Source organism: Pan paniscus, chromosome 3 (genome assembly GCF_029289425.2).
Source record: "Pan paniscus chromosome 3, NHGRI_mPanPan1-v2.0_pri, whole genome shotgun sequence".
NCBI classification, from domain to species: Eukaryota; Metazoa; Chordata; class Mammalia; order Primates; family Hominidae; genus Pan; species Pan paniscus.
In genome coordinates this window covers 39,504-183,682 of record NC_073252.2, presented here as the reverse complement: position 1 = coordinate 183,682, position 144,179 = coordinate 39,504, and positions in this window count along the sequence as shown.

Sequence of the window (144,179 nt, the reverse complement as noted above, 5' to 3'; positions counted from 1 at the left end):
CAGGTATGTGCCACCACCATGCCCAACTACTTTTTTTATTTTTTATTTTTTGTAGGGATGGGGTTTTAGCCCAGGCTAGTCTCAAACTCCTGGACTCAAGCAATCTGCCCACTTTGGCCTCACGAAGTGCTGGGATTATAGGCATGAGCCACTGTGCCCGGCCTTGCCAGCTTTGTATAAGCTGAGGAGTTTTTAAAAATACCTAGACTCAGGGCAAACCCCAGACACTTAAGTCAGATTCTCTGGGAGGTGAAGCCCAGGCACTGGTATTTTTAAAGTCTCTACAGATGGTTCTAATGTGCTGCTAAGTTAGAGAACCGCTGATCTAGACCAGGCCTTTTCAAACTTAATGTGCACGTGAATTACCTGGACCTTGTTAAAATGCAGATTCAGTCTGCATAGGCCTGGGGTGGAGCCTGAGCTTCTGCATTTTTAACAAGTCTCTAGAGGATGCTGCTGCATCTGGGCTGCTAACTACACTTGGAGATAGGAGGTTCTGGAGAGCAGAGGAAAGAGCATGAACCATAACCTAGGGGCTGGTAGTCCTGACTTCCGAGCCAAGGTTTGCCTTTATGTGGCTGGCAACTTGCTTGGACTCCTACCTCAATTCTTTGGGCCCAAGGTTTGTCCTGCCTCAGAAGGATGTCAAGAAAATTGAGTGAGTAATGCAGAATTGTTTCTTAAAGTGTGTGCAGATGCTCCATGAATTTAGAGAGTATGTGGATGCACATTACTAAATTTTAATAGTTGTGAACATGTTGTTATGAGTACTTAGAACAAGTAATAATGGCTTTTGATGTATAGTAGTAAGAAAGCTTCCTTTTAAAAGGCATGTATTTAAGTTTCAAAAGTGGGGCTATTTAAAAATATATGAAATAAATAATAGTAGAGGTAATTGACAGAGCAAAATTAGGAAGGCAGGATGAGAATGACTCAAGTTTGGGAAATGCTGAGAAAGCAGATGCCCAAGGGCTATGAAAACTTAAAAAAATAGGTAGCACTTGATTTTGATTGGCTGAATGAGATGATGTGTTTGATCATTTATGGGGTTGGCATTTGGCAACATGCACTGGGTGCTGGGATCACTGTTTATTAAAAAATATTTGAGTCTCTACTTTGCACTAGATACTCTTTTAGTCTCTTGGAAAAGGGATTGGGGGGCAGGCAGGATAAAAACAAATCATTTATGCCCACAAGAAAATTGCAGGGAGATAAAAGTCATGAAATAAACTCTATGCTTCTAATTTAATATTTTTTTATAGATTATGAGAAAAAAGTTTTGCTCACTATCAGCTAGGATAGCTGTCTTAGCACAACCATTCATTCTTGCACAAATCAAAATCAAGATGAGCCAGAAGGCTCCATTCTGACAGCTTCTAATGGAGAAGCTACATTTACTGGACATGGGGAAAGTTGCTGGGCTCTAAGGACTGTGCTCATTTCTTGAACTAGGTAAATGGTCTTGGTGTAGCATAATACCAAAACTTCTTGTCGCAGCCCGTAAGGACAGAACTCAATCAGCCTGAAAAGGAAGTCAGTGACTCCGACTCAACACAGGAATGTTCTGTGATTCCTAAAGAAGGATGTAGGAGTGTGGCACAATTCAACCACAGTCTGTGGCCCTGTGCCTCTGCCTTGACATGAGTGGGATTTCCCAGCTGGTCATTTTCTTCTTATCTAAGACATTGGGAACAAATTACTTGACCTCCTCTGGGCTTCAGTACTCCCACTCATCAAATTAGAGGACTGGGCAGTCGCTAGGCTCTCTTTAGGCATCATATTTTAGTTTCTGTGATTTTAAATTTGAGAAGGGGTGTCTAAGGGAGAATACATAGGGGAGGGGGAAAGGCTTATTAAAAGTGTAGTTAGACACTGAATTTTTAAGAATTGCATTTTGTAATAATACCTTTACCTAATCAGGACTGACAATCTTACCTGATGACAGCACCTGGAGGAATGGCTGCATTCAAAAATAAAAATGAAATAAAACAAGACCTTATTTGAACTTAGCAATAATGCTGATTCCTCTTTTTGATTTGAGGAGGTTATAGCTGTTGTAAATGCTTGAATTGGGTCTGCCCAGGCAAAACGGAGTCAAGAGTCCATGTCTGATGAATTTTAACAATGTAGACAATAGAAAGGGTTGCTTAAACTGCCCCTCTTTTTACCAAAACACATTTACAAATGAAAGAACAACACTTCCATTTTTTAAAAACATTTTTTGAGATGAAGTCTTGCTTTGTCACCCAGAGTGGAGTGCAGTGGTGCGATCTTGGCTCACTGCAAACTTTGCCTCCCGGGTTCAAGTGATTCTCCTGCCTCATCCTCCTGAGTAGCTGGGACTACAGGCGCCCACCACCATTCCCAGCTAATTTTTGTATTTTTAGTAGAGACAGGGTTTCACCATGTTGGCCAGGCTGGTCTCGAACTCCTGACCCCAGGTGATCCGCCGACCTCGGCCTCTGAAAGTGCTGGGATTACAGGCGTGAGCCAACATGCGTGGCCAAAAAATTTCCATTTTTAATTGCAGGGTCTGGGGAATTAAAATGCATCCGTAATTTCTTGCATCTCTCCGCTCGGGCTTGCATGAATGCAGAGGGATGGGGAGGACTTCTTTAGGCAAGCATCCCCCTCTTGTCGCCTGCCATCTGGAGAGAGAGGGCTGTGATTTATCTCACTTTAATCAGGAAGGACCCGATGGGTGGATGGAGAGGTCTGACGGCTTTGTTGCTCCATGTGGGAAAGAAACGGACAGAGTGAATTTGTGTATGATCCCTAAGGAGAAAGCGTCTTTGTGCTCTATTTCTTTTTGACCTGGAGCCCCTGAAAGCAAGCTACTTACAAGTTGAAATAGGCCGTTTCTAAAGTGTGATTTTGTTTGTGTATGAGCCTTGATTACAAAGGGGAAAAAAACCCGCTTAATTTACATACACCACAGGTAGTGCAGGATCCCCTGGGCTGTCTTTTCAGGTACCAGGAAACTTTGATGAAAGTCGCTTGTCTCATCTAGGAGTCATTTCATATTGTTTAGCAGAGCCTGGTATTAACATTTCCTTCCAACTGTTTACTGGAATCTGTGTGTTCCCTTCAAGTGATGCATACTAGGTGCACAGGCTTCCTGCCACTGTCATCCTAATCTTTCCGTGCAGACAGGAGCAGAGTGGAGAGCGCTGAGCCAGGCCCCAGCTTGCTTTTCTTTCCTGACACAGCCCGGCTCCGCTGCACTTCTCAGCTCTTGCTCTAGGTGGTGCTGTTTGACCATTTTCTTCATGTGACCCTCCACTCGGTAATATAAATTCATTCGGAGGATGACCTGATATCAAAAAAAAATCCTTTTGATTAGTAGAATCAACTTGTTTCTTCACACGATACTCTTCCCACTGAGACACATGGAGACAATTCTGACTCCAGGTTTGCAACCTTGAGATTTCTCTCAGATGCAATAAAAAAAAACAAAAAAGCATTTTGAGTGGCACAGTGATGCCTAGTGCATGATCATGTTTGTCTGCTCAAACATTAAAGGGAAACTGGTGGGTTTGAGGATGCCCAGCAGCACGACAGCTGCCAATGTAAATGAGCCGTATAGAGAGAGAGGGGGCGGGAGGGGACTACAAACTTCAGAATACGAGCTGATCGTTTATAAGTTAAAAAAAAAAAAAAAAACAAGTCAAAAGGGAGCCCACGGTGGTGCAGGAAAAAGGAGAAAGGAAGATTCTCCTTGCAGCTAATCAGGAGAGTTCATAAGGGCTGATTACATGAGTGGAAGCCTTAAGTTCTTTTTTTTAAAAAATGTGAAAGTTTGCATGTATGTATGTATGTATGTATGTATGTATAGCTTCATGTATTACCATTATTATTGCAATCAGCAAATGGATTTACTTCCTTTATCTCATGGGCTCCTTCCCACTCACTTCTGGCAGCACATTTTCCTTTCTCCTTCATCCCAGAACACCAAAGAACAGATGCGCTTCCTAACCCTGGCTCCAGGGGACTTTATACAATGTAAACAGTGCACCTCTAACGTGGTTCACCGCTTAGAGAACGTGTGTCCCATTTTAAAACTGTGACTCCTTTATATTTTGCAGTGCTTATTTTAATAAGAGACATTGGACTTGTGACTTATTTTTCATGGAGGAGTGAGCTTAATGGTTGAAAGTAATCGATAAACTTGTTTTTCCTCTGATGCCATCAGCCAAGATCCTATGGCAATAGTAAGAGGATGACACTGGGCTGGCACCCCCTCCATAACATATTTGGACCATGTTTTTCCCCCAGAATGCACATGCAATAGCTTTGGTTTGGTAAGAGAGAGATGGTGTACTTGGTTTCCTTCTGTCACACTTTTGGTGAAATGAATTAGACTTTTAAATCAGGAAATTCAGCGAGATGAGTTAGATTTTTACACAAGAGCAGTGGAGGACTTCCAGCTGGTTGGGGGAATGATACGGAAATATCTTGCTAAATCAGGGTCTGGTGGAATGCTGCTCCCCTGGCAGGCTCCTCTTCACAGGGAGCAATCTGTGGGTTGCTTATAGAACAGAGCGAGCAGGAGGCATAGCATGGTCTTGCTCATGGGAAGACCTGGTGTTCAGATGTTTGTCATTAGGAACTGGGTGTGGGCTTTTTCAAGTTAAACTGAAGCAGCAGTTCTATTAGGAAGAGCCTCCCAGATCAGCATCTTCTGTTTCTGGATACTCTCCCTTTGAAAAGCCAGATTTCAGCAAAAAGCTTTGCTAATGGTGAAATTGCACAACTGAAACCCTATGGGAGCAATGGGAAAGATGGAGAAAGAGGTGGTTATATCATGTACTTCAACAGTTTATTTAGAGGCTGTTGACGTTAGAATAACAAGCCAAGACAAACAAAAATACTCATTTTGGATGAAAATATTGTCTTTTCATGTTATTATAGATAGCTGAGTCCTAAGACTTATACAGAAACACATTTTCCTAATGAGTGGCTGATTTTTCTGGTTGTGCAAGTAATATCCAAATTATTGTACAAATTTTTGGCTCAGGAGCAAACATTGTATTGCATATTGAGCTAATCACTTGCCCTTTCTAAGGTAAGCCCTTACCTCTGCTTTCCCTTCATCTTGTCATTTCTGTTTGTTGGGTACAGGTTTCCTGTTGGTTCTTTCTGTTGGCTCTGATGTAACATGAATGAAGTTCTTAACATCCTTTCAGACATAAACACAACTTAGCTCATTGTTTCTGAGTTCATATAGAGGTTTTCTTGCCCCTGAGACTTTCGTGTCAGACAGCTGGATGTTGCTGTGTTCAAGGCTCTATATGTTGATTTTGTATCCTACAACTTTACTGATTTCACCTATCAGTTCAGTTCTAACAGTTTTCAAATTTTATTTATTTGTTTTTGTTTTTTAAATATTGTATGTTTCATTTTAGAGTCAGGAGGGTAGATGTATAGGTTTCTTAAACAGGTATATTGCATGGTGCTGAGGTTTGGGCTTCTAATGATCCCACCACCCAAGCAGTGAGCATAGTAATCGATAGGTAGTTTTTCAACCCTTGCTCCCACCATCCTTCCCTCCCACCTTTGGAGTCCCCCAGTGTCTATTGTTCCCTTCTTTGTGTTGAGTTCTAACCTTTTTTAAGTGAAGTTTGTAGGGTTTTCTATATATAACAAGATCATGCCGTCAGTAGAGACAGTTTCACTTCTTCCTTTCCTATTAGGATGCCTTTTATTTCTTTCTTTTGCCTAATTACCCTGAGAAGTGGTGTCTGTGGGCATCCTTGTCTTGTTCCTGATGGTAGAGGAAAAGTTTCAACTTTTCACCATTGATTATGGTGTTAGCTATGGGTTTGTCATATATGGCCTTTATTTTGTTGGGATACAGTCCCTCAATATGTGATCTGTTGGGTGTTTTTTTTTCACCATGAAAGGGTTTTGAATTTTGTCAAAAGCTTTTTCTATATCTATTGTGATGGCCATATAGTTTCTATTCTTTATTTTTCTAATATGGTATATTATATGTATTGATTTGCTTATGTTGAACCATGACATGATCATGGTGAATGATTCTTTCAATGTGCTATTGAATTTGGTTTGCTAGGATTTTGTTGAGGATTTTTGCATCTATGTAGATCAAGGATATTGGCCTGTCATTTTCCTTTCTTGTAGTGTTCTTGTCTGGCTTTGGAATCAGGGTAATGCTGGCCCTGTAAGATGAGTTTGGAAGTATTCCCTCCACTTCAGCTTTTTGGAAGAGTTTGAGAAGGACTGGTATTAGTTCTTCTTAAAATATTTGGTAGAATTAATCTGGGAAGCCATCTGGTTTTGGGTTTTTCATTGATAGGAGACATTTTCTTACTGATTCAACCTCCTTGCTTGCTATTAGTCTGTTCAGATTTTTAAATTTCTTCATGAGTCAATCTTGGTAGGTTTTATGTGTCTGGGAATTTATCCATTTCTTCTAGATGATCCAATTAGTTAGTGTGTAATTATACCTAGCAGTTTCTTAGGATCCTTTGTATTTCTGTGATATTGGCTATGATGTTTCATCTTTCATTTCTGATTTTATGCTCTATTGAAAACATGAGGCATAGCAGGTAGGGGGCACTGGTCAGGACTTGGGGTATAAACTGGCAGATGTTAAGGTGGGTGATTCTGGTTAACTCAGAAACTCCGAAGTCCCGTGTGGAAGAATTAACTGCCTGTACTCACCTAGTAATGTATATCCTTGGTCAAAAAAGATCCAGCTGAGAATGTTGGATGAAGGGACCAAATCAATATTCATCATTATATTGAAAACAAGTCAGATTGGCTGTGGTCTTTTGACAACAGGTCAGTGGCTAAGTCTATTTGAACAAAGTTAGGGCAGGTCCAAGGGAGAATCCTGAGATCGGTATTCTTTGTTCCATACGAACTTGCCTTTCAGTTTCTTCTCCGCATGCCTCCAGGATGTCCCTGCACAGCCCGTAGGGCCCCCTCCTTCAGTACCTTGCCTTACGAAGGGGAGAAAATGAGTTTTCCAATGTTAGCATATATTTAGCCTTCCAAAATTTTCTACTTCTATTTTAGGGGAGCTCTAGGAAAACAGCAGATTACTCTAAATCCCCAGGTAAAAATCTGAAATGGTGGAATTTCATATGACCAGGAGACATATTTTGGGGCAAGTGGGCTTTTCACAATCACTTGGACATGAAGGCATCTGCTTCTTCTATGCCTAAAATAGTCCTTCAATGTAGTAGTTTAATTCCTCTTCCTCTTTTTCAAATTTCAAGACAATACATGTAGTGACTGAACAATTTGGATCCAAGTTTCACTATTTAACTGCCAGTGTGACCTTGGGCGAGTCACTTAATCTTTTCAAGGCTCAATTTCATCATGTAAAGTAGAAGTATAAACAATCCCTGACTTAGAATATTTTGACTTATGATTTTTCAACTTTAAGATAGTTTGAAAGCAATACACATTCAGCAGAAGCTGTACTTTGAGTACTCATACAACCATTCTGTTTTCCACTTTCAGTACAGTATTCATTATATTACATGAGATATTCAAAGCCCACTTTATTATAAAATGGGCTTTCTGTTAGATGATTTTGCCTAACTGTAGGTTAATGTGAGTGTTTAAGGTAGGCCGAGCTAAGCTATGATGTTTAGTAGGTTAAGTGTATTAAATGCATTTTCAGCTTACAATATTTTCATAAGTTTATTGGAATATAACCCCATTGTAAATTGAGGGGTATTTGTAATAATGATATCTCTTCAAGGAGACTTTGTGAGCCTCTCATAGGAAAATGCATACACAGATGCATATAAATATATAATCTTTCTTTTCCATACATATGATATTCTTTAAGGATATTCAAAAATCTGGAAACAGTTGCCTCCAGGGAGATAAATGGTAGTGGGTTGGGAAACTTTTAACTGTATACGCTTTTGTACCTTTTGCATTTTGAATCAGATGAATGTATAATCTACATAAAATATTAAGATTAAAACATCACCGAATAACTTATCAGGAGTTTGGTGAACATAAGGGAAGGCCACCTATGGTGGCCGTATTTTATTCAGTGTTGGTCACTGTTGGGCACTTCATAGAGCTTATTTCATTTCATCCTCACAGGCGCCGTAGGAGGAAGGGTCCCCAGAGGGATTCATGGTTAGAATAGCAGAGTAGGAGCATTTGGCAGCTATATTCTGTGTAGGTGATAACTTTAAAGATATTTTTGTTATAAAATGTTTCAAACATACAAAAAATATAGAGAAGCAGTTTTCTATAGTTATTAAATATTCTTAATGGGTAGTCACAGAAATTATCATCCAAAGTGGGATATTCTTGAGAGAAAAAGGAGGTTCTATTTATAATTATGGTGGGATAACAAACTTAAGATGAACAGCTCTGGACAAACTGGGTTGTATGGTCCCTGGAAAACAAGGATTACTGTAAATGTGAGTCCCGCCTTGTGCTTCTCTCTGTCCCACCAAGAAAATATGATCTTGATACAGATGTTCATTGTGTCAAGGCAGCCATGGCAACCATGATCTAGATACACTGTTCAAGTTTTATGCTGATCCTACCTATATATGTCTCAGGAACTTTCCAGAGTTTCCTTTGAGTGCTTCTAAATTTTGCATAAATGGTATGTTGTCCCTTGTCTCTTTTTAAAACCAGTAAGCCATTTTCCCTTCTTTTCCTGGAAAATTAAAGGAACAAAGACCAGGAAATAACAACGTATTAGCTAAGGTTCTGTTGATTGAAAGCAACAGAACCTAATTCTGGCTAGCTTAAACCATGCTAGGATTTAATGAAGAATACTGCAGAATCTTAGATATCTTATGACTGGGAAAGAGGAGGTTCAGGCAGTTCCTGGGATGTCAGCAACAGGTAGCTGTCAATTAACTGCCCCCACACCACCCACTGCTGCTGTCATCAATATAGCACACCACGATGGCTCCCAGCCTCTGTACGTCTGGGTTCCGGTGTTCAAATTCTAGAGACAGCAAGAGAAATCCCATTGAGTCAGGGATCCTTCCCTGGGTCACACTCCCTGCATATGGTCAGAAATGCAGGATTATGTACTAAAGACACAGCTAAAGAGGACCCACTTCACTGTTTTGGGACCATTTGCAGGGGAGGCAAAATTGTGAGCTACTCACTTAAAGAGGTGATAACCATAAGTTTGCAGGAAAAAAAAAATTGGAGAAGAGAAGGATAACACTATCCTACGGTTTCTTCTGAAAATGGACGAAGGGAACAGCATTTCCATTTGGAAATTCTCTCCTGGCATTTCAATATTTATGGATTCTGAATTCTGAGAAAAATCAGTTGAGAAATTAGGAAAATGGGAAGGAACATTCTAATTTTCCTGTGAAAATTACAGCTTAATAGTCAGTATAGAGAACCTACTGGCTTGAAGAAATGCACTGACTTCAAGTCAAGCAAGATGAGGAAGCACTGACATGTGGAGATGAAAGTTAAGGTGAACAGGACAGGAGCAGTAAAGGAGCCTCAGTCAGACTTTCTTGTATCTGTTGCTGTGTTACAAGTGTGTGTTCATGGCCTTGTCCACTGCTAACAGTGAACCGTTTCTGCAAATAAATATTAATGTGTTCATAGGCATAGTATATGTTTTACAAATCCTATGAGAGGTTTTCTAAGAAATGCCAAGTTTTAGAAACAAAATATGCCCTTAAATCGGCAATTTTGACAGTTGTTTCTTTCTAGTGCTATTCATCTTGCCAGGAGATCAGAATGTTATGTTATTTAAATGGTATTGGAGGGGATGATTGATGCCTTGTTTAACGATGTCATGTAAACAATGATTAAAGCATTAAGTATTTGTGATGTTACCTTTCAATCTTTAAAGGACTTTTCTTTAGCATTTATTTTGTGATAATATTCATTTCTTTTTAATGTTCTCTCTATTAATGCTATTGGATTTTATAATCTTGTTACAATATGTTGGCTCATAATAATAATAAATCATCATTTGTTATCATATCTTTTTAAAACAGAAGACTACTAAACCTTTTCATATAATCCTGCTACAGAAAAAAACGACTATTTGCTTGTTATTATAGTCACTTATTATTTTTCAAAAACTTGTAAGTGAAGTGTTATGAAAATCATATGAATTTGGGAATTCCCAAGCATTCTCAGAAATTCTATTTCCTTGTTCCCAAATCCCAATGATTAATATCTGCCAGGAGTCGGAAAACAGTGAAAGGAAGTAACATCCTATGTTGGATACCTGGTAGGGTTAGTGAAGAAACGTTATTGCTGAGCTCTGTGTTACGCTCACGAATGATGCCATTGAGGAAGTCACGCTTGTTGAAAGGAACGCAGATACACAAAGAGTTTTGCTGCTGTCTGTTGGATAAGAACCCCCTGGTCGATTTCAGCTCCTACTGCAAGTTACAAAAATCAATCCAGTGATAAATGAAAAGTGACCAGTGTGCTGGGAAATAACTTATTTTTTGGCTTCAGAGGAAATTTTAGAAACAGTGCCAAGTGAAACGTAAAAACAAACTACGAAGACGTTCATGAATTTCCCTCTGAAGCTGACAGCCGTATTTTAGCAGATGGAACTCCTACTATTAGCCCAACTCTTGGGTTGAAACAGTGTGTCCAGGAAACCCTATGTTAAAATGCAATGTGTTGGGGATATTGTTCCTCTATTTGCTTGAGTTAATTTTCAAATTAGTGTACTCTTGCTTAGCTGTGCTCTGAGGGAATGAACAAAAGATTGGTAAACTCTGATGGAGAACCCTGGTCAGGCAGGGCACATAGAATCCCTGGGGATGGTTGTTCCTGACAAATGGGGGAGGAGGACCTGAGCCAGGCTTGGGCTGGGCTGGAGGAACATGAAGATGGGATCTACTCACAACCCCTAAAACTAAGGGGTCCTGGTAACACATTATTTCACCCTCAGCCATGCAAATTCATTATTTTTATGGATAAAATAGCTTTAAAAAACTAATTTACATTGAAATGTTAAAATATTTATATAGAGATTAGAAATATTTATATAGAGATTATTGGGAATCCCCTCCTAAAGCCCAAACATAAAAACTACCAAAAAAAAATTCCGTGTAGGCTAAGATTGCAAATGACTGATGGAATGTAATTTAAATTAAACATGGAAAATATATTTCCTCTTTAATAAAGATCTAAATTCTATTCTTTTTAGGAGCCTTCAGAAATGAAATTCAACTATTAAAAAAAGTATAGAGAAGCCTTTAGAAAAGAAACTTTTCTTTTGCTGTATTATATATTAAAGAACTTTGATTAGAATAGTTCTAAAGTGTTTAATAATCGATTACACTGATGTTTCTAGGTATTGTGGGGAACACCTAGAAATTAAATCTTCATCTTTGGCAGATCAGAGGCCTATTATTTTTAGGTAAAACAATTAAAATCTGCTTTTAATAAATCACAAATTTTGCAAGTTAGCCGTTAATAGTAAGTGCTTTTCAAAGTTTGGCCCAATACATGAAAAAGCCAGAAAAACATACCTGCATTAGTTTTGCCCATCACCTTCCTATGCTGGCCTCAGGAGATTTATTAACAGCATTCAATATTTTAGGTAGGCTGGATGTGGTGGCTCATGCATGTAATCCCAGCACTTTGGGAGGCTGAGGTGGGAGGATGGCTTGAGACCAGGAGTTCAAGACCAGCCTGGTCAACCTAGTGAGCCCCTCGGTCTCTCTGAAAAGAAAAAAAATTTAGGTATCCTGTGGCTACCTCCAAAAACAAACTCCAGAGGAACTGAATTTTTTTTTTTTATTTCATGTGTTGGGATAATGGCTTCTTTTGCAGTTACTTACGAAGAATTTAAGGGTCAGTAAAAATATTTTTTCATCCTTAATAACATGAATTCTCTAATTTGTGTGTGATATAATGCTAGATATTGTGCCAAAAGTGTTACATAGACATAATCCATGCCCATTTTCAAAGATAATACTAATATACAGAATAAGAATCATTATTATTGTAGTAATTATTATTTTAGTAATAGTAGTAATAATCAAAACAATTACATCAACCACTTATTAAACCCTTATTATGTGATACGTACTGTGTAAGCAATTTCCACATATTAGCTCCTTAAATGTGATCACTAACCCCATGAGGTAGGTAGCATTATGTCCATTTTATAGATGCAGAAACTGAGCTTTGAAGAGGGAAAGCAACTTCCCCAAGGCCATGCAGGCAGTCATTGATAAGGGTGGGGAGCGAGAAGTTGAAGTCTGAGATGTAAGTTCACAGACACGAGTACACAAACACGTACAAGATACTCGTATGACATGTGGGGTTGCTTGAAATATGTAATTGACTTTCCCCAGCACAATAAAGTGTTTGGACAGATTTCAAAGGGATCTAACACTTCCTTAGAGGACTGCCCTACGACATTTTTCCGTGTGCTTTTCTGCCTCTTGTCCTATACTTTTGGCATTTCTTCTGCTCTTAGAGGCAATGAGTCAACAGCATATTTTTAGCACCTCCTGTGTGCATAGAAGTGGCCCCTGACTCAATGGGAGTGTATAACTACCATGGGCCAAATCAGTGTGCTTTCCTGTTAGCCAGGGGATTATAGAAGAACACGCTCCCCTGATTCCAACAGAACTTGCTGCCACTCTGATGTCTTCATTGTAAGGCCTCTAAATGAATGTTCAAGAAATTCATGTTAAAGGCACGTGTCATATGTGTAACTTGTAAACATTTGTGTACTTGTCTCTGTGTCCTTACACCTCAGGCTTCAACTCTTGTTTTTACCTTTATCAATGACTACCTGTGTGCTGTGTGGCTTTGGACCAATTGCTCACCCCCTCTAAAGCTCAGTTTCTGCATCTGTAAAATGGATATAATGCCATATATACATAGATATAGATATACATACACCAATATATATACACACATATATATGTGTGTATATACATATATATATAATATACAAACTGAAATATATAGTTATATAAATATTTCAGTTTAAGTTTCAAAAATCACTGGAGGGTATTTTTATAATACCCTTCAGCAATTTTACCTGCTGCCTTTGCACATTCTGGTGAATTTCTAAATGGAAGTCTGATAGAGATTAATCTTTTAATGCATCATAAATAAAAAAGAAAATCACAGAATGATGTAGCTGGAGAGGACCCTGGGGATCTAGTGTTTCATGAAAGATTAATGTCCTTGATCTGTTTGTAAGTGTTTTGGAAAAATCTTCCATGGTCAAATAAAACTTGGCAATGTTGGATTAAAGTTAAATAGGTTTTTTTTTCCTGCAGAACTTCATAGTCTTTAATATGCTAATATGTTTTGTGAATCTACAAGGAACGAAGTGTTTCAATACTTATTTTACCCAGATTCTCATTTTGGGACAGGCTGGTCAAGCTGAGTCAGCTAGTATATTCTCTAGATGGAGATGATGGCTGATGCCTTTTTGAGAGCAAGAGAGTCCCCAGGGGAAGCAAGGGTATATCAGTTGCTCCATTTCATGCCAAGGATCCTCAGTCTTTAGAGGCTCAGAGAAGGCTGAAAGGCTACTCTAGGCTATCAGGGCTACCATTCATTGTGACCCATGCTACAGAGAAGCTTTGAGCTCAGTGCAAAGGAGTGACCAGCCCTTGAGAATCAGGAAAATTTATTTATTCCTGACCTAGTCCACTGAGGACATACAAGGAATGGGGCAGGGGAGTGTCACCAGCTATGGTTACAAGCTGGTCTGATTCTCTTTCATTAAGAAAACTGGTCCCTGTGAGTTTCGATTGGGAAGCACAAGGTTAAAAAATTTTTAGGCCAGGAGTGGTGGCCACTGTACTCCAGCCTGGGTGACAGAGTGAGAATCTGTCTTAAAAAAAAAAAAAAAGTTAAGTGATGTCTTCTGTTGAGGACCTCTCAGAACTTTTAATATGAAAGTGTGCATTGTGAAGAATGGGAGTAGAGTGTACAGGAGTTTTAAAAGCTACTTAGTCATGAAACTCTTGCTTTGTGCAGGATTCGAGGGTCACTAACATTCTGAGGAAAATATTTTGGGAAACAGTGATCTAATCCAAACTTCTCATTTTACCAGCAAACAACTGTGGGGCCCTCTAAGTTTCCTTTCTCCATCATTGTGACAAATTCATTGGAATTAATTCAATTAAACCTGGGGTCAGCTTTGAAGAGATTTATTTAGCAGGTAAATCTGTTTTGTACATTTTGAGGGAGTTCTGAGTTTCCATAGTCAAAAACCACAGATCAATTTAACCAACCTTTATGGAATATCACCTATGGCCCAAAGACCCTTTAGCTACAGTGATGGTCTACAAAAATATAAACTGTAATTCTTGCAATACAGGAGATTAGTAATAATGGTAAATATAATGATGATGACACCATGAATAGCTAACATTTATTGAATGCCTTTCTATTAGTCAGGCACTTTACTAAGTATTTTAATCCTCCCAATAATTTATGAGGTAGGGATTATAATAATTCCCATCTTATAGTGAGGACACTGAGGTTAGGAAATTATCCTAGCCTAAATGTTAAGTATAAGCATGAATAGAAAGGTGTTATCAGCCTATAAGACATTCCTTTATGAGTGATACAAAGTCCTATATAAATTCAGAGAAAAGAAAAGTGGTTTTAGAAATCCTTGATCAGTGAGTGTGAAGCATGTGGTGGCCCGGTTACTGTTTGGTTGCCCATCTGTCCTCCCTCTGGGGATCAGCACCCCCTTACTTTGGAAGAATTGTTTTCCTTTTCACTTTAAGGTTCCTTCTGGCTATGCGATGGGGCACATTGCCTCAAACTAGCCCTGTTCCAGTCTTTGAGAACCTTGAAATTGGAACCAAGGGAAGAGGATTGCCTCTTGAATGGTAATTCTCTAAAATCTAGTCTGAGGTGCTGGTGCCTAATCCCTGGGTCTGTGGAAGGAGCTGGGCTGTGAGAGGGGAGAATGATGTTGATGTCAAGAGAGAGGCAGGTGCTAGGAGCAGAGAGATGGAGGCCTGGAGGGTTTCTGGGCTTCTCTGAGGCTTAGGGTTTGGATCATTGTCTTCGTTACTGGAACAAAGGATTTACCATACCTGCTCTTCTGGGAATGAAACTGTCCTGCTTTGCAAAATAAAGTGTCATTAGAAAGAGATCTTAAAAACCCCACACCATAGACAGGTGCACAGATCCGTAGAAGTGTTAAAGTTCTGTCTGTTGGATGCTAAGCCAAGACTCTTAAGTATGTTCTAAAGAGAAACTGGTGTGTGTAGGCTGTGCACTCCCAGGGAGTTAAAAAGTTAGGAACTTTATGGGTTGGGCTTGGTGGCTCCCACCTGTAATCCCAGCACTGTGGGAGGCTAAAGTGGGCAGATTGATTGAGCTGAGGAGTTCGAGACCAGCCTAGGCAACATGGTGAAACCCCATGTCTACAAAAACTACAAAAATTAGCTGGGCGTGGTGGCATGTACCTGTAGGCGGGAGGATCACTTGAGCCCAAGAGGGAGAGGGTGCAGTGAGCCATGATTGTGCCACTGCACTCCACCTGGGTGACAGGAACTTTATGGGGAATGGGATCTTGGAGACTGAGTAGAGACTAGAGGAAAAAAAAAAAAAACTACCTCCCCAACTGGCCACACTATTCTTTTAAAAAAATGTTAATTGACAAATTAAAATTGTATGTATTTACGGAGGTATAATGTGATGTTATGATATATGTATACATTGTGGAATAATTAAATCCAGAGAATTAATAGATTCATCACCTCAAAACCTATCTTTTTTGTGGTGAGAACATTTGAAATTTATTGTCTTAGCAATTTTGAAATACACAATACTTCATTGTTAACTACAGTCACCATGCTGTGCTGTAGATCTCAACAAAATGTATTCTTCCTGTCTCAACTAAAACATTGTACTCTTTGACAACATTTCCCCATTCCTCTCACCCCCTCCAAAAACACCCATTCTTTATGTTGAAGAGAATGGCTAAAAAGTCCCAGCAGGTTTCAACTGACGGCTTCAGTGGTTGTCCCATCATGCTTCAATGTTATTAATAGAAAGGGGAGGGGCAATACATAATTCGGACAGGCGGAAAGTACCATTGTAACCACTTTCCTGACTTCACAGAAAAAGTCCTCTTGTTTTCATCTGTAAAATGGGAACTGCGTGAATACCATTCTTCTTTTCTTCAGCCTCCAAAGAAAAAACAGATGCAAAGCCTTTTATCAATTGCAAAACAGTATACAATGTGTGTTATTACTCACAGTTGTCTTACTGTGACCAAACACTTTATAAGCCTGCGGCAAGTCAGCCTTACTCTCAGGAAGTGGACAATATTTGGGGAAGGAGAAGCAGCAGGATCTTTCAGGACAGTAGCCTTGGTGGGTCCAAAAATTCCTTGAGCGAAATGGGAGACAAAACTTTCTTCCTGCTTTGGGGTTTATCCTGTTAGTCTTTTCTCTCTTCACTCCTATTTTCTATGGAGAATTTCCTGGTTTTGGAGTTTGGGTGCGTTTTATGGAGAGGAGGCAGAACATCTTTAGCTCCAGCAGAATGAAAGGATACACGCAAAGGAACCTAGCACAGTATGTGGTACCCAGTTCCCCTTTAACTTGGCTTTATTCATTCACTCCTGGTAGGGCATTAATAAGGGATTTAGCCCCCTCCTATTGAAAACGATTAATTCAGGGAAGAGTTCAGACAGTGTGGACAGATACAGTGTAGGCCAAGCCTGTTTCTAAGGCAGGAGCTGGGTAGGGAGGGTGAGAAGGGCGAGAAGAATAGGGAAATATGTGTCGTCTGTGTTGCTGCTGTTGCAACCACCACAACAAACAAACAAGTGAAAAAAAAAAAAAAGAATTGTCCATACCGGAAAGTGTGCTGTTTTGGAGGAGGCTGGGGAAAGTGTGGATGGCTCGAGTGGGTCCTGTTGGATTGAAGTCTGACAGTGGTGATTCCCTTCAACAAATGGTCGGGGTGGGAGGGTACACACACACACACACACACACACACACACACACACACACACACACACACACCCCACACGCAGCGCCCAGCCTCCGATTTCAGCGCTGGCAGGAGATAACCATTCTTAGCTCGCCTTTCCAGGGTTATTTTTGGCTGAGGCTGTTCGCTGATGGCAAAAGGTTTCAGCCCCCTCCCAAATCCCTCCCCGTGCTTGTTCTAAAGAGAAACTGGTGCGTGTAGGCTGCGCACTCCCAGGGAGACAGGGAGACGGCCCTGGCGCCGGAGAGGAACCCGGACTCTGCCCAAAGTCTCGCCGCCCGCCGGCTGTTTTCTGGCGGAGGGTGTGCCCCGGAGGGCGGCGATCGCGCGTGAAGGCTGGGGCCAGGCGCGGGTGGAGGCGTCACCGGGGTCGGGCTAGCAGGCCCTGGAATCAGGCTTTTGGGACACCCCGAAAGTGAGTCCAACTTGGGGAGAAACTGAGGGCACCTCGGGCGGTCTGGCAGCGGAGAAGGTGGGCGGGAGAAAACTTTACAGGAAGGCAGAAGCAATCTCCGCCGAGGGAGTCAGCGAGCGGCCGCGCGGAGAGGAGGGGCGGGCGGTCCCCGGGCGGGCGCAGGGCGCCGACCTGCCGGAGAGGGGGCCCGGGCGCGAGGCGGAGTCCCGGCGCGCGGCCAGGCTGGCGGAGGCCCCCGGCAGGCTGCAGATTCCCTCCGGCCCCGGGAGCCGCAGCAGGACCGGCCAGGAGGCGCCACGGAGGGGAGCCCCATCCCGGTGCTGACAGTCCCCACCGCGCCCTACGAGGACCAGCGGCCGGCCGGCGGCGGGGGTCTGCGGCGACCTACCGGCCTCTTCGAGGGCCAGCGCAACTACCTGCCCAACTTCATCCAGAGCGTGCTGTCGTCCATCGACCTGCGCGACCGTCGGGGCTGCACCACGGTGGTGGGCAGCGACGGCAGGTACTTTAGCAGGACGGCCATCGAGATCGTGGTGCAGATGGCCGCGGCCAACGGGGTGAGTGTCCGGATGCCCCTCGCTTCCTGCCGCGCTGCCGCCATGCCCTCTGCTAGCCCTTGTCCCCCTGCTGCCTCCGGGCCCAGCTGGGAGGCCCCTGCCTGGCCCCGGCTTTGCTTCCTCACTCCCGCGTCCTCACCCTCCAGCGCCCCACTCCCGCCGCGCTCGCAGCCTCCCCGGCGCACCCCGGACACTGGGTTCTATTAGTACCCACCGTCCCCAAAAGCCTTGAGGGGTGTCCGTCGTTCCTGGAGCCACTCCGGGCGCCCTGGACTCTTCTCCGACTCTGCACACATCCCGCACCTGCTCATTTTTCTTTCGGACATTCTCTTACCCGGCCCTGTAGATTCCAAGGCAGCTCCCAGTTTTCCATATTGTTCCCAACGCGTTCACTGCCCACAGTCCCCACACAAACTTCTTTCCCAGGCTCACAACATAGTCCCTCTGCCCCGTGCCCTTTTTGCAATAATCTGCCAGTCCCCTAAGTCTTAGCTCTGCCTATTTAACAGTAGTGGTGTCTCAGAACACACACACACACACACACACACACACACACACACACACACACACACGATCCCTGACATATTTGGCAAGAGTAGGCCCTGAAGGTTTTTAATATTTTGGTTCTTTAACCCAGTGGAATTACTGAATGATTTATTTAATTAGGGTAGGGATGGAGTGGATCAATTTGTTTGATGCTAAACAGCCTGAGCTCGCAGTTCCCAGGGGGCATATTTCTAAATGGTCTGAAATGAGATTTGCAGTGGTTTTCTTAACGCAATTCCCAACTTCTCTCCAAATGCCTTTTGACATTTGACAACATTTCATGCCTCTTCCCCTTTCGCTTTTCATCCTTGTTTTCTCTCCCTTCTCCCACGACCTCGGTAGTCTTCTGCAATCCAGATTCTCAGACTTCGGGTTTTTCTCCCTCTGCCCCTTTCCTCTCTGTCCTATAACTAGAAGCACCTTTTGGCATAGACCCGTATCCCAGTTTCCTCTTTCCCAGGTCCAGCAGCATCTCAAGGACATCTACAAGAGGGATACCTAACTTCAGGGGTCTCTGAATGATATGTGGGAAACATCGTCTAAAAAAGTAATTTTATCCTTATTCATGCAACCAGACCCACACTCATAGAACTTTTCTTTAAGGGGAGTGTCTTGCAGATGTATAAATGAGTGTTAACATCTTTAAAAGCGAAACTGAACAATTCCCTGGCATTTGAATTCCCTCCTTCCTTCCCAACCCTCTCCTTTTCATTTTCTCATTTATTATTAAAAACATTTTTAAAGGATCTCCATGCTTCATATTTATCTACTATAATTCCTCCTTCTCGGTGTTGCAGGGATGGGGAAAGAGGATTTTTTAAAAAACACAATAAAAAGCAATTGGGAGAAACAGGGCCAGTGGTGTTGGGGTGGGTAGTGGAATTGTGATTTTTGACTCCAGTAGACAATGATGCTGGATATATGGGGTTTGATTTCTCTCTGGCTCCTCACTTGAGATTGATGAAGTTTGGCTAGAATCAGGGAGTTGAAGAGAGGTTGACAAATGGTCTTTCACTCTTCTCTGACAGGCTGTTCCTGTGGAGTGATGGAGAATAATGAGCCTTGGGAGAGCTATGGGAGCTCTCATACTCCTTCCCGAGCCAATTTTTTAGGGAGTGAGAGAAACATGGCCTGTCCAATACTTGTTGTGGGTCAGGATATTTTTGAAGCTACGGTTGTTGATTTGCATGGGAAAATTATTATGTCTTATTATTTCTTGTCCCACTTTACCATAAGGGCTCCTCAGCTTCTTACTTCAATGGGTCTTCCATGACAAACACACTTTATTAACTCTAAGAGTGGAATTTATTTTAACAGATAATTAGCATAGGTCAATATATGCTTAAAATAGAGTCAAATTAAACCTACTAGCTGTTATAAAGGACAGATGACAAAATCCACATAGAAGCATGGACTCTTAAATAATCTGAAAGTACTACTTCTAAGAGGGGCGGGCATGGGTGAAGGGAATGGTGGACATGTTTCAGAATTTCAAACGCCAACTTTAACCAATCATTTCCTCATTTTGTTCACCTTCTTGGGGGCTTATGCTAAAGTGAAGTGAATAGCCATAAGGCTGGCTTCAGGAGAAAGGTGGTCTAAAAGAACTGGATAATTATAAGCAAAATTGGTCTCGAATGATTGAAAATTGATGAGAATGTGCTTGTCTCCTGATTTGGCATCCTGAGTTAGACTCAGGAATGCTGAACTTGGATCCCAAAGGCTTTGGTCTTTTTTGATATCCTATTGGATAATCATAAGCAGGCTAGAAAAATAGGAAACTAGAATTTATTCTCTTTGAACTGACAAATCTGACCAGTGGGCTGCATTCTCTATATCTGAAAAATCTTGGTTTTGATTGAAAAAGTTAATTTTACAAAGCAATTTTCTTTTTTTAAATTAAATTTCATTTTTTTTGAGACAGGGTCTCACTTTGTTGCCCAGGCTGGAGTGCAATGGTACAGTCTTGGCTCACTGTAGCCTTGACCTCCCCAGATTCAGGTGATCTTCCCACCTCAGCCTCCTGAGTAGCTGGGGCTATAGGTGCACGCCACTACGCACAGCTGATTTTTGTGTTTTTACTACTCATAGGGTTTCTCTGTGTTGCCCAGTCTAGTCTCAAACTCCTGATCTCAAGAGATCTGCCTGCCTTGGCCTCCTAAAATGTAATGAACCACCATGCCCAGCCTACAAAGCAATGTTCTAGGAAAAACTACAGTTACTCTTTGATTATGTAATTGCTGGAGAAGAAAAGCATGGCATTTCTAAAATGATGAACTATATTACTTATATTTTAATATCTCATAAAGTTTGAAATAGACATTTCAAACATAAACATGTATAAAAATTTTTATAAATTAAAAATATAAAATCAAAAACATTTTAAAATTATTATAAAATTATTATAGAATCAAAAACATTATAAATTTAAACAACTTTTTAAAAAATTTATTTTGGGATTTCCCATGGAGTGATGGAGAATAATGAGCCTTGGGAGAGCTATGGCAGCTCTCATACTCCTTCCTGGGCCAACTTTTTTAGGAAACGGGAGAAATATACCCTGTTCAATGTTTATTGTGGGTCAGGATATTTTTGAAGCTATAGTTGTTGATTTGCTTCAAACTTCAAAAAATTTATTATAAAATTATGGGATGTAAAAAAATTTATTATAAAACTTTGAAATTTTCAAACTTTCAGAAAAGCAGAGAGATGAGATTAATGGCAATCACAGGCAAGCATAGAACATAGATTGTAAACATTTTGCTATATTTGTGTCATGACTATTTTTTGCTTGTGTTTGAAAGTATATTAAAGAAAATGATATTTTACCCCTAAATTCTTCAGTACAGATTTATAAAAAAATAAGAACATTTTCCTGTATAGTTACAAAATCATCTTTTCAAACAAAATAAAAAATGGCTTTTTTATATCATTTATTACCCAGTCCACATTCACATTTCCTCAATTATTATGAAATGTCCTTTTATTTTTTGAGACAAAGTCTTGCTCTTTCACACAGCCTGAAGTGCAGTGAAACAATCATAGCTCATTGCAGCCTCAAACTCCTGGGCTCAAGTGATCTTCCTGCCTCAGCTTCCTGAGTAACTAGGACTATAGGTGCACACCACCATGCCCAGCTAATTTATTGTTTTTATAGAGATGGAGGTCTTACTACGTTGCCCAGGCTGGTCTCAAACTCCTGGCCTCAAGTGATCCTTCCAGCTTGGTCTCCCTGAAATATCTTTTGTGGCTGTTTTGTTCAAATTAGTTTCTTCTAATCAAGGGACACACATTGCATTTGATTATTTAGCTCAAGACTTTTTTAACCTGGAAAATACCCATACTCTTTGTTTATGTATTTATTTAGTGAAATTGACTTGTTGAAAAACTAGTCAGTTGTCCTGTAGAATATTTCCCCTTCTGGAATTTTCTGGTTGCTTTTTATGGTGTCATTTAAATTTTCACTCTGTTTTTTCCTGGTTAACTGGAAGTTAGTTCTAAAGGCTTTTAGGCCTGCTATAACAAAATACCAAAAACTGGATGACTTATAAAGAACAGAAACTTATTTCTCACAGTTCTAGAGGCTAGCAAGTTTAAGATCAAGGAGCATGTGGTTTTGATATCTGGTTAGGACCAACTTTCTGGTTCATAGATTGGCCTTCTTGCTGGGCCCTCACATAGTGGGAGAGACTAGCTAGCTCTCTGGGGCCTCTTTTATAAGGGCACTAATTCCAATCATGAAGCCTCTGTCCTTATGATCTAATGACCCCCTAAAGGCCCCACCTTTTAATACCAGCACCTTTGGGGTTAGGATGTCAACATATTAATTTTGGGAAGACATACACGTTCAGCCCATTGCAAGGTTTAGTTAGATTCAGGTTCAACTTCTTTTTTTAAAGACTATTTCATAGGCAATAATGTGTATTCACATCCCATCATTAGTGATGGTGAGATGATCGCAAGGTTAGGGTGATCACTGCCTATCTCCTCTGCTATATTCCCCCTTGGGTCAAGCCAGTAGTCTGTGATGTGAACTTTGTACCATGTGTATATTCAGTTATATTCTGTATCAATAGTTACTTGATTGTTTTAGCATTTATTAATGATCCTTGCTTGAGTTGATTATTTCATTAGGGGTTTCAAAATGGTGAATTTCTAATTCTCTAATTCCATCTACATGTTTTAGCTGGCATTTTTCTATAAGCAGACCATTTTCTTCACAACTGGGTTATTTGGCTACCCTGAAACATAGTTCCTTCCAGGAAGGCAGAACATATGTTTATTTCTGTCTTTTAAAAATTACTGGTGTTTGGAGTGAAGATTAGGTGAGGTAACTACCTCCACAGGTGACAAATGAATTTTGTTTTGTCTCACTTTTGCTTTTTTGAATATCACTGTGGCTGCTTGGATTTTTATATTTAATTTGAATGGATTAGGGAATAAATGAGAAGATAGGTTTTATCTGTTTCTGTAGTTTTTATGTGGCTGTGTGAACTTACTTTTAAAAATTCCCAGAAATATTTTAATTCCCCTTTAAAGATATAAACTATGTCATACTATAAAGCAAAAGAAAAACCAATCATGTGAAGAGTAAATAGTATCGTTTAAACGAATTGTGGTTAAGCTTAGTTTGTAACTAATTAGTTTTTTATTTTCTTTCTACTTTTATCTGCTTCGGAGCCTCTTCAGTGGTTTAGATCTTCTATGTGTCAAATTATTCTAATCTCTTAAAAAGTTTAAGAGCTAAAATACAACATGATGACTACAAGAATGCCTTTGTCCTTTTCTGGGTAGGTACACCTAAGGCAACTTCTTTTTCTCTTCTTTGTTCTCTTCTTCTTTCTTATTCTTAAATCATCTTCAATATTGGACAGATGACAGCACTATGCCTGCCTCAAGATGTTTCTGACTTTTTCTTTTTCTTTTTTTCTTTTTTTGAGATGGAGTCTTGTTCTGTCACCCAGGCTAGAGTGCAGTGGCACAATCTTGGCTCACTACAACTTCTGCCTCCTGGGTTCCAGTGATTCTCCCAACTCAGCCTCCTGAGTAGCTGGGGTGACAGGCATGCACCACCACGCCTAGCTAATTTTTTGTATTTTTACTAGAGACGGGGTTTTACCATGTCGGCCAGGCTGGTCTTGAACTCCTGACCTCAAGGGATCTGCCTGCCTTGGCCTCCCAAAGTGCTGGGATTACACGTGTGAGCCACTGCGCCCGGCCGTTTCTGACTTTTTCTAAAGTCTTCTTTCTCTGGAGATGACATTATATAATAGCACTGTTCAATAGAAGTTTCTTTGATGATGGAACTGTTCTATAATCTGCATTGTCCCAGCCACTAGCCATATGTGACTACTGTAACACTTGAAATGTGGCTAGAGCAACTGAAGAACTGAATTTTGCATTTTACTTAATTTTAATTAATTAAAATAGAAATGCAAATAACCGTAAGTGGTTAGTAGCTACCATACTGGACAGCAAAGATCTATAATTCAGCATTTAAAATCGATTTTGTTTTGTTTTCAAAAATGGAGTCAGGCTGTTACAACCCAAAAGAACTGTAGGTTAAATTAAGGTAAATCACCAAATACTACATACACATTTGGGAAATCCAAACCAGATTTTTTCATGTGATAACCACACCCTCTTTTGACTTTAGCCTTGGAGGTAATGGAGTATGGCAGAAAAAACCCTGTATCAGCAGCTGGAAGACTCACCTTCTTTTCCTAGCTCTGCCATATATTGACTAAAAGAGTCAAAGTCCATTCAGATGATTGAGGGGCCTTGGAATTTTGTTTTTGGTTTTCACAAACAAGTTGGAGGGCAGATGCGTTAGCCTCTTGAAATACCCAGAAACCACTTGTTTCCTCATCTAAAAATCAGGTATGACAGGATCATTTAATTATCCTGGAAATCAGATGAAGCACTGCATATGAAAGCACTTTGTAACATCGATAGCACTGGGAAATGTAAAGACCTTTTACTGAAATATAAAGGTGTGTGGTCAACTGAATATATCTCAGATAGTTATGATTTGACTGTATATATTGAATATAACCTGTAGTGGGCCCCTTGGTAAACAGCTTACAGTTTTGTTGCAAGTTTTAGCCAAGAGAAAATTTATTTGTTGACTAGTCATGCCCTTTATTGGCCACATGATGAGCAGCAAAGATATTAACACACAGTGCACCTTGCAGAATTCAAGAATGTCTCAGTGTCTTGTGAACTAGGAAGCTGAAATGCAGTGGTATGCAGAAGGCTGGCTCAGTAGGAGCCTTGGGAGTGTCCTCCAGATAGATGTTTGTGCAGGTTGTATTTGATTCCAGTTGGCCATGAAAAGCTGGTTGCTCTAAAGAATGAGAATATACTTGGTTTTGCATTTACTAGAACTATCTGGGGAACAAATCTTGGGGTGGAAGAAAGAAGGGAGGGAGGGAAAGCTGTGCTTCAATACCTAGGGCTTCTTTCCTGGAATGGATCTGAGAATCTGGGATTGGGTGGCTAATATCTCATCTCTAGAAGGGAGAAAGAACTGGGTGGTGATGGCTTTGTATTTTCTATTGGAGTTCACTACAGAATAGGTGAATGGAATGGGCTTCTATGATCCAGACATTAGGGAGGACAGGTTTGTGATACATTAGAAAACTTGAATGAGCCCTTCTATGATTCTCTCTTCCCTCTTTCTGCTTCCCGTTCTTAATCACCATCCGCAGGTTGTGGAATTAGCAAATCTATTATGTGAGCAATAGCAAACTTACAGGAGCCCTTGGCTCCATCTATCTCCCTGTTTGTGTCAGTTCATTCTGGATGCTTTTAGTCTGTGGTCTTCATTCACTCTTTTTATGGGGAAGTAAAAGGAGTGGGACAGATTATGAGAACAGCTGGGTCCTCCCAGTTGCTGGGGTGGTTATTTTAAGCTTTGTTTAATGTGTCCAGAGACCCAGATGGCATTTTTAACTAAGCTGCTTTATTAAATCTTGTGAGAAAGCATAGTGATGTTTATTGAAAAGGCAGACACGCATCAGCAACATTATGCGTGAAACTTGCTCTAAGAATTTTCTATAAAACATCTGTTCTCTTTGAGCCTTTTGTGAACTCTGGAAGTTTGCTAGTTTCTATACAGACTTGAGGACAAGAAGTTGGAACCCACTTTTGGAGATGTCCAAGCATAGGTATTGGAATCATTAATCCTAACCCTCTCAGTTTTAAGGCCCCGGATACCCTTCTGTTAGACAACAGTAACATGAGCAAGCACTGTAATAACATTTAAACAAGATTATTTGGAAATAATGGACAAGAAAAATTAGTATAAATTGTTTGGGGATTTTAAAATTAAAGATAAAAAGCTAGGGCTTCAATGACCTGTGCCAGCCTATAGCCTTAAGAGTCAATTTGCAAACACTCAAGATTTGGCCAATATGCCTCTACTACTTCTACTTAACACAGTCAAAGGGAAATTTTTAGATTCTTTCATCTGATTTGACTCTCTTAGTTACGAATAAGAGGATATCTAGAATATATATGTGACTTGTTAAAATGAAAATCCACCTTCTCTGAGTCTTCAAATATCTTTCATATCTTACATTTTTAGTCACATCAACTTTTGAAGTCATGTCCGTAGTTGTATGAAAAGAAAAATTTCAGGAACATTCAACCTCAAAAGTTCTTTTTCTTAGTCTGAAGTCGTAGAAGCATTTGACTTTTACTTTCTCTTTTTAAGTTTGTACTAGTAGGTATTTTGTATAAATATAATATTTAATTATTGCCTTTGTATTCTTTTTCTCTAGTAAACATCCTGGTTTTTAGCTATCAATATGTAGTTTTACATTTAGGGATTTCTAATGGAAAGAGAAAGGAATCTGAAATCAGAGGATGAGAGTTTATTCTACTTGACCAAACACATACAAAATACTGGAAGGAGAGTTTTACAACAAATATTTAATATCTATGACATGTAAAACGTTTTTTGAAATCAAGAAAATTCAATACAAATATCATCAATAATAACACATGAACAGGTGGCCAACCTTATTAATAACCAGAGAAATATAAATTAAAACAATCCATCAACTTGTAAAAAAGATGAAATTACCCAGAGTTGGTGTAGGAGATGGAAAATTGTCATGTTTGTATACTGTTCATAGAAGTTAAATTGACATAACTTTTTGGTCAGGCAATTTGGAAGTATATATCTAAATTAATAGAGTAGTTTTCTAATAACCTGGGAATCTCTTAATCTAAGAATCTTTACTGTAGATTTTTCTAGAACAAATGTACAAACATCTGTGTACAAGGGTACTCACTGCAGCATTTTGCTAAGGAAAAACTCAGAAAAAATCTATATGTTCAACAGAGAACAGGTACATAATTTATGACACAACTGCACAATATACACCACTAAAATAAAGGATATAAATTTATATGTAGTATGAAAAAGATGTGAATGATAGCTTGTTGGTGAAAAACAGCAATGACTGGAATATTGTGTGTAACGTAATCCTGCTTTTCTGTATATAATGTAGGCATAGAAAATAGGATTGAAAGGACATACTCTAGTCAACAGTGTATATAGCTTGGGTGGAGGGGGTGTATAATGGGGAAGGAGAGTCCCTTTTCCTATCTATTCCATATATATCTCTGGATTTAAAAGATCATACATGCATATGCATTACCTTCAAAATTAAAATGATAAAGACAAAAGGAGAAGCTTTGGATTTGAATCATGATACTACTGTTTGCAACTTCTATGACCGTGGGGAAGTCGCCTAGCCTCCTGGGGTTTATTTCCTCATTTATAAAAATAGGGAAAGTAATAATACCTGTCTACATATCTTCTAGGGTTGTTGGGAGGATTGAATGTGATAATGGGTTACAGCATTATGAATTATTTATTCATATAACACAATTATTATAAAAATATTTTGCTCTGATTAAAATAAAAGAAGAACGAGATCGTGTGTGTTTTTCAGTCCCAGTAGCTTTACTAACCAGAAAGCGCCTGCTGATGTGGTGATCACAGTTGCTTTGGTGCAGCTTCCTCTTGACTTTTGGCATTTCTCCATGCTGCTAGCTAAGGCTGAGGTGGCGACTGTGGAAGGTGTGATCTCCTCCCCCTCGCAGCACACATTTGTGTGCATACTCACACTCATGCACACACAAACACACACGTGCACACTCTATCACAGTACATGAGGTGGCAGCAGCTGCTCCGGCATAGACTTTCACACAACATAAAGGGCTTTTTTGGTGTGGTCTGTGCATTATTTCCTGTTAAGCATGAGCTGAGTCAGTGCCATGCTTTTCCATCTGAAACCTTTCTGAGGCTCAGGCTGTGTTAAGAGCAAACCCTCTCCCCTCCATGCCCACCCCATGGCCCTCTACTGAAGGCAGATCATAATCTGCTCATTTCATGAGGATTTTCAAACCGAATGGACTGGGCCATGTGAGAGATCACTGAAAGGAACAGACCAAGCAGAGGCTAAGAGAATCCACGCTAATCTGCTGAGTCATCTGAAAATGCACAGCTGTGGGAGCTCACGGTGCTTTAAAGTACTTTGGCAGGATGTTTGTTCAGGGGGCCTGTTCCCGCAGCCCTGCTGAATGTTTGGTTAGGAGGCATAATCATTTTTTGGACAGGATCTCCCAAATGTAAAGTGATAGATGCTAATGTGGAATATAATACAGAAGATCCGGCTTGGATGTCATAAATAACAATAAATTGTTTAATCTTGCTGAGTTGTAAATCTATGATTGCCAGAGGTCTTTAGTTCACTGGAACATAGTATGGGGGCAGGGGCACTTAGCAAATAGGCAGTTATTATTTTCCAACCAGACAGAAACTGGTCTGATGGAATTTATCTAAAAAGGCATACACATGTATTTTAATTAATTGTGACAATTACTCAGAGAAAACACATGGCCCTAAAGAGGCTGACGGGTTTTATTTTTCTACCTATAAATGTATATGTATATTCACCTATATTCTACCTATGTATAAGTAAGAGAATGAGTTTTTGTTTTGGGGATATATATTTATACGTATCTATACAGATAGATATACACATACTTAATTTCTGTCTACCTATTAAGGTGCGGTGCCAGATGGAAAGTATTTTTAAGCATTTAGATAGCTTATTCTATAGCATATGTGTGCATATAGCCCCCCCATAAAGCTTTGTCTCTTTTCTGGATATATTTCACAAGAGGCTAGAACAGAGTCCAAAATGTCAGAAATGTTTGAACATTCCATAGAAATGAAGGAGGTGTTTCCAAATGACCTATGTTTCTATGGCAATAAATAGAACTTGTGCTGCGTTGGATGGGTCAGGAGTAAGGAATATAAACAGTGTAAGTATGACTATTCCAGGCAGAAATCTACCTTGTAAGAACAGCTTTGTGCAGTGAGCTCAACAACATTGATCAGTTAGCAGTCCAGTTCAGTACAACATTGATCAGGTAGCAAGCCGGTTCGGCAGTGCCAGTCGGAGACACAGATGGGGACAATCAAAGAAGATGCAGGTCAGGACAAGGATGCAGACATGTACCTGTCACTACCATGGACTTCAGCAGCTCCTTAGTGAGCAGGTTTATGATAAAGAAGAAAGACATCGTTGATATGTAAGCATGTTCCAATTAATTTGCTGTTTAGTTATTAGCAAACTACATCCAGTTTTTAGTTTTTAGGCTTTTTTTTCTTTTCTCTTTTTTGAAACAGGTTCTTGTTCTGTCATCCAGGCGGGAGTGCAGTCGTTACCCAAGCTCACTGCAGCCTTAAACTCCTGGGCTCCGTGGATCCTCCCACCACAGCCTCCCAAGAAGTTGGGACTACAGGTGCATGCCACCATGGCCAGCTAATTTTTCTTATTTTTTTGTAGAGACGAGGTCTTGCTGCATTGCCCAGGCTGCTCTTGAGCTCCTGGCAGTGTAGATATTTCCATGTTTATACAGATGGTGGTGTACATATTTCCAGGTTTATACAGATGGGTGTGTAGATATTTCCATGTTTTTAAAGATGGTGCTATAGATATTTGCATGTTTATAGAGATAGCAGTGTAGATATTTCCATGTTTATACAGATAGCGGTGTAGATATTTCCATGTTTATACAGATAGTGGTGTAGATATTTCCATGTTTATACAGATTGCGGTGCAGATATTTCCATGTTTATAGAGATGGCGGTGTAGATATTTCCATGTATATGCAGATAGCGGTGTAGATATTTCCATGTTTACAAAGATGGAGTAGATAATTCCATGTGTATACAGATAGTGGTGTAGATGATTCCAGGTTTATACAGGTAGCGGTGTAGATATTTCCATGTTTATACAGATAGCGGTGTAGATATTTCCATGTTTATAGTAATAGCGGTGTAGATAATTCCATGATTATACACATAGCAATGTAGATATTTCCATGTTTACAGAGATAGCAGTGTAGATATTTCGATGTTTATAGATACAGCGGTGTAGATATTTCCATGTATATTCAGATGGCGGTGTGGATATTTCCATGTTTATAGAGATAGTGGTGTAGATATTTCCATGTATATGCAGATAGCAGTGTAGATATTTCCATGTTTATAGATACAGCGGTGTAGATATTTCCATGTATATTCAGATGGCGGTGCGGATATTTCCATGTTTATAGAGATGGCGGTGTAGATATTTCCATGTATATGCAGATAGCGGTGTAGATATTTCCATGTTTATACAGATGGAGTAGATAATTCCATGTTTATACAGAAGGCGGTGTAGATACTTCCATGTTTATACAGATGGCGGTGTTGATACTTCCATGTTTATAGAGATGGCGGTGTTGATATTTCCATGTTTATAAAGATGGCGGTGTAGATATTTCCATGCTTATACAGATGGTGGTGTAGATATTTCCATGTTTATACAGATGGCGGTGTAGATATTTCCATGTTTACAGAGATGGTGGTGTAGATATTTCCATGTTTATTCAGATGGCGGTGTAGATATTTCCATGTTTATACAGATAGCGGTGTAGATATTTCCATGTTTGAGATAGCAGTGTAGATATTACCATGTTTATACAGATGGCGGTGTAGATATTTCCATTTTTACACAGATAGCAGCGTAGATATTTCCATGTTTATACAGATAGCAATGTAGATATTTCCATGTTTATACAGATGGCGGTGTAGATATTTCCAATTTTATACAGACAGTGGTGTAGATTTTTCCATGTTTATAGAGATAGCGGTGTAGATATGTCCATGTTTATACAGATAGCGGTGTAGTTGTTTCCATGTTTATACAAATAGCGGTGTAGATATTTCCATGTTAATGCAGATAGCGGTGCAGATATTTGCATGTTTACAGATAGCGGTGTAGATATTTCCATGTATATACAGATAGCGGTGTAGATATTTCCACGTTCATACAGATGGTGGTGGAGATATTTCCATGTTTATAGAGATAGCGGTGTAGATATTTCCATGTTTATACAGATAGCGGTGCAGATATTTCCATGCTCATATGGATAGCGGTGTAGATATTTCCATGTTTTTAGAGATAGCGGTGTAGATATTTCCATGTTTATACCGATAGCTGAGTAGATATTTCCATGTTAATACAGATAGCGGTGCAGATATTTCCATGTTTATGGATAGCGGTGTAGATATTTCCATGTTTATACAGATAGCGGTGTAGATATTTCCATGTTTATACAGATAGCGGTGTAGATATTTCCATGTTTATACAGATAGTGGTGTAGGTATTTCTATGTTTATAGAGATAGCGTTGTAGATATTTCCATATGTGTAGAGATAGCAGTGAAGATATTTCCAACTTTATAAAGATAGCGGTGTTGATATTTCCATGTTTATGCAGATGGCGGTGTAGATATTTCTAAGTTTATATAGATGGCGGTGTAGATACTTCCATGTTTATAGAGATGGCGGTGTAGATATTTCCAGGTTTATAGAGATGGCGGTGTAGATATTCCCATGTTTATAGAGATGGTGGTGTAGTTATTTCGATGTTTATAGAGATAGCAGTGTTGATATTTCCTTGTTTACGCAGATGGGGGTGTAGAGATTTCCATGTTTATAAGGATAGCGGTGTAGTTATTTCCATGTTTAATCAGATGGCCGTGTAGATATTTCCATGTTTATGCAGATACCGGCGTAGATGTTTCCATGTTTATAGAGATAGCGGTGTAGATATGTCCATGTTTATACAGATAGCGGTGTAGATATTTCCAAGTTTATACAGATGGCCGTGTAGATATTTCCACGTACATACCGATGGCGGTGTAGCTATTTCCCTGTTTATACAGATAGCGGTGTAGATATCTCCATGTTTATAGTCATGGCGGTGTAGATATTTCCATGTTTATAGAGATAGCAGGGTAGGTATTTCCATGTTTATAGAGATGGCGGTGTAGATATTTCCATGTTTATAGAGATAGTGGTGTAGATATTTCCTTGTTTATACAGATGGCGGTGTAGATATTTCCATGTTTATGAGGATAGCGGCGTAGATATTTCCATGTTTATAGATGGCGATGTAGATATTTCCATGTTTATACAGATAGCGGTGTAGATATTTCCATCTTTATAGAGATTGCGGTATAGCTATTTCCATGTTTATACAGATAGCAGTGTAGATATTCCCATGCTTATTGAGATACCGGTGTAGGTGTTTCCATGTTTATACAGATAGCAGTGTAGATATTTCCATGTTTGTACAGACAGTGGTGTAGATATTTCTATGTTTCTACAGATAGCAGTGTAGATATTTCCATGTTTATACAGATAGCGTTGTAGATAATTCCATGTTTATACAGATAGCGGTGTAGATATTTTCATGTTCATGCAGATGGCTGTGTAGATATTTCCATGTTTATTCAGATGGCGGTGTAGGTATTTCAATGTTTATAGAGAAAGCGGTGTAGATATTTCCTTGTTTATACAGATGGCGGTGTAGATATTTCCATGTTTATTCAGATGGCGGTGTAGCTATTTCTATGTTTATGCAGATGGCAGTGTACGTATTTCCATGTTTATACAAATGGCGGTGTAGATATTTCCATCTTTATACACATAGCTGTGTAGATGTTTCCATGTTTATAGAGATAGCGGTATAGATATGTCCATGTTTATCCAGATAGTGGTGTAGATGTTTCCTTGTTTATACAGGTAGCGGTGCAGATATTTCCATGTTTATAGAGATAGCGGTGTAGATATTTCCATGTTTATAGAGATAGCGGTGTAGATATTTCCATGTTTTAGGGATAGCCGTGTAGATATTTCCGTGTTCATACAGATAGTGGTGTAGATATTTCCATGTTTATACAGATGGCAGTGTAGATATTTCCATGTTTATACAGATAGCGGTGTAGATATTTCCATGTTTATACAGATACTGGTGGAGATATTCCCATGTTTATAAAGATAGCGGTGTAAGTATTTCTATGTTTATAGAGATAGCGCTGTAGATATTTCCATGTTCATAGAGATAGCAGTGTAGATATTTCCATGTTTACACAGATGGCGTTGTAGATATTTCAATGTTTATACAGATGGTGGTGTAGATATTTCCTTGCTTATACAGATGGCAGTGGAGATATTTCCATGTTTATACAGATGGCAGTATAGAGATTACCATGTTCATACAGATGGATGTATAGATATTTCCATATTTATATAGATAGCGTAGATATTTTCATGTTAATGGAGATGGCGGTGTAGATATTTCCACTTTTATACAGATAGCGGTGTAGATATTTCCGTGTTAATACAGATAGCGGTGCAGATATTTCCACGTTTACAGATAGCGGTGTAGATATTTCCATGTTTATACAGGTGGCGGTGTAGATATTTCCATGTTTATACAGATAACGGTGTAGATTTTCCATGTTTATAGAGATAGTGGTGTTGATATTTCCAAGTTTATAAAGATAGCGGTGTAGCTCTTTCTACGTTTATAGAAATATCAGTGTAGATATTTCCATGTTTATAGAGATAGTGGTGTAGATATGTCCATGTTTATGCAGATGGCGGTGTAGATATTTCCATGTTTATACAGATGGCGGTGTAGATATTTCCATGTTTATTGAGATGGATTTGTGGATATTTCCATATTTATACAGATATTAGCGTAGATATTTCAACGTTTATAGAGATGGCAGTGTGGATATTTCCACGTTAAAACAGACAGTGGTGTAGACTTTTCCATGTTTATAGAGATAGCGGTGTAGATATGTCCATGATTACACAGATAGCGCTGTAGGTATTTCCATGTTTACACAGATAGCGGTGTAGGTATTTCCAGGTTTATACAGATAGCAGTGTAGATATTTCCATGTTTATACAGATAGCGGTGTAGATATTTCCATGTTTATACAGATGGCGGTGTAGATATTTCCATGATTTTACAGATAGCGGTGTAGATATTTCCATGTTTGTAGAGATAGTGGTGTACATATTTCCATGTTCATACAGATAGCGGTGTTGATATTTCCATGTTTTTAGGGATAGCGTAGATATTTCCATGTTTATACAGATAGCGGTGTAGATATTTCCATGTTTGTATAGATGGAGGTGTAGATATTTACATGTTTATACATATGGTGGTGTAGATATTCCCATGTTTACACAGATGACTGTGTATACATTTCCATGTTTATAGAGATGGCGGTGAAGATATTTCCATGTTTATAGAGATAGCGGTGTAGATATTTCCATGTTTATAGCGATAGCGGTGTAGATCCTTCCATGTTTATACAGATGGCGGTGTAGATATTTCCATGTTTATTCAGATGGCGGTGTAGATATTTCCATGTTTATATAGATAGTGGTGTAGATATTTCCATGTTTATAGAGATAGAGGTGTAGATATTTCCATGTTTATACAGTTGGCATTGTAGATATTTCCATGTTTATGCAGATGGCGGTGTAGATATTTCCATGCTTTTAGAGATAGCGATGTTGATATTTCCGTGTTAATACAGATAGCGCTGTAGATATTTCCATGTTTATACAGATAGCAGTGTAGATATTTCCATGTTTATACAGATCATGGTGTAGATATTTCCATGTTTATACAGATAGCTGTACAGATATTTCCATGTTTATACATATGGCGGTGTTGATATTTCGATGTTTAGACAGATGACGGTGTAGATATTTCCCTGTTTATTGAGATAGCGGTGTAGATATTTCCATGTTTATACAGGCAGTGGTGTAGATATTTCCATTTTTATACAGATGACGGTGTAGATATTTCCCTGTTGATAGAGTTAGCGGTGTAGATATTTCCATGTTTATACAGATAGTGATGTAGATATTTCCATGTTTATAGTGGTGGCGGACTAGATATTTCCATGTTTATAGAGATAGCGGTGTAGATATTTCCATGTTTGTAGAGATTGCGGTGTAGTTATTTACTTGTTTATACAGATGGCTGTGTAGATATTTCCATGTTGTTAAAGATAGCAGTGTAGGTATTTCCATGTTTATTCAGATGGCGGTGTAGATATTTCCATGTTTATACAGATGGTGGTGTAGGTATTTCCATGTTTATACAGATTGCGGTGTAGATATTTCCATGTTTTTAGAGATAGCGCTGTAGATATTTCCATGTTTATACAGATAGCGGTGTAGATATTTCCATGATTATTCAGAGAGCGGTGTAGATATTTCCATGTTTATACGGATGACGGTGTAGGTATTTCCATGATTATACAGATAGCGGTGTAGATATTTCCATGTTTATACAGATGGTGGTGTAGATATTTCCATGTTTATACAGATGACTGTGTAGATATTTCCATCTTTATACAGATGGCGGTGTAGATATTTGCCTGTTTATAGAGATAGCAGTGTAGATATTTCCATGTTTATACAGATAGCGGTGTAGATATTTCCATGTTTATGCAGATCGTGCTGTGGATATTTCCATGTTTTAGAGATAGCAGTGTAGATATTTCCATTTTTATACAGATAGTGGTGCAGAGATTTCCATGTTTATACAGATGGCGGTGTTGATATTTCCATGTTTATACAGAAGACGGTGTAGATATTTGCCTGTTTATAGAGATAGCAGTGTAGATATTTCCATGTTTATACAGATAGCGGTGTAGATATTTCCATGTTTATGCAGATCGTGCTGTAGATATTTCCATGTTTATACAGAGAGCTTTATAGATATTTCCATGTTTATAGAGATGGCGGTGAAGGTATTTCCATGTTTATAGTGATAGCGGTGTAGATATTTCCATGTTTATAGAGATAGCGGTGTAAATATTTCCATGTTTATACAGATTGTGGTGTAGATATTTCCATGTTTATACAGATGGCTGTGTAGATATTTCCTTGTTTATACAGATGGCGGTGTCGATATTTCCATGTTTATACAGATGGATGTGTAGATATTTCCATATTTTTACAGATAGCAGCGTAGATATTTCCATGTTTATAGAGATGGCGGTGTTGATATTTCCACGTTTATACAGACAGCGGTGAAGACGTTTCCTTGTTTATAGAGATAGCGGTGTAGATATGTCCATATTTGTACAGATAGCAGTGTAGATGTTTCCATGTTTATAGAGGTAGCGGTGTAGATATTTCCATATTTATACAGATAGAAGTGTAGGTATTTCCATGGTTATAGAGATAGCGGTGTAAATATTTCCATGTTCATAGAGATAGTGGTGTATATATTTCCATGTTTATACAGATGGCTGTGTGGATATTTCCATGTTTATAAAGATGGTGATGTAGATATTTCCATGTTTATACAGACCGCGGTGTAGATATTTCCATGTTTATAGAGATAGCAGTGTAGGTATTTCCATGTTTATAGAGATAGCGGTGTAAATATATCCATGTTCATAGAGATAGGGGTGTATATATTTCCATGTTTATATAGATGGCGGTGTGGATATTTCAATGTTTACAGATGGAGGTGTAGATATTTCCACGTATATACAGACGGCTGTGTAGATAATTCCATGTTTATGCAGATGCCGGTGTAGGTATTTCCATATTTATACAGATAGCGGTGTAGATGTTTCCATGTTTATTCAGATAGCGGTGTAGATATTTCCATGTTTACAGAGATGGCAGTGTAGATATTTCCATGCTTATAGAGATAGCGGAGTAGATATGCCCATATTTATACAGATAGCGGTGTAGATGTTTCCATGTTTATACAGGTAGCGGTGTAGATATATCCATGTTTATACAGATAGTAGTGTAGGTATTTCCGTGTTTATAGAGGTAACGGTGTAAATATTTCCATGTTCATAGAGATAGGGGTGTAGCTATTTCCATGTTTATAGAGATGGCGGTGTAGATATTTCCATGTTCATACAGCTCGCGGTGCAGATATTTACATATTTATTGAGATGGCAGTGTAGATATTTCCATGTTTACACAGATGGCGGTTTAGATGTTTCCGTGTTTATAGAGATGACGGAGTAGATAGTTCCATGTTTATGGAGATGGCAGTGTAGATGTTTTCATGTTTATAGAGATGGCGGTGTAGATTTTCCATGTTTATAGAGATAGCGTTGTAGATATTTCCATGTTTAAACTGATGGCTGTGTAGATATTTCCATGTGTATACAGATGGCATTGTAGATATTTCCATGTTTATACAGATGGTGGTGTAGATATATCTATGTTTATACAGATGAGTGTGTTGAAATTTCCATGTTTTTACAGATGGCACTGTAGATATTTCCATGTTTATAGAGATAGCTGTGTAGATATTTCCATGTTTATACAGGTCACGGTGTAGATATTTCCATGTTTATAGAGATAGCGGTTTAGACATTTCCATGTTTATACAGATAGCCGTGTAGATATTTCCATGTTTATACAGATCATGGTGTAGATATTTCCATGTTTATACAGATAGCGGTGTAGATAGTTCCATGTTTATACAGGGAGCGGTGGAGGTATTTCCATGTTTATGCAGATCACGGTGTAGATTTTGCCATCTTTCTACGGATGGCAGTGTAGATATTTCCATGTAAATAGAGATAGCGGTTTAGATATTTCCATGTTTATACAGATAGCGGTGTAGATATTTGCATGTTTATAGAGATAGCGGTGTAGATATTTCCATGATTATACAGATAGCGGTGTAGTTATTTCCATGTTTATACAGATAGCGGTGTAGATATTTCCATGTTTACACAGCGAGCGGTGTAGAGATTTCCACGTTTATACAGATCGCGGTGTAGATTTTTCCATCTTTCTACAGATGGCAGTGTAGATATTTCCATGTTTATACTTATGGCGGTGTAGATATTTCCATGTTTATATCGATGGCGGTGTAGATGTTTCCTTGTTTATGTAGATGGCCATGTAGATATCCCCATGTTTACAGAGATGGCGTTGTATATATTTCCATGTTCATAGAGATAGCGGTGTAGATATTTCCATGTTTATAGAGATATCGGTGTATCTATTTCCAGGTTTATAGAGATAGCGGTGTAGATATTTATATGTTCACAGAGATAGCGGTGTAGGTATTTCCACGTTTATAAAGATAGCGGTGTAGATATTTCCATGTTTATACAGATAGCAGTGTAGATATTTCTATGTTTATAGAGATAGCGGTGTTGGTATTTCCATGTTGATACAGATAGCGGTGCAGAGATTTCCATGTTTATACAGCTCGTGGTGTATATATTTCCATCTTTATACAGATGGCAGGGTAGATATTTCCATGTTTATGCAGATGGCAGTGTAGATATTTCCATGTTTATACAAATGACTGTAGATATTTCCATGTTTTTCCAGATGGCGGTGTAGATATCTCCATGTTTATGGAGAAATCTATGTAGATATTTCCATGTTTATGCAGATGGCGGTGTAGACATTTCCATGTTAATATAGACAGCGGTGTAGATATTTCCATATTTATACAGATTGTGGTGTAGATATTTCCATGTTTATACATATAGTGGTGTAGATATTTCCATGTTTATACAGATAGCTGTGTAGTTATTTCCATGTCTATAAAGACAGAGGTGTAGATATTTCCATATATATACATATAGTGGTGTAGATATTTCCATGTTTATACAGATAGCTGTGTAGTTATTTCCATGTCTATAAAGACAGCGGTGTGGATATTTCCATGTATATTCAGATGGCTTTGTAGATATTTCCATGTTTATACAGATGGTGGTGTAGATATTTCCATGTTTATACAGATCACGGTGTAGATATTTCCATGTTTATAGACATAGCGGTTTAGATATTTCCATGTTTATACACATAGTGGTGTAGATATTTCCATGTTTATACAGATCGTAGTGTAGATATTTCCATGTTTATGCAGATCACGGTGTAGATATTTCCATCTTTCTACAGATGGCAGTGTAGATATTTCCATGTTTATAGAGATAGCGGTTTAGATATTTCCATGTTTATACAGATAGCGGTGCAGATATTTCCATGTTCATATAGCATTGTAGATATTTCCATGTTTATACAGACAGCGGTGTAGTTATTTCCATGTTTATACAGATAGCGGTGTAGCAATTTCCATGTTTATACAGAGAGTGGTGTAGATATTTCCATGTTTATACAGATCACGGTGAAGATATTTCCATGTTTATACAGATGGCTGGGTAGATATTTCCATGTTTATACAGATGGCGATGTGGATATTTCCATGTTTATACAGATGGCCGTGTAGATATCTCCATGTTTATGCAGATGGTGGTGTAGACATTTTCATGTTTATGCAGATGGTGGTGTAGATATTTCCATGTTTATGGAGATGGCGTTGTAGATATTTCCATATTTATACAGATGGTATTGTAGATATTTCCATGTTTATACAGATAGCGGTGTAGATATTTCCATGTTTATACAGATAGCGGTGTAGATATTTCCATGTTTATACAGATCGTGGTGTAGGTATTTCTGTGTTTTTAGAGATGGCGGTGTAGATATTTCCATGTTTATACAGATGGCGGTGTAGATATTTCCATGTTTATAGAGATGGTGTAGATATTTCCATGTTTATAGAGATAGCGGTGTAGACATTTCCATATTTATACAGATGGTGTAGATATTTCCATGTTTATACAGATAGCGGTGTAGATATTTCCACGTTTATAAAGATAGCGGTGTATATATTTCCATGTTTATACAGATCGTGGTGTAGATATTTCCATGTTTTTAGAGATGGAAGTGTAGATATTTCCATGTTTATTCAGATGGTGCTGTACATGTTTCCATGTTTATACAGATAGCGGTGTAGATATCTCCATGATTTTACAGATAACGGTGTAGATATTTCCATGTTCACACGGATATCGGTGTAGATATTTCCATGTTTACACAGATAGCGGTGTAGATATTTCCATGTTTACACAGAAAGCGTTGTAGATATTTCCATGTTCATACAGATTGCGGTGTAGGTATTTCCATGTTTATACAGATAGCGGTGTAAATAATTCCATGTTTATACAGATAGTGGGGGTGATATTTCCATATTTATACATGTAGCGGTGTAGTTATTTCCATGTTTACAGAGATAGGGGTGTAGATATTTCCATATTTATCCAGATAGCGGTGTAGATATTCCCGTGTTTATGCAGATGGCTGTGTAGATATTTCCATGTTTATACAGATGGCTGTGTAGATATTTCCATGTTTATACAGATGGCAGTGTAGATATTTCCACATTTATAGAGATAGCGGTGTAGGTATTTCCATGTTTATACAGATAGCGGTGTAGATATTTTCATGATTATAGAGATAGCCGAGTAGATATTTCCATATTTATACATATAGCGGTGTAGGTATTTCCATGTTTATACAGAGAGCGGTGTAGATATTGCCATGTTTATACAGATAGCAGAGTAGTTATTTGTTTATACAGATCATGGTGTAGATATTTCCATGTTTATACAGATAGCCTTTTAGATATTTCCATGTTTATACAGATAGCGGTGCAGATATTTCCATGTTTACACAGATCACGGTGTAGATATTTCCATCTTTCCACATATGGCAGTGTAGATATTTCCATGTTTATACAGATGACGGTGTAGATATTTCCATGATTATATAGATTGCGGTGTAGATATTTCCTTGTTTATGTAGATGGCGGTGTAGATATTTCCATGTTTATAGAGATTGCAGTGTATATATTTACATGGTTATAGTGATAGCGCTGTAGATATTTCCATGTTGATAGAGACAACGGTGTAGGTATTTCCGTGTGTATAGAGATAACGGTGTAGATATTTCCATGTTTATACAGATAACAGTGTAGATATTTCTATGTTTATACACATAGCGGTGTTGGTATTTCCATGTTTATACAGATCACGGTGTAGATATTTTCATGTTTATACAGATAGCGGAGTAGATATTTCCATGTTTATACAGATGGCTTTGTTGATATTTCCATCTTTATACAGATGGCCATGTAGATATTTCCATGTTTATACAGATTGCGGTGTAGATATTTCCATGGATATGCAGATGGCGATGTAGGTATTTCCATGTTTGTAGAGATGGTGGTGTAGATATTTCCATGTTTATGGAGATAACGGTGTTGATATTTCCATGTTTATAGAGAAAGCGGTTTGGATATTTCCATGTTTACAGAGATAGCGGTGTAGGTATTTCCGTGTTTATAGATATAGCGGTGTAGATATTTCCATGTTTATATATATGGCGGTGTAGATATTTCCTTGTTTATGTAGATGGCGGTGTAGATATTTCCATGTTTATACAGATAGCGGTGTTGGTATTTCCATGTTTGTACAGATAGCGCTGTAGATATTTCCATGTTTATACAGCTCGTGGTGCAGATATTTACATATTTATTGAGATGGCAGTGTAGATATTTCCATGTTTACACAGATGGCGGTTTAAATATTTCCGGGTTTATAGAGATGACGGAGTAGATAGTTCCATGTTTATGGAGATGGCAGTGTAGATGTTTTCATGTTTATAGAGATGGCGGTGTAGATTTTCCATGTTTATAGAGATTGCGTTGCAGATATTTCCATGTTTAAACAGATGGCTGTGTAGATATCTCCATGTGTATACAGATGGCATTGTAGATATTTCCATGTTTATACAGATGGTGGTGTAGATATTTCTATGTTTATACAGATGAGTGTGTAGAAATTTCCATGTTTTTACAGATGGCACTGTAGATATTTCCATGTTTATAGAGATAACGGTGTAGGTATTTCCATGTTTATACAGGTCACGGTGTAGATATTTCCATGTTTATAGAGATAGCGGTTTAGATATTTCCATGTTTATGCCGATAGCGGTGTATATATTTCCATGTTTATACAGATCGTGGTGTAGATATTTCCATGTTTATACAGATAGCGGTGTAGATATTTCCATGTTAATAGAGGGAGCGGTGTAGATATTTCCATGTTTATGCAGATCACGCTGTAGATATGTCCATCTTTCTACGGATGGCAGTGTAGAGATTTCCATGTTTATGGAGATAGCGGTTTAGATATTTCCATGTTTATACAGATAGCGGTGTAGTTATTTCCATGTTTATAGAGATAGCGGTGTAGATATTTCCATGTTTATACAGATAGCGGTGTAGTTATTTCCATGTTTATACAGAGAGCGGTGTAGATATTTCCATGTTTATACAGCGAGCGGTGTAGATATTTCCACGTTTATACAGATCGCGCTGTAGATTTTTCCATCTTTCTACAGATGGCAGTGTAGATATTTCCATATTTATACTGATGGCGGTGTAGATATTTCCATGTTTATATGGATGGTGGTGTAGATGTTTCCTTGTTTATGTAGATGGCCATGTAGATATATCCATGTTTACAGAGATGGCGTTGTATATATTTCCATGTTCATAGAGATAGCGGTGTAGATATTTCCACGTTTATAGAGATATCGGTGTAGCTATTTCCATGTTTATAGAGATAGCGGTGTGGATATTTATATGTTCACAGAGATAGCGGTGTAGGTATTTCCATGTTTATAGAGATAGCGGTGTAGATATTTCCATGTTTATACAGATAGTAGTGTAGATATTTCTATGTTTATAGAGATGGCGGTGTTGGTATTTCCATGTGGATACAGATAGCGGTGTAGATATTTCTATGTTTATACAGCTCACGGTGTATATATTTCCATCTTTATACAGATGGCAGTGTAGATATTTCCATGTTTATGCAGATGGCAGTGAAGATATTTCCATGTTTTTACAAATGACTGTGTAGATATTTCCATGTTTTTCCAGATGGTGGTGTAGATATCTCCATGTTTATAGAGAAAGCGTTGTAGATATTTCCATGTTTATGCAGATGGCAGTGTAGATATTTCCATGTTTATATAGATAGCGGTGTGGATATTTCCATATTTATACAGATGGTGGTGTAGATATTTCCATGTTTATACAGATAGTCGTGTAGATATTTCCATGTTTATGCAGATGGCGGTGTAGACATTTCCATGTTAATATAGACAGCGGTGTAGATATTTCCATATTTATACAGATTGTGGTGTAGATATTTCCATGTTTATACATATAGTGGTGTAGATATTTCCATGTTTATACAGATAGCTGTGTAGTTATTTCCATGTCTATAAAGACAGAGGTGTAGATATTTCCATGTATATACATATAGTGGTGTAGATATTTCCATGTTTATACAGATAGCTGTGTAGTTATTTCCATGTCTATAAAGACAGCGGTGTGGATATTTCCATGTATATTCAGATGGCTTTGTAGATATTTCCATGTTTATACAGATGGTGGTGTAGATATTTCCCTGTTTATACAGATCACGGTGTAGATATTTCCATGTTTATAGACATAGCGGTTTAGATATTTCCATGTTTATACACATAGTGGTGTAGATATTTCCATGTTTATACAGATCGTAGTGTAGATATTTCCATGTTTATGCAGATCACGGTGTAGATATTTCCATCTTTCTACAGATGGCAGTGTAGATATTTCCATGTTTATAGAGATAGCGGTTTAGATATTTCCATGTTTATACAGATAGCGGTGCAGATATTTCCATGTTCATATAGCATTGTAGATATTTCCATGTTTATACAGACAGCGGTGTAGTTATTTCCATGTTTATACAGATAGCGGTGTAGCAATTTCCATGTTTATACAGAGAGCGGTGTAGATATTTCCATGTTTATACAGATCACGGTGAAGATATTTCCATGTTTATACAGATGGCTGGGTAGATATTTCCATGTTTATACAGATGGCGATGTAGATATTTCCATGTTTATACAGATGGCCGTGTAGATATCTCCATGTTTATGCAGATGGTGGTGTAGACATTTTCATGTTTATGCAGATGGTGGTGTAGATATTTCCATGTTTATGGAGATGGCGTTGTAGATATTTCCATATTTATACAGATGGTATTGTAGATATTTCCATGTTTATACAGATAGCGGTGTAGATATTTCCATGTTTATACAGATAGCGGTGTAGATATTTCCATGTTTATACAGATCGTGGTGTAGGTATTTCTGTGTTTTTAGAGATGGCGGTGTAGATATTTCCATGTTTATACAGATGGCGGTGTAGATATTTCCATGTTTATAGAGATGGTGTAGATATTTCCATGTTTATAGAGATAGCGGTGTAGACATTTCCATATTTATACAGATGGTGTAGATATTTCCATGTTTATACAGATAGCGGTGTAGATATTTCCACGTTTATAAAGATAGCGGTGTATATATTTCCATGTTTATACAGATCGTGGTGTAGATATTTCCATGTTTTTAGAGATGGAAGTGTAGATATTTCCATGTTTATTCAGATGGTGCTGTACATGTTTCCATGTTTATACAGATTGCGGTGTAGATATCTCCATGATTTTACAGATAACGGTGTAGATATTTCCATGTTCACACGGATATCGGTGTAGATATTTCCATGTTTACACAGATAGCGGTGTAGATATTTCCATGTTTACACAGAAAGCGTTGTAGATATTTCCATGTTCATACAGATTGCGGTGTAGGTATTTCCATGTTTATACAGATAGCGGTGTAAATAATTCCATGTTTATACAGATAGTGGGGGTGATATTTCCATATTTATACATGTAGCGGTGTAGTTATTTCCATGTTTACAGAGATAGGGGTGTAGATATTTCCATATTTATCCAGATAGCGGTGTAGATATTCCCGTGTTTATGCAGATGGCTGTGTAGATATTTCCATGTTTATACAGATGGCTGTGTAGATATTTCCATGTTTATACAGATGGCAGTGTAGATATTTCCACATTTATAGAGTTAGCGGTGTAGGTATTTCCATGTTTATACAGATAGCGGTGTAGATATTTTCATGATTATAGAGATAGCCGAGTAGATATTTCCATATTTATACATATAGCGGTGTAGGTATTTCCATGTTTATACAGAGAGCGGTGTAGATATTGCCATGTTTATACAGATAGCAGAGTAGTTATTTGTTTATACAGATCATGGTGTAGATATTTCCATGTTTATACAGATAGCCTTTTAGATATTTCCATGTTTATACAGATAGCGGTGCAGATATTTCCATGTTTACACAGATCACGGTGTAGATATTTCCATCTTTCCACATATGGCAGTGTAGATATTTCCATGTTTATACAGATGACGGTGTAGATATTTCCATGATTATATAGATTGCGGTGTAGATATTTCCTTGTTTATGTAGATGGCGGTGTAGATATTTCCATGTTTATAGAGATTGCAGTGTATATATTTACATGGTTATAGTGATAGCGCTGTAGATATTTCCATGTTGATAGAGACAACGGTGTAGGTATTTCCGTGTGTATAGAGATAACGGTGTAGATATTTCCATGTTTATACAGATAACAGTGTAGATATTTCTATGTTTATACACATAGCGGTGTTGGTATTTCCATGTTTATACAGATCACGGTGTAGATATTTTCATGTTTATACAGATAGCGGAGTAGATATTTCCATGTTTATACAGATGGCTTTGTTGATATTTCCATCTTTATACAGATGGCCATGTAGATATTTCCATGTTTATACAGATTGCGGTGTAGATATTTCCATGGATATGCAGATGGCGATGTAGGTATTTCCATGTTTGTAGAGATGGTGGTGTAGATATTTCCATGTTTATGGAGATAACGGTGTTGATATTTCCATGTTTATAGAGAAAGCGGTTTGGATATTTCCATGTTTACAGAGATAGCGGTGTAGGTATTTCCGTGTTTATAGATATAGCGGTGTAGATATTTCCATGTTTATATATATGGCGGTGTAGATATTTCCTTGTTTATGTAGATGGCGGTGTAGATATTTCCATGTTTATACAGATAGCGGTGTTGGTATTTCCATGTTTGTACAGATAGCGCTGTAGATATTTCCATGTTTATACAGCTCGTGGTGCAGATATTTACATATTTATTGAGATGGCAGTGTAGATATTTCCATGTTTACACAGATGGCGGTTTAAATATTTCCGGGTTTATAGAGATGACGGAGTAGATAGTTCCATGTTTATGGAGATGGCAGTGAAGATGTTTTCATGTTTATAGAGATGGCGGTGTAGATTTTCCATGTTTATAGAGATTGCGTTGCAGATATTTCCATGTTTAAACAGATGGCTGTGTAGATATCTCCATGTGTATACAGATGGCATTGTAGATATTTCCATGTTTATACAGATGGTGGTGTAGATATTTCTATGTTTATACAGATGAGTGTGTAGAAATTTCCATGTTTTTACAGATGGCACTGTAGATATTTCCATGTTTATAGAGATAACGGTGTAGGTATTTCCATGTTTATACAGGTCACGGTGTAGATATTTCCATGTTTATAGAGATAGCGGTTTAGATATTTCCATGTTTATGCCGATAGCGGTGTATATATTTCCATGTTTATACAGATCGTGGTGTAGATATTTCCATGTTTATACAGATAGCGGTGTAGATATTTCCATGTTAATAGAGGGAGCGGTGTAGATATTTCCATGTTTATGCAGATCACGCTGTAGATATGTCCATCTTTCTACGGATGGCAGTGTAGAGATTTCCATGTTTATGGAGATAGCGGTTTAGATATTTCCATGTTTATACAGATAGCGGTGTAGTTATTTCCATGTTTATAGAGATAGCGGTGTAGATATTTCCATGTTTATACAGATAGCGGTGTAGTTATTTCCATGTTTATACAGAGAGCGGTGTAGATATTTCCATGTTTATACAGCGAGCGGTGTAGATATTTCCACGTTTATACAGATCGCGCTGTAGATTTTTCCATCTTTCTACAGATGGCAGTGTAGATATTTCCATATTTATACTGATGGCGGTGTAGATATTTCCATGTTTATATGGATGGTGGTGTAGATGTTTCCTTGTTTATGTAGATGGCCATGTAGATATATCCATGTTTACAGAGATGGCGTTGTATATATTTCCATGTTCATAGAGATAGCGGTGTAGATATTTCCACGTTTATAGAGATATCGGTGTAGCTATTTCCATGTTTATAGAGATAGCGGTGTGGATATTTATATGTTCACAGAGATAGCGGTGTAGGTATTTCCATGTTTATAGAGATAGCGGTGTAGATATTTCCATGTTTATACAGATAGTAGTGTAGATATTTCTATGTTTATAGAGATGGCGGTGTTGGTATTTCCATGTGGATACAGATAGCGGTGTAGATATTTCTATGTTTATACAGCTCGCGGTGTATATATTTCCATCTTTATACAGATGGCAGTGTAGATATTTCCATGTTTATGCAGATGGCAGTGAAGATATTTCCATGTTTTTACAAATGACTGTGTAGATATTTCCATGTTTTTCCAGATGGTGGTGTAGATATCCCCATGTTTATAGAGAAAGCGTTGTAGATATTTCCATGTTTATGCAGATGGCAGTGTAGATATTTCCATGTTTATATAGATAGCGGTGTGGATATTTCCATATTTATACAGATGGTGGTGTAGATATTTCCATGTTTATACAGATAGTCGTGTAGATATTTCCATGTTTATACAGATAGCACTGTTGATATTTCCATGTTTTCAGGGAAAGCAGTGTAGGTATTTCCATGTTTATACAGATAGCGGTGTAGTTATCTCCATGTCTATACAGATAGCGGTGTGGATATTTCCATGTATATTCAGATGGCTTTGTAGATATTTCCATGTTTATACAGATGGTGGTGTAGATATTTCCATGTTTATACAGGTCACGGTGTAGATATTTCCATGTTTATAGAGATAGCGGTTTAGATATTTCCATGTTTATACAGATGGTGGTGTAGATATTTCCATGTTTATACAGGTCACGGTGTAGATATTTCCATGTTTATAGAGATAGCGGTTTAGATATTTCCATGTTTATACATATAGCGGTGTAGATATTTCCATGTTTATACAGATCGTGGTGTAGATATTTCCATGTTTATGCAGATCACAGTGTAGATATTTCCATCTTTCTAGAGATGGCAATGTAGATATTTCCATGTTTATAGAGATAGCGGTTTGGATATTTGCATGTTTATACAGATAGCGTTGTAGATATTTCCATGTTTATACAGATCACGGTGTAGATATTTCCATGTTTATACATATGGCTGGGTAGATATTTCCATGTTTATACAGATGGTGGTGTAGATATTTCCATGTTTATACAGATGGCCGTGTAGATATCTCCATGTTTATGCAGATGGTGGTGTAGGTATTTTCATGTTTATTCAGAAAGTGGTGTAGATATTTCCATGTTTATGGAGATAGCGGTGTAGATATTTCCATATTTATACTGATGGTGGTGTAGATATTTCCATGTTTATACAGATAGCGGTGTAGATATTTCCATGTTTATACAAATAGCGGTGTAGATATTTCCATGTTTATACAGAACGTGGTGTAGGTATTTCTAAGTTTTTAGAGATGGCGTTGTAGATATTTCCATGCCTATACAGATGGCGGGGTAGATATTTCCCTGTTTCTACAGATAGCGTTGAAGATATTTTCATGTTTATACAGATTGCGGTGTAGATATTTCCATCTTTACACAGATAGTAGTGTAGATATTTCTATGTATACACAGATAGCGATGTAGATATTTACATGTTTACAGATAGCGGTGTAGATATTTGCATGTTTGTATAGATGGCGGTGTAGATATTTCCTTGTTTATGTAGATGGCAGTGTTGATTTCTCCATGTTTATAGAGATGGCGGTGTAGGTATTTCCATGTTTATAGAAATAGCGGTGTAGATACTTGAATTGTTTATAAAGATGGCTGTGTAGTTATTTCCATGTATATACTGATGGCAGTGTAGATATTTTGATGTTTATACAGATGGTGGTGTAGATATTTCCATGTTCATACAGATGATTTTGTAGATATTTCCATGTTTTTACAGATGGCGGTGTAGATAGTTTCATGTTTATGGAGATTGCAGTGTAGGTATTTTCATGTTTATAGAGATGGCGGTGTAGATATTTCCCTGTTTATAGAGTTAGTGTAGATATTTCCATGTTTATAGAGATAGCGGTGTAGATATTTCCATGTTTATAGAGAAGGCTGTGTGGATATTTCCATGTGTATACAGAAGGCAGTGTAGATATTTCCATGTTTTTACAGGTGGTGGTGTAGATATTTCCATGTTTATAGAGATGACTGTGTAGATATTTCCATGATTTTACAGATGGCCTTCTAGATCTTTCCATGTTTATGGAGATCGCGGTGTATATATTTCCATGTTCATAGAGATAACGGTGTAGATATTTCCATGATTGTAGAGATAGTGGTGTAGATATTTCAATGTTTATTGAGATAGCAGAGTAAATGTTTCCACGTTTATACAGTTAGCGGTGTACATATTTCCATGTTTATACAGATGGCGGTGTTGATATTTCCATGTTTATAGAGATGGCCGTGTAGATATTTCCATGTTTATACAGGCAGCGGTGTAGCTATTTCCATGTTTATACAGATCGCGGTGTAGTTATTTCCATCTTTCTACAGATGGCAGCGTAGATATTTCCATGTTTATAGAGATAGTGGTTGAGATATTTCCATGTTTATGCAAACAGCAGTGTAGATATTTCCATGTTTGCAGATACAGCGGTGTAGTTATTTCCATGTTTATACAGGTAGCGGTGTACTTATCTCCATGTTTATACAGATAGTGGTGTAGAAATTTCCATGTTTATACAGATGGCGGTGCAGATATTTCCATGTTTATACAGACAGCGGTGTAAATATTTCCATGTTTATACAGATGGCGGTGTTGATATTTTCATGTTTATACAGATGGCAGTGTAGATATTTCCATGGATATGCAGATGTCGGTGTAGATATTTCCATGTTTATAGAGATGGCGGTGTAGATATTTCCATGTTTATACAGATGTTGGTGTAGATATTTCCATGTTTATATAGACGACTGTGTTGATATTTCCATGTTTTTACAGATGGCATTGTAGATCTTTCCATGTTCATAGAGATCGCGGTGTATATATTTCCATGTTCATAGAGATAGCGGTGTAGATATTTCGATGTTTATAGAGATAGCGGTGTAAATATTTCCATGTTTATTGAGATAGCAGAGTAAATATGTCCATGTTTATACAGTTAGCGGTGTAGATATTTCCATGTTTATACAGGTAGCGGTGTACATATCTCCATGTTTATACAGATAGCGGCATAGAAATTTCCATGTTTATAGAGATGGCAGTGTTGGTATTTCCATGTTTATAGAGATGGCAGTGTTGGTATTTCCATGTTTATACAGATGGCCGTGTAGATATTTCCATGTTTATACAGGTAGTGGTGTAGCTATTTCCATGTTTATACAGATCGCGGTGTAGATATTTCCATCTTTCTACAGATGGCGGTGTTGATATTTCCATGTTTATACAGATGGCCGTGTAGAAATTTCCATGTTTATTCAGATGGCGGTGTTGATATTTCCAGGTTTATGCAGATGGCCGTGTATATATTTCCACGTTTATAGACATGGCGGTGTAGATATTTCCATGGATCTGCAGAGGTCGTTGTAGTTATTTCCATGTCTATAGAGATGGCGGTGTAGATATTTCCATGTTTATGGAGATAGCGGTGTAGATATTTCCATGTTTATAGAGATTGCGGTGTAAATATTTCCATGTTCATACAGATACCGGTGTAGATGTTTCCATGTTTGTAGAGATGGCGGTGTAGATATTTCCATGTTTATAGAGGTAGCGGTGTATATATTTTCTTGTTTATAGAGATAGCGGTGTGGATATTTCTATGTTTATGCAGATAGCGGTGAAGATATTTCGAATTTTATAGAGACAGCGGTGTAGATATTTCCATATTTATACAGATAGTGGTGTAGATATTCCCATGTTTATGCAGATAGCGGTGTAGATATTTCCATGATTATACAGATAGCGGTGCAGATATTTCCACGTTTGTACAGATCGCAGTGTAGATATTTCCATCTTTCTACAGATGGCAGTGTAGATATTTCCATGTTTATAGATGGCGGTGTAGATATTTCCACGTTTATACAGATAGCGGTGCAGATATTTCCACATTTTTACCGATACCGGTGTAGATATTTCCACGTTTATAGAGATCGCGGTGTAGATATTTCCATGTTTATACAGATAGCTGTGTAGAGATTTCCACGTTTATAATGAAAGCGGTGTAGATATTTCCACGTTTATAGAGACAACTGTGTAGATATTTCCACGTTTATAGAGATAGCGGTTTAGTTATTTCCATGTTTATGGAGACAGTGTTGTAGATATTTCCACGTTTATAGAGATAGCGGTGTAGATATTTCCATGTTTATAGAGACAGCGGTGTAGATATTTCCACGTTTACAGAGATAGCGGTGTAGATATTTCCATGTTTATAGTGGCAGCGGTGTAGATATTTCGATGTTTATACAGATAGTGGTGTAGATATTTCCATGTTTATAGAGACAGCGGTGTAGGTGTTTCCATGTTTATACAGACAGCGTTGTGGATATTTCCATGTTTATAGAGACAGCGGTGTAGAAATTTCCATGTCTATAGAGATAGCGGTGTAGATATTTCCATGTTTATAGAGACAGCGTTGTAGATATTTCCACGTTTATAGAGATAGCGGTTTAGAGATTTCCACGTTTATAGAGATAGCAGTGTAGATATTTCTATGTTTATACAGATAGCGGTGTAGACATATCCACATTTATTGTGAATGCGGTGTAGATATTTCCGAGATTATAGCGACAGCTGTGTAGATATTTCCACGTTTATATAGATAGCGGTGTAGTTATTTCCATGTTCATAGAGACAGCGGTGTAGATATTTCACATTTATTGAGATAGCGGTGATGTTTCCATGTTTATAGAGACAGCGGTGTAGATATTTCCACGCTTACAGAGTTAGCTGTGTAGATACTTCCATGTTTATAGACATCGGTGTAGAAATTTCCATGTTTATAGAGATAGCGGTGTAGATATTTCCATGTTTATAGAGACAGCGATGTAGATATTTTCCATGTTTATACAGATTGCGGTGAAGATATTACCATGTTTCTAGAGGCAGCGGTACAGATATTTCCATGTTTATACAGATGGCGGTGTAGATATTTCCATGTTAATAGAGACAGCGGTGTAGATATTTACAAGCTTATACAGATAGCGGTGTAGACATTTCCATGTTTATAGAGATAGCGGTATAGATATTTCCCTGTTTTACAGATAGCAGTGTAGATATTTCCATGTTTATACAGATGGCGGTGAAGATATTCCCATGTATATACAGGTAGCAGTGTAGATATTTCCACGTTTATAGAGATAGTGGTGTGGATATTTCCACGTTTATAGAGAGACCGGTGTGGATATGTCCAACTTTATAGAGAGTGCGGTGTAGATATTTCCATGTTTACAGAGTTAGCGGAGTAGATATTTCCATATTTATAGAGATAGTGGTGTAGATATTTCCATGTTTATAGAGATGGCTGTGTGAATATTTCCATGTTTATACAGAAAGCGGTGTAAATGTTTACATGTTTACAAAGATAGCATTGTAGATATTTCCACGTTTATGCAGATATTGGTGTAGATATTACCACGTTTATAGAGATAGCGGTGTAGATATTTCCACGTTTATACAGATAGCGGTGTAGATGTTTCCACGCTTATAGAGATAGCGGAGTAGATATTTCCACGATTATACAGATATCGGTGTAGATATCTCCACGTTTAGATAGCGGTATAGATATTTTGACATTTATACACATAGTGCTGTAGATATTTTGACGTTTATAAAGATAGCGGTGTAGATGTTTCCATCTTTATAGGGATAGCAGTGTAGATATTTCCATGTTCATACTCATGGCGGTGTAGATATTCCCATGTTTATAGAGATAGAGAGGCAGATGTTTCCATGTTTATAGAGATAGCGGTGTAGATATTTCCATGTATATGCAGATAGCAATGTAGATATTTCCACGTTTATACTGATAGCGGAGTAGATATTTCCACGTTTATAGAGATAGCGGTGTAGATATTTGCATGTTTATAGAGATTGCGGTGCAGATATTTCCATGTTTATAGAGACAGTGGTGTAGATATTTACATGTTTATACAGATATCGGTGTAGATATTCCCATGTTTATACAGACGGCAGTGTAGACATTTCCATGTTTATAGTGATAGCGGTGTAGGTATTTCCCTGTTTTACAGATAGTAGTGTAGATATTTCCATGTTTATACAGATAGAAGTGTAGATATTTCCATGGTTATGGAGATAGCGGTGCAGTTATTTCCATGTTTATACAGATAGCGGTGTAGATATTTCCATGTTTACAGAGATAACAGTGTCGATATTTCCATGTTTATAGAGGCAGCGGTGTAGATATTTCCACGGTTTATAGAGATAGCGTTGTAGATATTTAAATCTTTATAGAAGCAGCGGTGTAGATATTTCCACATTTATAGAGATAGCGGTGTAGATATTTCCAAGTTTATACAGATGGATGTGTAGATATTTCCGTATTTATACAGATAGAAGTGTAGATACTTCCCTGTTTATAGAGATGGCGGTGTAAATACTTCCACGTTTATACAGACAGTGGTGTAGATTTTTCCATGTTTATAGAGATAGTTGTGTAGATGTTTCCTTGTTTATACAGGTAGTGGTGTAGATATTTCCATGTTTATAGAGATAGCGGTGTAGCTATTTCCATATTTATAGAGATAGCGGTGTAGATATTTCCATGTTTACAGAGATAACGGTGTAGGTATTTCTGTGTTTATAGAGATAGCGGTGTAGCTATTTCCATATTTATAGAGATAGCGGTGTAGATATTTCCATGTTTACAGAGATAGCGGTGTAGGTATTTCTGTGTTTATAGAGATAGCGGTGTAGATATTTCCATGTTTATACAGATAGCGGTGTAGATATTTCCATGTTTATACAAATAGCGGTGTAGATATTTCCATGTTTATACAGAACGTGGTGTAGGTATTTCTAAGTTTTTAGAGATGGCGGTGTAGATATTTCCATGTTTATACAGATGGCGGGGTAGATATTTCCCTGTTTCTACAGATAGCGTTGAAGATATTTTCATGTTTATACAGATTGCGGTGTAGATATTTCCATCTTTACACAGATAGTAGTGTAGATATTTCTATGTATACACAGATAGCGATGTAGATATTTACATGTTTACAGATAGCGGTGTAGATATTTGCATGTTTGTATAGATGGCAGTGTAGATATTTCCTTGTTTATGTAGATGGCAGTGTTGATTTCTCCATGTTTATAGAGATGGCGGTGTAGGTATTTCCATGTTTATAGAAATAGCGGTGTAGATACTTGAATTGTTTATAAAGATGGCTGTGTAGTTATTTCCATGTATATACTGATGGCAGTGTAGATATTTTGATGTTTATACAGATGGTGGTGTAGATATTTCCATGTTCATACAGATGATTTTGTAGATATTTCCATGTTTTTACAGATGGCGGTGTAGATAGTTTCATGTTTATGGAGATTGCAGTGTAGGTATTTTCATGTTTATAGAGATGGCGGTGTAGATATTTCCCTGTTTATAGAGTTAGTGTTGTAGATATTTCCATGTTTATAGAGATAGCAGTGTAGATATTTCCATGTTTATAGAGAAGGCTGTGTGGATATTTCCATGTGTATACAGATGGCAGTGTAGATATTTCCATGTTTTTACAGGTGGTGGTGTAGATATTTCCATGTTTATAGAGATGACTGTGTAGATATTTCCATGATTTTACAGATGGCCTTCTAGATCTTTCCATGTTTATGGAGATCGCGTTGTATATATTTCCATGTTCATAGAGATAACGGTGTAGATATTTCCATGATTGTAGAGATAGTGGTGTAGATATTCCAATGTTTATTGAGATAGCAGAGTAAATGTTTCCACGTTTATACAGTTAGCGGTGTACATATTTCCATGTTTATACAGATGGCGGTGTTGATATTTCCATGTTTATAGAGATGGCCGTGTAGATATTTCCATGTTTATACAGGCAGCGGTGTAGCTATTTCCATGTTTATACAGATCGCGGTGTAGTTATTTCCATCTTTCTACAGATGGCAGCGTAGATATTTCCATGTTTATAGAGATAGTGGTTGAGATATTTCCATGTTTATGCAAACAGCGGTGTAGATATTTCCATGTTTGCAGATACAGCGGTGTAGTTATTTCCATGTTTATACAGGTAGCGGTGTACTTATCTCCATGTTTATACAGATAGTGGTGTAGAAATTTCCATGTTTATACAGATGGCGGTGCAGATATTTCCATGTTTATACAGACAGCGGTGTAAATATTTCCATGTTTATACAGATGGCGGTGTTGATATTTTCATGTTTATACAGATGGCGGTGTAGATATTTCCATGGATATGCAGATGTCGGTGTAGATATTTCCATGTTTATAGAGATGGCGGTGTAGATATTTCCATGTTTATACAGATGTTGGTGTAGATATTTCCATGTTTATATAGACGACTGTGTTGATATTTCCATGTTTTTACAGATGGCATTGTAGATCTTTCCATGTTCATAGAGATCGCGGTGTATATATTTCCATGTTCATAGAGATAGCGGTGTAGATATTTCGATGTTTATAGAGATAGCGGTGTAAATATTTCCATGTTTATTGAGATAGCAGAGTAAATATGTCCATGTTTATACAGTTAGCGGTGTAGATATTTCCATGTTTATACAGGTAGCGGTGTACATATCTCCATGTTTATACAGATAGCGGCATAGAAATTTCCATGTTTATAGAGATGGCAGTGTTGGTATTTCCATGTTTATAGAGATGGCAGTGTTGGTATTTCCATGTTTATACAGATGGCCGTGTAGATATTTCCATGTTTATACAGGTAGTGGTGTAGCTATTTCCATGTTTATACAGATCGCGGTGTAGATATTTCCATCTTTCTACAGATGGCGGTGTTGATATTTCCATGTTTATACAGATGGCCGTGTAGAAATTTCCATGTTTATTCAGATGGCGGTGTTGATATTTCCAGGTTTATGCAGATGGCCGTGTATATATTTCCACGTTTATAGACATGGCGGTGTAGATATTTCCATGTCTATAGAGATGGCGGTGTAGATATTTCCATGTTTATGGAGATAGCGGTGTAGATATTTCCATGTTTATAGAGATTGCGGTGTAAATATTTCCATGTTCATACAGATACCGGTGTAGATGTTTCCATGTTTATAGAGATGGCGGTGTAGATATTTCCATGTTTATAGAGGTAGCGGTGTATATATTTTCTTGTTTATAGAGATAGCGGTGTGGATATTTCTATGTTTATGCAGATAGCGGTGTAGATATTTCGAATTTTATAGAGATAGCGGTGTAGATATTTCCATATTTATACAGATAGTGGTGTAGATATTCCCATGTTTATGCAGATAGCGGTGTAGATATTTCCATGATTATACAGATAGCGGTGCAGATATTTCCACGTTTGTACAGATCACAGTGTAGATATTTCCATCTTTCTACAGATGGCAGTGTAGATATTTCCATGTTTATAGATGGCGGTGTAGATATTTCCATGTTTATATAGAAGGCAGTGTAGATGTTTCCTTGTTTATGTAGATGGCCGTGTAGATATCTCTATGTTTATAGAGATGGCGGTGTATAAATTTCCATGTTGATACAGATAGTGGTGTAGTTATTTCCATGTTTATAGAGATGGCGGTGTAGGTATTTCCATATTTATAGAGATAGCGGTGTAGATATTTCCATGTTTACAGAGATAGCGGTGTAGGTATTTCTGTGTTTATAGAGATAGCGGTGTAGATATTTCCATGTTTATACAGATAGCTGTGTAGATATTTCTATGTTTACAGTGATAGCGGTGTTGGTATTTCCATGTTTGTACAGATAGCGGTGTAGATATTTCCATGTTTATACAGCTCACGGTGTATATATTTCCATCTTTATACACATGGCATTGTAGATATTTCCATGTTTATGCAGATAGCAGTGTAGATATTACCATGTTCATTCAGATTACTGTGTAGATATGTCCATGTTTTTCCAGATGGCGGTGTAGATATTTCCATGTTTATAGAGATAGAGGTGTAGATATTTCCATATTTATACAGATGGTGGTACAGATATTTCCATGTATATGCAGATAGTGGTGAAGATATTTCCAAATTTATACCGATAGCGATATTGATATTTCCATGTTTACTGGGATAGCGGTGTACATATTTGTATGTTTATAGAGATAGCGGTGTAGATATTTCCATATTTACACAGATAGCGGTGTAGATATTTCTATGTTTACACAGAAAGCGTTGTAGATATTTCCATGTTTTTACAGAAATTGGTGTAGGTATTTCCATGTTTATACAAATAGCGGTGTAGATAATTCAATGTTTATACAGATAGCGGAGGTGATATTTCCATGTTTATTCACGTAGCGGTGTAGATTTTCCATGTTTATAGAGATAGCGGTGTAGATATTTCTTATTTATACAGATAGCGGTGTAGATACTTCCATGTTTATGCAGATGGCTGTGTAGATATTTCCATGTTTATACAGATGGCTGTGTAGATATTTCCATGTTTATACAGATGGCACTGTAGATATTTCCATGTTTATACAGATGACTGGGTAGTTATTTATATGTTTATACAGATGCCGGTGTAGATATTTCCATGTTTATAGAGATAGCGGTGTAGATATTTCCAGGTTTATACAGATAGCGGTGTAGATATTTCCATGTTTATAGAGATAGCAGTGTGGATATTTCCATATTTATACATATAGCAGTGTAGATATTTCCATGTTTATACAGATACTGGTGTAGATATTTAAATGTTTATACAGATAGCACTGTAGATATTTGTTTATACAGATCATGGTGTAGATATTTCCATGTTTATACAGATAGCGATTTAGATATTTCCATGTTTGTACAAATAGCGGTGTAGCTATTTCCACGTTTACACAGATCGCTGTGGAGATATTTCCATTTTCTACAGATGGCAGTGTGGATATTTCCATGTTTGTACAGATGGTGGTGTAGATAATTCCATGTTTATATAGATGGCGGTGTAGATATTTCCTTGTTTATATAGATGGCGGTGTAGATATTTCCTTGTTTATAGAGATGGCGGTGTATATATTTCCATGTTTATAAAGATAGCGGTGTAGGTATTTACATGTTTACAGAGATAGCGGTGTTAATATTTCCATATTTATACAGATAGTCGTGTACACATTTCCATATTTATACAAATAGCGGTGTTGATATTTCCATCTTCATACAGTGAGCGCTGTACATATTTGCATGTTTATACAGATCATGGTGTAGATATTTGCATTTTTATGCAGATAACGTTGTAGATATTTCCATGTTTATACAGATAGCGGTGTAGGTATTTCCATGTTTATACAGATCCTGGTGTAGATATTTCCATCTTTCTACAGATGGCAGTGTAGATATTTCCATGTTTATACAGATGGCGTTGTACACATTTCCATGTTTATATAGATTGCGGTGTAGATATCTCCTTGTTTATGTAGATGGCACTGTAGATTTTTCCATGTTTATAGAGATGGCGGTGTATATATTTCCATGTTTTCAGATATACCGGTGTAGATATTTCCATGTTTATAGAGATAGCGGTGTAGTTATTTCCATGTTTATAGAGATAGCGGTGTAGATATTTCCATGTTTATACAGATAGCGGTGTAGATATTTCCATGTTTATGCAGATAGCGGTGTAGATATTTCCATGTTTATACAGCTCGCGGTGTAGATATTTCCATCTTTATACAGATGGCAGCGTAGATATTTCCATGTTTATACAGATGGAGGTGTAGATATTTCCATGTTTATACAGATGGCGGTGTAGATATTTCCAGGTTTATAGAGATGGCGGTGTAGATATTTCCATGTTTATGGAGATAGCGGTGTAGATATTTCCATGTTTATAGAGACAGCGGTGTAGGCGTTTCCATGTTTATAGTGATAGCGGTGTAGGTATTTCCATGTTTATACAGATAGCGGTGTAGATATTTCCATGTTTATAGAGATAGCGGTGTTGATATTTCCATGTTTATAGGGATAGCGGTGTAGATATTTCCATGTTTATACAGATAGCGGTGTAGATATTTGGATGTATATACAGATGGCTGTGTAGATATTTCCATGTATATACAGATAGCGTTGTAGATATTTCCATGTTTATACAGATGGTGGTGTAGATCTTTCCATGTTTATGCAGATGACTGTGTAGGTATTTCCATGTTTATACAGATGGCGGTGTAGATATTTCCATGTATATAGAGATAGCGGTGCAGATATTTCCATGTTTATACAGATAGAAATGTAGATATTTCCAAGTTTATGCAGATCGCGGTGTAGATATTTCCATGTTTATACAGAGAGCGTTGTAAATATTTTCATGTTTATACTGATGGCGGTGTTGATATTAACATCTTTATACAGATGGCCGTGTACATATCTCCATGTTTATACAGATAGCGGTGTTGATATTTCCATGGATATGCAGAAGGCAGTGTAGATATTTCCATGTTTATAGAGATGGCGGTGTAGTTATTTCCTTGTTTATAGAGATAACGGTGTAGATATTTCCATGTTTATAGAAATAGCGGTGTGAATATTTCCATGTTTATACAGATGGCGGTGTAGATATTTCCATTTTTATTCAGATAGCGGTGTAGATATTTTCATGTTTTCACAGACCGCGGTGTAGATATTTCCATCTTTCTACAGATGTCAGTGTAGGTAGTTATATGTTTATACAGATAGCGGTGAAGATATTTCCATGTTTATACAGATAGCGTTGTAGATATTTCCATGTTTATACAGAGAGCGTTGTAAATATTTTCATGTTTATACTGATGGCGGTGTTGATATTAACATCTTTATACAGATGGCCGTGTAGATATCTCCATGTTTATACAGATAGCGGTGTACATATTTCCATGGATATGCAGAAGGCAGTGTAGATATTTCCATGTTTATAGAGATGGCGGTGTAGTTATTTCCATGTTTATAGAGATAACGGTGTAGATATTTCCATGTTTATAGAGATAGCGGTGTGAATATTTCCATGTTTATACAGATGGCGGTGTAGATATTTCCATTTTTATTCAGATAGCGGTGTAGATATTTTCATGTTTACACAGACCGCGGTGTAGATATTTCCATCTTTCTACAGATGTCAGTGTAGGTAGTTATATGTTTATACAGATAGCGGTGTAGATATTTCCATGTTTATACAGATAGCGTTGTAGATATTTCCATGTTTATACAGATGGTGGTGTAGGTATTTCCATGTTTTTAGAGATGGCGGTGTTGATATTTCCATGTTTATACAGATGGAGGTGTAGATATTTCCATGTTTATACAGATAGCGGTGTAGATATTTCCATGTTTACACAGATAGCGTAGTAGATATTTCCGTGTTTACAAAGATAGCAGTGTAGATATTTCCATCTTTACACAGAAAGCGGTGTAGATATTTCCATCTTTGCACAGATAGCGGTGTAGATATTTCCATGTATACCCAGAAAGCGTTGTAGATATTTCCATGTTTATAGAGATAGCGGTGTAGTTCTTTCCATGTTTATACAGATAGCGGTGGAGATATTTCCATGTTTATACACGTAGCGATGTAGATATTTCCATGTTTATTGAGATTGCCATGTGGATATTTCCATATCTATACAGATGGCGCTGTAGATATTTACATGTTTATAGAGATGGCTGTGTAGATATTTCCATGTTTATGCAAATGGCTGTGTGGATATTTCCATGTTTATGCAGAATGCAGTGTAGATATTTCCATGGTTATACAGATGACTGTGTAGGTATTTATATGTTTCTACAGAAGGCGGTGTAGTTATTTCCATGTTTATAGAGATCGCGGTGTTGATATTTCCGTGTTTATACAGATAGCGGTGTAGATATTTCCACGTTTATAGAGATAGAGGTGTATATATATCCATGTTTATACAGATAGCGGTGTAGATATTTCCATGTTTATAGAGATAGCGGTGTACATATTTCCATATTTATACATATAACGGGGTAGATATTTCCATGTTTATACAGACAGCGTTTTAGATATTTCCATGTTTATACAGATAGCAGTGTAGATATTTCCATGTTTAAACAGATCGTGGTGTATATATTAACATCTTTCTACAGATGGCAGTGTAGATATTTCCATGTTTATACAGATGGCGGTGTAGATATTTCCATGTTGATATAGATGGCGATGTAGGTATTTCCCTGTTTATGCAGCTGGCGGTGTAGATATTTCCATGTGTATAGAGATGGCGGTGTATATATTTCCATGTTTATAGAGATAGCGGTGTAGATATTTCCATGTTTCAGAGATACCGGTGTAGATATTTCCATATTTATACAGATGGCGGAGAAGATATTTCCAGGTTTATACAGATAGCAGTGTAGATATTTCCATGTTTTTACGGATGGCGGTGTAGATAGTTTCATGTTTATGGAGATGGCTGTGTAGGTATTTTCGTGTTTATAGAGATGGCGGTGTAGATATTTCCATGTTTATAGAGTTAGTGGTGTAGATATTTCCATGTTTAGAGTGATAGCGGTGTAGATATTTCCATGTCTATAGAGAAGGCTGTGTATATATTTCCATGTGTATACAGATGGCAGTGTAGATATTTCCATGTTTATACAGGTGGTGGTGTAGATATTTCCAAGGTTATACAGATGACTGTGTAGATACTTCCATGTTTTAACAGATGGCCTTGGAGATCTTTCCAGGTTAATGGAGATCACGGTGTATATATTTCCATGTTCATAGAGATAACAGTGTAGTTATTTCCATGTTTAAAGAGATAGTGGTGTAGATATTTCCATGTTTATTGAGATAGCAGAGTAAATATTTCCATGTTTATACAGTTAGTGGTGTACATATTTCCATGTTTATACAGATGGCGGTGTTGATATTTCCATGTTTATACAGATGGCCGTGTAGATATTTCCATGTTTATACAGGCAGCGGTGTAGATATTTCCATGTTTATACAGATCGTGGTGTAGTTATTTCCATCTTTCTACAGATGGCAGCGTAGATATTTCCATGGTTATAGAGATAGTGGTTGAGATATTTCCATGTTTATGCAGATTGCGGTGTAGATATTTCCATGTTTGCAGATACAGCGGTGTAGTTATTTCCATGTTTATACAGGTAGCGGTGTACTTATCTCCATGTTTATACAGATAGTGGCGTAGAAATTTCCATGTTTATGCAGATGGCGGTGCAGATATTTCCATGTTTATACAGACAGCGGTGTAAATATTTCCATGTTTATACAGATGGCGGTGTGGATATTTCCATGTTTATACAGATGGCCGTGTAGATATTTACATGTTTATACAGATGGCGGTGTAGATATTTCCATGGATATGCAGATGTCGGTGTAGATATTTCCATGTTTAGACGACTGTGTAGGTATTTTCATGTTTTTACAGATGGCGTTGTAGATCTTTCCATGTTTATAGAGATCGCGGTGTATATATTTCCATGTTCATAGAGATAGCGGTGTAGATATTTCGATGTTTATGGAGATAGCGGTGTACGTATTTCCAGGTTTATTGAGATAGCAGAGTAAATATGTCCATGTTTATACAGTTAGCGGTGTAGATATTTCCATGTTTATACAGGTAGCGTTGTACTTATCTCCATGTTTATACAGATAGCGGCGTAGAAATTTCCATGTTTATACAGATGGCAGTGTTGGTATTTCCATGTTTATACAGATGTCTGTGTAGATATTTCCATGTTTATACAGGTAGTGGTGTAGCTATTTCCATGTTTATACAGATCGTGGTGTAGATTTTTCCATCTTTCTACAGATGGCGGTGTTGATATTTCCATGTTTATATAGATGGCCGTGTAGATATTTCCATGTTTATACAGATGGCGGCGGTGTTGATATTTCCATGTTTATATAGATGGCCGTGGAGATATTTCCATGTTTATACAGATGGCGGTGTTGATATTTCCAGGTTTATGCAGATGGCCGTGTAGAGATTTCCACGTTTATAGACATGGCGGTGTAGATATTTCCATGGATCTGCAGAGGTCGGTGTAGATATATCCATGTTTATAGAGATGGCGGTGTAGATATTTCCATGTTTATGGAGATAGCGGTGTAGGTATTTCCATGTTTATAGAGATTGTGGTGTAAATATTTCCTTGTTCATACAGATAGCGTTGTAGATGTTTCCATGTTTATTGAGATGGCGGTGTAGATATTTCCATGTTTAGAGAGGTAGTGGTGTATATATTTTCTTGTTTATAGAGATAGCGGTGTGGATATTTCCATGTTTATGCAGATAGCGGTGTAGATATTTCGAATTTTATAGAGATAGCGGTGTAGATATTTCCATATTTATACAGATAGCGGTGTAGATATTCCCATGTTTATGCAGATAGCGGTGTAGATATTTCCATGATTATACAGATAGCGGTGTAGATATTTCCATGTTTATACAGATGTTGGTGTAGATATTTCCATGTTTATATAAACGACTGTGTAGGTATTTTCATGTTTTTACAGATGGCGTTGTAGATCTTTCCATGTTTATAGAGATCGCGGTGTATATATTTCCATGTTCATAGAGATAGCGGTGTAGATATTTCGATGTTTACAGAGATAGCGGTGTACGTATTTCCATGTTTATTGAGATAGCAGAGTAAATATGTCCATGTTTATACAGTTAGCGGTGTAGATATTTCCATGTTTATACAGGTAGCGTTGTACTTATCTCCATGTTTATACAGATAGCGGCGTAGAAATTTCCATGTTTATACAGATGGCAGTGTTGGTATTTCCATGTTTATACAGATGTCTGTGTAGATATTTCCATGTTTATACAGGTAGTGGTGTAGCTATTTCCATGTTTATACAGATCGCGGTGTAGATATTTCCATCTTTCTACAGATGGCGGTGTTGATATTTCCATGTTTATAAAGATGGCCGTGTAGATATTTCCATGTTTATACAGATGGTGGCGGTGTTGATATTTCCATGTTTATACAGATGGCCGTGTAGATATTTCCATGTTTATACAGATGGCGGTGTTGATATTTCCAGGTTTATGCAGATGGCCGTGTAGAGATTTCCACGTTTATAGACATGGCGGTGTAGATATTTCCATGGATCTGCAGAGGTCGGTGTAGATATATCCATGTTTATAGAGATGGCGGTGTAGATATTTCCATGTTTATGGAGATAGCGGTGTAGGTATTTCCATGTTTATAGAGATTGCGGTGTAAATATTTCCTTGTTCATACAGATAGCGTTGTAGATGTTTCCATGTTTATAGAGATGGCGGTGTAGATATTTCCATGTTTAGAGAGGTAGTGGTGTATATATTTTCTTGTTTATAGAGATAGCGGTGTGGATATTTCCATGTTTATGCAGATAGCGGTGTAGATATTTCGAATTTTATAGAGATAGCGGTGGATATTTCCATATTTATACAGATAGCGGTGTAGATATTCCCATGTTTATGCAGATAGCGGTGTAGATATTTCCATGATTATACAGATAGCGGTGTAGATATTTCCACGTTTGTACAGATCGCAGTGCAGATATTTCCATCTTTCTACAGATGGCAGTGTAGATATTTCCATGTTTATACAGATGGCGGTGTAGATATTTCCATGTTTACATAGAAGGCGGTGTAGATGTTTCCTTGTTTATGTAGATGGCCGTGTAGATATCTCTATGTTTATAGAGATGGCGGTGTATATATTTCCATGTTGATACAGATAGCGGTGTAGCTATTCCCATATTTATAGAGATAGCCGTGTAGATATTTCCATGTTTACAGAGATAGCGGTGTAGGTATTTCTGTGTTTATAGAGATAGCGGTGTAGATATTTCCATATTTATACAGATAGCTGTGTAGATATTTCTATGTTTACAGAGATAGCGGTGTTGGTATTTCCATGTTTGTACAGATAGCGGTGTAGATATTTCCATGTTTATACAGCTCACGGTGTATATATTTCCATCTTTTTACACATGGTATTGTAGATATTTCCATGTTTATGCAGATGGCAGTGCAGATATTTCCATGTTCAATCAGATGACTGTGTAGATATTTCCATGTTTTACTAGATGGCGGTGTAGATATTTCCATGTTTATAGAGATAGCGGTGTAGATATTTCCATATTTATACAGATGGTGGTATAGATATTTCCATGTATATACAGATAGTGGTGTAGATATTTCCAAGTTTATACCGATAGCGTTATTGATATTTCCATGTTTACTGAGATAGCGGTGTACATATTTCTATGTTTGTACAGATAGCGGTGTAGATATTTCCATGTTTACACAGATAGCGGTGTAGATATTTCCATGTTTACACAGAAAGCGTTGTAGATATTTCCATGTTTTTACAGAAAGCGGTGTAGGTATTTCCATGTTTATACAAATAGCGGTGTAGATAATTCCATGTTTATACAGATAGCGGAGGTGATATTTCCATGTTTATTCACGTAGCGGTGTAGATATTTCCATGTTTATAGAGATAGCGGTGTAGATATTTCCAGGTTTATACAGATAGCGGTGTAGATATTTCCATGTTTATAGAGATAGCAGTGTAGATATTTCCATATTTATACATGTAGCGGTGTAGATATTTCCATGTTTATACAGATACCAGTGTGGATATTTCCATGTTTATACAGATAGCACTGTAGATATTTGTTTATAGAGATCATGGTGTAGATATTTCCCTGTTTATACAGATAGCGTTTTAGATATTTCCATGTTTGTACAGATAGCGGTGTAGCTATTTCCACGTTTACACAGATCGTAGTGTAGATATTTCCATTTTCTACTGATGGCAGTGTGGATATTTCCATGTTTATACAGATGGCGGTGTAGTTAATTCCATGTTTATATAGATGGCGGTGTAGATATTTCCTTGTTTATGTAGATGGCGGTGTAGATATTTCCATGTTTATAGAGATGGCGGTGTATATATTTCCATGTTTATAGAGATAGTGGTGTAGGTATTTAGATGTTTACAGAGATAGCGGTGTAAATATTTCCATATTTATACAGATAGTCGTGTAGACATTTCCATACTTATACAAATAGCGGTGTTGATATTTCCATCTTTATACAGTGTGCGCTGTACATATTTGCATGTTTATACAGATCATGGTGTAGACATTTGCTTTTTTATGCAGATAACGTTGTAGATATTTCCATGTTTATACAGATAGCGGTGTAGTTATTTCCATGTTTATACAGATCCTAGTGTAGATATTTCCATCTTTCTACAGATGGCATTGTAGATATTTCCATGTTTATACAGATGGCGGTGTACATATTTCCATGTTAATATAAATTGCGGTGTAGATATTTCCTTGTTTATGTAGATGGCACTGTAGATTTTTCCATGTTTATAGAGATGGCGGTGTATATATTTCCATGTTTACAGATATAGCGGTGTAGATATTTCCATGTTTATAGAGATAGCGTTGTAGGGATTTCCATGTTTATAGAGATAGCGGTGTAGGTATTTCTATGTTTATACAGATAGCGGTGTAGATATTTCCATGTTTATGGAGATCGCGGTGTAGATATTTCCATCTTTATACAGATGGCAGCGTAGATATTTCCATGTTTATACTGATGGAGGTGTAGATATTTCCATGTTTATACAGATGGCGGTGTAGATATTTCCAAGTTTATAGAGATGGCGGTGTAGATATTTCCATGTTCATACAGCTCGCGGTGCAGATATTTACATATTTATTGAGATGGCAGTGTAGATATTTCCATGTTTACACAGATGGCGGTTTAGATGTTTCCGTGTTTATAGAGATGACGGAGTAGATAGTTCCATGTTTATGGAGATGGCAGTGTAGATGTTTTCATGTTTATAGAGATGGCGGTGTAGATTTTCCATGTTTATAGAGATAGCGTTGTAGATATTTCCATGTTTAAACTGATGGCTGTGTAGATATTTCCATGTGTATACAGATGGCATTGTAGATATTTCCATGTTTATACAGATGGTGGTGTAGATATTTCTATGTTTATACAGATGAGTGTGTTGAAATTTCCATGTTTTTACAGATGGCACTGTAGATATTTCCATGTTTATAGAGATAGCTGTGTAGATATTTCCATGTTTATACAGGTCACGGTGTAGATATTTCCATGTTTATAGAGATAGCGGTTTAGACATTTCCATGTTTATACAGATAGCCGTGTAGATATTTCCATGTTTATACAGATCGTGGTGTAGATATTTCCATGTTTATACAGATAGCGGTGTAGATAGTTCCATGTTTATACAGGGAGCGGTGGAGGTATTTCCATGTTTATGCAGATCACGGTGTAGATTTTGCCATCTTTCTACGGATGGCAGTGTAGATATTTCCATGTAAATAGAGATAGCGGTTTAGATATTTCCATGTTTATACAGATAGCGGTGTAGATATTTGCATGTTTATAGAGATAGCGGTGTAGATATTTCCATGTTTATACAGATAGCGGTGTAGTTATTTCCATGTTTATACAGATAGCGGTGTAGATATTTCCATGTTTACACAGCGAGCGGTGTAGAGATTTCCACGTTTATACGGATCGCGGTGTAGATTTTTCCATCTTTCTACAGATGGCAGTGTAGATATTTCCATGTTTATACTTATGGCGGTGTAGATATTTCCATGTTTATATCGATGGCGGTGTAGATGTTTCCTTGTTTATGTAGATGGCCATGTAGATATCCCCATGTTTACAGAGATGGTGTTGTATATATTTCCATGTTCATAGAGATAGCGGTGTAGATATTTCCATGTTTATAGAGATATCGGTGTATCTATTTCCAGGTTTATAGAGATAGCGGTGTAGATATTTATATGTTCACAGAGATAGCGGTGTAGGTATTTCCACGTTTATAAAGATAGCGGTGTAGATATTTCCATGTTTATACAGATAGCAGTGTAGATATTTCTATGTTTATAGAGATAGTGGTGTTGGTATTTCCATGTTGATACAGATAGCGGTGTAGAGATTTCCATGTTTATACAACTCGTGGTGTATATATTTCCATCTTTATACAGATGGCAGTGTAGATATTTCCATGTTTATACAAATGACTGTAGATATTTCCATGTTTTTCCAGATGGCGGTGTAGATATCTCCATGTTTATGGAGAAAGCTTTGTAGATATTTCCATGTTTATGCAGATGGCGGTGTAGATATTTCTATGTTAATATAGACAGCGGTGTAGATATTTCCATATTTATATAGATTGTGGTGTAGATATTTCCATGTTTATACATATAGTGGTGTAGATATTTCCATGTTTATACAGATAGCTGTGTAGTTATTTCCATGTCTATAAAGACAGCGGTGTAGATATTTCCATGTATATACATATAGTGGTGTAGATATTTCCATGTTTATACAGATAGCTGTGTAGTTATTTCCATGTCTATAAAGACAGCGGTGTGGATATTTCCATGTATATTCAGATGGCTTTGTAGATATTTCCATGTTTATACAGATGGTGGTGTAGATATTTCCCTGTTTATACAGATCACGGTGTAGATATTTCCATGTTTATAGACATAGCGGTTTAGATATTTCCATGTTTATACACATAGTGGTGTAGATATTTCCATGTTTATACAGATCGTAGTGTAGATATTTCCATGTTTATGCAGATCACGGTGTAGATATTTCCATCTTTCTACAGATGGCAGTGTAGATATTTCCATGTTTATAGAGATAGCGGTTTAGATATTTCCATGTTTATACAGATAGCAGTGTAGATATTTCCATGTTTATACAGATCACGGTGAAGATATTTCCATGTTTATACAGATGGCTTGGTAGATATTTCCATGTTTATACAGATGGCGATGTAGATATTTCCATGTTTATACAGATGGCCGTGTAGATATCTTCATGTTTATGCAGATGGTGGTGTAGATAATTTCATGTTTATGCAGATGGCGGTGTAGATATTTCCATATTTATACAGATGGTATTGTAGATATTTCCATGTTTATACAGATAGCGGTGTAGATATTTCCATGTTTATACAGATAGCGGTGTAGATATTTCCATGTTTATACAGATCGTGGTGTAGGTATTTCTGTGTTTTTAGAGATGGCGGTGTAGATATTTCCATGTTTATACAGATGGCGGTGTAGATATTTCCATGTTTATAGAGATGGTGTAGATATTTCCATGTTTATAGAGATAGCGGTGTAGACATTTCCATATTTATACAGATGGTGTAGATATTTCCATGTTTATACATATAGCGGTGTAGATATTTCCACGTTTATAAAGATAGCGGTGTATATATTTCCATGTTTATACAGATCGTGGTGTAGATATTTCCATGTTTTTAGAGATGGAAGTGTAGATATTTCCATGTTTATTCAGATGGTGCTGTACATATTTCCATGTTTATAGAGATAGCGGTGTAGATATCTCCATGATTTTACAGATAACGGTGTAGATATTTCCATGTTCACACGGATATCGGTGTAGATATTTCCATGTTTACACAGATAGCGGTGTAGATATTTCCATGTTTACACAGAAAGCGTTGTAGATATTTCCATGTTCATACAGATTGCGGTGTAGGTATTTCCATGTTTATACAGATAGCGGTGTAAATAATTCCATGTTTATACAGATAGTGGGGGTGATGTTTCCATATTTATACACGTAGCGGTGTAGATATTTCCATGTTTACAGAGATAGGGGTGTAGATATTTCCATATTTATCCAGATAGCGGTGTAGATATTCCCGTGTTTATGCAGATGGCTGTGTAGATATTTCCATGTTTATACAGATGGCTGTGTAGATATTTCCATGTTTATACAGATGGCAGTGTAGATATTTCCACATTTATAGAGATAGCAGTGTAGGTATTTCCATGTTTATACAGATAGCGGTGTAGATATTTTCATGATTATAGAGATAGCTGAGTAGATATTTCCATATTTATACATATAGCGGTGTAGGTATTTCCATGTTTATACAGAGAGCGGTGTAGATATTGCCATGTTTATACAGATAGCAGAGTAGATATTTGTTTATACAGATCATGGTGTGGATATTTCCATGTTTATACAGATAGCCTTTTAAATATTTCCATGTTTATACAGATAGCGGTGCAGATATTTCCATGTTTACACAGATCACGGTGTAGATATTTCCATCTTTCCACATATGGCAGTGTAGATATTTCCATGTTTATACAGATGACGGTGTAGATATTTCCATGTTTATATAGATTGCGGTGTAGATATTTCCTTGTTTATGTAGATGGCGGTGTAGATATTTCCATGTTTATAGAGATTGCAGTGTATATATTTACAGGGTTATAGTGATAGCGCTGTAGATATTTCCATGTTGATAGAGACAACGGTGTAGGTATTTCCGTGAGTATAGAGATAACGGTGTGGATATTAACATGTTTATACAGATTGCGGTGTAGATATTTCCATGGATATGCAGATGGCGGTGTAGGTATTTCCATGTTTGTAGAGATGGTGGTGTAGATATTTCCATGTTTATGGAGATAACGGTGTTGATATTTCCATGTTTATAGAGAAAGCGGTTTGGATATTTCCATGTTTACAGAGATAGCGGTGTAGGTATTTCCGTGTTTATAGATATAGCGGTGTAGATATTTCCATGTTTATATATATGGCGGTGTAGATATTTCCTTGTTTATGTAGATGGCGGTGTAGATATTTCCATGTTTATACAGATAGCGGTGTTGGTATTTCCATGTTTATACAGATAGCGCTGTAGATATTTCCATGTTTATACAGCTCGTGGTGCAGATATTTACATATTTATTGAAATGGCAGTGTAGATATTTCCATGTTTACACAGATGGCGGTTTAAATATTTCTGGGTTTATAGAGATGACGGAGTAGATAGTTCCATGTTTATGGAGATGGCAGTGTAGATGTTTTCATGTTTATAGAGATGGCGGTGTAGATTTTCTGTGTTTATAGAGATTGCATTGCAGATATTTCCATGTTTAAACAGATGGCTGTGTAGATATCTCCATGTGTATACAGATGGCATTGTAGATATTTCCATGTTTATACAGATGGTGGTGTAGATATTTCTATGTGTATACAGATGAGTGTGTAGAAATTTCCATGTTTTCACAGATGGCACTGTAGATATTTCCATGTCTATAGAGATAGCGGTGTAGATATTTCCATGTTTATACAGGTCACGGTGAAGATATTTCCATGTTTATAGAGATAGCAGTTTAGATATTTCCATGTTTATGCCGATAGCAGTGTATATATTTCCATGTTTATACAGATCGTGGTGTAGATATTTCCATGTTTATACAGACAGCGGTGTAGATATTTCCATCTTTATAGAGGGAGCGGTGTAGATATTTCCATGTTTATGCAGATCACGGTGTAGATATTTCCATCTTTCTACGGATGGCAGTGTAGAGATTTCCATGTTTATGGAGATAGCGGTTTAGATATTTCCATGTTTATGCAAATAGCGGTGTAGATATTTCCATGTTTGCAGATACATCGGTGTAGTTATTTCCATGTTTATACAGGTAGCGGTGTACTTATCTCCATGTTTATACAGATAGTGGCGTAGAAATTTCCATGTTTATACAGATGGCGGTGCAGATATTTCCATGTTTATACAGACAGCGGTGTAAATATTTCCATGTTTATACAGATGGCGGTGTTGATATTTTCATGTTTATACAGATGGCGGTGTAGATATTTCCATGGATATGCAGATGTCGTTGTAGATATTTCCATGTTTATAGAGATGGCAGTGTAGATATTTCCATGTTCATAGAGATAGCGGTGTAGATATTTCCATGTTTATAGAGATAGCAGTGTAGATAATTCCATGTTTATAGAGATGGCTGTATAGATATTTCCATGTGTATACAGATGGCAGTGTAGGTATTTCCATGTTTATACAGATGTTGGTGTAGATATTTCCATGTTTATATAGACGACTGTGTAGATATTTCCATGTTTTTACAGATGGCATTGTAGATCTTTCCATGTTTATAGAGATCGCGGTGTATATATTTCCATGTTCATAGAGACAGCTGTGTAGATATTTCGATGTTTATAGAGATAGCGGTGTAGATATTTCCATGTTTATTGAGATAGCAGAGTAAATATGTCCATGTTTATAGAGTTAGCGGTGTAGATATTTCCATGTTTATACAGGTAGCGGTGTACATATCTCCATGTTTATACAGATAGCGGCATAGAAATTTCCATGTTTATAGAGATGGCAGTGTTGTTATTTCCATGTTTATACAGATGGCCGTGTAGATATTTCCATGTTTATACAGGTAGTGGTGTAGCTATTTCCATGTTTATACAGATCGCGGTGTAGATATTTCCATCTTTCTACAGATGGCGGTGTTGATATTTCCATGTTTATACAGATGGCCGTGTAGAAATTTCCAGGTTTATTCAGATGGCGGTGTTGATATTTCCAGGTTTATGCAGATGGCCGTGTATATATTTCCACGTTTATAGACATGGCGGTGTAGATATTTCCATGGATCTGCAGAGGTCGTTGTAGATATTTCCATGTCTATAGAGATGGCAGTGTAGATATTTCCATGTTTATGGAGATAGCGGTGTAGATATTTCCATGTTTATAGAGATTGCGGTGTAAATATTTCCATGTTCATACAGATACCGGTGTAGATGTTTCCATGTTTATAGAGATGGCGGTGTAGATATTTCCATGTTTATAGAGGTAGCGGTGTATATATTTTCTTGTTTATAGAGATAGCGGTGTGGATATTTCTATGTTTATGCAGATAGCGGTGTAGATATTTCGAATTTTATAGAGATAGCGGTGTAGATATTTCCATATTTATACAGATAGTGGTGTAGATATTCCCATGTTTATGCAGATAGCGGTGTAGATATTTCCATGATTATACAGATAGCGGTGCAGATATTTCCACGTTTGTACAGATCGCAGCGTAGATATTTCCATCTTTCTACAGATGGCAGTGTAGATATTTCCATGTTTATAGATGGCGGTGTAGATATTTCCATGTTTATATAGAAGGCGGTGTAGATGTTTCCTTGTTTATGTAGATGGCCGTGTAGATATCTCTATGTTTATAGAGATGACGGTGTATAAATTTCCATGTTGATACAGATAGTGGTGTAGTTATTTCCATGTTTATAGAGATGGCGGTGTAGCTATTTCCATATTTATAGAGATAGCGGTGTAGATATTTCCATGTTTACAGAGATAGCGGTGTAGGTATTTCTGTGTTTATAGAGATAGCGGTGTAGATATTTCCATGTTTATACAGATAGCTGTGTAGATATTTCTATGTTTGCAGAGATAGCGGTGTTGGTATTTCCATGTTTGTACAGATAGCGGTGTAGATATTTCCATGTTTATACAGCTCACGGTGTTTATATTTCCATCTTTATACACATGGCATTGTAGATATTTCCATGTTTATGCAGATGGCAGTGTAGATATTACCATGTTCATTCAGATTACTGTGTAGATATGTCCATGTTTTTCCAGATGGCGGTGTAGATATTTCCATGTTTATAGAGATAGTGGTGTAGATATTTCCATATTTATACAGATGGTGGTATAGATATTTCCATGTATATGCAGATAGTGGTGTAGATATTTCCAAATTTATACCGATAGCGATATTGATATTTCCATGTTTACTGGGATAGCGGTGTACATATTTGTATGTTTATAGAGATAGCGGTGTAGATATTTCCATATTTACACAGATAGCGGTGTAGATATTTCTATGTTTACACAGAAAGCGTTGTAGATATTTCCATGTTTTTACAGAAAGTGCTGTAGTTATTTCCATGTTTATACAAATAGCGGTGTAGATAATTCCATGTTTATACAGATAGCGGAGGTGATATTTCCATGTTTATTTACGTAGCCGTGTGGATATTTCCATGTTTATAGAGATAGTGGTGTAGATATTTCTTATTTATAGAGATAGCGGTGTAGATACTTCCATGTTTATGCAGATGGCTGTGTAGATATTTCCATGTTTATACAGATGGCTGTGTAGATATTTCCATGTTTATACAGATGGCACTGTAGATATTTCCATGTTTATACAGATGACTGGGTAGTTATTTATATGTTTATACAGATGCCGGTGTAGATATTTCCATGTTTATAGAGATAGCGGTGTAGATATTTCCAGGTTTATACAGATAGCGGTGTAGATATTTCCATGTTTATAGAGATAGCAGTGTGGATATTTCCATATTTATATATATAGCAGTGTAGATATTTCCATGTTTATACAGATACTGGTGTAGATATTTAAATGTTTATACAGATAGCACTGTAGATATTTGTTTATACAGATCATGGTGTAGATATTTCCATGTTTATACAGATAGCGTTTTAGATATTTCCATGTTAGTACAAATAGCGGTGTAGCTATTTCCACGTTTACACAGATCGCTGTGTAGATATTCCCATTTTCTACAGATGGCAGTGTGGATATTTCCATGTTTGTACAGATGGTGGTGTAGATAATTCCATGTTTATATAGATGGCGGTGTAGATATTTCCTTGTTTATGTAGATGGCGGTGTAGATATTTCCTTGTTTATAGAGATGGCGGTGTATATATTTCCATGTTTATAAAGATAGCGGTGTAGGTATTTACATGTTTACAGCGATAGCGGTGTTAATATTTCCATATTTATACAGATAGTTGTGTATACATTTCCATATTTATACAAATAGCGGTGTTGATATTTCCATCTTTATACAGTGAGCGCTGTACATATTTGCATGTTTATACAGATCATGGTGTAGATATTGGCATTTTTATGCAGATAACGTTGTAGATATTTCCATGTTTATACAGATAGCGGTGTAGGTATTTCCATTTTTATACAGATCCTGGTGTAGATATCTCCTTGTTTATGTAGATGGCACTGTAGATTTTTCCATGTTTATAGAGATGGCGGTGTATATATTTCCATGTTTTCAGATATACCGGTGTAGATATTTCCATGTTTATAGAGATAGCGGTGTAGGTATTTCCATGTTTATAGAGATAGCAGTGTAGATATTTCCATGTTTATACAGATAGCGGTGTAGATATTTCCATGTTTATGCAGATAGCGGTGTAGATATTTCCATGTTTATACAGCTCGCGGTGTAGATATTTCCATCTTTTTACACATGGCAGCGTAGATATTTCCATGTTTATACAGATGGAGGTGTAGATATTTCCATGTTTATACAGATGTCGGTGTAGATATTTCCAGGTATATAGAGATGGCGGTGTAGATATTTCCATGTTTATGGAGATAGCGGTGTAGATATTTCCATGTTTAAAGAGACAGCGGTGTAGGCGTTTCCATGTTTATAGTGATAGCGGTGTAGGTATTTCCATGTTTATACAGATAGCGGTGTAGATATTTCCATGTTTATAGAGATAGCGGTGTTGATATTTCCATGTTTATAGGGATAGCGGTGTAGATATTTCCATGTTTATACAGATAGCGGTGTAGATATTTGGATGTATATACAGATGGCTGTGTAGATATTTCCATGTATATACAGATAGCGTTGTAGATATTTCCATGTTTATACAGATGGTGGTGTAGATCTTTCCATGTTTATGCAGACGACTGTGTAGGTATTTCCATGTTTATACAGATGGCGGTGTAGATATTTCCATGTATATAGAGATAGCGGTGCAGATATTTCCATGTTTATACAGATAGAAGTGTAGATATTTCCATGTTTATGCAGATCGCGGTGTAGATATTTCCATGTTTATACAGAGAGCGTTGTAAATATTTTCATGTTTATACTGATGGCGGTGTTGATATTAACATCTTTATACAGATGGCCGTGTAGATATCTCCATGTTTATACAGATAGCGGTGTACATATTTCCATGGATATGCAGAAGGCAGTGTAGATATTTCCATGTTTATAGAGATGGCGGTGTAGTTATTTCCATGTTTATAGAGATAACGGTGTAGATATTTCCATGTTTATAGAAATAGCGGTGTGAATATTTCCATGTTTATACAGATGGCGGTGTAGATATTTCCATTTTTATTCAGATAGCGGTGTAGATATTTTCATGTTTTCACAGACCGCGGTGTAGATATTTCCATCTTTCTACAGATGTCAGTGTAGGTAGTTATATGTTTATACAGATAGCGGTGTAGATATTTCCATGTTTATACAGATAGCGTTGTAGATATTTCCATGTTTATACAGATGGTGGTGTAGGTATTTCCATGTTTTTAGAGATGGCGGTGTTGATATTTCCATGTTTATACAGATGGAGGTGTAGATATTTCCATGTTTATACAGATAGCGGTGTAGATATTTCCATGTTTACACAGATAGCGTAGTAGATATTTCCGTGTTTACAAAGATAGCAGTGTAGATATTTCCATCTTTACACAGAAAGCGGTGTAGATATTTCCATCTTTGCACAGATAGCGGTGTAGATATTTCCATGTATACCCAGAAAGCGTTGTAGATATTTCCATGTTTATAGAGATAGCGGTGTAGTTCTTTCCATGTTTATACAGATAGCGGTGGAGATATTTCCATGTTTATACACGTAGCGATGTAGATACTTCCATGTTTATAGAGATTGCCATGTGGATATTTCCATATTTATACAGATGGCGCTGTAGATATTTACATGTTTATAGAGATGGCTGTGTAGATATTTCCATGTTTATGCAAATGGCTGTGTGGATATTTCCATGTTTATGCAGAATGCAGTGTAGATATTTCCATGGTTATACAGATGACTGTGTAGGTATTTATATGTTTCTACAGAAGGCGGTGTAGTTATTTCCATGTTTATAGAGATCGCGGTGTTGATATTTCCGTGTTTATACAGATAGCGGTGTAGATATTTCCACGTTTATAGAGATAGAGGTGTATATATTTCCATGTTTATACAGATAGCGGTGTAGATATTTCCATGTTTATAGAGATAGCGGTGTACATATTTCCATATTTATACATATAACGGGGTAGATATTTCCATGTTTATACAGACAGCGTTTTAGATATTTCCATGTTTATACAGATAGCAGTGTAGATATTTCCATGTTTAAACAGATCGTGGTGTATATATTAACATCTTTCTACAGATGGCAGTGTAGATATTTCCATGTTTATACAGATGGCGGTGTAGATATTTCCATGTTGATATAGATGGCGATGTAGGTATTTCCCTGTTTATGCAGCTGGCGGTGTAGATATTTCCATGTTTATAGAGATGGCGGTGTATATATTTCCATGTTTATAGAGATAGCGGTGTAGATATTTCCATGTTTCAGAGATACCGGTGTAGATATTTCCATATTTATACAGATGGCGGAGAAGATATTTCCAGGTTTATACAGATAGCGGTGTAGATATTTCCATGTTTTTACAGATGGCGGTGTAGATAGTTTCATGTTTATGGAGATGGCTGTGTAGGTATTTTCGTGTTTATAGAGATGGCGGTGTAGATATTTCCATGTTTATAGAGTTAGTGGTGTAGATATTTCCATGTTTAGAGTGATAGCGGTGTAGATATTTCCATGTCTATAGAGAAGGCTGTGTATATATTTCCATGTGTATACAGATGGCAGTGTAGATATTTCCATGTTTATACAGGTGGTGGTGTAGATATTTCCAAGGTTATACAGATGACTGTGTAGATACTTCCATGTTTTAACAGATGGCCTTGGAGATCTTTCCAGGTTTATGGAGATCACAGTGTATATATTTCCATGTTCATAGAGATAACGGTGTAGATATTTCCATGTTTAAAGAGATAGTGGTGTAGATATTTCCATGTTTATTGAGATAGCAGAGTAAATATTTCCATGTTTATACAGTTAGTGGTGTACATATTTCCATGTTTATACAGATGGCGGTGTTGATATTTCGATGTTTATACAGATGGCCGTGTAGATATTTCCATGTTTATACAGGCAGCGGTGTAGATATTTCCATGTTTATACAGATCGCGGTGTAGTTATTTCCATCTTTCTACAGATGGCAGCGTAGATATTTCCATGGTTATAGAGATAGTGGTTGAGATATTTCCATGTTTATGCAGATTGCGGTGTAGATATTTCCATGTTTGCAGATACAGCGGTGTAGTTATTTCCATGTTTATACAGGTAGCGGTGTACTTATCTCCATGTTTATACAGATAGCGGCGTAGAAATTTCCATGTTTATGCAGATGGCGGTGCAGATAATTCCATGTTTATACAGACAGCGGTGTAAATATTTCCATGTTTATACAGATGGCGGTGTTGATATTTCCATGTTTATACAGATGGCCGTGTAGATATTTACATGTTTATACAGATGGCGGTGTAGATATTTCCATGGATATGCAGATGTCGGTGTAGATATTTCCATGTTTATAGAGATGGCGGTGTAGATATTTCCATGTTTATTGAGATAGCGGTGTAGATGTTTCCATGTTTATAGAGATAGCGGTGTAGATATTTCCATGTTTATAGAGATGGCTGTGTAGATATTTCCATGTGTGTACAGATGGCAGTGTAGATATTTCCATGTTTATACAGATGTTGGTGTAGATATTTCCATGTTTATATAGACGACTGTGTAGGTATTTTCATGTTTTTACAGATGGCGTTGTAGATCTTTCCATGTTTATAGAGATCGCGGTGTATATATTTCCATGTTCATAGAGATAGCGGTGTAGATATTTCGAAGTTTATGGAGATAGCGGTGTACGTATTTCCAGGTTTATTGAGATAGCAGAGTAAATATGTCCATGTTTATACAGTTAGCGGTGTAGATATTTCCATGTTTATACAGGTAGCGTTGTACTTATCTCCATGTTTATACAGATAGCGGTGTAGAAATTTCCATGTTTATACAGATGGCAGTGTTGGTATTTCCATGTTTATACAGATGTCTGTGTAGATATTTCCATGTTTATACAGGTAGTGGTGTAGCTATTTCCATGTTTATACAGATCGCGGTGTAGATATTTCCATCTTTCTACAGATGGCGGTGTTGATATTTCCATGTTTATATAGATGGCCGTGTAGATATTTCCATGTTTATACAGATGGCGGCGGTGTTGATATTTCCATGTTTATATAGATGGCCGTGGAGATATTTCCATGTTTATACAGATGGCGGTGTTGATATTTCCAGGTTTATGCAGATGGCCGTGTAGAGATTTCCAAGTTTATAGACATGGCAGTGTAGATATTTCCATGGATCTGCAGAGGTCAGTGTAGATATATCCATGTTTATAGAGATGGCGGTGTAGATATTTCCATGTTTATGGAGATAGCGGTGTAGGTATTTCCATGTTTAAAGAGACAGCGGTGTAGGCGTTTCCATGTTTATAGTGATAGCGGTGTAGGTATTTCCATGTTTATACAGATAGCGGTGTAGATATTTCCATGTTTATAGAGATAGCGGTGTTGATATTTCCATGTTTATAGGGATAGCGGTGTAGATATTTCCATGTTTATACAGATAGCGGTGTAGATATTTGGATGTATATACAGATGGCTGTGTAGATATTTCCATGTATATACAGATAGCGTTGTAGATATTTCCATGTTTATACAGATGGTGGTGTAGATCTTTCCATGTTTATGCAGACGACTGTGTAGGTATTTCCATGTTTATACAGATGGCGGTGTAGATATTTCCATGTATATAGAGATAGCGGTGCAGATATTTCCATGTTTATACAGATAGAAGTGTAGATATTTCCATGTTTATGCAGATCGCGGTGTAGATATTTCCATGTTTATACAGAGAGCGTTGTAAATATTTTCATGTTTATACTGATGGCGGTGTTGATATTAACATCTTTATACAGATGGCCGTGTAGATATCTCCATGTTTATACAGATAGCGGTGTACATATTTCCATGGATATGCAGAAGGCAGTGTAGATATTTCCATGTTTATAGAGATGGCGGTGTAGTTATTTCCATGTTTATAGAGATAACGGTGTAGATATTTCCATGTTTATAGAAATAGCGGTGTGAATATTTCCATGTTTATACAGATGGCGGTGTAGATATTTCCATTTTTATTCAGATAGCGGTGTAGATATTTTCATGTTTTCACAGACCGCGGTGTAGATATTTCCATCTTTCTACAGATGTCAGTGTAGGTAGTTATATGTTTATACAGATAGCGGTGTAGATATTTCCATGTTTATACAGATAGCGTTGTAGATATTTCCATGTTTATACAGATGGTGGTGTAGGTATTTCCATGTTTTTAGAGATGGCGGTGTTGATATTTCCATGTTTATACAGATGGAGGTGTAGATATTTCCATGTTTATACAGATAGCGGTGTAGATATTTCCATGTTTACACAGATAGCGTAGTAGATATTTCCGTGTTTACAAAGATAGCAGTGTAGATATTTCCATCTTTACACAGAAAGCGGTGTAGATATTTCCATCTTTGCACAGATAGCGGTGTAGATATTTCCATGTATACCCAGAAAGCGTTGTAGATATTTCCATGTTTATAGAGATAGCGGTGTAGTTCTTTCCATGTTTATACAGATAGCGGTGGAGATATTTCCATGTTTATACACGTAGCGATGTAGATACTTCCATGTTTATAGAGATTGCCATGTGGATATTTCCATATTTATACAGATGGCGCTGTAGATATTTACATGTTTATAGAGATGGCTGTGTAGATATTTCCATGTTTATGCAAATGGCTGTGTGGATATTTCCATGTTTATGCAGAATGCAGTGTAGATATTTCCATGGTTATACAGATGACTGTGTAGGTATTTATATGTTTCTACAGAAGGCGGTGTAGTTATTTCCATGTTTATAGAGATCGCGGTGTTGATATTTCCGTGTTTATACAGATAGCGGTGTAGATATTTCCACGTTTATAGAGATAGAGGTGTATATATTTCCATGTTTATACAGATAGCGGTGTAGATATTTCCATGTTTATAGAGATAGCGGTGTACATATTTCCATATTTATACATATAACGGGGTAGATATTTCCATGTTTATACAGACAGCGTTTTAGATATTTCCATGTTTATACAGATAGCAGTGTAGATATTTCCATGTTTAAACAGATCGTGGTGTATATATTAACATCTTTCTACAGATGGCAGTGTAGATATTTCCATGTTTATACAGATGGCGGTGTAGATATTTCCATGTTGATATAGATGGCGATGTAGGTATTTCCCTGTTTATGCAGCTGGTGGTGTAGATATTTCCATGTTTATAGAGATGGCGGTGTATATATTTCCATGTTTATAGAGATAGCGGTGTAGATATTTCCATGTTTCAGAGATACCGGTGTAGATATTTCCATATTTATACAGATGGCGGAGAAGATATTTCCAGGTTTATACAGATAGCGGTGTAGATATTTCCATGTTTTTACAGATGGCGGTGTAGATAGTTTCATGTTTATGGAGATGGCTGTGTAGGTATTTTCGTGTTTATAGAGATGGCGGTGTAGATATTTCCATGTTTATAGAGTTAGTGGTGTAGATATTTCCATGTTTAGAGTGATAGCGGTGTAGATATTTCCATGTCTATAGAGAAGGCTGTGTATATATTTCCATGTGTATACAGATGGCAGTGTAGATATTTCCATGTTTATACAGGTGGTGGTGTAGATATTTCCAAGGTTATACAGATGACTGTGTAGATACTTCCATGTTTTAACAGATGGCCTTGGAGATCTTTCCAGGTTTATGGAGATCACGGTGTATATATTTCCATGTTCATAGAGATAACGGTGTAGATATTTCCATGTTTAAAGAGATAGTGGTGTAGATATTTCCATGTTTATTGAGATAGCAGAGTAAATATTTCCATGTTTATACAGTTAGTGGTGTACATATTTCCATGTTTATACAGATGGCGGTGTTGATATTTCCATGTTTATACAGATGGCCGTGTAGATATTTCCATGTTTATACAGGCAGCGGTGTAGATATTTCCATGTTTATACAGATCGCGGTGTAGTTATTTCCATCTTTCTACAGATGGCAGCGTAGATATTTCCATGTTTATAGAGATAGTGGTTGAGATATTTCCATGTTTATGCAGATTGCGGTGTAGATATTTCCATGTTTGCAGATACAGCGGTGTAGTTATTTCCATGTTTATACAGGTAGCGGTGTACTTATCTCCATGTTTATACAGATAGCGGCGTAGAAATTTCCATGTTTATGCAGATGGCGGTGCAGATAATTCCATGTTTATACAGACAGCGGTGTAAATATTTCCATGTTTATACAGATGGCGGTGTTGATATTTCCATGTTTATACAGATGGCCGTGTAGATATTTACATGTTTATACAGATGGCGGTGTAGATATTTCCATGGATATGCAGATGTCGGTGTAGATATTTCCATGTTTATAGAGATGGCGGTGTAGATATTTCCATGTTTATTGAGATAGCGGTGTAGATGTTTCCATGTTTATAGAGATAGCGGTGTAGATATTTCCATGTTTATAGAGATGGCTGTGTAGATATTTCCATGTGTGTACAGATGGCAGTGTAGATATTTCCATGTTTATACAGATGTTGGTGTAGATATTTCCATGTTTATATAGACGACTGTGTAGGTATTTTCATGTTTTTACAGATGGCGTTGTAGATCTTTCTATGTTTATAGAGATCGCGGTGTATATATTTCCATGTTCATAGAGATAGCGGTGTAGATATTTCGAAGTTTATGGAGATAGCGGTGTACGTATTTCCAGGTTTATTGAGATAGCAGAGTAAATATGTCCATGTTTATACAGTTAGCGGTGTAGATATTTCCATGTTTATACAGGTAGCGTTGTACTTATCTCCATGTTTATACAGATAGCGGTGTAGAAATTTCCATGTTTATACAGATGGCAGTGTTGGTATTTCCATGTTTATACAGATGTCTGTGTAGATATTTCCATGTTTATACAGGTAGTGGTGTAGCTATTTCCATGTTTATACAGATCGCGGTGTAGGTATTTCCATCTTTCTACAGATGGCGGTGTTGATATTTCCATGTTTATATAGATGGCCGTGTAGATATTTCCATGTTTATACAGATGGCGGCGGTGTTGATATTTCCATGTTTATATAGATGGCCGTGGAGATATTTCCATGTTTATACAGATGGCGGTGTTGATATTTCCAGGTTTATGCAGATGGCCGTGTAGAGATTTCCAAGTTTATAGACATGGCGGTGTAGATATTTCCATGGATTTGCAGAGGTCAGTGTAGATATATCCATGTTTATAGAGATGGCGGTGTAGATATTTCCATGTTTATGGAGATAGCGGTGTAGGTATTTCCATGTTTATAGAGATTGTGGTGTAAATATTTCCTTGTTCATACAGATAGCGTTGTAGATGTTTCCATGTTTATTGAGATGGCGGTGTAGATATTTCCATGTTTAGAGAGGTAGTGGTGTATATATTTTCTTGTTTATAGAGATAGCGGTGTGGATATTTCCATGTTTATGCAGATAGCGGTGTAGATATTTCGAATTTTATAGAGATAGCGGTGTAGATATTTCCATATTTATACAGATAGCGGTGTAGATATTCCCATGTTTATGCAGATAGCGGTGCAGATATTTCCATGATTATACAGATAGCGGTGTAGATATTTCCATGTTTATACAGATGTTGGTGTAGATATTTCCATGTTTATATAAACGACTGTGTAGGTATTTTCATGTTTTTACAGATGGCGTTGTAGATCTTTCCATGTTTATAGAGATCGCGGTGTATATATTTCCATGTTCATAGAGATAGCGGTGTAGATATTTCGATGTTTACAGAGATAGCAGTGTACGTATTTCCATGTTTATTGAGATAGCAGAGTAAATATGTCCATGTTTATACAGTTAGCGGTGTAGATATTTCCATGTTTATACAGGTAGCGTTGTACTTATCTCCATGTTTATACAGATAGCGGCGTAGAAATTTCCATGTTTATACAGATGGCAGTGTTGGTATTTCCATGTTTATACAGATGTCTGTGTAGATATTTCCATGTTTATACAGGTAGTGGTGTAGCTATTTCCATGTTTATACAGATCGCGGTGTAGATATTTCCATCTTTCTACAGATGGCGGTGTTGATATTTCCATGTTTATAAAGATGGCCGTGTAGATATTTCCATGTTTATACAGATGGCGGCGGTGTTGATATTTCCATGTTTATACAGATGGCCGTGTAGATATTTCCATGTTTATACAGATGGCGGTGTTGATATTTCCAGGTTTATGCAGATGGCCGTGTAGAGATTTCCACGTTTATAGACATGGCGGTGTAGATATTTCCATGGATCTGCAGAGGTCGGTGTAGATATATCCATGTTTATAGAGATGGCGGTGTAGATATTTCCATGTTTATGGAGATAGCGGTGTAGGTATTTCCATGTTTATAGAGATTGCGGTGTAAATATTTCCTTGTTCATACAGATAGCGTTGTAGATGTTTCCATGTTTATAGAGATGGCGGTGTAGATATTTCCATGTTTAGAGAGGTAGTGGTGTATATATTTTCTTGTTTATAGAGATAGCGGTGTGGATATTTCCATGTTTATGCAGATAGCGGTGTAGATATTTCGAATTTTATAGAGATAGCGGTGGATATTTCCATATTTATACAGATAGCGGTGTAGATATTCCCATGTTTATGCAGATAGCGGTGTAGATATTTCCATGATTATACAGATAGCAGTGTAGATATTTCCACGTTTGTACAGATCGCAGTGCAGATATTTCCATCTTTCTACAGTTGGCAGTGTAGATATTTCCATGTTTATACAGATGGCGGTGTATATATTTCCATGTTTACATACAAGGCGGTGTAGATGTTTCCTTGTTTATGTAGATGGCCGTGTAGATATCTCTATGTTTATAGAGATGGCGGTGTATATATTTCCATGTTGATACAGATAGTGGTGTAGATATTTCCATGTTTATAGAGATAGCGGTGTAGCTATTTCCATATTTATAGAGATAGCCGTGTAGATATTTCCATGGTTACAGAGATAGCGGTGTAGGTATTTCTGTGTTTATAGAGATAGCAGTGTAGATATTTCCATATTTATACAGATAGCTGTGTAGATATTTCTATGTTTACAGAGATAGCGGTGTTGGTATTTCCATGTTTGTACAGATAGCGGTGTAGATATTTCCATGTTTATACAGCTCACGGTGTATATATTTCCATCTTTTTACACAAGGTATTGTAGATATTTCCATGTTTATGCAGATGGCAGTGCAGATATTTCCATGTTCATTCAGATGACTGTGTAGATATTTCCATGTTTTACTAGATGGCGGTGTAGATATTTCCATGTTTATAGAGATAGCGGTGTAGATATTTCCATATTTATACAGATGGTGGTATAGATATTTCCATGTATATACAGATAGTGGTGTAGATATTTCCAAGTTTATACCGATAGCGTTATTGATATTTCCATGTTTACTGGGATAGCGGTGTACATATTTCTATGTTTGTACAGATAGCGGTGTAGATATTTCCATGTTTACACAGATAGCGGTGTAGATATTTCCATGTTTACACAGAAAGCGTTGTAGATATTTCCATGTTTTTACAGAAAGCGGTGTAGGTATTTCCATGTTTATACAAATAGCGGTGTAGATAATTCCATGTTTATACAGATAGCGGAGGTGATATTTCCATGTTTATTCACGTAGCGGTGTAGATATTTCCATGTTTATAGAGATAGCGGTGTAGATATTTCCAGGTTTATACAGATAGTGGTGTAGATATTTCCAGGTTTATAGAGATAGCAGTGTAGATATTTCCATATTTATACATGTAGCGGTGTAGATATTTCCATGTTTATACAGATACCAGTGTGGATATTTCCATGTTTATACAGATAGCACTGTAGATATTTGTTTATAGAGATCATGGTGTAGATATTTCCCTGTTTATACAGATAGCGTTTTAGATATTTCCATGTTTGTACAGATAGCGGTGTAGCTATTTCCACGTTTACACAGATCGTAGTGTAGATATTTCCATTTTCTACTGATGGCAGTGTGGATATTTCCATGTTTATACAGATGGCGGTGTAGTTAATTCCATGTTTATATAGATGGCGGTGTAGATATTTCCTTGTTTATGTAGATGGCGGTGTAGATATTTCCATGTTTATAGAGATGGCGGTGTATATATTTCCATGTTTATAGAGATAGTGGTGTAGGTATTTAGATGTTTACAGAGATAGCGGTGTAAATATTTCCATATTTATACAGATAGTCGTGTAGACATTTCCATACTTATACAAATAGCGGTGTTGATATTTCCATCTTTATACAGTGTGCGCTGTACATATTTGCATGTTTATACAGATCATGGTGTAGACATTTGCTTTTTTATGCAGATAACGTTGTAGATATTTCCATGTTTATACAGATAGCGGTGTAGTTATTTCCATGTTTATACAGAGAGCGGTGTAGATATTTCCATGTTTATACAGCGAGCGGTGTAGATATTTCCACGTTTATACAGATCGCGCTGTAGATTTTTCCATCTTTCTACAGATGGCAGTGTAGATATTTCCATATTTATACTGATGGCGGTGTAGATATTTCCATGTTTATATGGATGGTGGTTTAGATGTTTCCTTGTTTATGTAGATGGCCATGTAGATATATCCATGTTTACAGAGATGGCGTTGTATATATTTCCATGTTCATAGAGATAGCGGTGTAGATATTTCCATGTTTATAGAGATATCGGTGTAGCTATTTCCATGTTTATAGAGATAGCGGTGTGGGTATTTATATGTTCACAGAGATAGCGGTGTAGGTATTTCCATGTTTATAGAGATAGCGGTGTAGATATTTCCATGTTTATACAGATAGTAGTGTAGATATTTCTATGTTTATAGAGATGGCGGTGTTGGTATTTCCATGTGGATACAGATAGCGGTGTAGATATTTCTATGTTTATACAGCTCGCGGTGTATATATTTCCATCTTTATACAGATGGCAGTGTAGATATTTCCATGTTTATGCAGATGGCAGTGAAGATATTTCCATGTTTTTACAAATGACTGTGTAGATATTTCCATGTTTTTCCAGATGGTGGTGTAGATATCTCCATGTTTATAGAGAAAGCGTTGTAGATATTTCCATGTTTATGCAGATGGCAGTGTAGATATTTCCATGTTTATATAGATAGCGGTGTGGATATTTCCATATTTATACAGATGGTGGTGTAGATATTTCCATGTTTATACAGATAGTCGTGTAGATATTTCCATGTTTATACAGATAGCGCTGTTGATATTTCCATGTTTACAGGGAAAGCAGTGTAGATATTTCCATGTTTATACAGATAGCGGTGTAGTTATTTCCATGTCTATACAGATAGCGGTGTGGATATTTCCATGTATATTCAGATGGCTTTGTAGATATTTCCATGTTTATACAGATGGTGGTGTAGATATTTCCATGTTTATACAGGTCACGGTGTAGATATTTCCATGTTTATAGAGATAGCGGTTTAGATATTTCCATGTTTATACAGATGGTGGTGTAGATATTTCCATGTTTATACAGGTCACGGTGTAGATATTTCCATGTTTATAGAGATAGCGGTTTAGATATTTCCATGTTTATACACATAGCTGTGTAGATATTTCCATGTTTATACAGATCGTGGTGTAGATATTTCCATGTTTATGCAGATCACAGTGTAGATAATTCCATCTTTCTAGAGATGGCAATGTAGATATTTCCATGTTTATAGAGATAGCGGTTTGGATATTTGCATGTTTATACAGATAGCGTTGTAGATATTTCCATGTTTATACAGATAGTGGTGTAGTTATTTCCATGTTTATACAGATAGCGGTGTAGCTATTTCCATGTTTATACAGAGAGCGGTGTAGATATTTCCATGTTTATACAGATCACGGTGTAGATATTTCCATGTTTATACATATGGCTGGGTAGATATTTCCATGTTTATACAGATGGTGGTGTAGATATTTCCATGTTTATACAGATGGCCGTGTAGATATCTCCATGTTTATGCAGATGGTGGTGTAGGTATTTTCATGTTTATTCAGAAGGTGGTGTAGATATTTCCATGTTTATGGAGATAGCGGTGTAGATATTTCCATATTTATACTGATGGTGGTGTAGATATTTCCATGTTTATACAGATAGCGGTGTAGATATTTCCATGTTTATACAAATAGCGGTGTAGATATTTCCATGTTTATACAGAACGTGGTGTAGGTATTTCTAAGTTTTTAGAGATGGCGGTGTGGATATTTCCATGTTTATACAGATGGCGGGGTAGATATTTCCCTGTTTCTACAGATAGCGTTGAAGATATTTTCATGTTTTTACAGATTGCGGTGTAGATATTTCCATCTTTACACAGATAGTAGTGTAGATATTTCTATGTATACACAGATAGCGATGTAGATATTTACATGTTTACAGATAGCGGTGTAGATATTTGCATGTTTGTATAGATGGCGGTGTAGATATTTCCTTGTTTATGTAGATGGCAGTGTTGATTTCTCCATGTTTATAGAGATGGCGGTGTAGGTATTTCCATGTTTATAGAAATAGCGGTGTAGATACTTGAATTGTTTATAAAGATGGCTGTGTAGTTATTTCCATGTATATACTGATGGCAGTGTAGATATTTTGATGTTTATACAGATGGTGGTGTAGATATTTCCATGTTCATACAGATGATTTTGTAGATATTTCCATGTTTTTACAGATGGCGGTGTAGATAGTTTCATGTTTATGGAGATTGCAGTGTAGGTATTTTCATGTTTATAGAGATGGCGGTGTAGATATTTCCCTGTTTATAGAGTTAGTGTTGTAGATATTTCCATGTTTATAGAGATAGCGGTGTAGATATTTCCATGTTTATAGAGAAGGCTGTGTGGATATTTCCATGTGTATACAGATGGCAGTGTAGATATTTCCATGTTTTTACAGGTGGTGGTGTAGATATTTCCATGTTTATAGAGATGACTGTGTAGATATTTCCATGATTTTACAGATGGCCTTGTAGATCTTTCCATGTTTATGGAGATCGCGGTGCATATATTTCCATGTTCATATAGATAACGGTGTAGATATTTCCATGATTGTAGAGATAGTGGTGTAGATATTCCAATGTTTATTGAGATAGCAGAGTAAATGTTTCCACATTTATACAGTTAGCGGTGTACATATTTCCATGTTTATACAGATGGCGGTGTTGATATTTCCATGTTTATAGAGATGGCCGTGTAGATATTTCCATGTTTATACAGGCAGCGGTGTAGCTATTTCCATGTTTATACAGATTGCGGTGTAGTTATTTCCATCTTTCTACAGATGGCAGCGTAGATATTTCCATGTTTATAGAGATAGTGGTTGAGATATTTCCATGTTTATGCAAATAGCGGTGTAGATATTTCCATGTTTGCAGATACAGCGGTGTAGTTATTTCCATGTTTATACAGGTAGCGGTGTACTTATCTCCATGTTTATACAGATAGTGGCGTAGAAATTTCCATGTTTATACAGATGGCGGTGCAGATATTTCCATGTTTATACAGACAGCGGTGTAAATATTTCCATGTTTATACAGATGGCGGTGTTGATATTTTCATGTTTATACAGATGGCGGTGTAGATATTTCCATGGATATGCAGATGTCGGTGTAGATATTTCCATGTTTATAGAGATGGCGGTGTGGATATTTCCATGTTCATAGAGATAGCGGTGTTGATATTTCCATGTTTATAGAGATAGCGGTGTAGATATTTCCATGTTTATAGAGATGGCTGTATAGATATTTCCATGTGTATACAGATGGCAGTGTAGATATTTCCATGTTTATACAGATGTTGGTGTAGATATTTCCATGTTTATATAGACGACTGTGTTGATATTTCCATGTTTTTACAGATGGCATTGTAGATCTTTCCATGTTTATAGAGATCGCGGTGTATATATTTCCATGTTCATAGAGATAGCGGTGTAGATATTTCGATGTTTATAGAGATAGCGGTGTAAATATTTCCATGTTTATTGAGATAGCAGAGTAAATATGTCCATGTTTATACAGTTAGCGGTGTAGATATTTCCATGTTTATACAGGTAGCGGTGTACATATCTCCATGTTTATACAGATAGCGGCATAGAAATTTCCATGTTTACAGAGATGGCAGTGTTGGTATTTCCATGTTTATAGAGATGGCAGTGTTGGTATTTCCATGTTTATACAGATGGCCGTGTAGATATTTCCATGTTTATACAGGTAGTGGTGTAGCTATTTCCATGTTTATACAGATCGCGGTGTAGATATTTCCATCTTTCTACAGATGGCGGTGTTGATATTTCCATGTTTATACAGATGGCCGTGTAGAAATTTCCATGTTTATTCAGATGGCGGTGTTGATATTTCCAGGTTTATGCAGATGGCCGTGTATATATTTCCACGTTTATAGACATGGCGGTGTAGATATTTCCATGTCTATAGAGATGGCGGTGTAGATATTTCCATGTTTATGGAGATAGCGGTGTAGATATTTCCATGTTTATAGAGATTGCGGTGTAAATATTTCCATGTTCATACAGATACCGGTGTAGATGTTTCCATGTTTATAGAGATGGCGGTGTAGATATTTCCATGTTTATAGAGGTAGCAGTGTATATATTTTCTTGTTTATAGAGATAGCGGTGTGGATATTTCTATGTTTATGCAGATAGCGGTGTAGATATTTCGAATTTTATAGAGATAGCGGTGTAGATATTTCCATATTTATACAGATAGTGGTGTAGATATTCCCATGTTTATGCAGATAGCGGTGTAGATATTTCCATGATTATACAGATAGCGGTGCAGATATTTCCACGTTTGTACAGATCGCAGTGTAGATATTTCCATCTTTCTACAGATGGCAGTGTAGATATTTCCATGTTTATAGATGGCGGTGTAGATATTTCCACGTTTATACAGATAGCGGTGCAGATATTTCCACATTTTTACCGATACCGGTGTAGATATTTCCACGTTTATAGAGATCGCGGTGTAGATATTTCCATGTTTATACAGATAGCTGTGTAGAGATTTCCACGTTTATAATGAAAGCGGTGTAGATATTTCCACGTTTATAGAGACAACTGTGTAGATATTTCCACGTTTATAGGGATAGCGGTTTAGTTATTTCCATGTTTATGGAGACAGTGTTGTAGATATTTCCACGTTTATAGAGATAGCGGTGTAGATATTTCCATGTTTATAGAGACAGCGGTGTAGATATTTCCACGTTTACAGAGATAGCGGTGTAGATATTTCCATGTTTATAGTGGCAGCGGTGTAGATATTTCGATGTTTATACAGATAGTGGTGTAGATATTTCCATGTTTATAGAGACAGCGGTGTAGGTATTTCCATGTTTATACAGACAGCGTTGTGGATATTTCCATGTTTATAGAGACAGCGGTGTAGAAATTTCCATGTCTATAGAGATAGCGGTGTAGATATTTCCATGTTTATAGAGACAGCGTTGTAGATATTTCCACGTTTATAGAGATAGCGGTTTAGAGATTTCCACGTTTATAGAGATAGCAGTGTAGATATTTCTATGTTTATACAGATAGCGGTGTAGATATATCCACATTTATTCTGAATGCGGTGTAGATATTTCCGAGATTATAGCGACAGCTGTGTAGATATTTCCACGTTTATATAGATAGCGGTGTAGTTATTTCCATGTTCATAGAGACAGCGGTGTAGATATTTCACATTTATTGAGATAGCGGTGATGTTTCCATGTTTATAGAGACAGCGGTGTAGATATTTCCACGCTTACAGAGTTAGCTGTGTAGATACTTCCATGTTTATAGACATCGGTGTAGAAATTTCCATGTTTATAGAGATAGCGGTGTAGATATTTCCATGTTTATAGAGACAGCGATGTAGATATTTTCCATGTTTATACAGATTGCGGTGAAGATATTACCATGTTTCTAGAGGCAGCGGTACAGATATTTCCATGTTTATACAGATGGCGGTGTAGATATTTCCATGTTAATAGAGACAGCGGTGTAGATATTTACAAGCTTATACAGATAGCGGTGTAGACATTTCCATGTTTATAGAGATAGCGGTATAGATATTTCCCTGTTTTACAGATAGCAGTGTAGATATTTCCATGTTTATACAGATGGCGGTGAAGATATTCCCATGTATATACAGGTAGCAGTGTAGATATTTCCACGTTTATAGAGATAGTGGTGTGGATATTTCCACGTTTATAGAGAGACCGGTGTGGATATGTCCAACTTTATAGAGAGTGCGGTGTAGATATTTCCATGTTTACAGAGTTAGCGGAGTAGATATTTCCATATTTATAGAGATAGTGGTGTAGATATTTCCATGTTTATAGAGATGGCTGTGTGAATATTTCCATGTTTATACAGAAAGCGGTGTAAATGTTTACATGTTTACAAAGATAGCATTGTAGATATTTCCACGTTTATGCAGATATTGGTGTAGATATTACCACGTTTATAGAGATAGCGGTGTAGATATTTCCACGTTTATACAGATAGCGGTGTAGATGTTTCCACGCTTATAGAGATAGCGGAGTAGATATTTCCACGATTATACAGATATCAGTGTAGATATCTCCACGTTTAGATAGCGGTATAGATATTTTGACATTTATACACATAGTGCTGTAGATATTTTGACGTTTATAAAGATAGCGGTGTAGATGTTTCCATCTTTATAGGGATAGCAGTGTAGATATTTCCATGTTCATACTCATGGCGGTGTAGATATTCCCATGTTTATAGAGATAGAGAGGTAGATGTTTCCATGTTTATAGAGATAGCGGTGTAGATATTTCCATGTATATGCAGATAGCAATGTAGATATTTCCACGTTTATACTGATAGCGGAGTAGATATTTCCACGTTTATAGAGATAGCGGTGTAGATATTTGCATGTTTATAGAGATTGCGGTGCAGATATTTCCATGTTTATAGAGACAGTGGTGTAGATATTTACATGTTTATACAGATATCGGTGTAGATATTCCCATGTTTATACAGACGGCAGTGTAGACATTTCCATGTTTATAGTGATAGCGGTGTAGGTATTTCCCTGTTTTACAGATAGTAGTGTAGATATTTCCATGTTTATACAGATAGAAGTGTAGATATTTCCATGGTTATGGAGATAGCGGTGCAGTTATTTCCATGTTTATACAGATAGCGGTGTAGATATTTCCATGTTTACAGAGATAACAGTGTCGATATTTCCATGTTTATAGAGGCAGCGGTGTAGATATTTCCACGGTTTATAGAGATAGCGTTGTAGATATTTAAATCTTTATAGAAGCAGCGGTGTAGATATTTCCACATTTATAGAGATAGCGGTGTAGATATTTCCAAGTTTATACAGATGGATGTGTAGATATTTCCGTATTTATACAGATAGAAGTGTAGATACTTCCCTGTTTATAGAGATGGCGGTGTAAATACTTCCACGTTTATACAGACAGTGGTGTAGATTTTTCCATGTTTATAGAGATAGTTGTGTAGATGTTTCCTTGTTTATACAGGTAGTGGTGTAGATATTTCCATGTTTATAGAGATAGCGGTGTAGCTATTTCCATATTTATAGAGATAGCGGTGTAGATATTTCCATGTTTACAGAGATAACGGTGTAGGTATTTCTGTGTTTATAGAGATAGCGGTGTAGCTATTTCCATATTTATAGAGATAGCGGTGTAGATATTTCCATGTTTACAGAGATAGCGGTGTAGGTATTTCTGTGTTTATAGAGATAGCGGTGTAGATATTTCCATGTTTATACAGATAGCGGTGTAGATATTTCCATGTTTATACAAATAGCGGTGTAGATATTTCCATGTTTATACAGAACGTGGTGTAGGTATTTCTAAGTTTTTAGAGATGGCGGTGTAGATATTTCCATGTTTATACAGATGGCGGGGTAGATATTTCCCTGTTTCTACAGATAGCGTTGAAGATATTTTCATGTTTATACAGATTGCGGTGTAGATATTTCCATCTTTACACAGATAGTAGTGTAGATATTTCTATGTATACACAGATAGCGATGTAGATATTTACATGTTTACAGATAGCGGTGTAGATATTTGCATGTTTGTATAGATGGCGGTGTAGATATTTCCTTGTTTATGTAGATGGCAGTGTTGATTTCTCCATGTTTATAGAGATGGCGGTGTAGGTATTTCCATGTTTATAGAAATAGCGGTGTAGATACTTGAATTGTTTATAAAGATGGCTGTGTAGTTATTTCCATGTATATACTGATGGCAGTGTAGATATTTTGATGTTTATACAGATGGTGGTGTAGATATTTCCATGTTCATACAGATGATTTTGTAGATATTTCCATGTTTTTACAGATGGCGGTGTAGATAGTTTCATGTTTATGGAGATTGCAGTGTAGGTATTTTCATGTTTATAGAGATGGCGGTGTAGATATTTCCCTGTTTATAGAGTTAGTGTTGTAGATATTTCCATGTTTATAGAGATAGCAGTGTAGATATTTCCATGTTTATAGAGAAGGCTGTGTGGATATTTCCATGTGTATACAGATGGCAGTGTAGATATTTCCATGTTTTTACAGGTGGTGGTGTAGATATTTCCATGTTTATAGAGATGACTGTGTAGATATTTCCATGATTTTACAGATGGCCTTCTAGATCTTTCCATGTTTATGGAGATCGCGTTGTATATATTTCCATGTTCATAGAGATAACGGTGTAGATATTTCCATGTTTATACAGATGATGGAGTAGATATTTCCATGTTTATATAGACGACTGTGTTGATATTTCCATGTTTTTACAGATGGCATTGTAGATCTTTCCATGTTTATAGAGATCGCGGTGTATATATTTCCGTGTTCATAGAGATAGCGGTGTAGATATTTCGATGTTTATAGGGATAGCGGTGTAAATATTTCCATGTTTATTGAGATAGCAGAGTAAATATGTCCATGTTTATACAGTTAGCGGTGTAGATATTTCCATGTTTATACAGGTAGCGGTGTACATATCTCCATGTTTATACAGATAGCGGCATAGAAATTTCCATGTTTATAGAGATGGCAGTGTTGGTATTTCCATGTTTATAGAGATGGCAGTGTTGGTATTTCCATGTTTATACAGATGGCCGTGTAGATATTTCCATGTTTATACAGGTAGTGGTGTAGCTATTTCCATGTTTATACAGATCGCGGTGTAGATATTTCCATCTTTCTACAGATGGCGGTGTTGATATTTCCATGTTTATACAGATGGCCGTGTAGAAATTTCCATGTTTATTCAGATGGCGGTGTTGATATTTCCAGGTTTATGCAGATGGCCGTGTATATATTTCCACGTTTATAGACATGGCGGTGTAGATATTTCCATGGATCTGCAGAGGTCGTTGTAGATATTTCCATGTCTATAGAGATGGCGGTGTAGATATTTCCATGTTTATGGAGATAGCGGTGTAGATATTTCCATGTTTATAGAGATTGCGGTGTAAATATTTCCATGTTCATACAGATACCGGTGTAGATGTTTCCATGTTTATAGAGATGGCGGTGTAGATATTTCCATGTTTATAGAGGTAGCGGTGTATATATTTTCTTGTTTATAGAGATAGCGGTGTGGATATTTCTATGTTTATGCAGATAGCGGTGTAGATATTTCAAATTTTATAGAGATAGCGGTGTAGATATTTCCATATTTATACAGATAGTGGTGTAGATATTCCCATGTTTATGCAGATAGCGGTGTAGATATTTCCATGATTATACAGATAGCGGTGCAGATATTTCCACGTTTGTACAGATCACAGTGTAGATATTTCCATCTTTCTACAGATGGCAGTGTAGATATTTCCATGTTTATAGATGGCGGTGTAGATATTTCCATGTTTATATAGAAGGCGGTGTAGATGTTTCCTTGTTTATGTAGATGGCCGTGTAGATATCTCTATGTTTATAGAGATGGCGGTGTATAAATTTCCATGTTGATACAGATAGTGGTGTAGTTATTTCCATGTTTATAGAGATGGCGGTGTAGGTATTTCCATATTTATAGAGATAGCGGTGTAGATATTTCCATGTTTACACAGATAGCGGTGTAGGTATTTCTGTGTTTATAGAGATAGCGGTGTAGATATTTCCATGTTTATACAGATAGCTGTGTATATATTTCTATGTTTACAGTGATAGCGGTGTTGGTATTTCCATGTTTGTACAGATAGCGGTGTAGATATTTCCATGTTTATACAGCTCACGGTGTATATATTTCCATCTTTATACACATGGCATTGTAGATATTTCCATGTTTATGCAGATAGCAGTGTAGATATTACCATGTTCATTCAGATTACTGTGTAGATACGTCCATGTTTTTCCAGATGGCGGTGTAGATATTTCCATGTTTATAGAGATAGAGGTGTAGATATTTCCATATTTATACAGATGGTGGTACAGATATTTCCATGTATATGCAGATAGTGGTGAAGATATTTCCAAATTTATACCGATAGCGATATTGATATTTCCATGTTTACTGGGATAGCGGTGTACATATTTGTATGTTTATAGAGATAGCGGTGTAGATATTTCCATATTTACACAGATAGCGGTGTAGATATTTCTATGTTTACACAGAAAGCGTTGTAGATATTTCCATGTTTTTACAGAAATTGGTGTAGGTATTTCCATGTTTATACAAATAGCGGTGTAGATAATTCAATGTTTATACAGATAGCGGAGGTGATATTTCCATGTTTATTCACGTAGCGGTGTAGATTTTCCATGTTTATAGAGATAGCGGTGTAGATATTTCTTATTTATACAGATAGCGGTGTAGATACTTCCATGTTTATGCAGATGGCTGTGTAGATATTTCCATGTTTATACAGATGGCTGTGTAGATATTTCCATGTTTATACAGATGGCACTGTAGATATTTCCATGTTTATACAGATGACTGGGTAGTTATTTATATGTTTATACAGATGCCGGTGTAGATATTTCCATGTTTATAGAGATAGCGGTGTAGATATTTCCAGGTTTATACAGATAGCGGTGTAGATATTTCCATGTTTATAGAGATAGCAGTGTGGATATTTCCATATTTATACATATAGCAGTGTATATATTTCCATGTTTATACAGATACTGGTGTAGATATTTAAATGTTTATACAGATAGCACTGTAGATATTTGTTTATACAGATCATGGTGTAGATATTTCCATGTTTATACAGATAGCGATTTAGATATTTCCATGTTTGTACAAATAGCGGTGTAGCTATTTCCACGTTTACACAGATCGCTGTGGAGATATTTCCATTTTCTACAGATGGCAGTGTGGATATTTCCATGTTTGTACAGATGGTGGTGTAGATAATTCCATGTTTATATAGATGGCGGTGTAGATATTTCCTTGTTTATATAGATGGCGGTGTAGATATTTCCTTGTTTATAGAGATGGCGGTGTATATATTTCCATGTTTATAAAGATAGCGGTGTAGGTATTTACATGTTTACAGAGATAGCGGTGTTAATATTTCCATATTTATACAGATAGTCGTGTACACATTTCCATATTTATACAAATAGCGGTGTTGATATTTCCATCTTCATACAGTGAGCGCTGTACATATTTGCATGTTTATACAGATCATGGTGTAGATATTTGCATTTTTATGCAGATAACGTTGTAGATATTTCCATGTTTATACAGATAGCGGTGTAGGTATTTCCATGTTTATACAGATCCTGGTGTAGATATTTCCATCTTTCTACAGATGGCAGTGTAGATATTTCCATGTTTATACAGATGGCGTTGTACACATTTCCATGTTTATATAGATTGCGGTGTAGATATCTCCTTGTTTATGTAGATGGCACTGTAGATTTTTCCATGTTTATAGAGATGGCGGTGTATATATTTCCATGTTTTCAGATATACCGGTGTAGGTATTTCCATGTTTATAGAGATAGCGGTGTAGTTATTTCCATGTTTATAGAGATAGCGGTGTAGATATTTCCATGTTTATACAGATAGCGGTGTAGATATTTCCATGTTTATGCAGATAGCGGTGTAGATATTTCCATGTTTATACAGCTCGCGGTGTAGATATTTCCATCTTTATACAGATGGCAGCGTAGATATTTCCATGTTTATACAGATGGAGGTGTAGATATTTCCATGTTTATACAGATGGCGGTGTAGATATTTCCAGGTTTATAGAGATGGCGGTGTAGATATTTCCATGTTTATGGAGATAGCGGTGTAGATATTTCCATGTTTATAGAGACAGCGGTGTAGGCGTTTCCATGTTTATAGTGATAGCGGTGTAGGTATTTCCATGTTTATACAGATAGCGGTGTAGATATTTCCATGTTTATAGAGATAGCGGTGTTGATATTTCCATGTTTATAGGGATAGCGGTGTAGATATTTCCATGTTTATACAGATAGCGGTGTAGATATTTGGATGTATATACAGATGGCTGTGTAGATATTTCCATGTATATACAGATAGCGTTGTAGATATTTCCATGTTTATACAGATGGTGGTGTAGATCTTTCCATGTTTATGCAGATGACTGTGTAGGTATTTCCATGTTTATACAGATGGCGGTGTAGATATTTCCATGTATATAGAGATAGCGGTGCAGATATTTCCATGTTTATACAGATAGAAGTGTAGATATTTCCATGTTTATGCAGATCGTGGTGTAGATATTTCCATGTTTATACAGAGAGCGTTGTAAATATTTTCATGTTTATACTGATGGCGGTGTTGATATTAACATCTTTATACAGATGGCCGTGTACATATCTCCATGTTTATACAGATAGCGGTGTTGATATTTCCATGGATATGCAGAAGGCAGTGTAGATATTTCCATGTTTATAGAGATGGCGGTGTAGTTATTTCCTTGTTTATAGAGATAACGGTGTAGATATTTCCATGTTTATAGAAATAGCGGTGTGAATATTTCCATGTTTATACAGATGGCGGTGTAGATATTTCCATTTTTATTCAGATAGCGGTGTAGATATTTTCATGTTTTCACAGACCGCGGTGTAGATATTTCCATCTTTCTACAGATGTCAGTGTAGGTAGTTATATGTTTATACAGATAGCGGTGAAGATATTTCCATGTTTATACAGATAGCGTTGTAGATATTTCCATGTTTATACAGAGAGCGTTGTAAATATTTTCATGTTTATACTGATGGCGGTGTTGATATTAACATCTTTATACAGATGGCCGTGTAGATATCTCCATGTTTATACAGATAGCGGTGTACATATTTCCATGGATATGCAGAAGGCAGTGTAGATATTTCCATGTTTATAGAGATGGCGGTGTAGTTATTTCCATGTTTATAGAGATAACGGTGTAGATATTTCCATGTTTATAGAGATAGCGGTGTGAATATTTCCATGTTTATACAGATGGCGGTGTAGATATTTCCATTTTTATTCAGATAGCGGTGTAGATATTTCCATCTTTCTACAGATGTCAGTGTAGGTAGTTATATGTTTATACAGATAGCGGTGTAGATATTTCCATGTTTATACAGATAGCGTTGTAGATATTTCCATGTTTATACAGATGGTGGTGTAGGTATTTCCATGTTTTTAGAGATGGCGGTGTTGATATTTCCATGTTTATACAGATGGAGGTGTAGATATTTCCATGTTTATACAGATAGCGGTGTAGATATTTCCATGTTTACACAGATAGCGTAGTAGATATTTCCGTGTTTACAAAGATAGCAGTGTAGATATTTCCATCTTTACACAGAAAGCGGTGTAGATATTTCCATCTTTGCACAGATAGCGGTGTAGATATTTCCATGTATACCCAGAAAGCGTTGTAGATATTTCCATGTTTATAGAGATAGCGGTGTAGTTCTTTCCATGTTTATACAGATAGCGGTGGAGATATTTCCATGTTTATACACGTAGCGATGTAGATATTTCCATGTTTATTGAGATTGCCATGTGGATATTTCCATATCTATACAGATGGCGCTGTAGATATTTACATGTTTATAGAGATGGCTGTGTAGATATTTCCATGTTTATGCAAATGGCTGTGTGGATATTTCCATGTTTATGCAGAATGCAGTGTAGATATTTCCATGGTTATACAGATGACTGTGTAGGTATTTATATGTTTCTACAGAAGGCGGTGTAGTTATTTCCATGTTTATAGACATCGCGGTGTTGATATTTCCGTGTTTATACAGATAGCGGTGTAGATATTTCCACGTTTATAGAGATAGAGGTGTATATATATCCATGTTTATACAGATAGCGGTGTAGATATTTCCATGTTTATAGAGATAGTGGTGTACATATTTCCATATTTATACATATAACGGGGTAGATATTTCCATGTTTATACAGACAGCGTTTTAGATATTTCCATGTTTATACAGATAGCAGTGTAGATATTTCCATGTTTAAACAGATCGTGGTGTATATATTAACATCTTTCTACAGATGGCAGTGTAGATATTTCCATGTTTATACAGATGGCGGTGTAGATATTTCCATGTTGATATAGATGGCGATGTAGGTATTTCCCTGTTTATGCAGCTGGCGGTGTAGATATTTCCATGTGTATAGAGATGGCGGTGTATATATTTCCATGTTTATAGAGATAGCGGTGTAGATATTTCCATGTTTCAGAGATACCGGTGTAGATATTTCCATATTTATACAGATGGCAGAGAAGATATTTCCAGGTTTATACAGATAGCAGTGTAGATATTTCCATGTTTTTACGGATGGCGGTGTAGATAGTTTCATGTTTATGGAGATGGCTGTGTAGGTATTTTCGTGTTTATAGAGATGGCGGTGTAGATATTTCCATGTTTATAGAGTTAGTGGTGTAGATATTTCCATGTTTAGAGTGATAGCGGTGTAGATATTTCCATGTCTATAGAGAAGGCTGTGTATATATTTCCATGTGTATACAGATGGCAGTGTAGATATTTCCATGTTTATACAGGTGGTGGTGTAGATATTTCCAAGGTTATACAGATGACTGTGTAGATACTTCCATGTTTTAACAGATGGCCTTGGAGATCTTTCCAGGTTTATGGAGATCACGGTGTATATATTTCCATGTTCATAGAGATAACAGTGTAGATATTTCCATGTTTAAAGAGATAGTGGTGTAGATATTTCCATGTTTATTGAGATAGCAGAGTAAATATTTCCATGTTTATACAGTTAGTGGTGTACATATTTCCATGTTTATACAGATGGCGGTGTTGATATTTCGATGTTTATACAGATGGCCGTGTAGATATTTCCATGTTTATACAGGCAGCGGTGTAGATATTTCCATGTTTATACAGATCGTGGTGTAGTTATTTCCATCTTTCTACAGATGGCAGCGTAGATATTTCCATGGTTATAGAGATAGTGGTTGAGATATTTCCATGTTTATGCAGATTGCGGTGTAGATATTTCCATGTTTGCAGATACAGCGGTGTAGTTATTTCCATGTTTATACAGGTAGCGGTGTACTTATCTCCATGTTTATACAGATAGTGGCGTAGAAATTTCCATGTTTATGCAGATGGCGGTGCAGATATTTCCATGTTTATACAGACAGCGGTGTAAATATTTCCATGTTTATACAGATGGCGGTGTGGATATTTCCATGTTTATACAGATGGCCGTGTAGATATTTACATGTTTATACAGATGGCGGTGTAGATATTTCCATGGATATGCAGATGTCGGTGTAGATATTTCCATGTTTAGACGACTGTGTAGGTATTTTCATGTTTTTACAGATGGCGTTGTAGATCTTTCCATGTTTATAGAGATCGCGGTGTATATATTTCCATGTTCATAGAGATAGCGGTGTAGATATTTCGATGTTTATGGAGATAGCGGTGTACGTATTTCCAGGTTTATTGAGATAGCAGAGTAAATATGTCCATGTTTATACAGTTAGCGGTGTAGATATTTCCATGTTTATACAGGTAGCGTTGTACTTATCTCCATGTTTATACAGATAGCGGCGTAGAAATTTCCATGTTTATACAGATGGCAGTGTTGGTATTTCCATGTTTATACAGATGTCTGTGTAGATATTTCCATGTTTATACAGGTAGTGGTGTAGCTATTTCCATGTTTATACAGATCGCGGTGTAGATTTTTCCATCTTTCTACAGATGGCGGTGTTGATATTTCCATGTTTATATAGATGGCCGTGTAGATATTTCCATGTTTATACAGATGGCGGCGGTGTTGATATTTCCATGTTTATATAGATGGCCGTGGAGATATTTCCATGTTTATACAGATGGCGGTGTTGATATTTCCAGGTTTATGCAGATGGCCGTGTAGAGATTTCCACGTTTATAGACATGGCGGTGTAGATATTTCCATGGATCTGCAGAGGTCGGTGTAGATATATCCATGTTTATAGAGATGGCGGTGTAGATATTTCCATGTTTATGGAGATAGCGGTGTAGGTATTTCCATGTTTATAGAGATTGTGGTGTAAATATTTCCTTGTTCATACAGATAGCGTTGTAGATGTTTCCATGTTTATTGAGATGGCGGTGTAGATATTTCCATGTTTAGAGAGGTAGTGGTGTATATATTTTCTTGTTTATAGAGATAGCGGTGTGGATATTTCCATGTTTATGCAGATAGCGGTGTAGATATTTCGAATTTTATAGAGATAGCGGTGTAGATATTTCCATATTTATACAGATAGCGGTGTAGATATTCCCATGTTTATGCAGATAGCGGTGTAGATATTTCCATGATTATACAGATAGCGGTGTAGATATTTCCACGTTTGTACAGATCGCAGTGCAGATATTTCCATCTTTCTACAGATGGCAGTGTAGATATTTCCATGTTTATACAGATGGCGGTGTAGATATTTCCATGTTTACATAGAAGGCGGTGTAGATGTTTCCTTGTTTATGTAGATGGCCGTGTAGATATCTCTATGTTTATAGAGATGGCGGTGTATATATTTCCATGTTGATACAGATAGTGGTGTAGATATTTCCATGTTTATAGAGATAGCGGTGTAGCTATTCCCATATTTATAGAGATAGCCGTGTAGATATTTCCATGTTTACAGAGATAGCGGTGTAGGTATTTCTGTGTTTATAGAGATAGCGGTGTAGATATTTCCATATTTATACAGATAGCTGTGTAGATATTTCTATGTTTACAGAGATAGCGGTGTTGGTATTTCCATGTTTGTACAGATAGCGGTGTAGATATTTCCATGTTTATACAGCTCACGGTGTATATATTTCCATCTTTTTACACATGGTATTGTAGATATTTCCATGTTTATGCAGATGGCAGTGCAGATATTTCCATGTTCAATCAGATGACTGTGTAGATATTTCCATGTTTTACTAGATGGCGGTGTAGATATTTCCATGTTTATAGAGATAGCGGTGTAGATATTTCCATATTTATACAGATGGTGGTATAGATATTTCCATGTATATACAGATAGTGGTGTAGATATTTCCAAGTTTATACCGATAGCGTTATTGATATTTCCATGTTTACTGGGATAGCGGTGTACATATTTCTATGTTTGTACAGATAGCGGTGTAGATATTTCCATGTTTACACAGATAGCGGTGTAGATATTTCCATGTTTACACAGAAAGCGTTGTAGATATTTCCATGTTTTTACAGAAAGCGGTGTAGGTATTTCCATGTTTATACAAATAGCGGTGTAGATAATTCCATGTTTATACAGATAGCGGAGGTGATATTTCCATGTTTATTAACGTAGCGGTGTAGATATTTCCATGTTTATAGAGATAGCGGTGTAGATATTTCCAGGTGTATACAGATAGCGGTGTAGATATTTCCATGTTTATAGAGATAGCAGTGTAGATATTTCCATATTTATACATGTAGCGGTGTAGATATTTCCATGTTTATACAGATACCAGTGTGGATATTTCCATGTTTATACAGATAGCACTGTAGATATTTGTTTATAGAGATCATGGTGTAGATATTTCCCTGTTTATACAGATAGCGTTTTAGATATTTCCATGTTTGTACAGATAGCGGTGTAGCTATTTCCACGTTTACACAGATCGTAGTGTAGATATTTCCATTTTCTACTGATGGCAGTGTGGATATTTCCATGTTTATACAGATGGCGGTGTAGTTAATTCCATGTTTATATAGATGGCGGTGTAGATATTTCCTTGTTTATGTAGATGGCGGTGTAGATATTTCCATGTTTATAGAGATGGCGGTGTATATATTTCCATGTTTATAGAGATAGTGGTGTAGGTATTTAGATGTTTACAGAGATAGCGGTGTAAATATTTCCATATTTATACAGATAGTCGTGTAGACATTTCCATACTTATACAAATAGCGGTGTTGATATTTCCATCTTTATACAGTGTGCGCTGTACATATTTGCATGTTTATACAGATCATGGTGTAGACATTTGCTTTTTTATGCAGATAACGTTGTAGATATTTCCATGTTTATACAGATAGCGGTGTAGTTATTTCCATGTTTATACAGATCCTGGTGTAGATATTTCCATCTTTCTACAGATGGCATTGTAGATATTTCCATGTTTATACAGATGGCGGTGTACATATTTCCATGTTAATATAAATTGCGGTGTAGATATTTCCTTGTTTATGTAGATGGCACTGTAGATTTTTCCATGTTTATAGAGATGGCGGTGTATATATTTCCATGTTTACAGATATAGCGGTGTAGATATTTCCATGTTTATAGAGATAGCGTTGTAGGGATTTCCATGTTTATAGAGATAGCGGTGTAGGTATTTCTATGTTTATACAGATAGCGGTGTAGATATTTCCATGTTTATGGAGATCGCGGTGTAGATATTTCCATCTTTATACAGATGGCAGCGTAGATATTTCCATGTTTATACAGATGGAGGTGTAGATATTTCCATGTTTATACAGATGGCGGTGTAGATATTTCCAAGTTTATAGAGATGGCGGTGTAGATATTTCCATGTTCATACAGCTCGCGGTGCAGATATTTACATATTTATTGAGATGGCAGTGTAGATATTTCCATATTTACACAGATGGCGGTTTAGATGTTTCCGTGTTTATAGAGATGACGGAGTAGATAGTTCCATGTTTATGGAGATGGCAGTGTAGATGTTTTCATGTTTATAGAGATGGCGGTGTAGATTTTCCATGTTTATAGAGATAGCGTTGTAGATATTTCCATGTTTAAACTGATGGCTGTGTAGATATTTCCATGTGTATACAGATGGCATTGTAGATATTTCCATGTTTATACAGATGGTGGTGTAGATATTTCTATGTTTATACAGATGAGTGTGTTGAAATTTCCATGTTTTTACAGATGGCACTGTAGATATTTCCATGTTTATAGAGATAGCTGTGTAGATATTTCCATGTTTATACAGGTCACGGTGTAGATATTTCCATGTTTATAGAGATAGCGGTTTAGACATTTCCATGTTTATACAGATAGCCGTGTAGATATTTCCATGTTTATACAGATCGTGGTGTAGATATTTCCATGTTTATACAGATAGCGGTGTAGATAGTTCCATGTTTATACAGGGAGCGGTGGAGGTATTTCCATGTTTATGCAGATCACGGTGTAGATTTTGCCATCTTTCTACGGATGGCAGTGTAGATATTTCCATGTAAATAGAGATAGCGGTTTAGATATTTCCATGTTTATACAGATAGCGGTGTAGATATTTGCATGTTTATAGAGATAGCGGTGTAGATATTTCCATGTTTATACAGATAGCGGTGTAGTTATTTCCATGTTTATACAGATAGCGGTGTAGATATTTCCATGTTTACACAGCGAGCGGTGTAGAGATTTCCACGTTTATACGGATCGCGGTGTAGATTTTTCCATCTTTCTACAGATGGCAGTGTAGATATTTCCATGTTTATACTTATGGCGGTGTAGATATTTCCATGTTTATATCGATGGCGGTGTAGATGTTTCCTTGTTTATGTAGATGGCCATGTAGATATCCCCATGTTTACAGAGATGGTGTTGTATATATTTCCATGTTCATAGAGATAGCGGTGTAGATATTTCCATGTTTATAGAGATATCGGTGTATCTATTTCCAGGTTTATAGAGATAGCGGTGTAGATATTTATATGTTCACAGAGATAGCGGTGTAGGTATTTCCACGTTTATAAAGATAGCGGTGTAGATATTTCCATGTTTATACAGATAGCAGTGTAGATATTTCTATGTTTATAGAGATAGTGGTGTTGGTATTTCCATTTTGATACAGATAGCGGTGTAGAGATTTCCATGTTTATACAACTCGTGGTGTATATATTTCCATCTTTATACAGATGGCAGTGTAGATATTTCCATGTTTATACAAATGACTGTAGATATTTCCATGTTTTTCCAGATGGCGGTGTAGATATCTCCATGTTTATGGAGAAAGCTTTGTAGATATTTCCATGTTTATGCAGATGGCGGTGTAGATATTTCTATGTTAATATAGACAGCGGTGTAGATATTTCCATATTTATATAGATTGTGGTGTAGATATTTCCATGTTTATACATATAGTGGTGTAGATATTTCCATGTTTATACAGATAGCTGTGTAGTTATTTCCATGTCTATAAAGACAGCGGTGTAGATATTTCCATGTATATACATATAGTGGTGTAGATATTTCCATGTTTATACAGATAGCTGTGTAGTTATTTCCATGTCTATAAAGACAGCGGTGTGGATATTTCCATGTATATTCAGATGGCTTTGTAGATATTTCCATGTTTATACAGATGGTGGTGTAGATATTTCCATGTTTATACACATAGCGGTTTAGATATTTCCATGTTTATACACATAGTGGTGTAGATATTTCCATGTTTATACAGATCGTAGTGTAGATATTTCCATGTTTATGCAGATCACGGTGTAGATATTTCCATCTTTCTACAGATGGCAGTGTAGATATTTCCATGTTTATAGAGATAGCGGTTTAGATATTTCCATGTTTATACAGATAGCAGTGTAGATATTTCCATGTTTATACAGATCACGGTGAAGATATTTCCATGTTTATACAGATGGCTTGGTAGATATTTCCATGTTTATACAGATGGCGATGTAGATATTTCCATGTTTATACAGATGGCCGTGTAGATATCTTCATGTTTATGCAGATGGTGGTGTAGATAATTTCATGTTTATGCAGATGGTGGTGTAGATATTTCCATGTTTATGGAGATGGCGGTGTAGATATTTCCATATTTATACAGATGGTATTGTAGATATTTCCATGTTTATACAGATAGCGGTGTAGATATTTCCATGTTTATACAGATAGCGGTGTAGATATTTCCATGTTTATACAGATCGTGGTGTAGGTATTTCTGTGTTTTTAGAGATGGCGGTGTAGATATTTCCATGTTTATACAGATGGCGGTGTAGATATTTCCATGTTTATAGAGATGGTGTAGATATTTCCATGTTTATAGAGATAGCGGTGTAGACATTTCCATATTTATACAGATGGTGTAGATATTTCCATGTTTATACATATAGCGGTGTAGATATTTCCACGTTTATAAAGATAGCGGTGTATATATTTCCATGTTTATACAGATCGTGGTGTAGATATTTCCATGTTTTTAGAGATGGAAGTGTAGATATTTCCATGTTTATTCAGATGGTGCTGTACATATTTCCATGTTTATACAGATAGCGGTGTAGATATCTCCATGATTTTACAGATAACGGTGTAGATATTTCCATGTTCACACGGATATCGGTGTAGATATTTCCATGTTTACACAGATAGCGGTGTAGATATTTCCATGTTTACACAGAAAGCGTTGTAGATATTTCCATGTTCATACAGATTGCGGTGTAGGTATTTCCATGTTTATACAGATAGCGGTGTAAATAATTCCATGTTTATACAGATAGTGGGGGTGATGTTTCCATATTTATACACGTAGCGGTGTAGATATTTCCATGTTTACAGAGATAGGGGTGTAGATATTTCCATATTTATCCAGATAGCGGTGTAGATATTCCCGTGTTTATGCAGATGGCTGTGTAGATATTTCCATGTTTATACAGATGGCTGTGTAGATATTTCCATGTTTATACAGATGGCAGTGTAGATATTTCCACATTTATAGAGATAGCAGTGTAGGTATTTCCATGTTTATACAGATAGCGGTGTAGATATTTTCATGATTATAGAGATAGCTTAGTAGATATTTCCATATTTATACATATAGCGGTGTAGGTATTTCCATGTTTATACAGAGAGCGGTGTAGATATTGCCATGTTTATACAGATAGCAGAGTAGATATTTGTTTATACAGATCATGGTGTGGATATTTCCATGTTTATACAGATAGCCTTTTAAATATTTCCATGTTTATACAGATAGCGGTGCAGATATTTCCATGTTTACACAGATCACGGTGTAGATATTTCCATCTTTCCACATATGGCAGTGTAGATATTTCCATGTTTATACAGATGACGGTGTAGATATTTCCATGTTTATATAGATTGCGGTGTAGATATTTCCTTGTTTATGTAGATGGCGGTGTAGATATTTCCATGTTTATAGAGATTGCAGTGTATATATTTACAGGGTTATAGTGATAGCGCTGTAGATATTTCCATGTTGATAGAGACAACGGTGTAGGTATTTCCGTGAGTATAGAGATAACGGTGTGGATATTAACATGTTTATACAGATTGCGGTGTAGATATTTCCATGGATATGCAGATGGCGGTGTAGGTATTTCCATGTTTGTAGAGATGGTGGTGTAGATATTTCCATGTTTATGGAGATAACGGTGTTGATATTTCCATGTTTATAGAGAAAGCGGTTTGGATATTTCCATGTTTACAGAGATAGCGGTGTAGGTATTTCCGTGTTTATAGATATAGCGGTGTAGATATTTCCATGTTTATATATATGGCGGTGTAGATATTTCCTTGTTTATGTAGATGGCGGTGTAGATATTTCCATGTTTATACAGATAGCGGTGTTGGTATTTCCATGTTTATACAGATAGCGCTGTAGATATTTCCATGTTTATACAGCTCGTGATGCAGATATTTACATATTTATTGAAATGGCAGTGTAGATATTTCCATGTTTACACAGATGGCGGTTTAAATATTTCCGGGTTCATAGAGATGACGGAGTAGATAGTTCCATGTTTATGGAGATGGCAGTGTAGATGTTTTCATGTTTATAGGGATGGCGGTGTAGATTTTCTGTGTTTATAGAGATTGCATTGCAGATATTTCCATGTTTAAACAGATGGCTGTGTAGATATCTCCATGTGTATACAGATGGCATTGTAGATATTTCCATGTTTATACAGATGGTGGTGTAGATATTTCTATGTGTATACAGATGAGTGTGTAGAAATTTCCATGTTTTCACAGATGGCACTGTAGATATTTCCATGTCTATAGAGATAGCGGTGTAGATATTTCCATGTTTATACAGGTCACGATGAAGATATTTCCATGTTTATAGAGATAGCAGTTTAGATATTTCCATGTTTATGCCGATAGCAGTGTATATATTTCCATGTTTATACAGATCGTGGTGTAGATATTTCCATGTTTATACAGACAGCGGTGTAGATATTTCCATCTTTATAGAGGGAGCGGTGTAGATATTTCCATGTTTATGCAGATCACGGTGTAGATATTTCCATCTTTCTACGGATGGCAGTGTAGAGATTTCCATGTTTATGGAGATAGCGGTTTAGATATTTCCATGTTTATGCAAATAGCGGTGTAGATATTTCCATGTTTGCAGATACATCGGTGTAGTTATTTCCATGTTTATACAGGTAGCGGTGTACTTATCTCCATGTTTATACAGATAGTGGCGTAGAAATTTCCATGTTTATACAGATGGCGGTGCAGATATTTCCATGTTTATACAGACAGCGGTGTAAATATTTCCATGTTTATACAGATGGCGGTGTTGATATTTTCATGTTTATACAGATGGCGGTGTAGATATTTCCATGGATATGCAGATGTCGTTGTAGATATTTCCATGTTTATAGAGATGGCAGTGTAGATATTTCCATGTTCATAGAGATAGCGGTGTAGATATTTCCATATTTATAGAGATAGCAGTGTAGATAATTCCATGTTTATAGAGATGGCTGTATAGATATTTCCATGTGTATACAGATGGCAGTGTAGGTATTTCCATGTTTATACAGATGTTGGTGTAGATATTTCCATGTTTATATAGACGACTGTGTAGATATTTCCATGTTTTTACAGATGGCATTGTAGATCTTTCCATGTTTATAGAGATCGCGGTGTATATATTTCCATGTTCATAGAGACAGCGGTGTAGATATTTCGATGTTTATAGAGATAGCGGTGTAGATATTTCCATGTTTATTGAGATATCAGAGTAAATATGTCCATGTTTATAGAGTTAGCGGTGTAGATATTTCCATGTTTATACAGGTAGCGGTGTACATATCTCCATGTTTATACAGATAGCGGCATAGAAATTTCCATGTTTATAGAGATGGCAGTGTTGTTATTTCCATGTTTATACAGATGGCCGTGTAGATATTTCCATGTTTATACAGGTAGTGGTGTAGCTATTTCCATGTTTATACAGATCGCGGTGTAGATATTTCCATCTTTCTACAGATGGCGGTGTTGATATTTCCATGTTTATACAGATGGCCGTGTAGAAATTTCCAGGTTTATTCAGATGGCGGTGTTGATATTTCCAGGTTTATGCAGATGGCCGTGTATATATTTCCACGTTTATAGACATGGCGGTGTAGATATTTCCATGGATCTGCAGAGGTCGTTGTAGATATTTCCATGTCTATAGAGATGGCAGTGTAGATATTTCCATGTTTATGGAGATAGCGGTGTAGATATTTCCATGTTTATAGAGATTGCGGTGTAAATATTTCCATGTTCATACAGATACCGGTGTAGATGTTTCCATGTTTATAGAGATGGCGGTGTAGATATTTCCATGTTTATAGAGGTAGCGGTGTATATATTTTCTTGTTTATAGAGATAGCGGTGTGGATATTTCTATGTTTATGCAGATAGCGGTGTAGATATTTCAAATTTTATAGAGATAGCGGTGTAGATATTTCCATATTTATACAGATAGTGGTGTAGATATTCCCATGTTTATGCAGATAGCGGTGTAGATATTTCCATGATTATACAGATAGCGGTGCAGATATTTCCACGTTTGTACAGATCGCAGCGTAGATATTTCCATCTTTCTACAGATGGCAGTGTAGATATTTCCATGTTTATAGATGGCGGTGTAGATATTTCCATGTTTATATAGAAGGCGGTGTAGATGTTTCCTTGTTTATGTAGATGGCCGTGTAGATATCTCGATGTTTATAGAGATGACGGTGTATAAATTTCCATGTTGATACAGATAGTGGTGTAGTTATTTCCATGTTTATAGAGATGGCGGTGTAGCTATTTCCATATTTATAGAGATAGCGGTGTAGATATTTCCATGTTTACAGAGATAGCGGTGTAGGTATTTCTGTGTTTATAGAGATAGCGGTGTAGATATTTCCATGTTTATACAGATAGCTGTGTAGATATTTCTATGTTTACAGAGATAGCGGTGTTGGTATTTCCATGTTTGTACAGATAGCGGTGTAGATATTTCCATGTTTATACAGCTCACGGTGTTTATATTTCCATCTTTATACACATGGCATTGTAGATATTTCCATGTTTATGCAGATGGCAGTGTAGATATTACCATGTTCATTCAGATTACTGTGTAGATATGTCCATGTTTTTCCAGATGGCGGTGTAGATATTTCCATGTTTATAGAGATAGTGGTGTAGATATTTCCATATTTATACAGATGGTGGTATAGATATTTCCATGTATATGCAGATAGTGGTGTAGATATTTCCAAATTTATACCGATAGCGATATTGATATTTCCATGTTTACTGGGATAGCGGTGTACATATTTGTATGTTTATAGAGATAGCGGTGTAGATATTTCCATATTTACACAGATAGCGGTGTAGATATTTCTATGTTTACACAGAAAGCGTTGTAGATATTTCCATGTTTTTACAGAAAGTGCTGTAGTTATTTCCATGTTTATACAAATAGCGGTGTAGATAATTCCATGTTTATACAGATAGCGGAGGTGATATTTCCATGTTTATTCACGTAGCCATGTGGATATTTCCATGTTTATAGAGATAGTGGTGTAGATATTTCTTATTTATAGAGATAGCGGTGTAGATACTTCCATGTTTATGCAAATGGCTGTGTAGATATTTCCATGTTTATACAGATGGCTGTGTAGATATTTCCATGTTTATACAGATGGCACTGTAGATATTTCCATGTTTATACAGATGACTGGGTAGTTATTTATATGTTTATACAGATGCCGGTGTAGATATTTCCATGTTTATAGAGATAGCGGTGTAGATATTTCCAGGTTTATACAGATAGCGGTGTAGATATTTCCATGTTTATAGAGATAGCAGTGTGGATATTTCCATATTTATACATATAGCAGTGTAGATATTTCCATGTTTATACAGATACTGGTGTAGATATTTAAATGTTTATACAGATAGCACTGTAGATATTTGTTTATACAGATCATGGTGTAGATATTTCCATGTTTATACAGATAGCGTTTTAGATATTTCCATGTTAGTACAAATAGCGGTGTAGCTATTTCCACGTTTACACAGATCGCTGTGTAGATATTCCCATTTTCTACAGATGGCAGTGTGGATATTTCCATGTTTGTACAGATGGTGGTGTAGATAATTCCATGTTTATATAGATGGCGGTGTAGATATTTCCTTGTTTATGTAGATGGCGGTGTAGATATTTCCTTGTTTATAGAGATGGCGGTGTATATATTTCCATGTTTATAAAGATAGCGGTGTAGGTATTTACATGTTTACAGCGATAGCGGTGTTAATATTTCCATATTTATACAGATAGTTGTGTATACATTTCCATATTTATACAAATAGCGGTGTTGATATTTCCATCTTTATACAGTGAGCGCTGTACATATTTGCATGTTTATACAGATCATGGTGTAGATATTTGCATTTTTATGCAGATAACGTTGTAGATATTTCCATGTTTATACAGATAGCGGTGTAGGTATTTCCATTTTTATACAGATCCTGGTGTAGATATCTCCTTGTTTATGTAGATGGCACTGTAGATTTTTCCATGTTTATAGAGATGGCGGTGTATATATTTCCATGTTTTCAGATATACCGGTGAAGATATTTCCATGTTTATAGAGATAGCGGTGTAGGTATTTCCATGTTTATAGAGATAGCAGTGTAGATATTTCCATGTTTATACAGATAGCGGTGTAGATATTTCCATGTTTATGCAGATAGCGGTGTAGATATTTCCATGTTTATACAGCTCGCGGTGTAGATATTTCCATCTTTTTACACATGGCAGCGTAGATATTTCCATGTTTATACAGATGGAGGTGTAGATATTTCCATGTTTATACAGATGTCGGTGTAGATATTTCCAGGTATATAGAGATGGCGGTGTAGATATTTCCATGTTTATGGAGATAGCGGTGTAGATATTTCCATGTTTAAAGAGACAGCGGTGTAGGCGTTTCCATGTTTATAGTGATAGCGGTGTAGGTATTTCCATGTTTATACAGATAGCGGTGTAGATATTTCCATGTTTATAGAGATAGCGGTGTTGATATTTCCATGTTTATAGGGATAGCGGTGTAGATATTTCCATGTTTATACAGATAGCGGTGTAGATATTTGGATGTATATACAGATGGCTGTGTAGATATTTCCATGTATATACAGATAGCGTTGTAGATATTTCCATGTTTATACAGATGGTGGTGTAGATCTTTCCATGTTTATGCAGACGACTGTGTAGGTATTTCCATGTTTATACAGATGGCGGTGTAGATATTTCCATGTATATAGAGATAGCGGTGCAGATATTTCCATGTTTATACAGATAGAAGTGTAGATATTTCCATGTTTATGCAGATCGCGGTGTAGATATTTCCATGTTTATACAGAGAGCGTTGTAAATATTTTCATGTTTATACTGATGGCGGTGTTGATATTAACATCTTTATACAGATGGCCGTGTAGATATCTCCATGTTTATACAGATAGCGGTGTACATATTTCCATGGATATGCAGAAGGCAGTGTAGATATTTCCATGTTTATAGAGATGGCGGTGTAGTTATTTCCATGTTTATAGAGATAACGGTGTAGATATTTCCATGTTTATAGAAATAGCGGTGTGAATATTTCCATGTTTATACAGATGGCGGTGTAGATATTTCCATTTTTATTCAGATAGCGGTGTAGATATTTTCATGTTTTCACAGACCGCGGTGTAGATATTTCCATCTTTCTACAGATGTCAGTGTAGGTAGTTATATGTTTATACAGATAGCGGTGTAGATATTTCCATGTTTATACAGATAGCGTTGTAGATATTTCCATGTTTATACAGATGGTGGTGTAGGTATTTCCATGTTTTTAGAGATGGCGGTGTTGATATTTCCATGTTTATACAGATGGAGGTGTAGATATTTCCATGTTTATACAGATAGCGGTGTAGATATTTCCATGTTTACACAGATAGCGTAGTAGATATTTCCGTGTTTACAAAGATAGCAGTGTAGATATTTCCATCTTTACACAGAAAGCGGTGTAGATATTTCCATCTTTGCACAGATAGCGGTGTAGATATTTCCATGTATACCCAGAAAGCGTTGTAGATATTTCCATGTTTATAGAGATAGCGGTGTAGTTCTTTCCATGTTTATACAGATAGCGGTGGAGATATTTCCATGTTTATACATGTAGCGATGTAGATACTTCCATGTTTATAGAGATTGCCATGTGGATATTTCCATATTTATACAGATGGCGCTGTAGATATTTACATGTTTATAGAGATGGCTGTGTAGATATTTCCATGTTTATGCAAATGGCTGTGTGGATATTTCCATGTTTATGCAGAATGCAGTGTAGATATTTCCATGGTTATACAGATGACTGTGTAGGTATTTATATGTTTCTACAGAAGGCGGTGTAGTTATTTCCATGTTTATAGAGATCGCGGTGTTGATATTTCCGTGTTTATACAGATAGCGGTGTAGATATTTCCACGTTTATAGAGATAGAGGTGTATATATTTCCATGTTTATACAGATAGCGGTGTAGATATTTCCATGTTTATAGAGATAGTGGTGTACATATTTCCATATTTATACATATAACGGGGTAGATATTTCCATGTTTATACAGACAGCGTTTTAGATATTTCCATGTTTATACAGATAGCAGTGTAGATATTTCCATGTTTAAACAGATCGTGGTGTATATATTAACATCTTTCTACAGATGGCAGTGTAGATATTTCCATGTTTATACAGATGGCGGTGTAGATATTTCCATGTTGATATAGATGGCGATGTAGGTATTTCCCTGTTTATGCAGCTGGCGGTGTAGATATTTCCATGTTTATAGAGATGGCGGTGTATATATTTCCATGTTTATAGAGATAGCGGTGTAGATATTTCCATGTTTCAGAGATACCGGTGTAGATATTTCCATATTTATACAGATGGCGGAGAAGATATTTCCAGGTTTATACAGATAGCGGTGTAGATATTTCCATGTTTTTACAGATGGCGGTGTAGATAGTTTCATGTTTATGGAGATGGCTGTGTAGGTATTTTCGTGTTTATAGAGATGGCGGTGTAGATATTTCCATGTTTATAGAGTTAGTGGTGTAGATATTTCCATGTTTAGAGTGATAGCGGTGTAGATATTTCCATGTCTATAGAGAAGGCTGTGTATATATTTCCATGTGTATACAGATGGCAGTGTAGATATTTCCATGTTTATACAGGTGGTGGTGTAGATATTTCCAAGGTTATACAGATGACTGTGTAGATACTTCCATGTTTTAACAGATGGCCTTGGAGATCTTTCCAGGTTTATGGAGATCACGGTGTATATATTTCCATGTTCATAGAGATAACGGTGTAGATATTTCCATGTTTAAAGAGATAGTGGTGTAGATATTTCCATGTTTATTGAGATAGCAGAGTAAATATTTCCATGTTTATACAGTTAGTGGTGTACATATTTCCATGTTTATACAGATGGCGGTGTTGATATTTCGATGTTTATACAGATGGCCGTGTAGATATTTCCATGTTTATACAGGCAGCGGTGTAGATATTTCCATGTTTATACAGATCGCGGTGTAGTTATTTCCATCTTTCTACAGATGGCAGCGTAGATATTTCCATGTTTATAGAGATAGTGGTTGAGATATTTCCATGTTTATGCAGATTGCGGTGTAGATATTTCCATGTTTGCAGATACAGCGGTGTAGTTATTTCCATGTTTATACAGGTAGCGGTGTACTTATCTCCATGTTTATACAGATAGCGGCGTAGAAATTTCCATGTTTATGCAGATGGCGGTGCAGATAATTCCATGTTTATACAGACAGCGGTGTAAATATTTCCATGTTTATACAGATGGCGGTGTTGATATTTCCATGTTTATACAGATGGCCGTGTAGATATTTACATGTTTATACAGATGGCGGTGTAGATATTTCCATGGATATGCAGATGTCGGTGTAGATATTTCCATGTTTATAGAGATGGCGGTGTAGATATTTCCATGTTTATTGAGATAGCGGTGTAGATGTTTCCATGTTTATAGAGATAGCGGTGTAGATATTTCCATGTTTATAGAGATGGCTGTGTAGATATTTCCATGTGTGTACAGATGGCAGTGTAGATATTTCCATGTTTATACAGATGTTGGTGTAGATATTTCCATGTTTATATAGACGACTGTGTAGGTATTTTCATGTTTTTACAGATGGCGTTGTAGATCTTTCCATGTTTATAGAGATCGCGGTGTATATATTTCCATGTTCATAGAGATAGCGGTGTAGATATTTCGAAGTTTATGGAGATAGCGGTGTACGTATTTCCAGGTTTATTGAGATAGCAGAGTAAATATGTCCATGTTTATACAGTTAGCGGTGTAGATATTTCCATGTTTATACAGGTAGCGTTGTACTTATCTCCATGTTTATACAGATAGCGGTGTAGAAATTTCCATGTTTATACAGATGGCAGTGTTGGTATTTCCATGTTTATACAGATGTCTGTGTAGATATTTCCATGTTTATACAGGTAGTGGTGTAGCTATTTCCATGTTTATACAGATCGCGGTGTAGATATTTCCATCTTTCTACAGATGGCGGTGTTGATATTTCCATGTTTATATAGATGGCCGTGTAGATATTTCCATGTTTATACAGATGGCGGCGGTGTTGATATTTCCATGTTTATATAGATGGCCGTGGAGATATTTCCATGTTTATACAGATGGCGGTGTTGATATTTCCAGGTTTATGCAGATGGCCGTGTAGAGATTTCCAAGTTTATAGACATGGCGGTGTAGATATTTCCATGGATCTGCAGAGGTCAGTGTAGATATATCCATGTTTATAGAGATGGCGGTGTAGATATTTCCATGTTTATGGAGATAGCGGTGTAGGTATTTCCATGTTTAAAGAGACAGCGGTGTAGGCGTTTCCATGTTTATAGTGATAGCGGTGTAGGTATTTCCATGTTTATACAGATAGCGGTGTAGATATTTCCATGTTTATAGAGATAGCGGTGTTGATATTTCCATGTTTATAGGGATAGCGGTGTAGATATTTCCATGTTTATACAGATAGCGGTGTAGATATTTGGATGTATATACAGATGGCTGTGTAGATATTTCCATGTATATACAGATAGCGTTGTAGATATTTCCATGTTTATACAGATGGTGGTGTAGATCTTTCCATGTTTATGCAGACGACTGTGTAGGTATTTCCATGTTTATACAGATGGCGGTGTAGATATTTCCATGTATATAGAGATAGCGGTGCAGATATTTCCATGTTTATACAGATAGAAGTGTAGATATTTCCATGTTTATGCAGATCGCGGTGTAGATATTTCCATGTTTATACAGAGAGCGTTGTAAATATTTTCATGTTTATACTGATGGCGGTGTTGATATTAACATCTTTATACAGATGGCCGCGTAGATATCTCCATGTTTATACAGATAGCGGTGTACATATTTCCATGGATATGCAGAAGGCAGTGTAGATATTTCCATGTTTATAGAGATGGCGGTGTAGTTATTTCCATGTTTATAGAGATAACGGTGTAGATATTTCCATGTTTATAGAAATAGCGGTGTGAATATTTCCATGCTTATACAGATGGCGGTGTAGATATTTCCATTTTTATTCAGATAGCGGTGTAGATATTTTCATGTTTTCACAGACCGCGGTGTAGATATTTCCATCTTTCTACAGATGTCAGTGTAGGTAGTTATATGTTTATACAGATAGCGGTGTAGATATTTCCATGTTTATACAGATAGCGTTGTAGATATTTCCATGTTTATACAGATGGTGGTGTAGGTATTTCCATGTTTTTAGAGATGGCGGTGTTGATATTTCCATGTTTATACAGATGGAGGTGTAGATATTTCCATGTTTATACAGATAGCGGTGTAGATATTTCCATGTTTACACAGATAGCGTAGTAGATATTTCCGTGTTTACAAAGATAGCAGTGCAGATATTTCCATCTTTACACAGAAAGCGGTGTAGATATTTCCATCTTTGCACAGATAGCGGTGTAGATATTTCCATGTATACCCAGAAAGCGTTGTAGATATTTCCATGTTTATAGAGATAGCGGTGTAGTTCTTTCCATGTTTATACAGATAGCGGTGGAGATATTTCCATGTTTATACACGTAGCGATGTAGATACTTCCATGTTTATAGAGATTGCCATGTGGATATTTCCATATTTATACAGATGGCGCTGTAGATATTTACATGTTTATAGAGATGGCTGTGTAGATATTTCCATGTTTATGCAAATGGCTGTGTGGATATTTCCATGTTTATGCAGAATGCAGTGTAGATATTTCCATGGTTATACAGATGATTGTGTAGGTATTTATATGTTTCTACAGAAGGCGGTGTAGTTATTTCCATGTTTATAGAGATCGCGGTGTTGATATTTCCGTGTTTATACAGATAGCGGTGTAGATATTTCCACGTTTATAGAGATAGAGGTGTATATATTTCCATGTTTATACAGATAGCGGTGTAGATATTTCCATGTTTATAGAGATAGCGGTGTACATATTTCCATATTTATACATATAACGGGGTAGATATTTCCATGTTTATACAGACAGCGTTTTAGATATTTCCATGTTTATACAGATAGCAGTGTAGATATTTCCATGTTTAAACAGATCGTGGTGTATATATTAACATCTTTCTACAGATGGCAGTGTAGATATTTCCATGTTTATACAGATGGCGGTGTAGATATTTCCATGTTGATATAGATGGCGATGTAGGTATTTCCCTGTTTATGCAGCTGGCGGTGTAGATATTTCCATGTTTATAGAGATGGCGGTGTATATATTTCCATGTTTATAGAGATAGCGGTGTAGATATTTCCATGTTTCAGAGATACCGGTGTAGATATTTCCATATTTATACAGATGGCGGAGAAGATATTTCCAGGTTTATACAGATAGCGGTGTAGATATTTCCATGTTTTTACAGATGGCGGTGTAGATAGTTTCATGTTTATGGAGATGGCTGTGTAGGTATTTTCGTGTTTATAGAGATGGCGGTGTAGATATTTCCATGTTTATAGAGTTAGTGGTGTAGATATTTCCATGTTTAGAGTGATAGCGGTGTAGATATTTCCATGTCTATAGAGAAGGCTGTGTATATATTTCCATGTGTATACAGATGGCAGTGTAGATATTTCCATGTTTATACAGGTGGTGGTGTAGATATTTCCAAGGTTATACAGATGACTGTGTAGATACTTCCATGTTTTAACAGATGGCCTTGGAGATCTTTCCAGGTTTATGGAGATCACGGTGTATATATTTCCATGTTCATAGAGATAACGGTGTAGATATTTCCATGTTTAAAGAGATAGTGGTGTAGATATTTCCATGTTTATTGAGATAGCAGAGTAAATATTTCCATGTTTATACAGTTAGTGGTGTACATATTTCCATGTTTATACAGATGGCGGTGTTGATATTTCGATGTTTATACAGATGGCCGTGTAGATATTTCCATGTTTATACAGGCAGCGGTGTAGATATTTCCATGTTTATACAGATCGCGGTGTAGTTATTTCCATCTTTCTACAGATGGCAGCGTAGATATTTCCATGTTTATAGAGATAGTGGTTGAGATATTTCCATGTTTATGCAGATTGCGGTGTAGATATTTCCATGTTTGCAGATACAGCGGTGTAGTTATTTCCATGTTTATACAGGTAGCGGTGTACTTATCTCCATGTTTATACAGATAGCGGCGTAGAAATTTCCATGTTTATGCAGATGGCGGTGCAGATAATTCCATGTTTATACAGACAGCGGTGTAAATATTTCCATGTTTATACAGATGGCGGTGTTGATATTTCCATGTTTATACAGATGGCCGTGTAGATATTTACATGTTTATACAGATGGCGGTGTAGATATTTCCATGGATATGCAGATGTCGGTGTAGATATTTCCATGTTTATAGAGATGGCGGTGTAGATATTTCCATGTTTATTGAGATAGCGGTGTAGATGTTTCCATGTTTATAGAGATAGCGGTGTAGATATTTCCATGTTTATAGAGATGGCTGTGTAGATATTTCCATGTGTGTACAGATGGCAGTGTAGATATTTCCATGTTTATACAGATGTTGGTGTAGATATTTCCATGTTTATATAGACGACTGTGTAGGTATTTTCATGTTTTTACAGATGGCGTTGTAGATCTTTCTATGTTTATAGAGATCGCGGTGTATATATTTCCATGTTCATAGAGATAGCGGTGTAGATATTTCGAAGTTTATGGAGATAGCGGTGTACGTATTTCCAGGTTTATTGAGATAGCAGAGTAAATATGTCCATGTTTATACAGTTAGCGGTGTAGATATTTCCATGTTTATACAGGTAGCGTTGTACTTATCTCCATGTTTATACAGATAGCGGTGTAGAAATTTCCATGTTTATACAGATGGCAGTGTTGGTATTTCCATGTTTATACAGATGTCTGTGTAGATATTTCCATGTTTATACAGGTAGTGGTGTAGCTATTTCCATGTTTATACAGATCGCGGTGTAGATATTTCCATCTTTCTACAGATGGCGGTGTTGATATTTCCATGTTTATATAGATGGCCGTGTAGATATTTCCATGTTTATACAGATGGCGGCGGTGTTGATATTTCCATGTTTATATAGATGGCCGTGGAGATATTTCCATGTTTATACAGATGGCGGTGTTGATATTTCCAGGTTTATGCAGATGGCCGTGTAGAGATTTCCAAGTTTATAGACATGGCGGTGTAGATATTTCCATGGATCTGCAGAGGTCAGTGTAGATATATCCATGTTTATAGAGATGGCGGTGTAGATATTTCCATGTTTATGGAGATAGCGGTGTAGGTATTTCCATGTTTATAGAGATTGTGGTGTAAATATTTCCTTGTTCATACAGATAGCGTTGTAGATGTTTCCATGTTTATTGAGATGGCGGTGTAGATATTTCCATGTTTAGAGAGGTAGTGGTGTATATATTTTCTTGTTTATAGAGATAGCGGTGTGGATATTTCCATGTTTATGCAGATAGCGGTGTAGATATTTCGAATTTTATAGAGATAGCGGTGTAGATATTTCCATATTTATACAGATAGCGGTGTAGATATTCCCATGTTTATGCAGATAGCGGTGCAGATATTTCCATGATTATACAGATAGCGGTGTAGATATTTCCATGTTTATACAGATGTTGGTGTAGATATTTCCATGTTTATATAAACGACTGTGTAGATATTTCCATGTTTATACAGATGGCGTTGTAGATCTTTCCATGTTTATAGAGATCGCGGTGTATATATTTCCATGTTCATAGAGATAGCGGTGTAGATATTTCGATGTTTACAGAGATAGCAGTGTACGTATTTCCATGTTTATTGAGATAGCAGAGTAAATATGTCCATGTTTATACAGTTAGCGGTGTAGATATTTCCATGTTTATACAGGTAGCGTTGTACTTATCTCCATGTTTATACAGATAGCGGCGTAGAAATTTCCATGTTTATACAGATGGCAGTGTTGGTATTTCCATGTTTATACAGATGTCTGTGTAGATATTTCCATGTTTATACAGGTAGTGGTGTAGCTATTTCCATGTTTATACAGATCGCGGTGTAGATATTTCCATCTTTCTACAGATGGCGGTGTTGATATTTCCATGTTTATAAAGATGGCCGTGTAGATATTTCCATGTTTATACAGATGGCGGCGGTGTTGATATTTCCATGTTTATACAGATGGCCGTGTAGATATTTCCATGTTTATACAGATGGCGGTGTTGATATTTCCAGGTTTATGCAGATGGCCGTGTAGAGATTTCCACGTTTATAGACATGGCGGTGTAGATATTTCCATGGATCTGCAGAGGTCGGTGTAGATATATCCATGTTTATAGAGATGGCGGTGTAGATATTTCCATGTTTATGGAGATAGCGGTGTAGGTATTTCCATGTTTATAGAGATTGCGGTGTAAATATTTCCTTGTTCATACAGATAGCGTTGTAGATGTTTCCATGTTTATAGAGATGGCGGTGTAGATATTTCCATGTTTAGAGAGGTAGTGGTGTATATATTTTCTTGTTTATAGAGATAGCGGTGTGGATATTTCCATGTTTATGCAGATAGCGGTGTAGATATTTCGAATTTTATAGAGATAGCGGTGGATATTTCCATATTTATACAGATAGCGGTGTAGATATTCCCATGTTTATGCAGATAGCGGTGTAGATATTTCCATGATTATACAGATAGCAGTGTAGATATTTCCACGTTTGTACAGATCGCAGTGCAGATATTTCCATCTTTCTACAGTTGGCAGTGTAGATATTTCCATGTTTATACAGATGGCGGTGTAGATATTTCCATGTTTACATAGAAGGCGGTGTAGATGTTTCCTTGTTTATGTAGATGGCCGTGTAGATATCTCTATGTTTATAGAGATGGCGGTGTATATATTTCCATGTTGATACAGATAGTGGTGTAGATATTTCCATGTTTATAGAGATAGCGGTGTAGCTATTTCCATATTTATAGATATAGCCGTGTAGATATTTCCATGGTTACAGAGATAGCGGTGTAGGTATTTCTGTGTTTATAGAGATAGCGGTGTAGATATTTCCATATTTATACAGATAGCTGTGTAGATATTTCTATGTTTACAGAGATAGCGGTGTTGGTATTTCCATGTTTGTACAGATAGCGGTGTAGATATTTCCATGTTTATACAGCTCACGGTGTATATATTTCCATCTTTTTACACAAGGTATTGTAGATATTTCCATGTTTATGCAGATGGCAGTGCAGATATTTCCATGTTCATTCAGATGACTGTGTAGATATTTCCATGTTTTACTAGATGGCGGTGTAGATATTTCCATGTTTATAGAGATAGCGGTGTAGATATTTCCATATTTATACAGATGGTGGTATAGATATTTCCATGTATATACAGATAGTGGTGTAGATATTTCCAAGTTTATACCGATAGCGTTATTGATATTTCCATGTTTACTGGGATAGCGGTGTACATATTTCTATGTTTGTACAGATAGCGGTGTAGATATTTCCATGTTTACACAGATAGCGGTGTAGATATTTCCATGTTTACACAGAAAGCGTTGTAGATATTTCCATGTTTTTACAGAAAGCGGTGTAGGTATTTCCATGTTTATACAAATAGCGGTGTAGATAATTCCATGTTTATACAGATAGCGGAGGTGATATTTCCATGTTTATTCACGTAGCGGTGTAGATATTTCCATGTTTATAGAGATAGCGGTGTAGATATTTCCAGGTTTATACAGATAGCGGTGTAGATATTTCCATGTTTATAGAGATAGCAGTGTAGATATTTCCATATTTATACATGTAGCGGTGTAGATATTTCCATGTTTATACAGATACCAGTGTGGATATTTCCATGTTTATACAGATAGCACTGTAGATATTTGTTTATAGAGATCATGGTGTAGATATTTCCCTGTTTATACAGATAGCGTTTTAGATATTTCCATGTTTGTACAGATAGCGGTGTAGCTATTTCCACGTTTACACAGATCGTAGTGTAGATATTTCCATTTTCTACTGATGGCAGTGTGGATATTTCCATGTTTATACAGATGGCGGTGTAGTTAATTCCATGTTTATATAGATGGCGGTGTAGATATTTCCTTGTTTATGTAGATGGCGGTGTAGATATTTCCATGTTTATAGAGATGGCGGTGTATATATTTCCATGTTTATAGAGATAGTGGTGTAGGTATTTAGATGTTTACAGAGATAGCGGTGTAAATATTTCCATATTTATACAGATAGTCGTGTAGACATTTCCATACTTATACAAATAGCGGTGTTGATATTTCCATCTTTATACAGTGTGCGCTGTACATATTTGCATGTTTATACAGATCATGGTGTAGACATTTGCTTTTTTATGCAGATAACGTTGTAGATATTTTGATGTTTATACAGATAGCGGTGTAGTTATTTCCATGTTTATACAGATCCTGGTGTAGATATTTCCATCTTTCTACAGATGGCATTGTAGATATTTCCATGTTTATACAGATGGCGGTGTACATATTTCCATGTTAATATAAATTGCGGTGTAGATATTTCCTTGTTTATGTAGATGGCACTGTAGATTTTTCCATGTTTATAGAGATGGCGGTGTATATATTTCCATGTTTACAGATATAGCGGTGTAGATATTTCCATGTTTATAGAGATAGCGTAGGGATTTCCATGTTTATAGAGATAGCGGTGTAGGTATTTCTATGTTTATACAGATAGCGGTGTAGATATTTCCATGTTTATGGAGATCGCGGTGTAGATATTTCCATCTTTATACAGATGGCAGCGTAGATATTTCCATGTTTATACAGATGGCGGTGTAGATATTTCCATATTTATACAGATGGTATTGTAGATATTTCCATGTTTATACAGATAGCGGTGTAGATATTTCCATGTTTATACAGATAGCGGTGTAGATATTTCCATGTTTATACAGATCGTGGTGTAAGTATTTCTGTGTTTTTAGAGATGGCGGTGTAGATATTTCCATGTTTATACAGATGGCGGTGTAGATATTTCCATGTTTATAGAGATGGTGTAGATATTTCCATGTTTATAGAGATAGCGGTGTAGACATTTCCATATTTATACAGATGGTGTAGATATTTCCATGTTTATACATATAGCGGTGTAGATATTTCCACGTTTATAAAGATAGCGGTGTATATATTTCCATGTTTATACAGATCGTGGTGTAGATATTTCCATGTTTTTAGAGATGGAAGTGTAGATATTTCCATGTTTATTCAGATGGTGCTGTACATATTTCCATGTTTATACAGATAGCGGTGTAGATATCTCCATGATTTTACAGATAACGGTGTAGATATTTCCATGTTCACACGGATATCGGTGTAGATATTTCCATGTTTTCACAGATAGCGGTGTAGATATTTCCATGTTTACACAGAAAGCGTTGTAGATATTTCCATGTTCATACAGATTGCGGTGTAGGTATTTCCATGTTTATACAGATAGCGGTGTAAATAATTCCATGTTTATACAGATAGTGGGGGTGATGTTTCCATATTTATACACGTAGCGGTGTAGATATTTCCATGTTTACAGAGATAGGGGTGTAGATATTTCCATATTTATCCAGATAGCGGTGTAGATATTCCCGTGTTTATGCAGATGGCTGTGTAGATATTTCCATGTTTATACAGATGGCTGTGTAGATATTTCCATGTTTATACAGATGGCAGTGTAGATATTTCCACATTTATAGAGATAGCAGTGTAGGTATTTCCATGTTTATACAGATAGCGGTGTAGATATTTTCATGATTATAGAGATAGCCGAGTAGATATTTCCATATTTATACATATAGCGGTGTAGGTATTTCCATGTTTATACAGAGAGCAGTGTAGATATTGCCATGTTTATACAGATAGCAGAGTAGTTATTTGTTTATACAGATTATGGTGTGGATATTTCCATGTTTATACAGATAGCCTTTTAAATATTTCCATGTTTATACAGATAGCGGTGCAGATATTTCCATGTTTACACAGATCACGGTGTAGATATTTCCATCTTTCCACATATGGCAGTGTAGATATTTCCATGTTTATACAGATGACGGTGTAGATATTTCCATGTTTATATAGATTGCGGTGTAGATATTTCCTTGTTTATGTAGATGGCGGTGTAGATATTTCCATGTTTATAGAGATTGCAGTGTATATATTTACAGGGTTATAGTGATAGCGCTGTAGATATTTCCATGTTGATAGAGACAACGGTGTAGGTATTTCCGTGAGTATAGAGATAACGGTGTGGATATTAACATGTTTATACAGATTGCGGTGTAGATATTTCCATGGATATGCAGATGGCGGTGTAGGTATTTCCATGTTTGTAGAGATGGTGGTGTAGATATTTCCATGTTTATGGAGATAACGGTGTTGATATTTCCATGTTTATAGAGAAAGCGGTTTGGATATTTCCATGTTTACAGAGATAGCGGTGTAGGTATTTCCGTGTTTATAGATATAGCGGTGTAGATATTTCCATGTTTATATATATGGCGGTGTAGATATTTCCTTGTTTATGTAGATGGCGGTGTAGATATTTCCATGTTTATACAGATAGCGGTGTTGGTATTTCCATGTTTATACAGATAGCGCTGTAGATATTTCCATGTTTATATAGCTCGTGGTGCAGATATTTACATATTTATTGAAATGGCAGTGTAGATATTTCCATGTTTACACAGATGGCGGTTTAAATATTTCCGGGTTTATAGAGATGACGGAGTAGATAGTTCCATGTTTATGGAGATGGCAGTGTAGATGTTTTCATGTTTATCGAGATGGCGGTGTAGATTTTCCGTGTTTATAGAGATTGCATTGCAGATATTTCCATGTTTAAACAGATGGCTGTGTAGATATCTCCATGTGTATACAGATGGCATTGTAGATATTTCCATGTTTATACAGATGGTGGTGTAGATATTTCTATGTGTATACAGATGAGTGTGTAGAAATTTCCATGTTTTCACAGATGGCACTGTAGATATTTCCATGTCTATAGAGATAGCGGTGTAGATATTTCCATGTTTATACAGGTCACGGTGAAGATATTTCCATGTTTATAGAGATAGCAGTTTAGACATTTCCATGTTTATGCCGATAGCAGTGTATATATTTCCATGTTTATACAGATCGTGGTGTAGATATTTCCATGTTTATACAGACAGCGGTGTAGATATTTCCATCTTTATAGAGGGAGCGGTGTAGATATTTCCATGTTTATGCAGATCACGGTGTAGATATTTCCATCTTTCTACGGATGGCAGTGTAGAGATTTCCATGTTTATGGAGATAGCGGTTTAGATATTTCCATGTTTATGCAAATAGCGGTGTAGATATTTCCATGTTTGCAGATACATCGGTGTAGTTATTTCCATGTTTATACAGGTAGCGGTGTACTTATCTCCATGTTTATACAGATAGTGGCGTAGAAATTTCCATGTTTATACAGATGGCGGTGCAGATATTTCCATGTTTATACAGACAGCGGTGTAAATATTTCCATGTTTATACAGATGGCGGTGTTGATATTTTCATGTTTATACAGATGGCGGTGTAGATATTTCCATGGATATGCAGTTGTCGTTGTAGATATTTCCATGTTTATAGAGATGGCAGTGTAGATATTTCCATGTTCATAGAGATAGCGGTGTAGATATTTCCATGTTTATAGAGATAGCAGTGTAGATAATTCCATGTTTATAGAGATGGCTGTATAGATATTTCCATGTGTATACAGATGGCAGTGTAGGTATTTCCATGTTTATACAGATGTTGGTGTAGATATTTCCATGTTTATATAGACGACTGTGTAGATATTTCCATGTTTTTACAGATGGCATTGTAGATCTTTCCATGTTTATAGAGATCGCGGTGTATATATTTCCATGTTCATAGAGACAGCGGTGTAGATATTTCGATGTTTATAGAGATAGCGGTGTAGATATTTCCATGTTTATTGAGATAGCAGAGTAAATATGTCCATGTTTATAGAGTTAGCGGTGTAGATATTTCCATGTTTATACAGGTAGCGGTGTACATATCTCCATGTTTATACAGATAGCGGCATAGAAATTTCCATGTTTATAGAGATGGCAGTGTTGTTATTTCCATGTTTATACAGATGGCCGTGTAGATATTTCCATGTTTATACAGGTAGTGGTGTAGCTATTTCCATGTTTATACAGATCGCGGTGTAGATATTTCCATCTTTCTACAGATGGCGGTGTTGATATTTCCATGTTTATACAGATGGCCGTGTAGAAATTTCCAGGTTTATTCAGATGGCGGTGTTGATATTTCCAGGTTTATGCAGATGGCCGTGTATATATTTCCACGTTTATAGACATGGCGGTGTAGATATTTCCATGGATCTGCAGAGGTCGTTGTAGATATTTCCATGTCTATAGAGATGGCGGTGTAGATATTTCCATGTTTATGGAGATAGCGGTGTAGATATTTCCATGTTTATAGAGATTGCGGTGTAAATATTTCCATGTTCATACAGATACCGGTGTAGATGTTTCCATGTTTATAGAGATGGCGGTGTAGATATTTCCATGTTTATAGAGGTAGCGGTGTATATATTTTCTTGTTTATAGAGATAGCGGTGTGGATATTTCTATGTTTATGCAGATAGCGGTGTAGATATTTCGAATTTTATAGAGATAGCGGTGTAGATATTTCCATATTTATACAGATAGTGGTGTAGATATTCCCATGTTTATGCAGATAGCGGTGTAGATATTTCCATGATTATACAGATAGCGGTGCAGATATTTCCACGTTTGTACAGATCGCAGCGTAGATATTTCCATCTTTCTACAGATGGCAGTGTAGATATTTCCATGTTTATAGATGGCGGTGTAGATATTTCCATGTTTATATAGAAGGCGGTGTAGATGTTTCCTTGTTTATGTAGATGGCCGTGTAGATATCTCTATGTTTATAGGGATGACGGTGTATAAATTTCCATGTTGATACAGATAGTGGTGTAGTTATTTCCATGTTTATAGAGATGGCGGTGTAGCTATTTCCATATTTATAGAGATAGCGGTGTAGATATTTCCATGTTTACAGAGATAGCGGTGTAGGTATTTCTGTGTTTATGGAGATAGCGGTGTAGATATTTCCATGTTTATACAGATAGCTGTGTAGATATTTCTATGTTTACAGAGATAGCGGTGTTGGTATTTCCATGTTTGTACAGATAGCGGTGTAGATATTTCCATGTTTATACAGCTCACGGTGTTTATATTTCCATCTTTATACACATGGCATTGTAGATATTTCCATGTTTATGCAGATGGCAGTGTAGATATTACCATGTTCATTCAGATTACTGTGTAGATATGTCCATGTTTTTCCAGATGGCGGTGTAGATATTTCCATGTTTATAGAGATAGTGGTGTAGATATTTCCATATTTATACAGATGGTGGTATAGATATTTCCATGTATATGCAGATAGTGGTGTAGATATTTCCAAATTTATACCGATAGCGATATTGATATTTCCATGTTTACTGGGATAGCGGTGTACATATTTGTATGTTTATAGAGATAGCGGTGTAGATATTTCCATATTTACACAGATAGCGGTGTAGATATTTCTATGTTTACAGAGAAAGCGTTGTAGATATTTCCATGTTTTTACAGAAAGTGGTGTAGTTATTTCCATGTTTATACAAATAGCGGTGTAGATAATTCCATGTTTATACAGATAGCGGAGGTGATATTTCCATGTTTATTCACGTAGCGGTGTAGATATTTCCATGTTTATAGAGATAGTGGTGTAGATATTTCTTATTTATACAGATAGCGGTGTAGATACTTCCATGTTTATGCAGATGGCTGTGTAGATATTTCCATGTTTATACAGATGGCTGTGTAGAGATTTCCATGTTTATACAGATGGCACTGTAGATATTTCCATGTTTATACAGATGACTGGGTAGTTATTTATATGTTTATACAGATGCCGGTGTAGATATTTCCATGTTTATAGAGATAGCGGTGTAGATATTTCCAGGTTTATACAGATAGCGGTGTAGATATTTCCATGTTTATAGAGATAGCAGTGTGGATATTTCCATATTTATACATATAGCAGTGTAGATATTTCCATGTTTATACAGATACTGGTGTAGATATTTAAATGTTTATACAGATAGCACTGTAGATATTTGTTTATACAGATCATGGTGTAGATATTTCCATGTTTATACAGATAGCGTTTTAGATATTTCCATGTTAGTACAAATAGCGGTGTAGCTATTTCCACGTTTACACAGATCGCTGTGTAGATATTCCCATTTTCTACAGATGGCAATGTGGATATTTCCATGTTTGTACAGATGGTGGTGTGGATAATTCCATGTTTATATAGATGGCGGTGTAGATATTTCCTTGTTTATGTAGATGGCGGTGTAGATATTTCCTTGTTTATAGAGATGGCGGTGTATATATTTCCATGTTTATAAAGATAGCGGTGTAGGTATTTACATGTTTACAGAGATAGCGGTGTTAATATTTCCATATTTATACAGATAGTCGTGTATACATTTCCATATTTATACAAATAGCGGTGTTGATATTTCCATCTTTATACAGTGAGCGCTGTACATATTTGCATGTTTATACAGATCATGGTGTAGATATTTGCATTTTTATGCAGATAACGTTGTAGATATTTCCATGTTTATACAGATAGCGGTGTAGGTATTTCCATGTTTATACAGATCCTGGTGTAGATATCTCCTTGTTTATGTAGATGGCACTGTAGATTTTTCCATGTTTATAGAGATGGCGGTGTATATATTTCCATGTTTTCAGATATACCGGTGTAGATATTTCCATGTTTATAGAGATAGCGGTGTAGGTATTTCCATGTTTATAGAGATAGCAGTGTAGATATTTCCATGTTTATACAGATAGCGGTGTAGATATTTCCATGTTTATGCAGATAGCGGTGTAGATATTTCCATGTTTATACAGATGGAGGTGTAGATATTTCCATGTTTATACAGATAGCGGTGTAGATATTTGGATGTATATACAGATGGCTGTGTAGATATTTCCATGTATATAAAGATAGCGTTGTAGATATTTCCATGTTTATACAGATGGTGGTGTAGATCTTTCCATGTTTATGCAGACGACTGTGTAGGTATTTCCATGTTTATACAGATGGCGGTGTAGATATTTCCATGTATATAGAGATAGCGGTGCAGATATTTCCATGTTTATACAGATAGAAGTGTAGATATTTCCATGTTTATGCAGATCGCGGTGTAGATATTTCCATGTTTATACAGAGAGCGTTGTAAATATTTTCATGTTTATACTGATGGCGGTGTTGATATTAACATCTTTATACAGATGGCCGTGTAGATATCTCCATGTTTATACAGATAGCGGTGTACATATTTCCATGGATATGCAGAAGGCAGTGTAGATATTTCCATGTTTATAGAGATGGCGGTGTAGTTATTTCCATGTTTATAGAGATAACGGTGTAGATATTTCCATGTTTATAGAAATAGCGGTGTGAATATTTCCATGTTTATACAGATGGCGGTGTAGATATTTCCATTTTTATTCAGATAGCGGTGTAGATATTTTCATGTTTTCACAGACCGCGGTGTAGATATTTCCATCTTTCTACAGATATCAGTGTAGGTAGTTATATGTTTATACAGATAGCGGTGTAGATATTTCCATGTTTATACAGATAGCGTTGTAGATATTTCCATGTTTATACAGATGGTGGTGTAGGTATTTCCATGTTTTTAGAGATGGCGGTGTTGATATTTCCATGTTTATACAGATGGAGGTGTAGATATTTCCATGTTTATACAGATAGCGGTGTAGATATTTCCATGTTTACACAGATAGCGTAGTAGATATTTCCGTGTTTACAAAGATAGCAGTGTAGATATTTCCATCTTTACACAGAAAGCGGTGTAGATATTTCCATCTTTGCACAGATAGCGGTGTAGATATTTCCATGTATACCCAGAAAGCGTTGTAGATATTTCCATGTTTATAGAGATAGCGGTGTAGTTCTTTCCATGTTTATACAGATATCGGTGGAGATATTTCCATGTTTATACACGTAGCGATGTAGATACTTCCATGTTTATAGAGATTGCCATGTGGATATTTCCATATTTATACAGATGGCGCTGTAGATATTTACATGTTTATAGAGATGGCTGTGTAGATATTTCCATGTTTATGCAAATGGCTGTGTGGATATTTCCATGTTTATGCAGAATGCAGTGTAGATATTTCCATGGTTATACAGATGACTGTGTAGGTATTTATATGTTTCTACAGAAGGCGGTGTAGTTATTTCCATGTTTATAGAGATCGCGGTGTTGATATTTCCGTGTTTATACAGATAGCGGTGTAGATATTTCCACGTTTATAGAGATAGAGGTGTATATATTTCCATGTTTATACAGATAGCGGTGTAGATATTTCCATGTTTATAGAGATAGCGGTGTACATATTTCCATATTTATACATATAACGGGGTAGATATTTCCATGTTTATACAGACAGCGTTTTAGATATTTCCATGTTTATACAGATAGCAGTGTAGATATTTCCATGTTTAAACAGATCGTGGTGTATATATTAACATCTTTCTACAGATGGCAGTGTAGATATTTCCATGTTTATACAGATGGCGGTGTAGATATTTCCATGTTGATATAGATGGCGATGTAGGTATTTCCCTGTTTATGCAGCTGGCGGTGTAGATATTTCCATGTTTATAGAGATGGCGGTGTATATATTTCCATGTTTATAGAGATAGCGGTGTAGATATTTCCATGTTTCAGAGATACCGGTGTAGATATTTCCATATTTATACAGATGGCGGAGAAGATATTTCCAGGTTTATACAGATAGCGGTGTAGATATTTCCATGTTTTTACAGATGGCGGTGTAGATAGTTTCATGTTTATGGAGATGGCTGTGTAGGTATTTTCGTGTTTATAGAGATGGCGGTGTAGATATTTCCATGTTTATAGAGTTAGTGGTGTAGATATTTCCATGTTTAGAGTGATAGCGGTGTAGATATTTCCATGTCTATAGAGAAGGCTGTGTATATATTTCCATGTGTATACAGATGGCAGTGTAGATATTTCCATGTTTATACAGGTGGTGGTGTAGATATTTCCAAGGTTATACAGATGACTGTGTAGATACTTCCATGTTTTAACAGATGGCCTTGGAGATCTTTCCAGGTTTATGGAGATCACGGTGTATATATTTCCATGTTCATAGAGATAACGGTGTAGATATTTCCATGTTTAAAGAGATAGTGGTGTAGATATTTCCATGTTTATTGAGATAGCAGAGTAAATATTTCCATGTTTATACAGTTAGTGGTGTACATATTTCCATGTTTATACAGATGGCGGTGTTGATATTTCGATGTTTATACAGATGGCCGTGTAGATATTTCCATGTTTATACAGGCAGCGGTGTAGATATTTCCATGTTTATACAGATCGCGGTGTAGTTATTTCCATCTTTCTACAGATGGCAGCGTAGATATTTCCATGTTTATAGAGATAGTGGTTGAGATATTTCCATGTTTATGCAGATTGCGGTGTAGATATTTCCATGTTTGCAGATACAGCGGTGTAGTTATTTCCATGTTTATACAGGTAGCGGTGTACTTATCTCCATGTTTATACAGATAGCGGCGTAGAAATTTCCATGTTTATGCAGATGGCGGTGCAGATAATTCCATGTTTATACAGACAGCGGTGTAAATATTTCCATGTTTATGTAGATGGCGGTGTAGATATTTAAATGTTTATAGAAATGGCGGTGCAGATATTACCATGTTTATAGAGATAGCGGTGTAGATATTTCCATGTATAGAGATACCGATGTAGAGATTTCCATGCTTATACAGATAGCGGTGTAGATATTTCCATGTTTATACAGATAGCGGTGTAGATATTTCCATGTTTATACACATAGCGGTGTAGATATTTCGATGTTTATACAGATAGCGTTGTAGATATTTCCATGTTTATACAGATAGCGGTAGAGATATTTACATGCTTATACAGATCATGGTGTAGATATTTCCATGTTTATACAGATAGCATTGTCGATATTTCCATGTTTATACTGGAAGCATTGTAGATATTTCCATGTTTAAACAGATAGCGTTGTGGACATTTCCATCTTTCTACAGATGGCAGTATAGATATTTTCATGTTTATATAGATGGCGGTGTAGATATTTCCTTGTTTAGGCAGATGGCTGTGTAGATATTTCCATGTTTATGGGGATGGAGGTGTAAATATTTCCATGTTTATAGAGATAGTGGTGAAGGTATTTCCATGTTTATAGATATAGCGGTGTTGATATTTCCATGTTTATACAGATGGCTCTGTAGATATTTCCAAGGGTATACAGATGGCAGCGTAGGTATTTCCATGTTTATACAGATGGTCGTGTAGATATTTCCATGTTTATACAGATGACTGTGTAGGTATTTCCATGTTTTTACAGATGGTGGTGTAGATATTTCCATGTTTATATAGATGGTGGTGTAGATATTTCCTTTTTTATGCTGATGGCGGTGTAAATATTTCCATGTTTATAGAGATGGCTGTGTATGTATTTCTACGTTTATAGAGATAGCGGTGTAGATATTTCCATGTTGACAGAGATAGCGGTGAAAATGTTTCCCTGTTTATAGAGAAAGCAGTGTATATATTTCCATGTTTATACAGATAGCCGTGTAGATATTTCCATGTTTATACCGATAGCGGTTTTGGTATTTCCATGTTTATACAGATAGCGGTGTAGATATTTCCATGTTTATACAGCTCGCGGTGCATATATTTCCGTCTTTCTACAGATGGCAGTGTAGTTATTTCCATGTTTATAGATATAGCAGTTGAGATATATCCATGTTTACAGATATCGGAGTAGATAGTTCCATGTTTATAGAGATAGCGGTGTAGATAATTCCATGTTTAGACAGATAGCAGTGTAGGTATTTCCATGTTTATAGAGATTGCAGTGTAGATATTTCCATGTTTATACAGATAGCGGTGTAGATATTTCCATGTTTATAGAGATAGCGGTGTTGGTATTTCCATGTTTATACAGATAGTGGTGTAGATATTTCCATGTTTTTACAGCACGCGGTGTAGATATTTACATTTTTATACAGATGGCAGTGTGGATATTTCCATGTTTATACAGATGGCGGCGTAGATAGTTCCATGTTTCTGGAAATGGCAGTGTAGATAGTTTCATGTTTATAGAAATGGCGGTGTAGATATTTCCATGTTTATAGAGATAGCGGTGTAGGTATTTCCATGTTTATAGAGATAGAGGCGTAGATATTTCCATGTTTATTCAGATGATTGTGAAGGTATTTACATGTGTATACAGATGGCAGTGTAGATATTTCCATGTTTATACAGATGGTGTAGATATTTCCAGGTTTATACAGATGACTGTGTAGATATTTCCATGTTTTTACACATGGCGGGGTAGATATTTCCATATTTATAGAGATAGCAGTATAGATATTTCCAGGTTTATACAGATATCAGTGTAGATATTTCCATTTTTATAGAGATAGCGGTGTAGGTATTTCTATATTTATACAGATAGCGGTGTAGATATTTCCATGTTTACAGAGATAGCGGTGTAGATATTTCCATGTTTATATAGATCGTGGTGTATATATTTCCATGGTTATTCAGATCATTGTGTAGATATTTCCATTTTTATACAGATAGCGTTGTAAATATTTCCATGTTTATACAGATAGCAGTGTAGATATTTCCATGTTTATGCAGATCATGGTGTAGATATTTCCATGTTTCTACAGATGGCAGTGTAGATATTTCCCAGTTTATACAGTTGGCGGAGTAGGTATTTCCATGTTTATATAGATGGGGGTGTAGATATTTCCTTGTTTATGTACCTGGCTGTGTAGGCATTTCCATGTTTATAGGGATGGCGTTCTATATATTACTATGTTTATAGAGTTAGCGCTGTAGATATTTCCATGTTTATACAGATAGCTGTGTCGACATTTCCATGTTTATACAGATAGCGGTGTTGGTATTCCCATGTTTATACAGATAGCGGTGAAGTTATTTCCATGTTTATACAGCTCGCGGTGTAGATATTTACATCTTTATACGGATGGCAGTGTAGATATTTTCACGTTTATAGAGATAGCGCTGTAGATATTTCCATGTTTCTACAGATGTCGGTGTAGATATTTCCATGTGTTTACAGACAGTGGTGTAGATATTACCACGTTTATACAGATGACTTTGTAGATATTTCCATGTTTTTACAGATGGCGGTGTAGATATTTCCAGGTTTATAGAGAGAGCGGTGTAGATATTTCCATCTTTACACAGAAAGCGGTGTAGATATTTCCATCTTTGCACAGATAGCGGTGTAGATATTTCCATGTATACCCAGAAAGCGTTGTAGATATTTCCATGTCTATAGAGATAGCGGTGTTGGTCTTTCCATGTTTATACAGATAGCGGTGGAGATATTTCCATGTTTATACACGTAGCGATGTAGATATTTCCATGTTTATAGAGATTGCCATGTGGATATTTCCATATTTATACAGATGGCGCTGTAGATATTTACATGTTTATAGACATGGCTGTGTAGATATTTCCATGTTTATGCAAATGGCTGTGTAGATATTTCCATGTTTATACAGAATGCAGTGTAGATATTTCCATGGTTATACAGATGACTGTGTAGGTTTTTATATGTTTCTACAGATGGCGGTGTAGATATTTCCATGTTTATAGAGATCGCTGTGTAGATATTTCCGTGTTTATACAGATAGCGGTGTAGATATTTCCACGTTTATACAGATAGAGGTGTACATATTTCCATGTTTATACAGATAGCGGTGTAGATATTTCCATGTTTATAGAGATAGCGGTGTAGATATTTCCATATTTATACATATAGCGGTGTAGATATTTCCATGTTTATACAGACAGCGTTTTAGATATTTCCATGTTTATACAGATAGCAGTGTAGATATTTCCCTGTTTAAACAGATCGTGGTGTACATATTTCGATCTTTCTACAGATGGCAGTGTAGATATTTCCATGTTTATACAGATGGCGGTGTAGATATTGCCATGTTGATGTAGATGGCTATGTAGGTATTTCCCTGTTTATGTAGCTGGCGGTGTAGATATTTCCATGTTTATAGAGATGGCAGTGTATATATTTCCATGTTTATAGAGATAGCGGTGTAGATATTTCCATGTTTCAGAGATACCGGTGTAGATATTTCCATATTTATACAGATGGCGGAGTAGATATTTCCAGGTTTATACAGATAGCGGTGTAGATATTTCCATGGTTTTACAGATGGCGGTGTAGATAGTTTCATGTTTATGGAGATGGCAGTGTAGGTATTTTCATGTTTATACAGATGGCGGTGTAGATATTTCCATGTTTATAGAGTTAGTGGTGTAGATATTTCCATGTTTATAGAGATAGCGGTGTAGATATTTCCATGTTTATAGAGAAGGCTGTGTAGATATTTCCATGTGTATACAGATGGCAGTGTAGATATTTCCATGTTTATACAGGTGGTGGTGTAGATATTTCCATGTTTATACAGATGACTGTGTAGATACTTCCATGTTTTTACAGATGGCCTTGTAGATATTTCCAGGTTTATGGAGATCGCGGTGTATATATTTCCATGTTCATAGAGATAACGGTGTAGATATTTCCATGTTTATAGAGATAGTGGTGTAGATATTTCCATGTTTATTGAGATACCTGAGTAAATATTTCCATGTTTATACAGTTAGCGTTGTACATATTTCCATGTTTATACTGATGGCGGTGTTGATATTTCCATGTTTATACAGATGTCCGTGTAGATATTTCCATGTTTATACAGGCAGCGGTGAAGATATTTCCATGTTCATACAGATCGCGGCGTAGTTATTTCCATCTTTCTACAGATGGCAGCGTAGATATTTCCATGTTTATAGAGATAGTGGTTGAGGTATTTCCATGTTTATGCAGATAGCGGTGTAGATATTTCCATGTTTGCAGATACAGCGGTGTAGTTATTTCCATGTTTATACAGGTAGCGGTGTACTTATCTCCATGTTTATACAGATAGCGGCGTAGAAATTTCCATGTTTATACAGATGGCGGTGCAGATATTTCCATGTTTATACAGACAGCAGTGTAAATATTTCCAGGTTTATACAGATGGTAGTGTTGATATTTCCATGTTTATACAGATGGCCGTGTAGATAGTTCCATGTTTATACAGATGGTGGTGTAGATATTTCTATGGATATGCAGATGTCGGTGTAGATATTTCCATGTTTATAGAGATGCCGGTGTAGTTATTTCCATGTTTATAGAGATAGCAGTGTAGATATTTCCATGTTCATAGAGATAGCGATGTAGATGTTTCCATGTTTATAGAGATGGCTGTGTAGATATTTCCATGTGTATACAGATGGCAGTGTAGATATTTCCATGTTTATACAGATGTTGGTGTAGATATTTGCATGTTTATATAGACGACTGTGTAGATATTTCCATGTTTTTACAGATGGCGTTGTAGATCTTTCCATGTTTATAGAGATCGTGGTGTATATATTTCCATGTTCATAGAGGAAGCGGTGTAGCTATTTTAATGTTTATAGAGATAGCGGTGTATGTATTTCCAGGTTTATTGAGAGGGCAGAGTAAATATGTCCATGTTTATACAGTTAGCTGTGTAGATATTTCCATGTTTATACAGGTAGCGGTGTACTTATCTCCATGTTTATACAGATAGCGTCATAGAAATTTCCATGTTTCTACAGATGGCAGTGTTGGTATTTCCATGTTTATACAGATGGCCGTGTAGATATTTCCATGTTTATACAGGTAGTGGTGTAGCTATTTCCATGTTTATACAGATCGCGGTGTAGATATTTCCATCTTTCTACAGATGGCGGTGTTGATATTTCCATGTTTATACAGATGGCCGTGTAGATATTTCCATGTTTATAGAGATGGCGGTGTTGATATTTCCAGGTTTATGTAGATGGCCGTGTAGAGATTTCCACGTTTATAGACATGGCCGTGTAGATATTTCCATGGATCTGCAGAGGTCGGTGAAGATATTTCCATGTTTATAGAGATGGCGGTTTAGATATTTCCATGTTTATGGAGATAGGAGTGTAAATATTTCCATGTTCATACTGATAGCTTTGTAGATGTTTCCATGTTTATAGAGATGGCGGTGTAGATATTTCCATGTTTAGAGAGGTAGCGGTGTAGATATTCCCATGTTTATGCAGATAGCAGTGTAGATATTTCCATGATTATACAGATAGCGGAGTAGATATTTCCACGTTTGTACATATCGCAGTGTAGATATTTCCATCTTTCTACAGATGGCAGTAGAGATATTTCCATGTTTATACAGATGGAGGTGTAGATATTTCCATGTTTATACAGATGGCGGTGTAGATATTTCCATGTTTATGCAGATAGCGGTGTAGATATTTCCATGTTTATACAGCTCGCGGTGTAGATATTTCCACCTTTATACAGATGGCAGCGTAGATATTTCCATATTTATACAGATGGAGGGGTAGATATTTCCATGTTTATACAGATGGCGGTGTAGATATTTCCAAGCTTATAGAGATGGCGGTGTAGATATTTCCATGTTTATGGAGATAGCGGTGTAGATATTAACATGTTTATACAGATAGCGGTGTAGATAATTCCATGTTTATAGAGGTAGCGGTGTTGATATTTCCATGTTTATAAGGATAGCGCTGTAGATATTTCCATGTTTATACAGAAAGCGGTGTAGATATTTGGATGTATATACAGATGGCTGTGTAGACATTTCCATGTATATACAGATGGCAGTGTAGATATTTCCATGTTTACACAGATGGTGGTGTAGATCTTTCCATGTTCATGCAGATGACTGTGTAGGTATTTCCATGTTTATACAGATGGCGGTGTCGATATTTCCATGTATATAGAGATAGCGGTGCAGAAATTTCCATTTTAAGCAGATAGAAGTGTAGATATTTCCATGTTTATGCAGATCGCGGTGTAGATATTTCCATGTTTATACAGATAGCGTTGTAAATATTTTGATGTTTATACAGATGGCGGTGTTGATATTAACATCTTTATACAGATGGCTGTGTAGATATTTCCATGTTTATACAGATAGCGGTGTACATATTTCCATGGATATGCAGAAGGCGGTGTAGATATTTCCATGTTTATAGAGATGGCGGTGTAGATATTTCCATGTTTATAGAGATAACGGTGGAGTTATTTCCATGTTTATAGAGATAGTGGTGTGAATATTTCCATGTTTATAGAGATGGCGGTGTAGATATTTCCATTTTTATACAGATAGCGGTGTACATATTTCCATGTTTACACAGACCGCGGTGTAGATATTTCCATCTTTCTACAGATGGAAGTTTAGGTAGTTACATGTTTATACAGATAGCGATGTAGATATTTCCATGTTTATACAGATCATGGTGTAGATAGTTCCATGTTTATACAGATGGCTGTGTAGATATTTCCATGTTTATACAGATGGCGGTGTAGATATTTCCATGTTTATACAGATGGCGGTGTAGATATTTCCATGTTTATGCAGACGGTGGTATAGACAATTTCATGTTTATGCAGATGGCGGTGTAGGTATTTCCATGTTTACAGAGATAGCGGTGTAGATATTTCCATATTTATACAGATGGTGGTGTAGATATTTCCATGTTTATACAGATAGCGGTGTTGATATTTACATGTCTATAGAGATAGCATTGTAGACATTTCCATGTTTATACAGATGGTGGTGTAGGTATTTCCATGTTTTTAGAGATGGCGGTGTTGATATTTCCATGTTTATACAGATGGCGGTGTAGATATTTCCATATTTATACAGATAGCGGTGTAGATATTTCCAAGTTTACACAGATAGCGGTGTAGATATTTCCATGTTTACAAAGATAGCGGTGTAGATATTTCCATCTTTACACAGAAAGCGGTGTAGATATTTCCATCTTTGCACAGATAGCGGTGTAGATATTTCCATGTATACCCAGAAAGTGTTGTAGATATTTCCATGTTTATAGAGATAGCGGTGTAGGTCTTTCCATGTTTATACAGATAGTGGTGGAGATATTTCCATGTTTATACACGTAGCGATGTAGATATTTCCATGTTTATAGAGATTTCCATGTAGATATTTCCATATTTTTACAGATGGCGCGGTAGATATTTACATATTTATAGAGATGGCTGTGTAGACATTTCCATGTTTAAGCAAATGCCTGTGTAGATATTTCCATGTTTATACTGAATGCAGTGTAGATATTTCCATGGTTATACAGATGACTGTGTAGATATTTATATGTTTCTACAGATGGCGGTGTAGATATTTTCATGTTTATAGAGATCACGGTGTAGATATTTCCATGTTTATGCAGATAGCGGTGTAGATATTTCCACGTTTATGCAGAAAGAGGTGTATATATTTCCATGTTTATACAGATAGCGGTGTATATATTTCCATGTTTATAGAGATAGCGGTGTAGATATTTCCATATTTATACATATAGCGGTGTAGATATTTCCATGTTTATACAGACAGCGTTTTAGACATTTCCATGTTTATACAGATAGCAGTGTAGATATTTCCATGTTTAAACAGATCGTGGTGTATATATTTCCATCTTTCTACAGATGGCATTGTAGATATTTCCATGTTTATACAGATGGCGGTGTAGATATTTCCATGTTGATATAGATGGCGATGTAGGTATTTCCCTGTTTATGGAGCTGGCGTTGTAGATATTTCCATGTTTATAGAGATGGCGGTGTATATATTTCCATGTTTATAGAGATAGAGGTGTAGATATTTCCATATTTATACATATAGCGGTGTAGATATTTCCATGTTTATACAGACAGCGTTTTAGATATTTCCATGTTTATACAGATAGCAGTGTAGATATTTCCATGTTTAAACAGATCGTGGTGTATATATTTCCATCTTTCTACAGATGGCAGTGTAGATATTTCCATGTTTATACAGATGGCGTTGTAGATATTTCCATGTTGATATAGATGGCGATGTAGGTATTTCCCTGTTTATGGAGCTGGCGGTGTAGATATTTCAATGTTTATAGAGATGGCGGTGTATATATTTCCATGTTTATAGAGATAGAGGTGTAGATATTTCCATGTTTCAGAGATAGCGGTGTAGATATTTCCATATTTATACAGATGGCAGAGTAGATATTTCCAGGTTTATACAGATAGCGTGTAGATATTTCCATGCTTATACAGATAGCGGTGTTGATATTTCCATGTTTACAGGGATTGCGGTGTAGATATTTCCATGTTTATACAGATAGAGGTGTAGTTATTTCCATGTTTATACAGATAGCGGTGTGGATATTTCCTTGTATATGCAGATGGCTGTGTAGATATTTCCATGTTTATACAGATGGTGTTGTAGATATTTCCATGTTTATACAGATAACTGTGTAGGCATTTCCATGTGTATACAGAAGGCGGTGTAGCTATTTCTATGTTTATAGAGATAGCAGTGTAGGTATTTCCTTGTTTATACAGATAGCGGTGTAGATATTTCCATGTTTATACAGATCGTGGTGTAGATATTTCCATGGTTTTACAGATAGCGGTGTACATATTTCCTTGTTTATACAGCTCACGGTGTAGATATTTCCATGTTTATACAGATAGCGGTGTAGATATTTCCATGTTAATACAGATGGCGTTTTTGATATTTCCATCTTTATACAGTTGGCCGTGTAGATATTTCCATGTTTATGCAGATGGTGGTGTAGGCATTTTCATGTTTATGCGGAAGGTGTAGTAGACATTTCCATGTTTATATTGATGGCGGTGTAGACATTTCCATGTTTATAGAGGCAGAGTTGGAGATATTTCCATATTTATACAGATGGTGGTGTAGATATTTCCATGTTTATACAGATAGCGGTGTAGATATTTCCATGTTTACACAGAGAGCTGTGTAGATATTTCCATGTTTATACAGATCGTGGTGTGGATATTTCCATGTTTTTAGAGATGGCGGTTTAGATATTTCCATGTTTATACAGATGGCGCTGTACATATTTCCATGTTTATACAGATAGTGGTTTACATATTTCCATGTTTATACAGATAGCGGTGTAAATTTCCATGTTCATACAGTTAGCGGTGTTGATATTTCCATGTTTACACAGATAGTGATGTAGATATTTCCATGTTTACACAGATAGTGGTGTAGATATTTCCATGTTTACACAGAAAGCGTTGTACATATTTCCATGTTTATACAGATAGCGGTGTAGGTATTTCCATGTATATACAGATAGCGGTGTAGATAATTCCAAGTTTATACAGATAGCGGAGGTGATATTTCCATGTTTCTACACGTAACGGCGTAGATATTTCCATG